General features: G+C 41.4%; 3 protein-coding genes, 1 long non-coding RNA gene and 4 pseudogenes across 15 annotated transcripts; 3 read left to right on the forward strand and 5 right to left on the reverse strand.

Moving 5' to 3' along the window:
* The first annotated feature begins 16,777 nt into the window (after positions 1 to 16,777).
* LOC137813189 (small nucleolar RNA R71) lies at positions 16,778 to 16,883 on the forward strand (annotated as a pseudogene).
* An 11,484-nt stretch (positions 16,884 to 28,367) lies between these two features.
* Positions 28,368 to 34,336, reverse strand: LOC137810806 (rhamnogalacturonan I rhamnosyltransferase 1). 3 transcript variants are annotated; one of them, XM_068612257.2, is made up of 9 exons: positions 33,801 to 34,336; positions 33,382 to 33,696; positions 32,423 to 32,490; positions 32,255 to 32,343; positions 32,009 to 32,171; positions 30,243 to 30,532; positions 29,655 to 29,859; positions 29,229 to 29,386; positions 28,368 to 28,841 (listed from the first exon to the last, which is right to left on the reverse strand). In XM_068612257.2, exons 2-9 carry the CDS (start codon positions 33,650 to 33,652, stop codon positions 28,565 to 28,567), a joined length of 1,521 nt encoding a protein of 506 aa, XP_068468358.1. In that variant the 5' UTR covers positions 33,653 to 33,696; positions 33,801 to 34,336; the 3' UTR covers positions 28,368 to 28,564. The 3 variants fall into 3 exon arrangements, with proteins under 3 accessions (XP_068468358.1, XP_090154449.1, XP_090154448.1); XM_090298323.1 differs by having other exon boundaries at positions 32,009 to 32,185; positions 33,801 to 34,332; XM_090298322.1 differs by lacking the exons at positions 32,009 to 32,171; positions 32,255 to 32,343; positions 32,423 to 32,490; positions 33,382 to 33,696; positions 33,801 to 34,336 and adding an exon at positions 31,794 to 31,856.
* Positions 34,337 to 37,491: 3,155 nt separating this feature from the next.
* On the forward strand, positions 37,492 to 50,525 carry LOC137809097 (glutamyl-tRNA(Gln) amidotransferase subunit B, chloroplastic/mitochondrial-like; annotated as a pseudogene).
* Positions 41,110 to 41,811, reverse strand: LOC150029027 (secreted RxLR effector protein 161 pseudogene; annotated as a pseudogene).
* LOC137809633 (uncharacterized) lies at positions 44,870 to 45,295 on the reverse strand. The gene is made up of 3 exons (XR_016518481.1): positions 45,226 to 45,295; positions 45,056 to 45,151; positions 44,870 to 44,978 (listed from the first exon to the last, which is right to left on the reverse strand). It is a non-coding gene; the product is annotated as an uncharacterized LOC137809633 (long non-coding RNA).
* Positions 50,526 to 54,742: 4,217 nt separating the features above from the next.
* Positions 54,743 to 60,951, reverse strand: LOC137810807 (serine/threonine-protein kinase VIK). Of its 10 annotated transcripts, none has more exons than XR_011080970.2 (11): positions 60,370 to 60,873; positions 60,179 to 60,253; positions 59,783 to 59,899; positions 59,304 to 59,398; positions 58,589 to 58,709; positions 58,400 to 58,479; positions 56,905 to 56,964; positions 56,533 to 56,756; positions 55,997 to 56,082; positions 55,771 to 55,886; positions 54,743 to 55,225 (listed from the first exon to the last, which is right to left on the reverse strand). XR_011080970.2 is itself a non-coding variant. In XM_068612258.2 (11 exons), the coding sequence occupies exons 1-11, from the start codon at positions 60,637 to 60,639 to the stop codon at positions 55,099 to 55,101; spliced, it is 1,269 nt and encodes a 422-aa protein (XP_068468359.1). In that variant the 5' UTR covers positions 60,640 to 60,951; the 3' UTR covers positions 54,743 to 55,098. The 10 variants fall into 10 exon arrangements, 3 of the variants coding, with proteins under 3 accessions (XP_068468359.1, XP_068468360.1, XP_090154450.1); XR_016518475.1 differs by having other exon boundaries at positions 56,635 to 56,756; positions 58,559 to 58,709; positions 60,370 to 60,863; XR_016518477.1 differs by having other exon boundaries at positions 54,743 to 55,217; positions 58,559 to 58,709; positions 60,370 to 60,863.
* A 26,523-nt stretch (positions 60,952 to 87,474) lies between these two features.
* LOC137809098 (small ribosomal subunit protein eS4z pseudogene) lies at positions 87,475 to 92,931 on the forward strand (annotated as a pseudogene).
* A 3,867-nt stretch (positions 92,932 to 96,798) lies between these two features.
* Positions 96,799 to 98,400, reverse strand: LOC137810808 (myb-related protein 308). Its single transcript, XM_068612260.2, has 3 exons — positions 98,099 to 98,400; positions 97,859 to 97,988; positions 96,799 to 97,569 (listed from the first exon to the last, which is right to left on the reverse strand). The coding sequence occupies exons 1-3, from the start codon at positions 98,226 to 98,228 to the stop codon at positions 97,134 to 97,136; spliced, it is 696 nt and encodes a 231-aa protein (XP_068468361.1). The 5' UTR covers positions 98,229 to 98,400; the 3' UTR covers positions 96,799 to 97,133.
* Between the last annotated feature and the right edge of the window lie 45,779 nt (positions 98,401 to 144,179).

Here is a 144,179-nt window from a genome sequence, read left to right on the forward strand (position 1 = left end):
GTTCCTAATTAACACAAATGTCTCAATCATCTTTATCATCTTTTATGATGTAAAAAAAATATAAAAATTAAGCAACCACAACTGTCAATTTATCAACAAAACTCTCAACTATTTAAGGTTCACACACTCACTTGGTTTAATTGGTCTCATTCGTTTTTTTTTTTGTCAATCTTTGTCCTATTAAATCATCCTGTTAAATTTTCATATATCACTCTATTTCTTTTTTATTTGAGAAAAATAAAACTAAAAACAAATTAAATTAAAATTGAGAATAATTCAAGAAAATAGTGCAAGACATAAAACTAACAAACTAAGCAAATAAAACAGAAAATAAAATAAAGAATTGAAAAGAAATAAAATTAGAAAAATAAACCATATTAGTCCTCTCTTCCTAAGAAGTCATCTAAATCTGTGTTGAAATCATCATCTACAGTTGTAGATGGTCATGCTTCATTTGCTGGATTTGTCCCTCTAAATAATAGAACATGTCCCTAGGCCAAGAAACATAAGTGGAAAATAGATCGGGAGGCATGTAGGATTGGTTTTCCCTTGAGGAAAATTTTGATATATATCTTGTTGGAGTCTCATTATCCCTCTATGATTTGCCTTTCCTGCATTTGGATGTGGTCCCATGTGGCTCTCTGTTCTAATTGCATTTGCTGCATTTGTTTCAGTATCCTATCTTCCTTGAATGTTCCAGAAGATTCTGGTTGATGGTGGGTGAATCATATATAGGAACATCACCAGCTTGTGGTGCCCATTCTTCTGCAACAATATAGTTATTGATAATAAATTTCAAATCAATTAGAGGTCTAATTTTTACAGATGGGTTAACCTCCACACCATGGGCTACACAGAGCAGTAATAAGAGCAGGAAAACCCAAAGTACCCTTTGCCTTCTGATTGTTTTGGCCAATTTTGAATCTAGCAAATTTATAAATCTCATAACAAATAATTTTGGTAACATCAACAAAATGATTATCTTTCAAAAGGCAATAGAGAAGATGATACCTGGGAATATTCAAATCAGACACATGGCCATTAGGTACCATATTGGCCAGCATGAAGACCATCCAAGCTTGAGATAAAGTCTTCATGCGCTTCCTTAGTATTCTCCATGGTTTGGCAGCTAAGCTTAGTTGATAAGTTTGATTGGCTAGACAAATTTCCCTAGCCACTATATCATCATTAAATCCACATAATTGAGCTTTTAGTCGGTGATAGGTACAATCCTCATCACCTCTTAACTGCAAAGGATCACTAAAAAAGATATTGATGGAGTCCTTGTCAAAAGGCATCCATCTCTCTCGTACTTATGATCGCAAGACTTGGGTCCCTTCTTCTCCTGCCCAGGAATTTGCATAAAATTCATAAACTACCTCAGGATCATACATGTTAAGAGGCTCTGCTAGCCTCATCCAATTTTGTCTTTGTAGACCGTCTAGAAATGGGTCATATTGTTCTGGTAGCAGCTGCACTCTTCTTTCTGGAATGAAGGCCCAATGCTTTATTTCTTTATATCTCTTATGTTTTTCCTTACTCCCAAATTTGTTCCGTACTGGTGGTTTTGGGGATTCCATCCTTACTCTCTTCCCTTTAGCTATTTGAGCTTATGTATTCTTTGTTCGACCCATAGTTGCAAAATTCAAATTAGGCACACCAACTTTTCATACATTATTGGCATTTAGCAGAATGTAAAGCTAACCCAACTAATCTCATGTAGTGCTCACATAACCCTTTTGTCAAACACTTTCCATGCATGCTAAATTTTTAATGTAAAAGAGTGATTTGGTTTTGACTAACCATTCATGCCTAAAGAACAAGCTAACAAACATGCCAATCAATTTCCATGCAATCAATTGAATCACTTTATCCACAAAATATCTTTTCAAACCCTAAAACTAAAAAACCCCCAAATTTTGACATCTATAGCATAAATCCATGGGTTAGAAAAGAAATTAGGGCAAAAAGATATATACGAGTACTTACCTAGCATAATGTGAACAAAGATTTGAGCTTTGAAGAGGTACAAATAATAAAGAGAGCAATTATGGGCTAGCACAATGCAGAAAACTAGGGTTTCTCACCGAAGGTTTTGAAAAAAATGGAGCCTTTAAACCCACACTCGCGTTTTTAAAAACGTTGTAAGTGGAATCTCGCTTGAGCGAGATGGCTTCAGAGGTATCACCGTTTTTCATACTTTCTCACTTGAGATGTGTCACCGCCAAGATGGATCATCGCCCATCGCCTAAGTAAGACATCGCCTGAGTAAGACATCGCCTGAAGAGTCAACCTGCATGACGTAAGCATTTCACAGAGAAGGGGCCCACACGAGGGGATAACCCTAATTTGGGTGGCGGCACTGTGGGTCCCTATGCGCAGAATAAATGATCAAGTCAAAAGGGCACGTGGTAATGCCCACGTGCTCACTAAAGGTATCCAGGGAAGGCTGCATGCATGACACGTGTTTAATTAGGGCACTCGAACAGTATGATGGCGCGATAAATACAACGCTCAAGTTAAAGCCCAAGAGGCCATAAGGTTATACATTGCACTCCAGATAAGGGAAGTCCATGGGCCAGATACGCTAAGATCCTAAAGATAGCGGCGCAAGGACCTTCTCCAAGGAACCCTAGATAATAGCAGGCAACGCAGAGGTAAACCCTAGTTTTCACCTATATATAGGGCACAAATAAGCTCTAGAGAGGTACGTTTTTCACAGTTACACGAGTTTTCACCTAGTTCCCAGATAGACATACAGAGCACAAACCCTAATTGTTCTTGACGGCGCATCCGCTGAGAGCACAAGACAATTAGGGCAACACAGTTTTAGCCATACAGTTTTCAGTCATTGAGATTATTATACAGTTTCTAGTTACTTTGGTGTTTCTCGCTAGCTGACTTGATCGTCGGAGTGCAAACGGCCGCGAGGGCGCCCCTTTGTTCTTCTTTTTTCAAGTACTGACAGACGAAGCAAAACGAAGGTGCCCTAGCTCGTTAGAACAAGTCACGCATAAAGACGACCCAGGTCAACCGGCCGGAACATCTGGCGCCCACCGTGGGGCCGATATAAACATCGGTTCCACCACACAAGCTTTCAGTTCCAGATTCCAACACTTAGATAAATCGAGAGGATCCCGAGAGAGCCATGACCACCCGACCAACACGCGCTAGGAGTGAAGAGATGACCCTACAACAGCTCATGGGCATGGTGCACGGGCTGCAAGACGCAGTGGCGGCCTCGAAAGTAGAACAGGAACGCATGCAGGCGGACCTTACAGCTTCTCAAGCAAGAAGTGAGGAACTCCACCGCACCAACTAGGAGTTACGCCATAGATGGCGTGGCAGAGACGAACCGGAGGCTGCATCCCCACCCAGGGAATTCACAACACCATTTTCACAAGAAATCTTGGAGACGGCAATTCCCAATACGTTCACAGGATCGAAAGCGACCTTCACGGGAATGGAGGATCCCGAAGCACACCTCACGGCGTTCCATACACAGATGTTGCTGGTAGGTGGCTCAGACGCTGTTAGGTGCAAGCTTTTCATGAGCACCCTGACAGGGATGGCCATGGACTGGTTCATCAGCCTCCCAGAGGGCCACGTCACGTCCTTCGCCCAACTTTCACAACTATTTAGAGAACAGTACCTAGCCAACAGAACTCCCGCCCCAGTCTCGTACGATCTTTTCGACGTCAAGCAGTTCCAAGGTGAAACCCTAAAGGAATACATAAGCCACTTTGGGGAACAGGTGGTGAAAGTAGGTACCAAGGAGGAACCCATGATTGTGTACGCATTCAAGAAGGGAGTGCATCCCGGATCTTTCAGTAAAACGCTTAACCGCAGTCGCCCCAAAACCTTCGCTGAGATAAGGCGACAAGCGGTAGAACATATTGCCTCGAAAGGTGAAACGTACGAGAAATGTACAACCACTGTGCCAGCGCGCCCCAAGGCACAGATACGCACGCAGCCTGTTCGAGTTCACCAAGCCGTCACAGAAAGGAAACACTTTGACAGGAAACGCGCTTACGAGCCACGAAGGACTCAACCTAAGAGTCGAGTAGAGCAAGGGAGAGAAGCAAGCAAGCCGCCAAGGCACAACTTCGTGATGGAACTCAAAGATCTGATCGCGATACCCAGCATAGCCGACAGGTTGAGGCCACCGATTAAAGCTGACAAGGTGTTAGGGTCTCGCAAGTAGTCATGGTGCGAATTCCACGAGGCATTCGGGCACCATATCAACAACTGTCTGGCGCTTGGCTATCAGTTGGATGAGCTCGTGAAGAATGGTTTCCTGAAGGATTACTTGATGGAGAAACAGGCGGGACGACCACCAGGCTCGCAACCAGGCGGCAGTGAAGGGCAGCAGCATGAGGCGCCCGTCCTCGGTGAAATCCACACCATAGCTGGTGGGTTCTCGGGTGGCGGGTGTACGACGTCGCAGCGTAAGAGGTATGCGAGGTCCGTAATGTCAGTGGAAGTTTTCGAGGACCATTCGCCCGATGTGGACATCACGTTCACTAAGGAAGACCTCAGGGATGTTGTGCCGCATGACAACGATCCCATTGTGATCTCGCTCGTCACGGCAGGAAGAACGGTTCATCGGGTCTTAGTCGATCAAGGGAGCTCGGCAGACGTGATGTTCTGGCCGACCTTCGAAAGGCTACAACTATCCACAGATCAGTTGAGGCCATATGGGGGCTGCTTATACGGTTTTGCGGGTGATCAAGTCGAAGTCAGGGGATACATTGAGTTAAGAACAACGTTCACAGATGGGACCGCCTCGCGCACGGAGAAAATCAAATACCTTGTTGTGAACGCCCCTTCAGCATATAATATCCTATTGGGAAGGCCAACACTCAATAGGATAGGAGCTGTACCCTCCACGAGGTACATGAAGGTCAAATTACCTTCAATGGAAGGGGTAATCGTCACCATCCGATCTGACCAAGAGGAGGCAAAGAGATGTTATGAAAACAAGCTCAAGAACAGGCGATCGGTGTGCCATGTGACTACAACACCGCCTCTTGGTGCGAAGGATGCGCAAGAAAGCCGACGGGCCATGGATGCGGCGACAGGGGGAACCGCCGAAGGCGACGTGGGTATGGACGTGACATTGGAAGCAGCCACCAAGGGCGACGTAACCATGGGAGATGTCGAGTTGAAGCCTGAGAACAACGCTGGAGTAGAGGAAGAGGAAAGCTGCCCGGAGGCCGCTAGGGAGTCAAGCATTGTGAGAGCATTGCTCGCTAGCGAGAGGAGGACTCACCCAGTTGGAGATTGGCGGTAAAACTTTCAAGTTGGGGAAAAATTTAGACGACGGGACACAGGAACAGATCGCCAAGGTGATAGGCAGGCATCTGGACGCGTTCGCGTGGTCTGCCTCGGATATGCCAGGAATCGACCCCGATTTTTTATGTCATCGTCTAGCAATGAACCCTCAAGTCAGACCAGTCCGACAAAGAAGAAGAAAATTCAATGAAGAAAGGAGACAGGCGATCAGAGATGAAACGCAAAAACTCCTCGAGGCAGGCCACATCAAGGAGATACAGTATCCGGAATGGCTCGCCAATGTTGTATTGGTAAAGAAGAGCAATGGGAAATGGCGAATGTGTGTCGACTTCACAGATCTAAACAAAGCCTGTCCGAAGGATTCCTATCCTTTGCCAAGTATAGACGCCTTAGTGGACAGCGCAGCAGGGTGCAAGTTGTTGAGTTTCTTAGACGCGTTCTCGGGGTACAACCAAATTAAGATGCACCCCATGGACGAGGAAAAAACTGCCTTCATGACAGAGAAGTCGTGCTATTGCTACAAGGTGATGCCTTTTGGGCTGAAGAACGCGGGAGCCACGTACCAGAGATTGATGGATAAAGTGCTTGCACCTATGCTTGGGAGGAACGTGCAAGCTTACGTTGACGATATGGTCGTAACATCCCTGGAAAAAAACCAGCATATAGCCGATTTAGAGGAGCTGTTCGTTACGATAGCCAAATACAAACTAAAGCTGAACCCTGAGAAATGCATTTTCGGCGTGGAAGCGGGAAAGTTCTTAGGTTTCCTCTTGACCGAGAGAGGGATCGAAGCAAACCCTGACAAGTGTGTGGCCATTTTGGCAATGAGGAGCCCCGCTACGGTGAAGGACGTGCAGCAGCTCACGGGTCAGATGGCCGCCCTGTCGCGATTTGTGTCTGCCAGTGGAGAGAGGGGTCACCCATATTTCCAGTGCTTGAAAAGGAACAATAGGTTTGTCTGGACGAAGGAGTGTGAAGAGGCTTTCGTAAAACTCAAAGAGTACTTGGCAAGCCCGCCGGTCCTGTGTAAACCACAATTGGGAGTGCCCCTCAGGTTATACTTCGCCGTAACCGAGAAGGCGCTGAGTGCGGTGCTCGTCCTGGACCAAGATCAAATTCAAAAACTTGTTTATTTTGTCAGCAAGGTGTTACAGGGCCCAGAAGTGAGATATCAGGCTTTGGAGAAAGCAGCACTGGCAGTAGTGTTTTCGGCGAGGAGGTTGCGCCATTACTTCCAGAGTTTTACAGTGTTGGTGATGACCGACTTACCCATCCAGAAGGTTCTAAAGAAACCAGATGTGGCTGGAAGAATGGTAAAATGGGCAGTAGAGTTGTCGGAGTTCGACATCAAGTATGAGCCCCGGGGATCGATCAAGGGACAAATCTTCGCTGACTTCGTGGTCGAACTATCTTCCGAGACAGTGCAAGGCGCCGGAGATGGTTTTCGTTGGGTGCTCTCAGTGGATGGATCCTCTAACCAGTTAGGCAGTGGGGCCGGGATAATTCTGGAAGGACCCAACGGCGTGTTGATAGAACAGTCCCTAAAGTTCACCTTTAAAGCCAGCAACAACCAAGCGGAATACGAGGCTCTGATCGCTGGTGTTTTGTTGGCAAAGGAGATGGGAGCAAGGGTGCTGTTGGCCAAGAGCGATTCATTGCTATTCACAGGCCAAGTAACTGGCGAGTTTCAGGCTAAAGATCTGCAGATGGCAGCTTATCTGGACTATGTGCAGGAGTTGAGGAAGTCTTTTGCTTCGTTCGAAGTAGTGCATGTGCCAAGGGAGCAGAACGCCCGAGCTGACTTGCTAGCAAAGCTCGCCAGTTCGGGCAAGGGGGGCAGGCAGAGGACCGTCATACAAGAAACCCTGAAGATACCTCGAGCGTTCGTGGCGGACCACCAAGTTCTCCAAATCTGCAAGTCAAAGGAAGGGATGGCAAGGGGTCATAAGTCTCTATCCCAGGAGACCTTGAGGACGCCAAGGATTAGAGCGTTTCCAGTGGGAGAGATAAAGATGACACAAGTTTGCGCCGTCCACGAGCTGGACACATGGATAACGCCATACCAGCGCTACATGGCAGATGGCGTACTCCCAATGGACCCGACAGAAGCTAGGAAGGTAAAAAAGAACTCCAGCAAGTTCACCCTCATCGATGGTGAGTTGTACAGGTTTGGGTTCACACACCCCCTCTTAGTATGTGTGCATGGAGAGAGGTGCACGAGAATTATGGCCGAGCTCCATGAAGGGATTTGCGGGAGTCACATTGGAGGTCGAGCCTTGGCAACAAGAACCATCCGTGGAGGTTATTATTGGCCGACAATGAGGGAAGACTGCAAGAGATATGCCCAACGTTGCAAGCAGTGCCAGGAGCAGGCCGATTGGCACAAGGCACCTTCGGAAGAGTTAAAATCAATCTACAGTTCTTGGCCTTTCCACACATGGGGAATCGATATCCTGGGACCCTTCCAATTGGCGATTAGGCAGATGAAGTATTTGGTCATGGCAGTCGAATACTTCACGAAGTGGGTTGAAGCAGAACCAGTAGCCCAGATCACAGCGCACAAAATTCAGAATTTCGTATGGAAAAATATTGTGTGTCGTTTCGGTGTGCCCAAGCGTTTGGTATTAGATAACGGGACTCAGTTCGCAAGTCACCTGCTGAAGAAGCTGTGCGAGGACGTTGGAACTCAACAGGTGTTCGCTTCTGTGGAGCATCCACAGACGAATGGGCAGGTGGAGTCGGCTAATCGGGTTTTACTAAGAGGTTTGAAGAGGAGATAGGAGAAGGCCAAAGGATCTTGGGCTGAGGAAGTTCCTCGTATAATATGGGCATACCACATCACTGAACAGTCAGGAACCCACGAAACCCCGTTTAGCTTGGTGTACGGGTGCGATGCGATGATCCCAATTGAAATCCAGGAAAGCTCGCCGAGATTCCAGAACTTCGTGGCAGAAGACTCGAATGCAGAAAGAAGGATGAACTTAGATTTGTTGGATGAGGTTAGGGAGGAGGCAAGGGTAAAGGCTGAAGCAATAAAGAGAAGAGTCGAGCGCAAGTACAATTCTAGGACAAGGCCAAGGCAGTTCAGAGATGGCGACCTGGTAATGAGGAAGGCCCACCTGTACGAGATGCAGAATAAATTGTCACCCAAATGGACGGGACCGTTTAGAATAACTGAAGCACTCGGGAACGCCGCCTACCGTTTGGAAACACTAGAGGGAGGGGCGATTCCTCGCACTTGGAACGCTACCCATCTCAAGTTTCAATACAGTTGAAGCATTGTAAGTAGCAGTTAACTCGAACAGTTAAGTGAAAACAGTTTTTCAAGGTGGCGCTCTTTTTCCCTGAGAATGGTTTTTTAATGAGGCCACCCAATAAAGAAAAGTTCGAGTCTATCAAGTTTTCCCAGTTATTAAGTTTGCATGATTATGATTTTAAATTTTTAAACAAAAGACTTAGTCGCCCTTGTGTAATTTAGGGCAGATTCATATCGCATGCATTCAGTATAAAGTTTTTTAAAGTCCTCATCGCCGCTGGGCGATCAGAGACACCAGTATAAAGTTATAAACCCTCATCGCCAGTTGGCGATCGAAGGTGAAAGATAAGGTATAAGTCCTCATCGCTGCTTAGCGATTGGAGGCACAAGTTAAGTTGTGAACTCTCATCGCCAGTTGGCGATCGAAGGTAAAAGTTAAGTTTTAAGTCCTACTCGCCTAGAGCGAGTATAGGCGAGAGTTCAGAGCAAGATGACAGATAACAGTTAAAACCCGGGTGCCTAGTCCTTGAGCAGGGGTTAAGGGATTCCTTCGGGACGCCCCCTCCTCAAGTATGAATAGCTAGCCCCGGTACCAAATGAGTTAAAATCCGGGCGCCTAGTCCTTGAGCAGGGTTTAAGGGATTCCTTCAGGACGCCCCCTCCTCAAGTATGAATAGCTAGCCCCGGTACCAGATGAGTTAAAATCCGGGCGCCTAGTCCTTGAGCAGGGGTTAAGGGATTCCTTCGGGACGCCCCCTCCTCAAGTATGAATAGCTAGCCCCGGTACCAGATGAGTTAAAATCCGGGCGCCTAGTCCTTGAGCAGGGGTTAAGGGATTCCTTCGGGACGCCCCCTCCTCAAGTATGAATAGCTAGCCCCGGTACCAGAGAAAGTCCTCCTCACCCTCGAGTGAGTTCAGGCAAGATGAGATTAAAAGTCCTCAGTGCATCCAGGGAAAAGGTAGCCCCTGGGCAAGTTGAGGCACCAGATAAAGTCCTTCTCGCCGTCGAGCGAGTTCAGGCCAGATAAAGTCCTTCTCACCTCAGAGTGAGTTCAGGCAAGAACAGAATAACAAGACCTCTTTGCATAAGCAAATTGAGGCAAGTTCGAAAGTCCTCAGTGCAGAATCAGGCCAGCCCAGTTTAGGCGATGACCTGGAAATGCACATGTCACTTGGCAGATCGGGCAAGCGAGATTTCAGATACTAAAAATGACTCTCGCCTACTGGTCAGTAAGTAATTTCGTGTCAAATGTTATTGCTATAGACTAACCGTTTGTTTAAAATAATTTGATCACTAGAAAATTAAACATCAGTCTGCGCTAAGTTAATTGGGTTGAGTGAGAGCCCACCAAATTATCAGGCGATCGCACAATAGGTAAAAGACAAACCATGAGCATAAGTTAACACGGTCCGAAGAAAAGAAGTCATTACAAACAGATTTGTTGCACATAGACAGAGGTCGAATATGTAAGTCTTTCAGAATGTTTCTAAAGAAAACGTCAAATGAAAACAAATGAAAACGTTAATCTGAGGGTACAATTTTGTCGTCTACCACTTCATGGCAAATCGAGAACTGGGAGAGGTGCAAGTCGGGGTAAGCACAAGCGAACTGCTCCAAGGCTGCGCCAAACCCGGAAGTCAGAACGTTTGCGGCGTTGAGGTCGAGTTCTTCACTTTGTTTCTTCAGCTTTTCGTTCTCCTCAAGCGCCTGGGCAAGTTTTGCTGCAGATTCGTTCAGCTCCTTATCTTTCTCGCTCAGTTCCTTGGCTTTTTGGTCCATGTCAGCTTTGATGTTGCCCAGCAGATCCTCCCTCTCAATCGACTTGGCCTCGAGCTCGTCTGCGTAGGCCCCTTTAGCCTTGAGAGTCTCCTCAAGGCCCGCTATCTTCTCCTGCTGATGCACGAGTCTGCCCTCGAGTTCAGTGACCTCTAAGAGTTTGGCGTTGAGCTTTTGGCCTAGTTCAGCGCTGTTTTTGCGTTCGCTTTGCAACTCCTCCTTCAAAGCATTCTCTAACCGCGAAAACTCCAATCCCCGCATCGTAAGATCACGCTTAAGTTGTTGAACTTGGTCCTTCGCAACACCGACTTCGGATTCATACTGGCTCAAGGAGTCCCTTAAAGCCTCGCCCATCATATGGTAAAGGCGTTTGTCTACGCACTCGGTAGTCATAGCTCTAAGGTAAGCAGCGTGGGCTTTCAAGACCTCCTCGACAGGGGCTGGAAGAGCAGGGATTGGAAGAGGAGTCGGGGGTTGGTTCTCGCTGCCGCCTTCATAAGTATGGACAACCAGGGGAACATCAGGACATGGCGGCGACACGTCTGGCTCCGCTACAGGTTGGGGAGACCACTGAATGTCCGCAGCTTGCTCCGGAACACCCCCAGCAGCTGAGGTGTTTGATGGTAGAGTATCCCCAGCACTCTCAAAGGGTGTAGAGACGCTGGGGGGATTTTCCGCATAATCTGGGCCCGTACTCTCGTTTGCGGGTAGCTCGGTGACGGTTGCCCTGTTCCTTTTGCAGATAAGTCCATCTTCAGTGCTCTCGTCATCCTCCTCATCCGACACCATTATGGGATTCTTCTCTTGGCCCTCTTTGGCGGCAGCTTCTTTCTCGAAGGGACAGGAGGGGCGATAAGGGAAGATGAGCCCACGGGAGGAAGCTCGCCTCGGGCAACAGCGGCTTCCGCTACAGAATTCGGGACGGTTTGAGAACCCGCAGCGAGTTTGTGGCGTTTGACTATAGAACGCAGTCTGGCCATATGATCTTTTCCCAGCATTGTGTCTGCACGAAGTGATCAATGTTCACAAATCAATACAATTACAGATACAGATAATTAGCAGTGCAAGGGTAAGCGCAGGACATGTAATGCGAACAAACTTGGTAAAGAAGTAAAACAGATTTGGCACAGGAAGAAAAATCCAGGTGGAGTGGAGGGACAGACCTATGTAAAAGTCTAGCTGATCCTCATAGAATTCGAACTTGATGATTGAGGAGGTAGGTAAGGTGGTATTGGTGGAGGCAACTTCCTTCCAGAAGTGGCACAAGTCTCTATCGAGCTCCCCCATCTTCTATAGACTCCTAGCTTTCCGAAAGGGTGGCCATCGTTGCCATCGCTATCAGTACAAACAGGTTCCCCGGGAGGACAAGGACGAATAACAACCTTGTCATCATGCTCCTTATGGAATGTGAGGTGGGTCTTATCTCTCAAGCGAAGAATGTTGGCCTCAGAGTTAATCGAGGAAGTCTCGTTCAGCAGAGCTGGAGGAGCCCATGAGTACAACAGTTTGCAATCAGGAATGGGGCGGGCAGTGGTGCTAGTTGGTGGGGGAGTTGATTGCGATTGGTTGGGACGAGAGGGCGCAGGCCTCTAAGCCCGATTTGAAAGGATGCCAGGATCTCTAGGTGGGTTACGAGACGTGGAGGGGTTTCCTGACGAAGGTTGTTTGCGAGATTTTGAAGGAGGGTTTCGAGAGGGGGCAGGGGTGGCACCTGTACGAGCCATCGAGAACTGCAGGAAAGACGAAAGGAAAGTAAGAAAAGGAAAGCGGAGGGTCGCTAAAAGGAATGATTCGATTCGAAAAATAGGAAGGGAAAGCAGCATGAACAACAGGGGTCGTAGGAAGGGAAAGAAAACCTAAACACGCAGGGAAAAAAGCGAGACAGAGAACAAACAGCCCACAACGTATGCGTCAAACAGTTAAGGGATGATGCAAGTTGATCAAAATGCGGTGAGCACCAACAAAGTGATAAAGGGCTTACCTTTTTTATGATCGAGGGAGCGAGCGAGGAAATGATGATTGGGGAGATGAAGCGTTCACCAGAGCGTACCGAAAGTTTGAAAGTGAAGCAGGAAGATAATGTAACAGTGGGGTGGCGCGAGAAGTTTAGAGTTTCGAAGGTTATGGGAAGCGCAAACGACACGAAATAACAACCATCGATGAATCCACGTGTCATTTGATGGGAGGAGGTTGGTGAAGTGTCAAATCAGTAACCGGCGTGCGCATTAGTGCGCGGAGCCACGTAGATCGCCGAAGTTTAAACTCACCCTCCCCGAGTCGCCAAGGGCGAGGACGTGATCAGGAAGTGCGAAGGGGCGGTTTGCAAAATGTACACGACCGCCGACGGAGTCGTCGTCAAACCAAAGATTAGGCGGTCTGACATCACTACGAGCAGTACATCGCCAACCATCCCAATGAGCTCGGGCGCGATAATGCTGAAGGTTCGAATAAGAAAGTTCAAACGGAAAGGCATCCATCACAAAAGCGAAGGCCGAGCATAGCCATAAACAAGGCAACCAGAAACAGGATGTTTAAGGAATGGGAAACAAACAAAATCTAAGAAATTCACGCCGAGCGTAAAGGCAATATCGGAGTAACGTGCGCGGCATGACAAAGAACGCAAGCATGCAAGATAATTTAAACAGCATTCAGCATAAAGAAAAGTGCAGAACCAATGTTAGGGTTACAGACGAAGTTTGTAACATTTGCAAAATGGAATTGTAGTCCTATACACGTCCTAAATATCTGCACAAAAAGCAAGAACACATCACTCATCAGTGGCCCCAGGCTTCGAGCAATGCGACGAAAAGGCCTCGTCTCCGAACCGCAAAGCCCGAGTCAGAAGCGTCCTCTGATGATCGTTTATCTTTGAACCTACGTGAAAGAGAGGAGTAAAGTATAGTAAGAGACATACGGGAAACAAAGTATTTCTAAGCGAAATCATAACAAGAAGTGGGAAAGTCATGAGAAAAGCCTCACACACATATATATCTTTCCAGAAGCTCGGCATTATACTCCAAGCTTATTAAAGCAGCCGCATCAAATCCTCAAACACCTGCCAGGATCTTGCAAGCTTCCTGATCCCTTGAAGACAGTTTCTTAAGGGGTTTAGATTTCAAGGCTCTGGCGTCCTTTGTCCAGTACAAAGGAAAGCCGTCCAGGGCAGAAGGCACCAAGCTGGAACAGCATACCTTAAAAAACCTGCCTTTCCACCCTGTGAAGGCTTGCTGAAAAGGAGTCAAAAGAATCCTACCAGGGACATTGCTAAGAGTTACCCAAAGATTGTTTCTCTGCCTCTTCACCTCAAAGAAGTGAAGAAAAATGTCCACAGAAGGCGCACATCCAAGGAAGCCAAACAAAATGTCAAAGGCCTTCACGAAGGCCCAACTGTTAGGGTACAGTTGGGCTGGAGCGGTGTTCATCTCCGTTAACAGCTCCCTCTCGAACCTGGAAAAGGGAAGGCGTACGCCGACACACTTAAAAACTACTTGGTAAAAATAGAAAAAGGGGACCCCGTTATTGGATCGTTCATCCCTGCACACCGGCTCCCCCATGGAACAAGGAAGCACGACGATGTCATCATCGTGCCTCTTTGCGAAGGCACGATGGTCATAGGAGCACGCTTCCCCCACGTGTTCCCTCAGGGCCCTAGTAGAAAGTAAGCAAGAGTACTCATCGAGGAGTTCACTCGAAGCCCAGGGATAAAGGTCCTTGTGACTCACTCGGGAGGAAGATGGGTTGGTGGACATCTTAGTGTGTACTGGCAGTAAGGAAACTGGGGGTCAAGGGTTCAGTAACGCAACAAAGGGAAGGGTCGCAAAGAAAGAACGTGGGGCAAGAAGTTCTTGGGAAGAAGATGAATAGTGCAAGAAAGATACGAAAGAAGCAGAGACAATAAGTTGAGATGCGGGGTTTTCAAGATTCGAGCCTCATGACTGAAGCGGTAAAGCAAGCGCCTCGTGAGTGGGCCACGTGTCGCGAGGTATAGGTACGGATTAAAATGTCATTTGTCTCACTCAGAGAATGTCACATCGTCAGAGACCTTGAGGGTACGTTGCGCCGGCGATACAGAAATGTCACGTCAATCGATCGGAAGGTGGCATGTCATCAAAACGCCGCAAGGGCAGTAGGGGGCAAGCTTTAGTCTTTTCGCTGAAAGCAAGGTATCAGCTCAAGACTGGGGGGCTTGTGTACCGACCAGGTCATCGGGTGTGATGACGTGGACAAGAGAAAGGTAGGTAGTCAAGAAGTCAACGTAGTCGTCGTATGTAAAAGTGGCGTTCTGCAGCATAAATAAGCGGTTATCGCCGAGATGTGTCACCGCCAAGATGGATCATCGCCCATCGCCTAAGTAAGACATCGCCTGAAGAGTCAACCTGCATGACGTAAGCATTTCACAGAGAGGGGGCCCACACGAGGGGATAACCCTAATTTGGGTGCTGGCACTGTGGGTCCCTATGCGCAGAATAAATGATCAAGTCAAAAGGGCACGTGGTAATGCCCATGTGCTCACTAAAGGTATCCAGGGAAGGCTGCATGCATGACACGTGTTTAATTAGGGCACTCGAACAGTATGATGGCGCGATAAATACAGCGCTCAAGTTAGAGCCCAAGAGGCCATAAGGTTATACATTGCACTCCAGATAAGGGAAGTCCATGGGCCAGATATGCTAAGATCCTAAAGATAGCGGCGCAAGGACCTTCTCCAAGGAACCCTAGATAATAGCAGGCAACGCTGAGGTAAACCCTAGTTTTCACCTATATATAGGGCACAAATAAGCCCTAGAGAGGTACGTTTTTCACAGTTACACGAGTTTTCACCTAGTTCCCAGATAGACATACAGAGCACAAACCCTAATTGTTCTTGACGGCGCATCCGCTGAGAGCACAAGACAATTAGGGCAACACAGTTTTAGCCATACAGTTTTCAGTCATTGAGATTATTATACAGTTTCTAGTTACTTTGGTGTTTCTCGCTAGCTGACTTGATCGTCGGAGTGCAAACGGCCGCGAGGGCGCCCCTTTGTTCTTCTTTTTTCAGGTACTGACAGACGAAGCAAAACGAAGGTGCCCTAGCTCGTTAGAACAAGTCACGCATAAAGACGACCCAGGTCAACCGGCCGGAACACACACCATAAGGGTATTTGACAGTTATGTCTGCCAACTATAATTGCATCTTGGTGGGTTTCACCTCCAAGTCACCTATTTTTCTTAGCATCATCAATGACATCAAATTTATGCTTGCCCCTAAATCCAGTAAGTTCTTATTCACAAATTAGCCACCTATAGACAGAGGAATATTAAAACTCCCAGGATCCTTGAATTTTTTAGGCAAGCCTTTTGTATCATTGGACTGCATCCAACTTTCAGCTCTTAACTTCTTCCTTCAAAACAACACATTTTCCTTCTAACTCCTTCATATAATGACTTTTTCTCTGATCGTTACGCAAAACAATTTTTAGAGAGCAATTTATTGAAAAAAAAATATTTTCTTCTCTTTTTTGAAAGGGACACGAGGATATGAAAAATCTTTTCTCATAACAGTTATCTCCTAATCTTCACTATTTTTTTTTTTACTTTTTTTACTCCTTTTCTTTTTTCTCTCCTCTGTCTTTCTCATCTCGTTTCCTCTTAGTCTCATTTTTTCTTTTCTCAACCCCTACCATTTTATCATCCCTCTCTCTCTTATTTTTTCATCACTCTCGGCAACAATTTTATTGCAATGCTCCTTAAGGTTGGTCTTGGTGTTGGCTGAAAATTGGCCACTTTGTCCCTCTACTATTTGTTTGGCAATTTGTACCACCTGAATTTCTATATTCTTGATTGTTGCCATATTATTCTTTTAACTGAATGGCTTTCATGATTTTTTTCATGGTATCTTCAAATTTATTCAGTCTTTCAGTAACTGGTGAATAATTGGGTTGTTGTTGTTGGAAAGGTCCTTGCGTATTGGATGAGCCATGCTCTTGCTTCCACCCAAAATTTTGATTTTGATTGCTTTTCCAACCTTGAGAATAATTGTTGGAGAAGCCACCTTACCTTCTCTGATTGCCAATGTAATTTACCTCAGCTTCAGGTGAATTGTTCTGATAAGAACAATGACCATTTGGATGATCACCTCGACAAAAATCACACCTGATTGGTTGACTTTGGCTTTGAGATTAATGAACAACATGGAATTGTTGGGGGCAATTTAGCCATTTGTGCGGTTAATTGCTCAATCTGATGCGTCAAAATTTTATTTTAAGCCAAGACAACAATCCTTTCTTTTGAATACTTTGTCTATCATGTTAGGTCTGATAATCAGTTGTTACAAAAATCATCAATAATCCTTGTTGCTTGTTTTACATCAACAACAATCGTTGTGCCGCCAGCTGCAACATCTAGGAGCATCTTTGTGTCAGATTTGAGACTATTAAGGAATATGCTTAGTTGAACAATATCTCCAAACCCATGACTTGGGCATTTTCTTAGCATCATTTTGAATCTCTCCCATGTCTCACAAAAAGATTCATCTGCTCCTTGTTTGAACATAGAAATTTCAGACTTTGTTTTGATGTAGTGAGAGATTGGAAAAAATCCTTGTAGAAACTTTTCCTTTACATCCTTCCACCTAGTAAGGATCTAATTTGGATATGATTTGAGTCATTCTTTAGGTTTTCCTGCCAATGAAAAAGGAAACAAGCGCATATAAACATTTTCAATATCACCTGATTGAAAACCCATTATTCCCACCAATTCTTTAAATGTAGCCAAATGTGTATATGGATCCTCATGATCCATAGCTGTAAATTGGTGGGTACTGATGAGACTAAGGAAAGTAGGTTTCATCTCCAAGGCCTTAGTGGTAGTAGGTATTACAATACTAGAAAAGTGTCTTGGCCCTTGGTGCATGGCATAATATCCAAGTGTCCTCCTAGGAAATGGTGTTTACTCTTCTGCCATGTTGCTTTCCTCCTAAAAAATATTAGTGGGAAAAGAATGAGTAGTTGATGACTACTCTCTAGTATCTTGCCTTTATTTTGTCTTTGTCTTTCTGTTTCTTTTGGCTGCCCTTTCAATCTCTGCTTCAAATAATAATTGATCTTTGGGAATTTGACCTTTCAATATCATATAAGACAATTAACTCAAGGGTTAACACAAGGATTAACTAGCAGTAACAGAATACTTTTATTTTTAAAAATTTAAAAATAACAGAAAAATAAATTCCAGTTAAATAAATGAATAAAAAATAAATTCAAAATAAATATGAAAATAAATAGAAAGAAATAAAAGAAAATAAATTCAAAATAGAGATTAAAACAAAAAAGCAAACCTGCAAATTAAAAGAAAATAAAAAAAATAGTAATAAAACAAATAAAACAATTCTATAAATAAAGTCAAATAAAAACAGTAACAAATATAAGCTCAATAACAAAAATTAAGAACTATTAAAAAAACTAGAATATTCACAATATTATGGAATTAATACTCAAAAATCAAATTGTTCATCGGAAACGATGCCAAAAACTTGATGACTTTTTATGGCAAGTGTATCGCGTTGTCAAAAGTAATAATTTGTCCTTAAAAGCAAATATTGAACCCACAAGGAAAAATTGAATATTCAAGTAAAAGAGTGGCTAAATATAAAAAAAAAAGTTTGTTAGAATTTGTTGTGAGGGCAATGATTGACAAGAAACACAAGTCAAAGAGTTTGTTGCTTCAAATGAAAAAATAGGGATTGAGTTTCATCTTTCTCTCTCTTTACTATTTTGATTAACATGACATTATTGTGTCCTTTGATTGATATTGATGGTCGTATAAAAATAATTTATATTGATTTCTCGCATATAAAATTATTAAGATGTTTCCTAAACATCAATTCCAAACAACTTATCCTTAAGATCAGACGTTGATAGAAATTAACATTCATATCTATTCCTAATATTCAAATATGTTAAGTATTATCATTTCGGTCAAAACCTTAGAAGTACTTTCCAGTCAAATTTAAGATTCTAGATGAAACCACGCATTTAAAAGCAAAACAATAATACCAATAATCAATCAAGAACAAAATATTATTTTTAGATATCACCTCAATACATAAGAGTTTGAACATATTACTCTCAATCCCAAAGGCTAGAATTAGCCACACATGATGACTGTTACAAGCAGGGATAATAAGAAAAGAAGATCCATGATGTTTTTCCTTGACGACTGCCTCCTCTAATGTTTCTCACCCCTCTTATTCTCCCAATTGGGTTTCAAGTCACTTAATGGTATTTTCCCCTCAATCTTGCACACTAGGGTTGCGCCTCAAACCCCAAATATAACCTAATTTTTATGGGCTTAAGTGGACTCTCGCTCAAGAGAGATATAATCGCTTGAACGAGTAAAACGTCAAACCAGGCCACTTTCTTTGGCGCTATCTCACTCAAGCGAGATATGGCTCGCGTGAGCGACCTCCCTTGGTGGTTAGATGGCTCTTTTCATGTTTGGGCATCTATGGTGAGTGTTGGTGTATTTTAACCTTCCCTTTTTAGCTTTGTATATTCTCTTTCTGCCCAATTATCTTAATGCTTCCATAGAATCCTGAAATTAACACAAATTTGAGAATAAATCACTCTTATTTAAAATCACAAAATATGTAAAAATGTATAAATTCATAAATTAGGGGTTATTTTATACTTATTTTAGCAATTAATAATCATAAATGCATGTATTTTAATATGAAATATTATTGAAATTTACTCTTTATCAATGCAGATTTGCTGGCTACAAGACCTACATTTGTTTAGAATTCCAGTGCATATTTTCTTTGATTCATCATTATCTCTTTCTTACTTCTTGCTATTTCAAGACCAAGAAATATCTTAAATTCTTAAGATCCTTAATCTATAATGTTTGATTCAAGGCTTGTTTGATTCCCTCAATCTCCTATTTATCATTTCCTGCCAATATTATATCATCCATTTACACCAATAATGTTGTAAAAGATCCTTTAGAAGAATTAATAAACAAGGAATGATCATTCATAGATTGAGTATATCCCATAGAAAGCAAAACGAATGATAGTTTGGCAAACCACTCCTTGTTGGCTAGAGAAAGAAGCAACCCTATGGTGATCATCTTTTCTACTGGAGGGAAAGTATCAAGGTAGTCAATGCCTTCAGTTTATGTGTATCATTTTGCTATTAGTCTTGTTTTATACCTTTCAATTGTCCCATTAGCTTTATATTTTATTTTGAATATCCATTTGCAACCTATGGTTGTTTTTTACTTAGGCGGAAGAGTAATTTCTCATGTTTGATTTGACTCCAAAGTAGATATCTCACATTTTATAGCTTTTCAGTCATGTTTCACAACTTCAAAATAAGTGTTTGGCTCAACATGTGAAGAAAGAGAATAATAAAAGATGTGTAAGAAGGTGATAGATTATTATAAGAAAAAATAGAATTCAAAGGATATTTAACTTTTGAAGATATATTAGAAACGTTAAGATTACAATGATAATCCTTTAGATACTCAGGTGGTTTTTTTATTCTAGTACTCATTCGGACAGGCTAATCTGATTCAGAATTTTGTTTTGTGTCATGATCTTCATTGAGGTTTTGGTCTATATGGGAACAAACTTCTTCTAGAACCTCAATGTTTGATTCACAGTTATTATTACTGTTAATTTCAGCATTATCACAAGGTGCAAGAATGACTTGTGATAGTTGACTCAAAACAGGTTGATCTTCAGTAAAAAAAAATGATCATAAATGTTAGGATTGTTAGTTTCATTGCTAGTATCTTGAACCCTTTTGATATGGAAAAACATGTTCATAGAAGATAACATCCTTAGACACAAAAATTTCTCTGAATTGAGTATTCAACAAAACACATCATTTTGTCCCCTTTTTAAAAAACCAATAAAAACATATTTTGATGCCCTTATATCAAATTTTCTTCTATTTGTTGACAAAGTGCTAGCATAGCACAAAGATCCAAACAAGTTTAATCCATTAAAACCTTCCATAGTTTTGTAAAACATTTCATAACGAGAAGAATCATTTAAAACAGGTGTTGGAAGCATGTTTATAATATGCGCAACATGTATTAGAGAATATGACCAATAAATTTTGCGTAAATGAGATTATATCCTTTAAACTATGCTATTTTATTGTGGAGTATTGACACATGATGTTTGATGCACTATTCCTTTGTTAACAAATAAATTAGTCATGAAAAATTTAGTCTCATTATCACTTATTATTATTTTTATTGCTGTCTCAAATTGTGTTTGAACAAAAATAACAAAATTTTCCAAAGTCTTGACAACTTCAAATTTTTGTTTTAAAGGAAAAATTCACGTGTACCTCGAATATTCATTAACTATGGTCAAAAAATATTTATGACCATGAATTGATGGTATTGAGTATGGTCCCCACACATCTATATGAATCAATTCAAAATATTTTTTTAGATTTAAATGTACTAATAGGAAAGGAAAATCTTTTTTGTTTTAGAAAAAGAAAAACATCACAAACAATAGATTTGTTATATTTAACAAAAGGAAATTTAGTCATGATAACATCAATACATTTGTTTGAAACATGCCGTAATAAAAACTGCCAAAGGGTTTAGATCACTAGCACTGACATTATCAATATTGATGGTATGTGCATATTTGATGGGTTTGATTTGAATTTTCTGATAGGATGGGATCCTAAGTATATAAAGTTTATCTTTCATCTTAGCTGAACCGATTATTTTTAAGGAGTTCTTGTCCTGGATGTAACAACCATTAGAGTCAAAGGTAAGAACACAAGATAAATTATGAATCAATTTTGCTACTAAAAGAAGATTAAAAGTGAAATAAAGAATATACAAATAGTTCTAGAATAATTGGCAATGACTTGATTTCCATTTGCTAATTTGACATAAATAGGATTCATTTGATGATATGAAGTGGAATAAGTTAAGGATGAACATATGCAGTTATAGTAGCACCACTATCAAGAATCCACGAACTGAAGGAAGAAAGAAATTTATTACCGGTTTGTGTTGTCATGTTAGAAGGAATAACAAAGACTTAATTAAAAACATTGTTATTGGATTTGGATTGTTGTAAAAGAGCTAACAATGTTTGATACTGCTCAAGAGTAAAACCAATTTTTCGAAACTGCACTTTTGTCTTTGAACCTACATGATTTTGCTCATCATTATTAGAATCTTGTTTGAAAGAAGAAATCATCTCTTGATGATCAGAAATATGAATTATGTTTCGTGGGATCCTCTACTTTAAATGATTCCATATGTCTAAGGAATTGTTTATATAGATGATGCTTTGTACGATGGGTGGAGAAACAACCTTGACCATCCAAGAAATAACTAGCATATTGGATCTGTACCATGTTGGAAATAATAAGTTGGTATGAGTGGGAGCTTTTATGGTTCCATCAATGAAACCTATCTTGTTCTTTGAAATCATACTCATTTGAAATAAACGAGACCAATGATGATAGTTTGGTCCCTCAACAATAATAGAGACAATGAGAAAGGAAGGATTATCATATGAACTACCATGGTAAGGAAAACAAAATTTTTGTGAGGGATCAATAACTTCACCCTTGGGTAAATGTAGCAACCATAGCACTTCTGATGGAAGAGGCCCAAGCACAAACCCACATACAAGCCCACCAAGGAGTAGATTGGGCGTATCACTAGAGCCATGGCCAAGAAGGATCAAGAAGATTGGAATACTGCTACTGATGACAGAGAAACCTTCTTGTACATGTTTAAAATACCATGAACTCTAGTGTAGAAATAGGATTTAATTTTGTTAAATTAGAATAAGAAATTTTACTTGTAATTATTTTTAGGTGAAATTTGGTACCTAAAAACCAACCTTGGTTAAATTAGGGTTCTTGGAACACCTAAATTAACCAAGGCCGGTTATGACTAAGCCTTGGAGAAGAGAGCACATGTTCCATGTGCTTAAAAGCTTTCCATCACATGCTCCATGTGCTAAGTCTCAAAATAGGCGCCAAATGCATCACATTTAGTTTAGCTTTCATTTCATTTGTATTTGGCTCTTCAAATTTCAGCCCTCCATTGCTATAAAAGGAGGTGCTTGGGTCATGAAATGACAAGATTATTCTAGAGCAAATTGCTGCCAAAATTGTGCCAATTTTGCTCCATGTCTCCTACCTCTCTAGGATTTTTTAATCTTCATTTTCATCTTTGCCAAGTGAGATGGCCTCACCACTCACTCTCCACACCTAGCATGCACCTTCAAGGAGTCCATCACTCTTCATGAGTTCCTTGCTCGTCTTCTTCCATGAATGCTTCCGCCAATTTCACCAAAGAAAAGCTACGGATGAAGGCACACCTCCATCAACTTCAGAGCTCTTATACCATATTATAAAATAGAATAGAGATGAACAAAAGAGAAAAAGGAAGGAAAAAGATATGAGAAGGAATATTTATTCTATATATTTAATTTTCCTAACTTAAATCAAAACAAAGAGTTTGAATATATACAAGTAATACACTCATTCTAAGTCTAGCTAAACAGACATAATGTAAAATAAAGAGCCAATAAAGGCTAGTATAAGAAAAGACAAAATAAAGGCTAGACATATGTACAAAGAGAAACAACTAAAAATTAGACAAGACAAAATTAATATTAGCTTCCTTCTAAAAGGCTTGTATCCATATACTTTGATACAAGTGATTTCTTTTCCAAAGATTGTTACATATTATTAAATTTTTTTTTATTACTAATATACAAATAAACAAATTTTAGTTAATGTTAGTTTGTAGAAGATACATCATCTACATGCTACCATAAACAATCGGTTAAATCGTATTTTCAACCGGTTGTTTTTCTGATAACAGTTTTAATAAATTTGTTTTCTTGGTTGATCTAATTCTTTGATATGTAAATCATCATTAATCTTCATTCTTAGCCAGTATTTGCAAAAAAACTTTCCTTAAACAATTCACTCCCCTCTTGTTAAGGTCATTAATTCTAACATAAATAATCCATTATTTAATGTAGGTATTAAATTAAACATCTCTACATATACAATTCAAAGGTACAAGTAGAGTTAAGTATTGTTATCAATGTTCTTACAAAAGGTCGGAAAGGTCTTCATCCTCCCTTGAGTTCTTTGAGTTGCTATTGGTCCTGGTTGATGATGTTGTGCGATCTTCGGTCAATGTGAGTGGTGTACTTGCATAAAGTACTTTGATGCCTAAGTTAGCGTTCAGTATGAGGTATGTGAGTTAATACATATTTTTTAATGTGTATCTTTGTCTTGGTTGGTGTGCCTATTTATAGTGTCATGATAGGTCTCTGACACTAGGCCGAGATTAAGGTAGGTTATCGGGTTAACCTTTGGATTTTAGGTAAAATATGTTAATCATTTTGTGTTAAGAGGTCTTTGTGGGGTCTATGGAATCTATATTGGTCACGTCATCTGAGGGGTATTCGATCAACGGTCTTGAGCAAGGCCCCTCCGAACCGTATTGTACAATGACCGTTATTAATATTTTTTTTAATCTATATGTTTTTTTTTCAATATTTGTGGGTAAAGACTTTATTCCCAAAAGTCAAAACAAAAATGGTTGTGTACTACCTTATATGTAAATTACGGAGGAGTTAATATCCACCCATAATAATGATCATTAATTGATCTAGGTTCGTATGGAAGTCGACCTAATATTTGGTAGCCAAAGTTGTTACTAAGATATTATACAATCCTAAAGGCCTACAAATACCATTTCAGGAAGTATTCTTGACACACTTAACATTTTCACTCATAATTTATTCTCATATTCTCAAACTCTTACTAACTTGAGCGTCGAAGAGTCTTTTGCAGGTGAACCACAACTTAGCTTTCTTCAACAAAGCTCGACAGTCCTTCATAAAAGAAGTCAATTCACTCACACAACTCGAATGACTCTAACTCACCCTCGGTAAGAACATTTGATGGCCACCACGAGATCCTAACAAAACTCTTTGCAGACCACCTTATTGTACGCACTAGAAGTTAAACTTTGGCATCAATATTGCATATCAAGATGGATCCATCTGCCCTAGAATCCCTTAAAACCAATATTGAAACAATCTTCCAACATGCCACCATTGGCATACAAAAGGATATAAAACAACTGATGAACAAGTATCAAGACGATATTCAATCTCTCAAGAAACAACATCATAACGAGATTATGACTCTTCACCAGCAGATCGCCTCGCTCTAGCATGATTAGGAAACTCATCATTCAGAGTAGCCAATGCAACATAGTACAAAATTTGAAGTTGAATTTCGCCCTGCACTTTCTTCTAAACCAACCAAGGACACAAAAATAGCTTTGTCGAGTACATATGGGGTATCAGTTGCACATATCCCACTAGTTTTGTATCATAACTGATATCAAGGACTAATAGGGACAATTGATCCCTTATAGTCGGGAACCTAAGTCTGATCACATACTATGGAAGCTCGGTCATGCCCACAATAATTTTCCTTCAAAGTACTACTAACTGCGCTGGGGAGTAGGAACATGCATGCATTAGCCCACTTTCATCCTTTTACCCCTAAGGTAATGTAGGTCTTGCTACCAGAGACATGGTAATGACTGAACTTTGAAAAATATGACGAGTCCTCAAACCTGGAAACTCACGTCAAGGCTTATTTCACTCAAACCAATCTCTTTTTCGAAGATCTTCACATGCATTGCCAATTATTCCCAACAACCTTGAAAGGTAAAACTCTCGATTGGTATTACTCGCTACCTCCCCTCTCGATCGAATTTTTCGAGACCTTCTACAACATGTTTACAACTAGGTTTGCAACTTCTAAACCCATTGTAACAAATCCCACGTCTCTTCAAAATGTCATTCAAGGACACATGGAGTCATTAGGACAATATATGACCCAGTTTCCCAAATCATCCATGAGAATCCAACGAGAAATAATCAAGATTCAATGTTTAACAACAAGGTTCGAAAAATAGAGAATTAGGGTATTTTAGTTTCTTTTTTTCTTCATTGTAATCTTTTTGTTTTACCTCTGCATGGAAGGTGAAACTCCTTGGGGTTGATTCTCTTGAGAGGGTTTCTATACAATAAGGTATTATTCTTAAATTCTTTGTAGTCACTTGTGTTTTACGGATGGTATTTTTTAAATATGGTTTTTGTCAAAAGAATATTTTGAACGCTTGTTGAGAATTACGTTATTTTCTTTAATTGGATTTCTTGGTTAATTTTCTTAATCTTGATCAATCTCTTGTTAAATTAATTCAAAAGGTAAAAGATAAACATCTCACGAGTAGATGTTGGAACTAGTGATATTGAATACAACAGTGGACGCTTGTTTTGCTGTTAAATTTTGTTGAATTTCATTGACACTTGTTTGAATAAGTTTGACACTCTGTGAGAATTGAAAGAGTGAAAATATTAAGAAAATCAATGATAAATTCATTGTCGAATAAACTTGAGAGTCAACATGCTTCCTTTTACAATTTTAATGTACTTTATTTTTTGCACAATGGTCCCAACTCCCTTTTATTTTCATTGTTATTTCTAACCCTTTTGAGTGCATATAAGTTCCCCTTTTATTTTCATTATTATTTCTCTTTTGATTGCAAATAAGTTTTCAAGATTGTGTGATGAGAATCAAATAAAGGAGGCTTTTATTAATGGAGGAAGAGGACATCCACCCTCACATTTGAAGTTCTTCCTTCTAGTCTTCTCAAAATTAAAAGAAGACATAAAATAAAGATGAGGCCCAAGCCCAAAGCCCAAGCCCAAGCCCAAGAAGGCCAAAGCCCAAAGAGCCCAAGTCCATCCCATGAGGGGCCAGGCCAAGCATTGAAATACTCTTGTATAGTTTTAGGAGGTGTGGTTATTAAATAAAGGAGTGTGAAAATGTAAAATAAAGTCACATTGTCCATGTGACTTAGGAGAGTGGTGTAGGTGTAGTTTTTAGGAGGTGTCATAGTAGAAAAAGGTCACACCTCCCATGTGACTTGTTTTTGGTGGGAATTTCAAATGAGTTTATTTGAATTTTCCCACCTATTTTTCAGAACCTCTAGGCTATAAATAAAGGTGCTTAGCTTGTACAATTCATATTTGAATTTAGAGAAAAGAAACTATACTCAATTTTTGAGAGAGCATTGGAGAGCTTTGTGCCTTCTTCACTAGTCTTATCTTGATGGTTCCATGGTTACCTCAAGTGGCGGCTTGCACACTCATCTAGGAGTCTCCATCCTTCTAGTGGCGTGATCATCCAACCATACATCCATCTTCATGAGCTTTCTCCTCTCCTTCCTTCCTTCTCTTTCAATTGTTCATGTTTAGCTTGTTGTTCTTGAATTTCTGTTCGGCAGTTTTCAATTCTTAGGTGATTTGGTTCGGTTCCTTTGTTTCCTTGTTGTTCATTGTTGTTCTTATTCATTTCCAGCCTTTATGTTCGGTTCATTTCAGTTTTTAGCTAATTCTATTCGGTGCAATTGCTTCTTCTTTCATTTTAATCGGTTCAATTTGACTATAATTGGAACTTCCATATGAGTTTGGATTTGGTACTAGTTTTGGTGAGTTCTTGACTTAGAACATTGATCCAATTCTAAGAGAAAGTGCCTAACTATTTTCCAACTCAAGTTGATTCCTAAGAATGTCAAGAATCATTCTCTTCTTTGCTATTGGAATCACATCATTGTGTTAACTGAATTTACTATTGAATCCGTTGAGAGACGACTTGAGATCATCTAACTTTATCTCCTGATTGGATTTACTATTGGATTCATTGGGAAACGACTTGAAATCATCTAACTTTATCTATACTATCATTTTTTTTTTGTGTTATAGAGTTTAACATTATGTTAGACGATCTAGCATTGTGTTAAACAATATACATTAAATATAATTTTAATTTAACAACAAAACAAAAACTATCAATATTATTCAATATCTCGAAAACAACATATTCCTTATGTTGAAAAGGAATCAACACAAAAGAAGATAATCTTTATTATACCATTCATTTTATGATTTTTTTTGTTAGGTGAGATAAGTCTTAATGTTGAAATGAATTAATATAAAAAAAAATCTCTTTCTGTTTTATTTTTTGATAAAATGTTTTATATCTTTTTAAGAAGAAAAAATTAACTTAAATTTTTTCAAAAGCATGTCCTTTTGGCAGAATTTCACAATTCAAGTACAATTTCACAAGGTAATTATTGAAATAAGTAAAATTTTAAAACATTACCAAAATGAGTAAGTCGTATCAAGATGACACAACTTCATTAAAATCTAATTAAATTATAATCATGTCATTTTGACATGACTTTAGTTTAGATATATTGAAGTCATGACATGTCAACACGACTTCAATGTAATCAAATTTCAACTAAAGTCATACTACCTTGATAAGACTTATCCATTTTAATAATTTTTTAAAAATTTTATCCATTTTGAAATTAATAAATGAAATTGAACCTGAATGATAAAAGTCTCTCCTTTTGCTAGCAAAGACTATTGCTTGATTTGGGTTATAGTTTAGAACTACAAGTTTAACACTTGCATAAGTACGAAACTATCTGACTTTGTACTAAGCTGTTTAGTATTATTGACATATATTTCAACCATCTTTCCAACTGTATTTAATGTCTTGTTTTGCAGCATTTTGAAAAGAAACAACACAAGAAAGGAATCCTCATTTATGTTATACAAGAAAGAATATAATTCATATGTTATAAAGGTTCTTTTAAGCGAGAACTCGTGATACGCCTCATTTAGGAATCCTTCAAATCAAATTTTCAAATTCACAGTTCTTGTATCACGTCTTAGCCAACAGAAATATCTTTTAGGAAATAAAATTCTAATGTATTTCAGAACCATCAATACTACAATTCATTAAAACCATATCCTTTAATATTAGGGTATAGTGATGCGTTCTCCTTCTCTTTTATCCTATTTTATGGTATACTTAATTTGAATTGTCAAATATTCATTGAATGAAACTATTAAAAGACAGAAAGAAGAAGAAGAAGAAATTAACTAATGAAGGAAAAAATGAAGGGCATCTTTTGCCAGCCACAACATAAGCTAATGTTTCTTCTCTTTTCTTGTTATTTTTACTCCTTTGCTTTCCTTTACTTGTTTCCTACAAAATTCTCGTAGGGCTGTAATCTTGATTCTTAACACAGCACCTGAGCAAGTTAGTGGAATGAATTCATATTTTGGATTCCTTCTCCTAACTCATGATGATACCTGACTAGAGTTATGAGAACCTAGCAAGTCATCACAACTTGTTTCCTCACACAGACACTCATGAGGATTGGCATAGAAATAGTCCTCCTCCTTTGGCTTATCTAAGATAACTCTACGCCTAGTTGGCTGAGCAATTCTCCTCTCGTGAACCCCTCTCACGGCATCTGCAAACTCAATCCATGAAAGGGTCCCATTTTGATGCATATCAACTAATTCTACCACCTTTTTTCGATCCAATAAGATGGTCCTTTTAAAACCAGAATACCTGCACACAAACTAACTAGTAAGAGAGACTTTCCACGGATATTCATGTGCAATAAAACATAATTGCTAAAGAGAAAAATGTTAGCAACTCACTCTTCATCCCTCTTTTAAATACACTCTTTACTATTGACTGAAATTTAGAAGAAAACCCAAAATTAAGTGTCTCACTTTTTATTTAATGAGTTGCACTCATGGTTTTGTAGAAAGATTGCATTATACTAGGTTACTAGCACTTCTCTTGCTGACAACTTATAGATTAACTCAGAAGGATCCCACTAAATCGGTAATGTGAAGTTCACTCATTTTAGTAGAGGACGTGTCATTGTGCTAAATGAGTGTGTTTACATTCTCCAAAACCAAACGGCAACCTGCAAGGGTAAATACATACCTGCGATGACCTTCCACTAGTTTTGCCATGTTCCCATCATAGGTAGGAACAAATGTGTTGCTGGCTGCTGAAACCATAAAATCCAAGGCTGCCATCTGAGATGAATGATTCTGGAACTGCCGCAAGTCATCCCAGGTTAGCAATGTTTCCTTTTTCACCTAGAATTGCAAAGAAGAAAAGTCAGATGCTTCCATGCAGAATAATTTTAAAGAGCAAGAAGGGGGATCAAAAAGAGAAAATGAACATTTACATCAGGGCCAACCACTCTGAGAGCTAGACCAATTTTCAACCATAGGCAAAATGCACAAGGAAATTTTTGCATAATCCACAACAAACCCATTAGAACTATTATTCTGAACCATTTTAATATCCAAAAAAAAAAACAGAAAAGTAGTAGGAAAAACTATAATGCAAGTGAAAACTCACAATTTGGGGAAATACAGCTTTCAATTGTGCAAGCCTACGTTCACTACCATAAATTTCACCAGCCGCAATATAGATTTGTGTCTCCCTACCAAAACCTAACGCTCGCAGAACTAAGGCTGCCTCCTCTGGTGTCAAAGGACATAAACCCTGTGATCTCCTCTCGTCAGAAATGATCTCCTTTTCTTTCCACCATGGGAAAGCATACCTGAAATAGAAAAGGAAATTCAATACTGTGGCTCATAGCAGAATTTCTGATCATAAAAATCTTTATTTTCTCAAAGTACTCCAAATCAACATATATAATCCAAGAAATATAGTATAGAATCTCTACTCTCCAACTGGAAGGTTCCTCCAACAGCACAACTAACTAGTATCTAATATCAGTCCGAAACTATAATGTTCTAATTTTTCATCTCAAAATAAATAGAAGGCATAATTAACTATTTCAAATCAATGGTAATTTAGCTATCACAGGGAAAATAAAAATGATCTTCATTTGTATCTTCCCTAGCATCTCTTTGAATTAATGACAAAAACAAGAATGGTTAAAAATCCAATATATAGAGCCAAACAAGAAACATAAAAGACCTCAGCTGCTTGAGCTCTTCAGCTTCTTTATCAGTGCAACCATGGGTACACCCAGAGAAAGCCAACATGTCCATCTCATATCTGAGATGCAATGCCACAAAAGGTCCCTTCTCATGAAGCATCTGAATCAAATTGTGCCCCAAATTCTCAATTTGAGGAGTGAACTTAAGTGCCTGGAAATTGACACGACACCTGAGTTTTTGTAAATCAAGTGGAAGACCATTGTTTGCTAGACGTGTATCGGTTTTGTTGAAATGTAACACTTTATGTTTTCCAAAAAGTGGTAAAATCTGCAATTGGAATTAACAGCATTGAATTAAATTCAATATATGTACTGGTCATAAAAGGTAACACAATATTAAAAACTAATTATTTTCTTCTATACACTTATCGAAGCCATAGTTCTGAATTTTGACGCCTACTTTGGCACTACATCAGAAGCAACTCAGTCTAGTTTATAAAGAGTAAAACACAAGAAAAGCAACTTAAAGTAGTACTTGTGGCTTTCTTCATATTATTTCAATTTCATTCAGAAGTTAAAATGTCTGACTTCAATGATAATGTATTTCTTGATATAACACAATCAATAGTCTCCATTTTCAACCACATAACACATTTCTTCTCCTACATTGCACACTTGCCTCTCTTGTTCTTTCCTTTTTAATGAGAACAGATATGAGATGTTTAGGAAGACGAATACTAATGAATTTGATAATTTACTGAATTTAAAATTCTCAGCCAATAACTGCTAACCCAGATAAGGAAACAATTGACAGCTCAGAGAAGGAGATGTCCATTAGAAAAGGTTAAAATACAAGTATTGCAGACAACAAAATCAAATCAGCACAAATTAATGGTTAATTACAGGGGGGAGCATTCAAAGTGGGCCATCTATAATCACTTCAGAAATGACTCCTCACATGGAAGGTTTAAATAGAAACAGTAACTTTAGAAATGCATCATGGAATGTTAAAACAATTTTTTAACTATGATCCCAATTCACCCTCCACGATGGATGGGTACAGACAGTACCAATGACAAGACAAAATGGAAAATTAAAATGCAGTCCTATTTATATAATACAAGTTCACAATGCACTTTAGTCTTATTGCATCACATAAAAGCAATAAAATATGGCAAAAGCACAATTAGTAAGTAAAGCATGATTTAGAACAAGAAATCCATAATAATAGACTATGGACAATAATAATGCCCAATTCCCAATCAATTTGCAAAGGGACAAAATTATTCACATACATTTCATCGTATCTATGTCTACTAAATAAGACACCAGCAACATGCCATACAATCAGAACAGTTAAGAAAGGTTCCAAGGCCAAATGAAAAATTGATTTAGGAGATAACTACACACTTGTATCATAATGCTGACAAATAAAAGAATCCATGCTGTGCTAAACTTATATATTTCAATTACGTAAAAATAAAGGTGAAGAATCATAATCACAATATCAAAACTTAAATGGCAATATGCATAGTATATAGTTTTTGGAATTTTGCTCAAATGACATGAAACAAATAAAATGCGCACACCTGTTCCAAGTAATATTTTTCATTAGACCAGCTAACAGGAGGCATAATTCTGACAAATAAAAGAATCCATGCTGTGCTAAAATTATATATTTCAATTACGTAAAAATAAAGGTGAAGAATCATAATCACAATATCAAAACCTAAATTGCAATATGCATAGTATATAGTTTTTGGAATTTTGCTCAAATGACATGAAACAAATAAAATGCACACACCTGTTCCAAGTAATATTTTTCATTAGACCAGCTAACAGGAGGCATCTCCAAGGTAGAGTATCCACGTTTGCCACCGAACTTTTTGGGCACTTTTTTCACTATCCGAACTTCATCTCTTAGAGAATCAATGAAATGCTTCACATCAAAAATGTCTTCAAAATTGCTGCAAAAAGAAAACTAAAAACCTTAAAATGACAAGGAGGCCAAATTAGAGGATACTCATCTTTTTTTCAGAACAAGGTATACCTAGGGTCTGCCCAAAATGATGTCTTATCAAGCTCCGGAACAACCAATGTGAGATTCAAAAACCGAGCAACTGTCACCATATCACAAATCTGAAACATGTACCACTGAATGAGTATTTATGCTTGTCATACAATAGTACATAGAAATGGCAGAATGGAAAGTACAAACCGCAGCACGCATTTGATTCAAGCCCCCATTGCAGGAAACTCTTAGAAAACCATTACTTGTATAATTTCCTGCCAGGTTGGTCAAAAGTTTTAAACATATACCAAAATGAGTTAGAAAATACAGGTAAAACAGTTAAAGTATCTTATCTATGAAACCCATAGTATTGCTTTATACTAGTCGTAATATACACCCACACACAATCCTTTTAACAACTAAAATACACAACATCAATGGAAATCAAAAGACGAGGCACACCAACAGGACACAACTTTTGTCCAGCACTCAGGAAATTGTCAATAAATCCAAAACAAGCAAGCAACTTTGAATAAATCATTATCTATACATATAAAATAGTTATAGAAGAAGTCCTGTAGAAGAACATATCATATATCTATGAATGGAGATCATTTTTTAATATTTAGAGACAATTACCTCTTTTGTTTCAACTTAGACAAGTACATGTAAAACTACCAGGCATGAACGTGTGCATATCTTAAGACCCTATGTTATTGTCATATTTTTTTTCCGTTTAGGTCCCTCCTGCCACCCTAAACCAAAACTGTATGGGACCACAAATAAGTATTAATTTTAAGCAGCTCTTCTTGCAGGAAATCCTTAGTTAGAATTGATCTAATCTTAGTTAGAAATTCTAATGCTCTCATCAAACATCCCCTATCACAACTTTATAAATACCAAATAATGAATGCTAGTTAACAACCATAAGTCCACAAAGCATTGATGCTCCAGAGATTTCACAATCCAAAAATCTAACACAATTGCACCTACTTTTAGTTAAAGACAACCATAACGACCACAATCGTCTAAAAACAAAATTAGCAAATGGGTTTCGTTGCTCAAGCATATTATATACATATCCACTGTAAGATTAAGGCTTCAAGTTATTCATTTAACCAAACAAGAACTTAGCTGTAAGACAAGTATTCAGTAAAGAAACTAACTTCGGGGAAGAAAAGCAGGAGGCGATTGAGCAACCCCATTATCCCCTTGTATTGGAAGCTGAACTTGGGTTATGTGATATATACCATTAGTAATCCCAGAAATCAAATGTGAATGCCATAGTTCACTCACTGTCACTAACTGAACCAGACACGTCCACAGCACAATGCTTGAGCAGACACGAATGAACCAAATCCTCAAACGTGTCCTAGGAATCACAGGAGCCGGAAATTTATCACACCTCACTTGTATACCCTCTGATCTAACCTCCATTTCTCAGACACATACCTCATTGCCGCTTCATCGAACCTTAAAACCTTCATACAGTTTCCAACATTTCCCACACAAACCAAATCAGCTTAACACAAATAAATAGACAACGGATAAATAAACTCATTAATGCAACCCCGTGAAGCCCTACCTCGGGCACAAACGATGCAACAAAGAGGACGACTCCTTTAGAGAAATTGAAACCGACCCAGAATTAAATTTGAAGCAGATTCTCGTGGGTGAGACTCAAAACACGATCTCTTTGCTCTTCAAGAATCAATGAGCAAAAAATTATCAAGAGAAAGAGGGGAAAAAAGTGTTACAGAGAAAGATTGGGATAGCAGGACGAGAGAAAGATCCAAGAACAAGGGAGTGAAGGCAAAGGATCAAATCTCAACGACAAACAAACGGTCTTGCAATGAACTTTATTATTCCCTTTTACCGGAAAATTGTGTTTTTTCTTGCCTTTTTCTTTCCCACACCACAATTTCGCCAATCTCAATGGAAGTTTCTCTCTCTTTTCCACAGAAAAAAATGTTCGCTTTCTCTCTCTCCGATTCTGATTTTCTTGCTTTACAGTAAGTTTTTAAAAAAACGAAAAGAGTATAACCCAAAATCAGTTACCTTTTCTCAAGAAAATGATACAGCCGAGATGAATTGAGATGAATGGATAAGGATTAACTAATCAAAATTAAAGAGTTTCAAATTATTCTATTATAATTCTAACAACTTCTTAGCCTACCTTCAAAATTCTGGAGGACACAAAATCAATTATTTAAATAAAATACAACTTTTAATATATATCATACATATTTAAAGTTTTTGTTTTTCCCAAGTAAATAATAAATGTATTAATATTAAATACTATCATTTATGATCAAATTTAATGAATTTATAATAACTATTTCAAGTTATATTTTTCAAGAATTATTTTTATGAGCTAGGTATAATAAATGACTGTGGTGAGCCTGTAAAATGTCAATATTTTAATTTTTAAAAAGTATCCTATAAGAAATTATATTAAGAAGTTAGGAGTGATGGAAATACGTTAATAATGGGATTAACTCTACCCATTTTGCAATTTCAATCTTATGTATAATATATTAATATTAAATAGATTACGATTATATTTTCAGTTTTTCAATATTATAATTTAATGTAGAGCTAATCGAACGATGTATTCGGATCCTCGGTCCAAACACTTAAGTGGGTAAGCTCAATTAGATAAGGTTGTACCCAGTTCGGTTTGGGACAAGTATGGACCCGATGACACATTATGAGATCGGTCCCGATGTTTGGTAGTTTATGCAAAAAAATATTATTAAAAGTAACAAAAGGAATAGTTGAATTAGTATTATGTATATATCTAATACATACAAATAAAAGCTATTGGAAATGACGTGGCATAGCATCCGAAAATAAAAGTGTTTGTGAATAAAATGTTTTATGATTGAAATTATATTCTCTCTATTGAAATTATATTCTTTCCATTGAAATTATGTTTTGTTTATTGAGATTATATCTCATTGATGAAAGTTGTTGAAGGAATGTCTATAAAATGGGTTTGAGACCCCAAGTAAATGTAGGCTTTTCTGAACAATATATACAGATTATAGTTTGAATTCTCTCAGTGACTTGATCGCCAGAGTATGATCAACAGGTAGAGCCCCCTTTGTCCCAAAGATCAGCATCTTGGAGCATCACGTTGAGACAGGTCAAAGCGGAGCTCATACCAACTAAAGTCAGCTGACAAGAACATTTGGCGTCCACCATGTGGCCCGATAAAACTTGATATCATCCACATTTGCGACTGAGCATTTATCGATATGAGAAACACGAGGCAAAGACCGTTGGGATCTGAAGGAAGCGAGGTCCCCACCTTGCAACAAATCATGGAGACCATGAGGGCTCTCCAAGAGGCAAACGAAAAATATAGACGAGAGCATGGGCAAGTTCTAGAAGAAGCCAAGGCAGAGCAAGAGCGGCTACGAGCAGAGGCCCGAGCTAACCAAGAGCGCCTTATGCCAGAGATTGAGGCCTCCTAACTAACAATGGAGGAACATGCATAGGCCAATAAGGAGTTGCGCAAGACCAATGAGGAACTGCGAAGGAGCTCGCACCGACAGGGTCGACGTCTCGCCCGAGAACGTTCCCCAGATTTGTCATCAAGGGATGACCTCAAGCCTTTCTCTCAACAAATCATGGAGGAGCCTGTGCCACCCCATTACATAGCACCCAAGATTTCCCTTTTCACTGGTGTAGAAGATCCCGAGACTCATCTAAAGGCATTCAAGGCTCAAATTATATTCTCTCTGTTGAAATTATATTCTTTCCATTGAAATTATGTTTTGTTTATTGAGATTATATTCTCATTGATGAAAGTTGTTGAAGGAATGTCTATAAAAGGGGTTTGAGACCCCGAGTAAAGGTAGGCTTTTCTGAACAATATATACAGATTATAGTTTGAATTCTCTCAGTGACTTGATCGTCGGAGAGTGATCAACAGGTAGAGCCCCCTTTATCCCAAAGATCAACATCTTGGAGCATCACGTGGAGACAGGTCAAAGCGGAGCTCAAACCAACTGTACCGTCCGGGTCTCATTCTCGGTTGACCGCTAACCGTTGACCAAAGTAGACATGGGACCCGAAGGAGGGGGACACGCTGGAGGTTCAGTTGGTTAGGAAAGAGTCTCGTGAGGCTCACATGGAAGAGGACCGAGGAGGTGTCGGCTTGGAGGAGGGGCGAGGCGTCCTCGACCCTCGGCACCCGAAGAGGAAGATGAGTCAGAAAGGTGGTTTGAAGGCCACATCTCAGCTACTAAGTATAGAGAAGCCCAGACTGCCAAAACCATGCATGAAGGTGTAGGGAAGCAACAGTACGCCCCACCGCTAGAGAACCAATGGAACCGATACGACTCGGTAGAGTCTCGTTCCAGCGGCGATCGGCATGCATGGGACTTGCAAGGGCAGTATACGCTCAACCTGGATGAACCCTCTGATATTGGGCATATGAGTTGACGCCTGAGGGATCATCCCGCGCTAGTTGCACTTCGAGAAGGGAGACTTACACGCTGGGATTTCCCTAAGTTGGGTTACAACGTCGTAAGGCCTCCTACACAGAGTTGCGCTTAAGTCAGAAGGAGACACGTGGCAGAAGCACTGACAAGGTATAAAAGCTCTCGTTGTCAAGAGGTTAAGGTACGCTTTTAGTCATTTTATGCTTACACACTGTACGCACGAGTGACTTGAGAACGAGAGAGAAATCAGTTAGAATTCAGTTACACACCTTCTGAACATGGTAGTTGCGGTGTTCCGATACGGAGGTGCACGGTGTTTTCTGCCAGTACTGACTTGAGCGTTGGAGTGCAAACAGCCGCGAGGGCGCCCTTTGTTCTCTCTGTTTCAGGTTCTCACGACGGCGAAGGGTGGAGGTTTGGAACGAGGAAGAAGGAGTCCTTGATACGCAGGTCTTAGCAACGCACGAAGAACAATCTGGTCAACCGGCAGGAACACCAGCTAAAGTTAGCTGACAAGAACATTTGGCGCCCACCGTGGGGCCCGATAAACTTGATCTCATCCACATTTGCGATTGAGCATTTATCGAGATGAGAAACACAAGGCAAGGACCGTTGGGATCTGAAGGAAGCGAGACCCCCACCTTGCAACAAATCATGGAGACCATGAGGACTCTCCAAAAGGCAAATGAAGAATATAGACGAGAGCATGAGCAAGTTCGAGAAGAAGCCAAGGCCGAGCAAGAGCGGTTGCGAGCAGAGGCCCGAGCTGACCAAGAGCACCTTTAAGCGTGTCTTATGGCAGAGATTAAGGCCTCCCAACTAACAATGGAGGAACATGTACAGGCCAATAAGGAGTTTCGCAAGACCAAAGAGGAACTGCGGAGGAGATTGCACCGACAGGGTCGACGTCTCGCCCGGGAACATTGCCCATATTTGTCATCGAGGGATGACCCCAGGCCTTTCTCTCAGCAAATCATAGAAGAGTCTGTGTGATGGAAGAGGCCCAAGCATAAGCCCACATGCAAGCCCACCAAAAGGTAGATTTGGGCCAACCACTAGAGTTTTGGCCAAAAGGATCCAAGAAGACTGAAATGTTGCTACTGATGGCAGAGAAACGTTGTTATACATGTTCAAATGCCATAAGCTCTAGTGTATAGTAGACTTTAATTTCTTGTCAAAATTAGCATAGGAACCTTATTTGTAATTTTTCTTAAAATTAATTTTGGCACCTAAAACACCAACCTAGGTAAACTTAGAGTTTCTAAAAACCTCTAAATTTACCAAGGCCGGTCTAGAAAGCCTATGGAGGGGGTGATCATACAAACTAGACACACCCCTCCCCATGTGCTCATTTAGGCGCCACTTTTGGGAGGGAATTCATTTGAATTTCCCTCCATTTTCTTTTGAATTTCTAGCTCTCTAAACACTATAAATAAGAGGGTTTGACTCATGTATTTGCAAGATTAATATAATAGTGAATTGCTGCCAAATTTGAGCCAATATCACTACTTGTCAAAAACCTCCCAAGGTTAGATTATTGATCTTCAATTCTCACCTTATCAAAGAGAGATGACCTCACCACTCTCATTTCATACCTAGCATGCACCTCCAAGGCCACCACACTTCCTAGGAGGGCCTTGTTCGTAGACTTCCATTGAGCTTCCGCCGAGATCACCAAAAACCTCTAATCATGAAGACACTCTTCCATCATTGTGTCACCCCATTACATAACACCCAAGATTGCCCTTTTCACTAGTGTAGAAGATCTTGAGACTCATCTAAAGACGTTCAGGGCTCAAATGATCATCTCTGAAGGTCTGATGCAATTCGATATAAGATGTTCATGGGAACATTCATAGGGACAACCCTACAATGATTTAGTGGGATCCCAGATGGACACATAACATTTTTCCCTCAATTCTCTAGAATGTTTAAAGAGCAGTTCTCGGCTAATAATGTCAACCCTCACGACTGTGTGACCTGTTCAATGTCAGGCAGAGCGAAGGGGAGTCTCTCAAAGGATACTCGAATAGATTTTGTGCAGTCTCAGTAAGACTTCAAACCTAAGATGAAGAGTTTTATCTATGATATGAGCATGTTAAAATTAGTGGTGTTTCATCACTGGTTGATCTTAATAGGGCAGGAGTACCTTTTCTTGAGATAGTTTCTAAGCCTGATATGAGAAATGATATTGAAGTAGCAAAATATGCTACAGAACTACAAAGGTTGGTGCGGTATTTGGGAGTGAGCAATGGCAATATGCAAGAAGGTCCTCTTCGTTGTGATGTAAATGTATCAATACGACCTATTGGGCAATCAAATTTTGGGACTAAGGTATCTATAGCTATTTCTTCTATATAAATAGTTAAAGGTTTTTTGGACTTCTGAAATTGACATTTTGTTAAATTGTTAGGAAGTTTGTTTCGTGTCCCCGTATCCTACATTTTAGATATTATACGTATCTTTATGTTCGTGTTCATATCGTATCAGTGTCTGTGCTACATAGGTTAAAATTGCATGTTGTTTGTTGATATTCGTCAATGTTATCCCTGCCCTAATTAGTCATTGTTACGATATAATCTTGGTTTAAGTTGAGTTTTCTCCGTGCAATCATAAGAATGGAAGATATTAAGAATATAGTTTACAGCTAATCTTGTACTATCGGACATAGAAAATATTCTTTTCAACAAAATAAACTCAGAATGAGTTTTTGGGTGTTAATTATTGACCAGTTTTGTTTGCACCAAGCATGATAATATTTTTTGCGTGAATTAAGTTGTGCTTCCCTCTTTACCTTTTTTAAATATATAAGAGATGGAATGTGCCACATTTAACTCCATTATAATGTAAATGAAATTGGTGAGCCATTCTTAACAAGTTTTCCATCGGGTGTATTTACTCTTAAGGGGATGAGGTAATTTAGCCTTACATCTTTATAAACCTTTTGTCAAAATACCTTTTTGTTTTGATGTCTTGTGAAATAGTTGTCTTTGTAAGCAATAAAACCAAATGTAAAATTTTGAGGTGTTACTTACCTTGATTGAATGCCATGTTCTCAATAAATGTATGCAATTACTTTAGTTTCTTATACTTATGTAGTTGACTGTAGTCAGAAATTATCAATGTGGTTTTCTGTTCTGTAAGAAAACAATTACTTGTACAGAATTTTGGGTATGGTCATATTATTGCAAAATTCTATTAAAAAAATGGCTAGGTCCTTGCCTTGCAGGAATGAAGTGCCAAAGTCTCTTACGTTTTGTTGCAGTGCAGTATGAACACATACAATATATTACAGATTTAGCAACTAATATGGTCAATTGTTACTAGCAGGTTGAAATAAAAAATTTGAACTCATTTTCTTCAGTGAGCAAAGCAATTGATTTTGAAATTGCAAGGTAGGTGCAACTCCATAGTCAAGGTCAGGAAGATCAGATAGTACAAGAAACTTGGTTATGGGAAGAAGGCTCTCAGGTTAGTGCTATAATGTGTTTCTTATATTTTTGTTTATAATGTAGTGTAGCAAGTGCAAGATTGTGTTTTCCTTTTTCTCTCTTCAGACTAGTATTCATAAATAACTTTTGTTATTTTGTTTAGAGAACAATTACAATGAGGAAAATGGAAGGGCTTGCTGATTATCAATATTTTCCAGAAGCAGACCTTCCAGTAGTAATTCTTGCTCAGGAATATGTTGATGATATAATAAATCTTTACCAGAGCTTCCAGAAATTAAGCGGAGAAGATATGAGCATATGGGTTTAAGCATGCAAGATGTTCTTTTCCTGGACAATGATAAAAATGTCAGTTATCTGTGGTTATGTACCGACTGAAAATAGGTGAACTTAGTAAAACAATGTACTAAAGATTAAGATACTTGATATCCTACATCCCACTACTGTATGATTATTGTTAATAAATGTACTTAAGATTTGATAGCACCCAAGAAAAAAAAATCCAACTGTGATAATGTTATGTAGATATAAATCAGAAGACTGTTAGTTAGTGTTATGTAGATATAAACCCTAAAAAACTGCAGCCACTGGAGACTACAAACAGACTATGAAGAATATAAAATTGCTATTGCTACTAAAATAATTCATTTCTTGCATTAAATAATAAACCTAATGAATGAAAACCCTACATGTGTCATGTCCAATATTTTAGAAAATTAAGTAATATTAAAAAGTATTAAAGGAAAAGAAAGAATAGGGTAAATCCCTTGTGTATATTGAACACATAGGGTTATGTTTATGTAGAAAAAGAAACATATGGACTAAGCCCATTACATAAATATGAGATATCTAACAATATCTATAATATCTCATAATATCAAATAATATCTAATTATATCTAATAGTATCTAACACTCCCCATCAAGTTGGTGCATATAGATCATATGTACCCAGCTTGTTACAAATGTAATCAATCCTAGGCCCTCGTAAGGGTTTAGTAAAAAATATCTGCTAATTGATTATTTGAATTAACAAACTCAGTCTTGATATCTCCTGATATAATCTTTTCTCGAATGAAATGACAATCAATCTCAATATGTTTTGTCCTTTCACGAAAAACTGGATTTGAGCTAATATGAAGAGCAACCTGATTATCACATATAAGTGTCATTTGAGTAACCTCTCCAAATTGCAATTCTTTAAGTAATTCTTTAAGCCAAATAAGCTCACAAGTAGCCGAGGCCATAACTCTATATTCTGATTCTGCACTAGATCTTGCCACAACACTTTGTTTCTTGCTCTTCCAAGAGATCAAGTTATCACCAATGGAGACACAATAACCAGAAGTTGATCTTCTATCAGATGGAGATCCTGCCCAATCAGCATCTGAATAACAAACGACTTTAGTATGGTTATTATGACCATATAACAAACCTTTTCCAGGAGAGCCTTTAATGTACTTCACTATATGAATGACTGCATTCCAATGATCTTCACATGGAGAATTAAGAAATTGACTCACCACACTGACTGCAAAGGAAATATCAGGACGAGTAATAGCGAGATAGTTCAATTTTCCAACTAATCTCCTATACTTCTCAGGATCTGAAAGAGGCTCCCCCTGATTGGGTAGAAGCTTGACATTGGGATCCATGGGAGTATTAACAAATTTCGAATTCATCAACCCAATTTCCTCCAAAATATCTAATCGTATTTTCTTTGAGAGATAAGAATACCAATACTGGATTGTGCTACCTCAATCCCCAAGAAATATATGAGTTTGCCAAGATCTTTGGTCTGAAAGTGTTGACAAAGGTGTTGTTTTACTTGTGAGATGCCATGGTGATCACTGCCTGTAAGAACAATGTCATCAACAAATACTACAAGATAGATACACCCAGCACTCGAGTGACGATAAAAAACTGAATGATTTCCTTCACTACGAGTCATACCAAATTGTTGAACAACATTGCTAAATTTTCCAAACCAAGCCCTAGGAGACTGCTTGAGGCCATATAAAGATTTGCAAAGACGACATACCAATCCAGAAGACTCCCCCTGAGCAACAAAACCGGGAGGTTGCTCCATATAAATTTCTTCCTGCAAATCCCCATTAAGAAAAGCATTTTTGACATCCAGTTGATAAAGAGGCCATTGTTGAAGAGCAACCATAGCTATGAATAAGCGAACAGAGGCCATCTTTGCTACTGGAGAAAAATTATCACCATAGTCTAAACCAAAAATTTGGGTATAACCCTTAGCCACAAGACAAGCTTTGAGACGATCAATAGTACCATAAGGACCAACTTTGATAGCAAAAATCCACCTGCAACCAACAACAGATTTCCTAGATGGTAAAGGAACAAGTTCCCAAGTTCCATTATTCTGAAGCGCATTCATTTCCTCAAGCATGGCCTGACGCCAACCAGGATGAGCTAAGACATCACCTACAGATTTTGGAATTGATACAGAAGAAATAGACGAAAGGCAGGTATAAAAGGGTGGAGATAGTCTATGGTAACTCAAAGCAGTATAATGTGGAGAGGGATTACGAGTAGAATGTATACCTTTACGGATAGCAATAGGAAGATCAGGTTCAACAGTCGGAGGTTCAACTGTAGGAGCCAGAGGGGGATGAGGTGTTGGCACCGGAATAGAGTCTGCTGATGGACGATGAGACGTTTGACGACGACTATACACCTGAAGAGTTGGTGGCGGTGGTGAATCGTTAGGTGCACTAGGCACAACAAGAGGAATATTAACTTGATTAGATGAAGAAATTGAAGGAGAAGGACAAGACTTAAAGTAAAGGGAAGATTCACTGAAGGTGACATCTGCTGAAATAAAATAACGATTTAAAGACGGTGAGAAACATTTATATCCTTTTTGTGATCTAGTGAACCCTAAAAAGACACATTTGTGTGACTTAGGAGATAATTTATCAAGACCAGGACTAAAATTATGAACAAAACATGTGACCAAAAACTTTGGGAGGTAAAGAGTGGAGAGGGTCATGTGGAAATAAAATAGAATGAGGAATTTTGTTATCTAAAACTAAAGATGGCATGCGATTAATGAGATAATATGCACTAAGAACAACATCACCCCAAAAACGCTGAGGAACATCACCATGGATTAAAATAGTACGAGTTGTTTCAACAAGATGTCTATTCTTGCGCTCAGCTACCCCATTTTGTTGAGGTGTATAAGCACATGAAGTTGGATGAAGAATACCATGAGAAGCCATAAATTTTTTAAAAGAATGAGAAAGATACTCACGTCCATTATCACTGCGCAAAATTCGGATGGAAATTCCAAATTGATTTTTAATTTCATTGTAAAATATTTGAAATATAGAAAACAACTCAGAACGGTTTTTCATTAAAAATACCCAAGTACATCTTGAATAATCATCAATAAAAGTAAAAAAATATTGAAATCCTAAATTAGACTTAATACGACTTGGTCCCCAAATGTCAGAGTGAACTAAGGCAAAAGGAGATGAAGCAAGTTGTGAGATACTACTAGGAAAAGAACTACGAATGTGCTTCCCTAACTGACACGACCCAGACGATAAAGTAGACACATTAGACAAACTTGGAATAAGCTGCTGCATCTTTGCAAGACTAGGATGACCCAACCGAGCATGAATGAGAGATGGAGAATCCATAATTGCGCCAACATGTGCAGAGATTTGTAGTTGATAAAGTCCATGAGACTCACATCCGATGCCAATCATCCGTCCCGAACTCCAGTCCTGTAAAGTAACAGAATCTTTGGTAAAAGAAATAACATAATCAAGGGAACGGGTGAGACGACTAATGGATAATAAGTTAAATGGAGACCCAGGGACATAAAGAACATTATCAATAGATAAAGAAGAAAAAAGATTAATAGTACCAACACCATGTAATGGTACCCTATATCCATTGGCCATGGTAACCAAAGGTAAATAACCCGTAATAGATAGGGAAGAGAAAAAAAGATTTATTACCAGTAATGTGATCAGTGGCACCTGAATCTAGAACCCAAGGGCCATGGGAAGTGGAGTGAGTGAGGCCAACAAAAGATGTACCTGAATGTGCAACAGAAGTCGTGGAACTAGGGTTCTGACGATCCTCATACCATTTAAGAAATTCATTGAAAATAGAAGGCTAGCCTCGGGTATCAATTGAAGTATGGTCCATGGTAGAAGGTTGCACAGGGACAATTTGAGCAACCGCAACAGATCTAGGAGGACGACCATGTAAAGCATAACATCTGTCAATTTTGTGGCCAAGTTTGCCACAATGGTCACACCACTAGTGCAGATATGTAAAACAAATGCGGCTATTTTAAATTTACAAATGCGGTCATAGAACCGCATTTGATCAGCACGCATTCGTAAATCTGGAATTTACAAATGCGGTCCTATGACCGCATTCATAAATCACATTTACAAATGCGGTTACCTAAAATAACCGCATTTTTATATTATTCTGAATTAGGGAGTGGGTTTGGGGTTTAGGATTTATGAATGCGGTCTTGGTAAAAACCGCATTCATAAATCACTATTTACAAATGCGGTCTTGGTAAATGACCGCATTTGTAAATAGTGCTTTTTTTTTAATGTACCCTCTGTTTTGTGCAGAAACCATATATTTAAATAACCTGCATAATGATCAAACCCAGCCAGACAAATACAGAAATGTAGTAATCAATTGAAATCATCAAAATGTACATTTACAAGTGATCAAATTACATATAATAAAACCATTATTGTTTACCTATGCTAGAGTTATAAAAATTAATGAAATATGTGGACCAAGAATCTCTAACATATGAAATGCCTTCCTCACTCATTGGTGTTTCTTCTGTGAATAACTGCATTGCAAAGTTGACATAAATTAGTTTCTAGATATATATATGTTCAAGAATTATAAAAATGATTTAACATATACCTCTTTCCAACCAGTTTTAACACCTAGTCTTATAATGGTAATCATCCATTGCATAATGTAATAGCCACACTCATAGCTTCCTGGTTGTTTATTACACTATAATTCAATAAAAAGTAATATGTTAGTATATTGATAAACAATGATAATAGAGAAAGAAAAAAATTACAAACCTTTACTCTTATGTAGTTCAAATTATTTGAACTGGATCGACCTTTTAGGATGTTATATCCACGCCATGAACTGGTTAATACAAAAAACCTCGTTAGTAGATGGTTAATTAGTAACATACAAAGTTAAGTTTATACTATACTTACGTATCAATGATATCCTTAAATTTTGTGGGCATCTTCTTGTGTAGGGAACAGAACCACACAGCAGTCTTATCAACCATTGATAAGACAAGTAACTGCCAATGATGCCTATATGATCATTGAAAAGAGTTAGTAAATATTTAAAACATGAAATAATAATAATTGATGACATATAATTAAACTTACTCATTAATATAAGGACATAAATAAATTTGTTTTCCCTCTTTTTCCAGGATGTTAGTGATGTATGCTTGAGTCTCAGTTGAGTTTGGTCCAACGGGATTAGTATATGCAGGATCTAAGAATCCATACATATTTTCCTTCCCCTCAGTGATACAGACTCTATGCAAAAACCTACAAGTTTTTAGTTAAAGCATAATCAATAATAATTTAACATAAAGTAAATTGAATAATAGGTAAAGATACTTACATCATAAAAAATTGAATTATACTTATATTGAGCTCCTGTTTCCCAGATATAAATTCTGATAAATCTGTGTTGTAAATCATCAGTGGCAGTTCAGTGTTGATTTGAAAAAATGTATTATCCCACGGAACTGGAAAAGGATCATTGCCAATCTGACTAGCAATGAGACGTAGGGAAGCCATAGGATCGTTAACTGGAACCTCACGCTTCTTTTTCGGACTTGGTTGCTGAAAAGGTTTCTACAAGATAAACAACATTTGTATTAAATTATATGTAATATAAATATAAATAAAAAATAATATAATGAAACGAAATTATTACATGAGGTTCGGGCATAGATCGAATGAGCTCTCTGGGCCAGGCAGTTAACGCACAGACACCTGATCTTTGCTCCATCATGACCACTAATAATCGCATTACGCTGCGCAAATTGTATAAATTCCTCTACTCCCCTTTCGTACTCATCACTTATACGAACAACATTAATCCAACTTCGATCCATTATATATTCTGGAATATAGTTAGGATTTTCTAATAATTAGTATTCTATTCAATCTCACACATTTGCCGAGGGTCGAACACCCCCGGACTCAATCCAAACACGATATTTCTATTCTAAAAGTAACAATAACTAACATAACATAAAACTTTTATTAAAATGTAATTAACAACTAACTAAATATATAATATAAATTTAAGAAAATAGAAATTATATAATACAAAAATTCAAAATACACACAAATATATAAATTATTAGTTATTAGTTATAAATTCCAAGTTGTATTAGTTATTAATTAAATATATATTATAATACAGAAAAATAAAAATTCAAAATATTAAATAAAAATTCAAAATATTAAATATAAATTCAAAATATTAAATAAATATTAAATACAACACCAACCTTTAGGTTGATGGTGATCGGAGTGGCAGAGGCACAAGACGAAGACGAAGACGAAGGCGAAGGCGGTGGCGGAAGTTGTGGCGGTGGCGGAAGCTGTGGCAGTGGCGGAGCAGAAAAAACCAGCGAACCCAATAGAACAGTAACCAGCTATATGCCAAAAACGAGTTAGGAAACGAAATGACAATGCCAAGGAAGTGAATAATGACAATGACAAAAACGAAAACGAAAACAAACGTTGAAGCGAAGAGAGCTGAAACTTACAATGCAAAGGGAACTGAAACAGAACGTTGAAACGAAGAGCGAAGAAGACGAAAGTGAAAACTAGTGGCGCGCTTCAATTTTTAGGGTAAAATTGATTTACAAATGCGGTCTTACCCTAGAACCGCATTTGTAAATCAATTTAATTACAAAAATGCCACCGCGTTTTTTACAAATGCTTTTAAGTGCAAAGCCGCACTAAATAAAGGGTCGTTGTTTTCATATTTTGTACTAGTGCACTTGTGACGCCCTTTTCCCGGCTTGTGAGGGCGAGTACGATCATTATGCTGAGAGACTAAAGCAGAAGAGTCATCAACATGAGACGTTATATCAGTGGTGTGTTTACCTGGCACGCACAAAAGGGTAAAACAAGTGGAAGTAAAATTGGGCACAATAGGAGATCCCAAAATTTGATCACGAACGTGAGAATAATCATCAGGAAGGCCATGTAAACCCAATAACATGAAGAACTTGGATCTTTGTTCTAGTTCTTGAGAAGGAATATAGGCAGGAGGTAATAACTCATTAAAATCATGAAGAAGAGCATGAAGTTTACCTAGATATTCTGTCATTGTACCATCAAGACGTTTGGGAGCAATAATTGTGAGAAGATTTTGACACACACCATAAAGACGTTGAGTATCATTGGTGTATAATAATTTTGCTTGTTCCCAAATTTCTGAACATGTCTCATAGGTACGAAAAATTTGTTTTAAAGATGAGTGAATGGTCGATTTGATAACAATGCATAATTGAGCATCAATTTTCAACCAACGGAAAGCCTCATTTTCAGCAACAGTAGGATGAGTAAGATAATCAATATAACCTTGACTCTTAAGCCATAATTTAATATATGATGCCCAAGTGTCATAATTGGTTCCATCCAATTTGTCAATGGAAAGATGAACATTGACGTAATTAGTATAAATAGATGAATCCGGCATAATGATTGCGGAAGAAGCCACAGTGGTAGCGGCAGCGGAAGAAGCCATAGTGGCAACAACAAAGATGAAGGCTCCGGCGGCGATTCCGGCAGCGTCACCAGCAGAGGCTCCGACGACGGCTCCAGCAAGATTCTGGTGAGATTCTGGTGACGACTTCGACGAGATTCCGGCGACGGCTCCGACGAGGTAGTGGTAGCTACGACGAGACAGTGGGGCGGTGGCTGGAAAATTCCAGTGAATAGTGGGTTCACCAATAAAAATTGAACCCTAAACCCTAAACCCTAACCTTATGCTCTAGATACCATATTAAAGGAAAAGAAAGAATAGGGTAAATCCCTTGTGTATATTGAACACACAGGGTTATGTTTATATAGGAAAAGAAACATATGGACTAAGCCCATTACATAAATATGAGATATCTAACAATATCTATAATATCTCATAATATCAAATAATATCTAATTATATCTAATAATATCTAACAAAAAAGAATATTTTTAGGCCCATCCAATAAAAGTAAAATTCCTTAGGCTAGTAAATTGTCAGAAGCTGAAATACAAACTCATAAAAGCTTACTAGATATTTGAAAACATGATTGACAGTGTAGAAATGCACTGATATATCATGAGACTATCAATATCGCCGATGCGTGTAACATAAGTACAATATTAGTCGTTAGAAAGCTAAATAGTAGATGCCAATAAACTGTATTACTACAAATGTTCTAATGTGATTTTTTTTTCTTCTGCATTGATGTATTAGATTGCAAAATTTTTTGATGCAACTCTTGCAAAAGGTGCTGATCCAAAGCTAGTCGCCAGCTGGATAATGAGTGATATCGTTGTTTTCATGAAAAATGAAATTTTGACCATAAACGAAATAAAGCTTACAACCTGAATAGTTGTCTGAGTTGATAGCTTCCATCAAAGGTGGAACCATTAGTGGCAAGATTGGGAAGGAGGTATGTTTGCTTTGGCACTGATAAGAGTTGATACAAGCATAAACACTTTCAACACTTGAACACAACAATATATTTGAAGGAAGACAACAATTCAAGGAACAAATGAATGCTAAAACACTGAAAACGAAATTAACATCACCAAAATAGAATGTTAAAACAGAATTGAACTCAAGGAAGCTTAAGGAATCAGCAATGGAGACATAGCCTTCCAAAATGATGAACCAAACTCAATAAGAGTGTTATCTCCTTATGAACAACAATGGAACAAGTTTACCGAACAAAAATTAAAGAAGAACACAATTAACCGAACAGAATTTAAAGAAGAACACAATTAACTGAACAAAATTGAATTATAGGAAGAACAACCGATTGAATGAATAAGGCACAATGAAGGAAGATGAGCTTATGTGGTTGTAGTATGGTTTGGGAATGGACACGCCACTTGGATGGTGAATGCTCCTAGATAAGTGTTGGTAAGCCGCCACTTGAATGCTCCCAATGCATCACAAGATGAGACAAAGAAGAGGAGAACAAGTCTCACACCAAATCACTCACAAATTGAGTATAGTAACTTTACTTGTATTTCAACCTTGTCTTTACAATGACCACGCATCTCTATTTATAGCTTTAGAGGGCTGAAATGAAAGTGAAACAAATTCAAAATTCCCTCCTAATTCAAAATCAAATTCAACGCCTAAATCTAGAGTCATGAGGAAGATGTGACTTATTTTCTATTTTGGCACCTCCTAATACTCCTACACCAACTCCTTAAGTCTTTGTTTTGTACATTAATACCCCTTATTTAATATCTACACCTCCCTTTTAAAGTTCTACTAAAACTACACAAAAGAAATTACAAATAGAGACATCCAATGATGCTCATTTATTTAATGTTTGGCCTTGCCTCTCATGGGCTGGACTTGGGCTTCTTGGGCTTGGGCTTCTTGGGTTTTGGCTTTGGGCTTTGGGCTTGGGCCTCCATATTAAGAGCACTAATAAGAAGAACTTCAAGTATTTTGGTCCTTGACCATTCCTCCTATTAATAGTATCTTTTTTGTTGTCATCAGGCACTAATGAGTGATGCATAGTATTCTAAGCTTCCAGGATTCTTACCCAATTTTTAAACATTAAGCTGCTCTACCTTCTTGTTTCTCACTAATTTGTTCATATACTTTACTACACTGGGAAGTCATTTGTGTTAGTGTATTCTAACTATGGACCAAGCCAAGTGTGGGAATTCTTTATAAATATGTTGATCTCTGAAGTCTAATTCGGGCTTTAATCATCAAAGTCTTAATCATCATTAAACTTCAATATTTTGTTCTTGTAAAAAACATGTCCTATTATTATGCCTATATATTAATGTACCATGTAAATATGGTAATTAGGAAACTTGGATCTTTGATTTATTACACTCATTTTATCACCATCAAGTTTGAAATATAGTTATGAGACAGTTTTTAGCATATGCTTCTCTTTGTCCTCAATGAAGTGGAAAATTAGAAAAGACAATTAGGCAGTTGTGAATGAATTATATAAATATGGGCTTATGTTGATTTTGTATTTTCTTTTCTTTTCAATTTGTTCATTTGTTTGCAGGTGCTATTTGAGCTATTAGCCAAGGTTGGAGAGGTTAAGGAACTCAGAATAAAAGGACTTGGTTAAGGTAAGTTGTAGGATTAAATTTAACTATTTATGATTTACTTGTTTGAACAATATTTTTTATAGCCCAACCAAATTTTTGTTGGTGTCTTTTATTTTATAATTATAAACATTGAAATTTATTAACTTAAACTATTTATTTTAGGATCAAATATTGGAAGTGGTGCTCCATACCTAATCAAGTAATATGATGAAGTGTTGGAAGCAAAACTGATTAGGAAAAAACAATTTGGGTTTTAATTTTAAATTATGTATCAACTTTTGAACAATTATGTGTGTTTTAATTTTAAATTATGTATCAACTTTTGAACAATTATTTGTGTTTTAATTTTCAATTATGTATCAACTTTTGAACAATATTATGTGTTTTTTAATTTTCAATGCAATGAATGAATGCTTATAACTTTATATATTATTTCATTTTATTAGTATTTTATTTTTTTATTATGAAAATATATTATGTTTAGTTTAATTGTGCGAACCAGATTATAAAAAAGTGGTGGCTAAATTCCATTTTTTTAGAATTAAGATTATGTCAATTAAAACCGATGTATTATTTTTACAATTTTATTATAATACTGATAGTTAAAAACGTCACATTATACCCTATATAATGGTGTTGGAATCCTTTTCAATGAATTAAATTGCGACAGTTATGATTGACACTACTTACATATAAAAATCACCACTTTAAACAAAGTGTTAAATTGGCGGGTGTTGGAGTGGGTAGCGTAAGACCGCCACATTAAACTTTGTGGCGACCATTTCTATGACGGTTTGGGAAACTGCCACACGCGTATATTACGGCATTTATAAAAGCTAGTTTATACGAAAATAACCGTCACATTATACAACATATTTTGTAGTGTGAGAGTTTCTCTCAAAAACTTCAAGTGTTCTTGTGCTGGTGACTCTTGGTTAGAGGTACCAGGTTCTATCATAGTGGTGCTGCAGAGAGAGTTCTGTTCTTGACCTCTTGCATCTACAATTCAGGTGTTTTCATTCCTATTATTTCTTTTGTAAAGGTGTTTGTAATTGCGCTTCTTGATATAGTTTCTTGAAGTGTGGGTGTTGTTGAAATAAGGTTTTTCAACATTGTGTTCTTTGTTCTTGGAGGGTTTAAGAACCAAGAAGTATTTGTAAATATTGCTTTGGTTTAGTGGAATCCACTTTGGTGTGAGGTGGGACTAGATGTAGCTCTTGTTGAGTTTACCAGTATAAATTGTGTGTGCCTTTCTCTCTTCTTGATCTCTGCACTTAAATTTGGAAAACTGATAATATGCGATAAAATGAATCTATTGATTTGAAATTGAATCTGTTTTTTTAGGCTGATATTGTTCTTTAAGATTTTGGAAAAATCTATGTCTGCTTAAGAATCACTAAATTTGTAAATCCTTGACTGGGTAACACAAATATTAAGGGTCTCTAAGTAATTTTTGTTCATGATCCATATTCTTTTAAAACTGGTTTCAAAGATTTGAAATTTGCTTTTTTGAATTAGGATCTTTTTCAAATATCTATGTTGCTGCTTGTTAAATCTACTTGTGTTCATATTTGTAAAGTTTGAAATTAAATCCATTGATTGTAAAACCAATCTATTTAATTTTTTGAAATGCTTATGAAATCAGAAAAATAAATCTATTTAACTCTGAATCAATATGTTATTTTCTGTAAGGATCTTTGAAAACAGTATTCTTTGCGAAAATTTTATAAGCTCAATTCACCCCCTCCCCCCTCTTGAACTTAGACACTAATAAACCCAACAATGTCGTGGTGCTCACATTCGATTGAGTTGACCTCGCTTGGGGTACAAGGAGTGCATCATACACCATAGATGGAAATTCATAACTCGCATTTATTTGTTCCATTTGGCTAGGTACATAATTTTTACTGATAAAAGTGTGACATTAGTTAGCATGTCATACTTGCCACTATTTGACAATTTGAGGATGTGCGATGGGTACGCATGGAGAGCTGTCACACTCAACCACATGTACGACCAGCTGGAGAATGCTTAGACAAAGCGGTTAGGAGGTTATGTGACACTGTTACAGGTAAATAATGCACATAATTTGAATGATTTAAATTTACTTTTAATTAGATATATGAATAATATTCAATCAGAATATGGATCAGACATGGATATATGAAAATTTTCCATGAATGGAAATCAGGGATATCACTCTCACATATCAAAAGCTTCTTTCTCATGCATGCCTTTATTTTATTGAACGCCATATATATACATATATATATATATATACATATATAAACATATATATATATATATACATATATATATACACACATATATATATACACACACACACATATATATATATATGTATACATATATATATATAGTTGGCGTTATGCACTTCTAGATTGATGATCTTACCCATGTGGCGGTGCTCTGGAGTCCTTATGATGACCATCGCCCTAGTTACTTCTTTGAGGTGATAGTCATGTTCTCAGGATATATTTGGCTCAATACATGCTCACAACATCATTTTCCCAAACATGTTCTACATCAATTTGGGTACGAGCAAACGATTCATTGGCCTCCCCCACCTTTCGAAGGAGGTGTAGTTGTTATCATTGATGACCAATTGTTGCACTTTTTCAACAATCTTGTTATCGTGTGACACTGTGTAGTCAGATACATGCATTGGTTCAGATCAATGTCACACCCCCACATACTTCCTCGATCAAACAAAGATCGACTTATGTACTGCTGCATCATCAACGACATAATTTAGATGATGGTCAGACACGACCATCGTCACAGTAGAAACATGCTTGTCTGATGAGTTATTTCCATTATTATGTTACCATGATTTTTTGTTTTAATTTTTCAAGAGTCTAATGCACTAGTTCAATTAATGCATATTCAGGAGGATCGTCGACATTCTAAGTGCATAATCGAATGTGAACATGTGGTAGAAGGTACTCCACACAGTGCATTGCGGTTAACATGTGACGTCACAAATGAAGGAACCTTTTATACCAGACATTCACGTGTTGTACATAGCAAGAGATATGGACATAGTTCTAATACTTAGATTTTGCATTTTAAATTTAACAATGATATTGTACAAAAAAATTATCATTAATATATAAGATATTATCATCATTTATTGTGTTTACATTAAGGAAATTTCTTCTTGTACCTAACATATGTATTGGGTCACCTCTTCATAGGGGATCAAGCTAACATAATAGGTGGCAGATTCTCCTTGCACCATATCATTCAGACTTGCACCTAACACACTGACGTGAAATGTCCATTTTGTCCTTAATAATTTAAATTTTTTTCCTTTCGGATATTCATATCCGTAAGTCAAATCACAAAGTTTCGAATATACAAATCAATAACTAATATATGACTTCCGAATTTCACCATCCGAAAGCTACAACTACAACTCAATCACAAAGTAGCTAAATGATTGTAACTGTAGAAGTACTCTAGTGACTAGAGGAGGTAGTTTGTCCAATCACATAATTAGAATGAACTCTCTGGACAATGCATAATCAACCGGCACCTATTAATTATGCTAAAAAAGAGTTTGGTCCCTCATTTTATTTTATTTTTCAGTTTAGTCTCTTTAAAAATTATTACTTTGATTCTGTAGAGTTTTTGTTAGACCAAATTGGTTCTTTCATCCATTTATCACTCGAATTTGACTAATTTAGTGACACGTGAGCCATGAATAAATTGTAAAAGATGTCACAACAGTTAACACTAATACAGTTACTGCAAAAAATAAAATAAAAACTAATGGAAAAACAAATTATAATGAAGAGTCATTGGCTAGAAGATGCACCTCACTTTAGTTTCCACGTGATTCATTCTTTCTTGGTGGTTGCTTCTTTCAAGGCTGCATCAGTTGTTCCGTAGTCTATTAGGAAAGATGAATTGCATTTCTATGTGTACGACGACTACTATGTTTTTCATGTATACAGAGAAGTAAAAAAATATGCTGACAGGGTTGCTAATTTAGATTTGGATTCTAGAATAAGTTTTCTTGATTGTTACATTGGTTAAGTGTTGCCTCCCATCGTTGGTTGTCATTCTTTTGTATATTTTCTTTTTCTTTTTAATGTATTTTCCTCTAGAAGTAATTGATTGTTGAAACTTTGGGGTTCCTTCACAGTGATGCTTTCTGAAGTTAACACATGAATTGGTCAAACAATGTCCAAGAAATGGAAACTACTAATAGTTTTCAAGCATAAGATAAAATTTAAACATTAGTTAGCTTGAATTGTTATATTTTTCCTCAATGGGTTTTGTACACAACATATTACACTCGAACAACCACTATTATCTGTTAACAAGAATAGCTGAATGGAACTCAGCCAAGAATTTTAATGAGACAAAGTAATTGAATGTAAACACCTGCTAAAAGAATCAGCATCAACCAGTTACGCTCATCTGAGCCTAACAGTTCAAAACACGGTTTATGACCCCAGCTAGGTATTCCAAGTTGGCTCCTTTGACAAATCCGCAGCAGTAGATGAGATAACCTTTTGGAAAGGTAATAGCAGATAATCATCTGAATATCTGGACACGAATGGTTCATGAAGCGAACAAGCTCCAGTGATGATCTGAAGGCAAATTTTCCTTGATCTTTTCAAGCCGTTTAAGGATCTCTATGAACGAAGGTCTTTTATTTATGTCAGAAGCCCAGCACTCATCTGTTAAACTAAGAACATGCAAGGTCAAATTCCATATGATTACAAATTACAAGCCTGAAGCTGCTCTAAGAAATAGTTGATATAACAGAGATAGATGAGTATTTGACTAGACTGGAACTTCTAACATCCTAATTGTAAAACATTCATAACCTACTACCAAGTGATCTCAAAATTATAGATTTCATATTTATGCTTGTTCACACTATGACTCTAGGAGTATTACCAAGCGGCACACAGCATAAGCATAAGCATAAGCATAGTTGTAAAATTTTCTTCCAAGTACGACAGAGAAGCAGGATAAAAATAAATGTCTCACTGTTGTTCTCGTAACTTAAAATCATATTCTCATTCATTATGACTCAGATCGTCACAAGCTTTAACAACTGTTCACACACTAACAATATAGACGCTGGGTTGGTGTAAAAGGAAAAGAAGGGGGGAAGTGGATGCTAAGTTATACCTCTGCAAATAGCAAACAGGAATGGGATACAAAAGGAAAAGAAATTGGATTTGAGAGGGAGGGCGGGGAACTGGATAATTAGAAATGACTTACTCTCGCAGGTCAGAGGTGTAACTCTTTGCCCGAAAAGAAGGTCTGTGTCCTTCTGCCACATATTTGGCTCCATCATATGGTTCATAATTTGAAAAAGGCGGTTCACCTTCAAGCATCTGATCCATCCAAAGAAGATTACAAGAATAGTGAATTTGAAGTTTAGAACTAGTTTCAACTTTTACAATTTTATCAAACAAAATTATAAGCCTTATGTGTGCCGAATTACCTCATACAGAATCATTGCAAAGGAGAACACGTCAACCTTCTTATCATATCTCCGGTGTTTGAAAACTTCAGGAGCCATGTAGCGGTCTATTTTTTCCCCCAAAAGAAGGAAATTTCAATTTTGTGCAGAAATGTTACTGCTTTTAATTAAAAAAATTGCATACATTCCTTCAACTTTACCTCATTTTGAAATAGCCACATTAAAATTCCAATTTCATATTAACCTTTTCTAAACCTAAATTAGGTAGACTCCTTTATGCATAAGCGTAACAAAAACCATTCATCATATGACATGCGTATTGATTAATTCATTTGATAATCTCGTACTTACTCATGATTTTATTTTATTTTTAAAATACTCTTACTTTCTATTCCTTTTAATTATTCTAAATTTTTTAATTTATGGAAAATGAAAATAAAATACAAATATTACAAACAAATTAGATGTTATCTCATGCAATGCAAGTTATTATCAGTGATTTAAACTTAATTTGAGCGGAATGGCCTGATAGCAGATTTAGAAAGTTAAGCACTCACCTCATTATGCAAGTTCAAGGTGGATATTTGAAAACAAGGTAAAGTTCATGGCATGTCTATGCATTTTTCCCTTATTAATTTGAAGAAAATTCTCATACTCACAGCTTCCAGTTTCTCCAGTCATCTTGTATACATCATGAGAACTTTGGACCTTAATAAGCTTACTAAGTCCAAAATCACCAACTTTTAAATGGTCGGCACTAGAATTGACTAAAAGAACATTCCTGAAATTTTAGGGGTAAAAAAGATTTCAACGTGTAATGCATTGTATCGACAAATAAATAAATTCCTGTCATGTTCTAGATCATGTTACATACTCTAAATCAAGGAGAAAGAAAAATTGAAATCAATTTGTAAGAATAACATATTTACCTTGGCTTTAGATCTCGATGAATAATAACATTTGGTTCATTGTGAAGATAGGCCATCCCTCTACAAACAATATTCACAAAATATAGATTAGAATAATAGTTAGAGTCAATGAAGCTTCATGCTTTCAAATGTTTAGATTTCCTAACAATAGTTTATCAGCATTGTTAGAATACATGATGCTCTATGATGGGCTTAGTTATGCATCTGACAACATTCTTGAGGGCCGCCTCCTCCCCTAATCACCTCAAAAAGAATAATCAGTTTCTTTAACAGAGAAATAACAGAAAACTTCAATGATTTTTAAGTGAGTTTGTGAATAGAGTTTTTGTTTGAAACAAAAATGGAAAGTTAGGATAGCATTTTCCTGTATCATCATACTCATCATACACAGCAAAACTGACTATGACCAGAAAAAAAAATCACGTAGAAAATCATATCAAAGGGCATATATACGTCTTAAAAGTGTTACTCTATGTAATTTCTTCAATACAGGTACAAAATCAGTATTCTTATTCCTTAGGAGGAACCTTGGGGTCATAGTCTAAGTCAAGGTTAACATTAGATTGCATCAATGGTAGTGAGAAGTAAACAAGCACCAAGACTTGGTACGTAAGAAAAGCCAGACAGCCTATACTTTTAAGCTATAACCAATTCCATCAAAACTTGTAGTTCACTTATCAGCAAGTGAGGAAGTCAGATTTAGGTGAAAGGTGATTGAGTTATTTGAGTTGAACAGCTTGTTTGCATCCCTTCATAACACTGACAACGTTTGGTTTTTTATTTTATTTTTGTAGCAGATAAAGAAAAGTACATCATTGACATGGGTAGAATACATTGTCTAAACAGGGGATGGAATATCTTAGAACATGGAAAAATGCAGTAAACTTCCCAGGCCATCACCTTGAAGCATCCATAACCAAAACATCAAAGAAAACCATAAGCAGAGTCCAATACAATTTCAAATAAGTTGAGGCAAAGAGACACCCATAAAGATACAAGACTTTTACAAGGTCACGCACATCAGTCATTCACAATATCCTATAGTAATTGCATTGTAAAGCTAGACGGTAAAACACTATTTTCTATACCAATGCTCAAGTTATGAGCTTTGGGAGTTCATTTAAAACAATAATCTTTTATTGATTTTGATGTTGCTTGGAAACTTCTGGAAACTTTTTAGTAGGTTTGGCTAGCTTCTTTTGAGATTGGCATATCTTCCGTCCATCCATTTCAGTAAAGTAGAGGGCAACGGTGTAAAGTCCTATGCAAGAGTTCTCTCCTTGCAATCCCAGGTCTTTGATGGGGTCAAATTTAACAGTTGTTTCGACTTATCAATCACTGTCACCCGAGAATTATCCATTTTAGGAGTGATTTATAATTTATAATTGTATAGCAGATTTACAGAGAGGTTGAAGAGATCTAGGGGTTAATGTCTCTCTTGCTTTGAGGTTTTCTGATTAAAAATAAAGGAAACATAAAAAATGACACACCATACCGAGCAATATCCAAGCCAAAGTTGATAGCTGTTGATGGACTAAGAGAACCTTTGTCCTTGAGGTACTTATGAAGATCGCCCTACAAATGACAAGAAATATTGAATTTAGGAAAGTTCAATCTTAAAGCACAAGATTTCGTAAGTTCAGAGCATCTGAACCTAGGTGTCTAGTCATATGCATTCACGTACTCCTCTTAGATACTCAGTAATTAACATAAGGGGCTTCTTGTCTGTAACAGCTCCAAGAAATTGAACAACATTAGGGTGTCGAAGTTTCACAAGTAAATTAACTTCGTGCCTGAAGTCCTGACTGTATTAAAAAGTAATCAACAAAAAATAAAAGGATAAGTGACTGAAAAAAATGTAAGATAGAAAAAATGGTCGCTTTCTGAAAATACACGAGCTTAATCACAAGTTTGTCTGTGTATTGCCTTCTCTCTCCTTTTGATTATTCATATTTCATTTTTTAGGGTTTTCATTATACATGGGCTTTAAATAAGCCATTTTGCCCAAAGAGGTAGCTGGTTCAAACAGAACAAACATCATCGCAAGAAACAGTTTAATTATTGAAATGGTTACCCATAGCCAAGGGGTCCAGAAGTAGACAATTTTAGTTTGCAAAGGACAAGTTCATTTTTTGAATAAAGAAGTAAATGTCAAAGTCAAATTTACAAAAAACAAATTTTAGAAATTTTTTGGAGGACCATGTCTGCCTTCTCAGGCTCCAAGTGGATTTACCAGTAGCCCCAAGTAAGCCTTGACAGAAGACAGATTATAGCAAGGTATTTGTTTTAACACATTGATCGACCACAGGCACTCAGAAGACTTTTACATCACCGATAATCTGTTAACTATATAGCAATCAAATCAAGAAAAATTCTAGAAATTAAATAAAGGATCTTACATCACCAATCTATCATCTGACAGAGATGGAAGAATACGTTTGACGGCAACTGGCGTTCCACGCCAATGGGCTTTTAAGATCTCGCCAAAGGATCCCTTCAGAAAACGCACCCACAATAAGACCAAACCTCAAGAGCAGATTTGGTTCATCAACAGTATAAATGCAAAGTTCAAGTAAAATGACAGGAGCAGTAAAGCAATCGCGTAGAATTGACAGCAAGAAACACAGTGCATACAGAAATTCAAAAACTTAGAAAAACCAAGATAAATAAATTAAAAATAATAAATTACCAGATTATCATCATGAAGAGTGACAATTGAAGACTCAAATAAGTGTACTCACATACGATAAATCTATGATAAAGACAACAGTTTCATACTTACAACTCTACCACCATAAATACAGTGCAAGTTCTAAAATTCACAGTAAGATCTTGATACAGTACAATGCCAACGAGATCAAAAAAATATAGAAAACACCTTTCCAATGCAAACTGAATGAGAGAAATCCAGCTCAGATGGGTCAACTTCCCAGTCACATTTGCTAGGCAATGGGGGAAGAACAGGGCTATGTTCACAATGACTTCCAGTTTGGCCCTACGTGATCAAACATCAAACTCATCAAGAATTACAACACATAGGCACATTAGTATCACAAACACATTCTTCCCTCCTTTTCATGAAATAGAAAATACATTTTTATTTTATCTTTTGGTTTGAGACAACAGGTATCACTCTCCTCATAAGGCAACATGATTAGAACTGAAGAGGATTTGATTAAGCTCGAACAATCTGTGTCAGTGTCAGTTAATCGACGTGCTAACATTTCTATTTTCATTGTTACAAAATAAAGCCCCTTCCATTGAATATACTTACATAAGACAAGCCTCCATTTAACTTCAAAAGCTCAATCATCGCCAATTTTTTAGCTCCTTCTGCATCAGCCAAAGGCTTTCCAGAACAAAGCAACACTAAATTATTCATCAGAAAAAGTAAAATCTTCTTTAATTAACGAATCAATCATTACACGACATACATCGAGAGGAAGAGAGAGAGAGAGAGAGTACAGTGTTTTTCCAACGATCCAAAGCATTGATGTCAGCACCGAATTCGAGCAAGCAATTACCAACCTCGACCCAACCGTGGAGCGAAGCCACGTGCAGCGGCGTACGGCTGTCGTAATCCCTAGCCTTCACCAGCGATGGATCCTCCTCGAGAAGCTTCCGCACAGCCGCAGCGTCGTTTTGGTGCGCGTGCCACAGAATGAGAGACGTTCGACTCACCCGAGCCTTCTCCTTCGCCGCCGTGCCGGAAGTTCCGCTGCTGCCGGTGCTCATCGCCGATTGCCGCCCTCCTCAGTTGCTATGCTTCGATCACTGCTCGCGAAATGCAACGCGGAAATCAAATGCTGTAAAACGCACATGCAAATGAAATTGAAGATCAGAAACGGTTCCCTGTAATGTGCAATGTTCTAATTTGTGGCTTTGTTTCTCCTTTTTAGTTTGGTGGTGTCATGTGATTGTGTAGTTTCTGGCTCTCGTATCAGTTTTATTAGTTATTCAGCGTTTACTAATTCAACTGTTTTTTTGTTTTTGCAAGTGCTTTAAATTAATTAATTAATATGTTTGGAATTTAAAGATTATTTATTCAAGTGCATTACACTTTAATTAATCAATTGTATCCTGATTAAATTCCATATTCGAATTCCATTTTTAAATATTATCTTCACTTTGAAGCATTTTTTTTCTGTTTTTTCTTGTTAGGATCAGGTGTGGGGTATATCCTGTTTTTGTATGACACCTTTCTTCCTCCTTTTACTATTTTAATATATTCACACTTTATAGATTGCCACCAGTTCAATTTATACTATGAATTCAAATTTTATACTTTATACATTTCTTCAGTGGAGAACTTCTGTTCATACTGAATTAAGATTATGATTTCATTTTAGACTAAACAATTACTATGATAATGTTGTGTTATACTAATCTTATAAATTTAAGAAAAAGTTTAAATGAACTTTTCAAACATTTTAGAATTCTAAATTTAAATAAATTAATCTATATATCATTATTATTTAAATCTCAAGACTAGAGCCAAATTAAAATATAATAATTTTAAAGACTTGCATAAAATCTTTTAAAAAACTTACTTATTTATTTATTTATTTTAGTTTTCAAAAATCAATATGACAAAATAATACAATTTTAATAACTAAATTGAATGTTTTCTCTTCATTTTATCATATTACTGCTAAGTCAAATAAAAACTATATATTAATTGTAGGATGAAATCATTCACAATAGAATAGTGGAATCTTCTTATTTAGATCAACATACTCCAATTCATATATACGATGAATTATATCGTAAAATTCGTCTTCTCCTCCGTCAATGACACCTTTAACATACAAGTCATTATTGGTTGTTTTCTTACCACCAATTCATGCTTTTTGTTCCGTCCGGTTGACTGGGACGTCTTCGTGCGCGACCTCAACCGTCAGCTAGGGACTCCTTCCCACTGGTTACCTGTGGATTCCTGCAAAAAGAGGACAAAAGGGCGCCCTAGCGGCCGTTTGCACTCTGACGCTCAAGTCAGCCAGCAAGAAACACCAAAACTGTGCACCTCCGTATCTGAGCACCGCGTGTGGCACTCTGAAGGTGGTAAAAAAAGAAACTGTGTGTAGTGTGTATTCTCCTTCTAGCAAAAATCTTTCCCTAGTCCCTTGTCCCTAACCTCAAGGATCGAGCAAGCAACTAGAGAGTTTCTGGGAAATTTGCCAAAAGTTCCAACCCCGTTCCCCACATTCTCCGCGCTATTTAAACTACCCAAGCATTTAAAGCGCCTTAAAGCGCTTTTAAGCACAAACGTAACGCGCTCAATTAAAGCGTCTAATTAGAAAACGTAGCGCATTTAAGACGTTGAAACGCTTGGGAGCCATTATAGTACCTGAACGCTCGAAACGGAAACTGTATTGAATGACTTTAATTACCTGGCACCTGACTAAAGGGTGTTTCTATTCTGACCTGGCTGTCGTACACGTGGAGGACCTCACGACGCCATGACCCCATCTGGGGGCGTTTCTGCCCATTTGGGGACGTTTCTACGTGTGAGTCCTCCTGCCTGGGAGTGCTACTGCGCTAGGGGTGACTTTTTGGGTGCCAACTCATGCCCCCAATCATCTAGTCACTCACTTTGAGAGCGTATCTGCCTTCCTCTTGTACCCTGCACCCGGCTACCCTGGGCGTGACCTTCCTCTTGAGTCGTATCTGTCCCAAAGGCGTCTCTGGGGCGGCAGGGGTACTTCCCGAGTCAGGCTGCCCTACACTGGTGTTGTTACTATGGCCTTGAAGCCACCTTTCTCTCCTCTTTATTACTGATCCCTGGTTATCCAGGGTTTGGGGCCTTCCCACGGCGTCGCCCCCTCCACGGTCTTTCCTACCCATGGGTATCGGGGAACCACGCTGTGATTGCCTTGCTTTAGTAATGTTTGATCTGGCGACGCCCTGGTTGGGCGACGCCTTGCCTTGGCGACGCCTCTCCTTGACGACGCTTGCACTTGGCGTCTCTTTACCTCGGCGACGCCTTGTGTTGACTTTGACTCCTGGAGTTGACTTTGACCTTGACTTAGTCAATGCCCGGATACGGGACGGTACACTTTTGTATGAAACGTATACCTATTAACTAAGTACATTTTCCATGATGTTGCCTTTGAGTTAGGTCCTAAGAAAGTCCCTTCATGTTTAGGTCGATTACATTCCTTTCATCATGAACCTGTGTCGTAGTGATAAGAGAACATTACATTTATTTATGAAATTCTGATTAAATTAGAAGCATGTGTGGGTTATGGTTACACTTACGTAGCTCTTGAACCATTCAAGAAAATTGTTATGTGTACCGTCCCGTATCAGGGCGTTGACTAAGTCAAGGTCAAAGTCAACGACTGGAAAGTCAAAGTCAGCTCGAGGTGTCGCCCAGATGTAGAGACGCCAAGAGGAGGCGTCGCCTAGGTGAAGGCGTCGCCCAGGTGAGGGCGTCGCCAGATTAAACAGTGTAAAAGCAAGGCAATCACGGTGTGGTTCCCCGATACCCATGGGTAGGAAAGACCATGGAGGGAGCGACGTCGTGGGAAAGCCTCAGGTCCCGATATCTCGGGAAAGTGATAAAGAGAAGAAAAAGGTGGCTCCAAGGCCATAGTGATAGTACCAGTAAAGGGCAGCCTGACTCGCGAAATACCCCTGCCGCCCCAGAGACGCCTTCGGGACAGATACGACCCAAGAGGAAGGTCACGCCCAGGATAACCGGGTGCAGGGTGTGAGAGGAAGGCAGATACGCTCTCAGAGTAAGTGGCTAGATACTTGGGGGCATGAGTTGGCACCCAAAAAGCCACCCCTAGCGCAGTAGCACTCCCAAGTAGGAGGACCCACACGCAGAAACGTCCCCAGATGGGCAGAAACGCCCCCAGATGGGGTCAAGGCGTCGTGAGGCCCTCCACGTGTATGACAGCAATGCCGGAATAGAAACACCCTCAAGTCAGGTGCCAGGTAATTAAAGATATTCAATACAGTTTCCCTTTTTAGCATTCAGGTACTATTATGGCTCCCAAGCGTTTCAACGTCTTAAATGCGTTACGTTTCGTAATTAAGCGCTTTAATGAGTGCGTTACGTTTGAGTGTAAAAGCGCTTTAAGGCGCTTTAAATGCTGGGGCAGTTTAAATAGCGCTGGGAATGTCGGAAAAAGGGTTGGAACCTTGGGCAAATTGACGAGAAACTCTTTGGTTGCTTGCCCGTGCTTTAAGGTTACGTACAAGTGACCGGAGAAGATTTTTGCCTAAAGGAGACAGCACACACACATATACACAGTTTCTTTTACCACCCCCAGAGTGCCATACGCGGTGCTCAGATACGTGGGTGGACAGTTTTTTGGTGTTTCTTGCTGGCTGACTTGAGCGTCGGAGTGCAAACGGCCGCTAGGGCGCCTCTTTGTCCTCTTTTTTGCAGGAATTCGCAGGCAATCAGTGGGAAGGAGTCCTTAGCTGACGGTTGAGGCCACGCACGAAGACGACCCGGTCAACCGGACGGAACATTTGGCGCCCACCGTGGGGCCGATTTAAAACATCAGCCCCATCGCAAGTTCGAGGAACATTTACCAAGCTACAGTAACGTTGAAGGAGGTTGGAGTGACAATGGCCCCCACCAGACGAAGAGCAGCGCGCGCAGCCCCAGCAGACCTATCCATGTAGCAGGTCCTGGAAATAATGAGGGGGCTGCAGCAGGACATGGCGGATTCGAAGATGGAGCAGGAGCGCATGCAGGCAGATCTTGACGCCTCGCATGAGCGCAACGAAGAGCTCACCCGTGTGAATGAGGAGTTGCGCCAGGGCCTGAGAAACGATCGGAGGCGGCTTGGGCAGGACGAGACGGAGAACCATTCCCCGCCAAGGGAGTTTTCCACCCCGTTCTCGCAGGAGATCCTAGACGCAGCGATCCCGAACACGTTCGCGGGACCCAAGGTAATCTTCACTGGGATGGAGGACCCAGAGACGCACCTCGCGGCATTTCACACGCAGATGGTCCTGATAGGCGGTTCTGATGCTGCCAAGTGCAAGCTCTTCATGAGCACCCTGACCGGGATGGCTATGGACTGGTTCATTAGCCTCCCAGAAGGTCATATCACATCTTTCCGCTAGTTGTCGCGATTGTTCCGAGAACAGTACTTAGCCAACAAGGCCCCGCCGCCGGTCTCCTACGACCTGTTTGACGTGAAGCAGTATCAGGGAGAGACCCTGAAGGAGTATATCAATCGCTTCGGGGCCCAGGTCGTGAAGGTTGGCACAACAGAGGAGCCTATGATCGTGTACGCATTTGTGAAAGGCGTATGCCCCGGCCCCTTCGGAGAATCCATTATCCGCAATCGCCCTAGGACTTTCGCTAAATTACGGCGCAGGGCAGTAGAGCATATTGCTTCGGAAGGGGAGGTATGTGTGAAGCGCACCAGTGCCGTGCCTTCACGCCCGAGGGGACCGGCGCGAGCTCAACCCGTCAGAGTCAATGAGACCATGACGGGGAGAAAGAAGCCAGAGGCGAGACGCCCCTACGAGGCCAGAAAGCCCCAGCCCCGGGGCCCAACAGGAGGCGAACGCCCCACCAGAGAAAGAGCAAGACCGGCGAGGTACAACTTCGTGGTTGAGTTGAAGGATTTGATCGCCGTGCCCAACATAGCCGAGAGGCTGAGGCGACCGGCGAAGACCGACAAGGTGTTAGGGCCCCGTAAAGACTCTTGGTGCGAATTCCACGAGGCTTTCGAGCACCAAATTGATAATTGCCTGTCGTTGGGCTACCAGCTAGATGAGCTGGTGAGGACTGGGTTTTTGAAAGATTATGTCGTGGAGTCCACTACGACCGCCACCCTGCCGCCGCCGGCGGATGAGCCAGTACACGAGATGCCGGTGCTTGGCGAGGTCCACACCATTGCTGGAGGTTTTTCCGGCGGAGGACCCACCGCCTCCCAGCGGAAGAAATACGCGAGGGGGGTGAATTCAATTGAAGAGAGGCTCTCGGGGGAGTCCTGGGAGTCAGATATTGTGTTCACAAGAAGAGACCTCCGAGATGTGGTGCCCCATGACAACGATCCCGTTGTCATCTCGGTCGTCACGGCTGGAAGGAAGGTCCACAGAGTGCTTGTTGATCAAGGAAGCTCGGCAGACGTCATGTTTCTGTCAACCTTTAATAAATTACGGTTGTCCCCCGATCTGCTGAGTCCCTATACGGGATGTTTGTATGGGTTCGGGGATAACCAGATAGAGGTCCGGGGGTACCTGGAGTTGAGGACTACGTTCACAGACGGAGAGGCCTCCCGAACAGAGAGCATTCGGTACCTCGTCGTGAACGCTAATTCTGCCTACAATATTTTGCTGGGCAGACCGGCGTTAAACCGTCTGAGTGCAATATCCTCCACTCGTCACATGAAGATGAAGCTACCGGACCTCAGTGGCCGGGTGATAGTCATCAGATCAGACCAAGAGGAGGCGAGGAAATGCTACGAAAACAGCCTGAAGACGAAGAGAAGCGTTTTCATGGTGTACGAACGTCCGCCGAGCGCGGACGCAACAATGATCGAGGCGACGCCCGCTATGCAGACGCTCGAAGAGGCCATAGCAGAAAGGGCGATGCCCGAAGCAGATGTGCCAATGGAGGAAGCACACGTGGAAGAGGCGGCGCCCGTAGAAGAAGCGGCGCCCGCCGATGATGATAATAGGGAGCAACCCGCGGCCAACATCCTAGAAAGGAAGATTGGCGGCAAAGCTTTCAAGTTAGGAAGCTCGCTAAGTCCAGAAGAACGGGAAGGGGTGGCGGAAGTGATTTCGCGCCACCTGGATACCTTCGCATGGTCCGCCTCGGACATGCCGGGCATCGACCCCGATTTCCTGTGCCACCACCTCAGCATGGACGCCACGGTCCGCCCCGTGCGTCAGAGAAGGAGGAAGTTCAATGAGGAGCGACAACAGGTGGTGAAAGACGAAACGCAGAAGCTGCTGAGTGCTGGCCACATTAGGGAGATTCAGTACCCTGAGTGGCTCGCCAACGTCGTTTTGGTGAAGAAGGCAAACGGAAAATGGAGAATGTGCGTTGACTTCACGGACTTGAATAAGGCGTGCCCAAAGGATTCCTATGCTGCCCAGCATCGACGCCCTAGTGGACAGCGCGTCTGGCAGCAAAGTGTTAAGCTTCCTGGACGCCTTCTCAGGGTATAACCAAATCAAGATGCACCCCAGGGACGAGAGCAAGACTGCTTTCATGACTGAAACATGCAGTTATTGCTATAAGGTGATGCCCTTCGGGCTCAAAAATGCGGGCGCCACGTACCAGAGGTTAATGGACAAGGTCCTGGCGCCAATGCTCGGGAGGAACGTATACGCCTACGTAGACGACATGGTGGTGGCGTCGCAGAACAGGGTGCAGCACATGGCAGACTTGGAGGAATTGTTCAACACAATATCCAAATACCGCCTCAAGTTGAACCCCGAGAAGTGTGTTTTTGGGGTAGAGGCCGGTAAATTCTTGGGTTTTCTGCTCACCGAGAGGGGGATAGAGGCGAACCCCGACAAATGTGCGGCTATTATCGCCATGCGGAGTCCGACATCGGTAAAGGAGGTTCAACAGTTGACAGGGCGGATGGCGGCGCTCTCGAGGTTTGTTTCCGCCGGAGGAGAAAAGGGGCACCCGTACTTCCAGTGCCTCAAGAGAAACAGTCGCTTTGCATGGACTGAGGAATGCGAAGCGGCTTTCGTTAAACTGAAGGATTACCTGGCGACGCCTCCGGTTCTCTGCAAACCGGTAACGGGCGTGCCCCTCCGTTTGTATTTTACTGTAACAGATAGGGCCATCAGTTCTGTGTTGGTACAAGAGCAGGACCAGAGTCAGAAGCCCATCTACTTTGTAAGCAAAGCCTTACAGGGAGCTGAGACAAGGTACCAGGCACTGGAGAAGGCGGCGCTGGCGGTAGTGTTCTCGGCTAGGAGGCTCCGTCATTACTTTCACAGTTTCACGGTGGTGGTAATGACCAACCTCCCCATACAGAAGGTGCTGCAGAAGCCCGATGTGGCAGGAAGAATGGTACGCTGGGCTGTGGAACTGTCAGAATTCGACATACAGTACGAGCCTAGAGGATCCATTAAAGGGCAGGTGTACGCGGATTTTGTAGCAGAACTTTCGCCCGGAGGTGAGCAAGAAGTGGAAGCGGGTTCACAGTGGCTGCTCTCGGTTGATGGTTCCTCAAACCAGCAAGGGAGTGGTGCGGGAATAGTGCTGGAAGGACCCGACGGCATACTGATCGAGCAGGCCTTGCGTTTTTCCTTCAAGGCAAGTAACAACCAAGCAGAATACGAAGCCCTGATTGCAGGAATGCTCTTGGCCAAGGAGATGGGCGCACAGAACCTCCTAGTGAAGAGCGACTCCCAGTTGATTACGGGGCAGGTGTCGGGTGAGTTCCAGGCGAAGGACCCCCAGATGGCGGCGTATCTAAAATACGTCCAGTTGTTGAAAGGGGCGTTCAACGCTCTTGAGTTAATACACGTCCCGAGGGAGCAGAATGCCAGAGCCGACCTACTCGCAAAGCTGGCCAGCTCAGGCAAGGGGGGTAGACAGAGGACAGTGATCCAGGAGACCCTCAAAGCTCCGCGTCGATTCGTGGAGGACAACAGGGTGGACGTCCTCCAGATTTATGCATCAGGGGGAAGGCCGAGGAGTCATTCCTCATTAACCCAAGATACGCAGAGGGCGCCCCGCATCAATATATACGCGAGTGCGTCTGAGGAGGAGCAGTTGCAGGTTTGTGTCCTGTCCACGGGAGACACCTTGATGACAACCTATAAACGATACCTGGCGGATGGGGCCCTTCCAGTGGACCCTGAAGAGGGTAAGAAAATCAAAAGGAACGCCGTAAGATATACTTTGGTGGATGGGGTGTTGTTCAGGCACGGCTTCACTCACCCTATCCTAACATGCGTCAGTGGCGATGAGTGCACCAGGATAATGGCGGAGCTACACGAAGGCATCTGCGGAAGCCATGTAGGAGGAAGATCCTTAGCCTCCAAGGTAATACGCGCAGGTTTCTTCTGGCCAACAGTGAAAGAGGATTGCGCACGGCACGCCCAGCGGTGTAGGCAATGCCAAAAGCCCGCCGACTGGCACAAGGCGCCGCCTGAAGAGTTGCGGTCCATATACAGCCCGTGGCCTTTCCACACATGGGGTATTGACATCCTGGGCCCTTTCCCACTGACAATCAGGCAGATGAAGTATCTGATCGTCGCCATCGAATACTTCACTAAGTGGATAGAGGCGGAGCCCGTGGCACAGATCAGGGCGCATAAGGTACAACATTTTGTGTGGAGAAACATCGTGTGTCGCTTTGGCGTACCTAGGCGCCTGATATCTGACAATGGGACCCAGTTCGCCAGTCAGCAGTTAAGAAATCTGTGCGCTGAAGTGGGAATCAAGCAAGTGTTCGCGTCGGTTGAACACCCCCAGACCAATGGACAAGTAGAGTCAGCAAACAGAGTTCTGCTGAGGGGGTTAAAAAGAAGGTTAGAGAAGGCCAAAGGGGCGTGGGCGGAAGAGGTGCCAAGGATTGTATGGGCATACCACACCACGCCCCAATCCTCTACTATGGAGACGCCTTTCAGTCTGGTGTACGGGTCGGACGCGATGATTCCAGTAGAAATACACGAAAGCTCACCGCGTTTTCAAAACTTTGTGGTGGAGGAATCTAATGAGGAGAGGCGGGTAAACCTGGATCTGCTAGAAGAGGCCAGGGAAGAAGCTAGAATAAAAGCTGAAGCGATGAAGAGAAGAGTGGAGCGGCAATATAGCTCTAAAGTAAAGCCACGTCAGTTTCAGGTGGGCGACCTGGTGATGAGGAAAGCTCACCCTTACGAGCTGGAGAATAAGCTGTCTCCCAAGTGGACCGGGCCCTTCAGAGTTACTGAGGCTAAGGGCAACGGTTCGTACAACCTGAAGACTTTAGATGGAGGCCCTATCCCGCGCAGTTGGAATGCAGCCAACTTAAAATTTTATTTCAGTTGACCTGTGTAAGCAACATGTAACAATTTAGTTGAAGGGGACGCTCTTTTTCCCTTTCGGGGGTTTTTTAACGAGGTCACCCTAATAAATGGAAAAACCAGTTGAGAAAAAGAAGTGCTTTGGTTTTCAGCCATTATTTTTCCTTGTTAGAAGTAATGTGATGCGCCGCCTAGGGCATGGCGTCGCCAAGGAAGAAGGCGTCGCCTAGGTCTTGGCGTCGCCCAGAAAGAAGACGTCGCCCAAGGGAAGGCATGCATCATTGGCGGAACGAGACGAAAGGAAGTTGCGCGGTATATGAGGCATATGCAAAGTAAAGTGGCGTTGTAAAGAATTATGATATTGGAAAATTGTTGTTACAAGCAATGTTCAGTACAAAATGCAAAAACACAAACAGGCCGCTTCTCAGCGCTCATCAGAGTCATCACTGGAGGAAGGCGAAGCCTCTTTCCCAGCCCGCAGCGCTCGAGTAAGTCGTGTCCTCTTTTCTCGGCTTATTTTCGAACCTGCACAAAGGGAACAGATGTGTTAGAGACACAGTGAAGAAAGACAGGCACAGTTAGAAAGTAACGAAGGTCGAAGTTGCCTAAGGCAGTGGTTCTTACTTATGTACTTCTCAAGAGTCCTAGCGTTGAACTCCAAGCTGATCACCGTAGCGGAGTCAAAACCTCCCGCCTCAGCAAGAATCCGGCAAGCTATTTGATCACTTGGAGCCAGATTCTTGAGGGGTTTGGCTTTGAGGGCCTTTTCCTCTCTCACCCAGTACAGCGGAAACCCATCGAGGGCGTCGGGAACAAAATCAGTACAGCAGATCTTGAAGAACCGGCCTTTCCACCCCGTGAACGAGCTTTGGAAGGGTGTGAAGAGAACTCTTCCGGGAACATTGCTGAGAGTTACCCAGAGGTTGTGTCTTTGTCTCTTCACCTCAAAAAAGTGAAGAAAGAGGTCAACCGAGGGTGCACAACCCAGAAACCCAAAGAGGACATCGAAGGCTTTGACAAAGGCCCAGTTGTTGGGATATAACTGGGCTGGAGCCACGTTGATCTCCGTCAGCAGTTCCTTCTCGAACCGGGAGAAGGGTAAGCGCACCCCGATGGTCTTGAACACCACCTGGTAAAAGTAAAAGAAAGGGACCCCGTCGTTCGCTCGTCCTTCTCCACACATTGGCTCCCCCAGAGTGCAAGGGAGCACAGCGATGTCGTCATCGTGCCTCCTCGCGAAGGCCCGATGGTCGTAAGAACACAACTCCCCTTTGTGTTCCCGTACGGCCCTGGTGGAGAGCAAGCATGAACACTCATCAAGAAGTTCGCCCGAGGCCCAAGGGTACAAGTCTTGGGGACGGACCCTGGAGGAAGCATCGTGAGAAGACATTCTTTAACAAGATCAAGATGGCTGGAAATGCAAGAGTTGAGCGAGGGGAGCAGTTAGAACAGCCCTTCGACAAAGAAGAAAGGGTGCAAGAAGAAAGAACGTAAGTAGGTTATGAAGAGTGAGAAAATGGTGAAGATAGTTTCAGAGCTTGAAGAGTTAAATAAAGCGGTTAGAGCGCCAAACGACGTGAATGGATGCACCGCACGATCGATACACGTGGCAGAAGATGAAAGGATGACTCTGGCACCACTGGTTTAAATCAGAAAATGTCCCGTCAACAGAATGTCCAAGGGTACGATCCGCCGTCGAAAATGAGTCAGGGGCATAGCAGGAGTCAGGTCTTGATGAACTGACCAAATGTCCCACAAACCATACAAGTAGCGCCACGTGGATCAGGTCGAATGACAGAAGGTCCCATCAGCTATACGAGGAGCGCCACGTGGATGGCACAGACAAAGCCTTGGGCTCTTTGCTGTTATCAAGTGTTGACCAAGGCAAGAGTTAAGGTCGATGACGAAGTAAAGGTGACGCCCGAGGCGTTGCCAGGAAAGACGTAAAGGGCGACGACAGACGAGAAGTCGCGGGCGTCGCCAACCCAAATACCGACTGGCGTTACCCCCCCGATACCCCCAGGTAGGAAAGACTGAGGAGGGAGAAGAAATCAGAGAAAAGCAAAGTTAGTTGCAGGCGTCGCCTCCCCGATACCCACAGGTAGGAAAGACCGTGGAGGGAGACGAGACCGTCAAACGCCAGCGAGTCACCGGCAAGGTGTTCCCCGATACCTATGGGCAGGAAAGACCATGGAGGGAACAAAAACCCCACAGCACTCAGCGTTTCAGACACCCGGGGACGATACGGTGCTGCGTTAGCAGGCCTCTCCTTAGGCGTGGGTGCCGAGTGTTAAAGGATCAAAGAAAGAGCTTTTCGGTATCAGAGACGTCCCGTGGACGATACGGCGCCACTTAGTGAGCCTCTCCATGGGCGTAAGGGTTGGCGAGCGACCTTACCCCATCATACCAAACCGTCCAACGAAGTGTGAGAAACGGGCAGAATACAGATAAAATAATTGAACGTATGAAGGGAAAAGATGAGAACGAGATCGCATAGGCGGAATCGTATGTGAAAAAGAAATAATGACAACCATGCGAATGTCCCGAATCAGTAACAAGAGTGTGGATAGTTCAAAGAATTACAAGTTTTGGCAGATGAAATTAAAAAGCGAAGGTAAAGAATGAAGAGTTAAGCTTGAAGAGGAAGGTGGCGGATGAGGGGCAGCAGTTCAGTCGTTCAAATCCATGGGCACGACCTTCTCGTCGACTACGTGGTGTGTGGGGTCGCAGTTTGAAAGGTTGACGCCAGGATTCTAGCAGGACGCCTGGGACAGGGCCTCTTGGAACCCCTCCTCGAAGGTGCCCGCCATCTCCTGGATAAGGGACTTTTTCTCCTTCTCCAGCTCCTCAATGGCGGCGTCTCCAGAGGCCACCTGCTTCTACAGAGCCTCTTTCTCCACACGAAGCCGGCTAACCTCGACCTGCAGTTTGTCGTAGTCAACTCGGAGAAGGTCCATAGCTTTGGCCTGCGTGGCCATTTCCTCCTCCATCCGTTCCACCTTGGCAGTTTGTTCACAGCAACGGTCCTTCAGGTCCTTTTGAGTTTCCGCGTCTGCTTTGACCAATTCCTGAAGACCCGCTACCTGTACTTGGAGAGCAACTTCACGAGCGTAGAAGTCAGCCTGGAGCTCCAAGGCCTCTGCCAGTTTCCTCTCAGCTTCTGCCCTGGACTCTTGTGCTTGTTTCAGAGAGGAACAATAAGCCTCGTTCTGGCGTCCCAGGGCCTTCATCTCCTCCTCCAGGGTGGTTGCTTTCGTTTCCAAGGCCTGGAGAGTTTGAGTTTGCAAGACAGCGTTTCTGGCCTGGGAGCGCCATTCAAGAGCCACCGCCAAGAAGGCCCCCAAATAGAAAGGCATACCTTCCCTCCTATCAGTACCTTCTGGCATAGTCCCGCCACTGAAACCCCTCATCAGGTGCATGATTGGAGGGGGAATGGCAATGAAGTCAGGGGCGGCAGCGTCGGGAGCCGGGGAAGCGGCGGTTTCTGGCGGCGGCAGAGGAGGGGAAGATTCGGCACCTTCGCCCCTTTCCTCTTGAAGAATCATAGGAGGGAGTGAGGTTGCGCTTGGAGGGTTGTCCATGAAGGGGTTCCCTCCCGGCGGCGGCGTCTCTACCAGAAGAGGAACCCGCGCGGATTTTCTCCTCCTGAAGGGTGCCACGCCCTCTGATTCCTCATCATCTGACAGAATCTCCAAAACCCTTTTTCCTTTGTCGAGAGGGGTTGGAGCTTGTACCGTCCCGTATCAGGGCGTTGACTAAGTCAAGGTCAAAGTCAACGACTGGAAGGTCAAAGTCAGCTCAAGGTGTCGCCCAGGTGTAGGGACGCCAAGAGGAAGCGTCGCCAAGGCACGACAAGGCGTCGCTAAGGCACGGCGTCGCCTAGGTGGAGGCGTCGCCTAGGTGGAGGCGTCGCCTAGGTGAAGGCGTCGCCTCAGTGAAGGCGTCGTCCAGGTGAAGGCGTCGCCTAGGTGAAGGCGTCGCCCAGGTGAGGGCGTCGCCAGATCGAACAGTGTAAAAGCGAGGCAATCACGGTGTGGTTCCCCGATACCCATGGGTAGGAAAGACCATGGAGGGAGCGACGCCGTGTGAAAGCCTCAGGTCCCGATATCTCGGGAAAGTGATAAAGAGAAGGAAAAGGTGGCTTCAAGGCCATAGTGATAGTACCAGTGAAGGGCAGCCTGACTCGCGAAGTACCCCTGCCGCCCCAGAGACGCCTTCGGGACAGATACGACCCAAGAGGAAGGTCACGCCCAAGATAACCGGGTGCAGGGTGTGAGAGGAAGGCAGATACGCTCTCAGAGTAAGTGGCTAGATACTTGGGGGCATGAGTTGGCACCCAAAAAGCCACCCCTAGCGCAGTAGCACTCCCAAGCAGGAGGACCCACACGTAGAAACGTCCCCAGATGGGCAGAAACGCCCCCAGATGGGGTCAAGGCGTCGTGAGGCCCTCCACGTGTATGACAGCAATGCCGGAATAGAAACACCCTCTAGTCAGGTGCCAGGTAATTAAAGATATTCAATACAGTTTCCCTTTTTGGCATTCAGGTACTATTATGGCTCCCAAGCGTTTCAACGTCTTAAATGCGCTACGTTTCATAATTAAGCGCTTTAATGAGCGCGTTACGTTTGAGTTTAAAAGCGCTTTAAGGCGCTTTAAATGCTGGGGGCAGTTTAAATAGCGCTGAGAATGTCGGAAAAAGGGTTGGAACCTTTGGCAAATTTACGAGAAACTCTCTGGTTGCTTGCCCGTGCTTTAGGATTACGTACAAGTGACTGGAGAATATTTTTGCCTGAAGGGGACAACACACACACATATACACAGTTCTTTTACCACCCTTCAGAGTGCCACACGCGGTGCTCAGATACGTGGGTGGACAGTTTTTGGTGTTTCTTGCTGGCTGACTTGAGCGTCGGAGTGCAAACGGCCGCTAGGGCGCCTCTTTGTCCTCTGTTTTGCAGGAAATTTGCAGGCATTCAGTGGGAAGGAATCCTTAGCTGACGATTGAGGCCACGCACGAAGACGTCCCGGTCAACCGGACGGAACAGAGCTGGTGATGAGGCCGCAGCTAGGGGAACGGCGGCGATAGGCGGAGGAGAACTGGGAGTCGGGAGCACTTTGGAGCCAGGTGGAGACGCCGGAGATGGGCTAGAACAAGCTTCAGCGGTGACGGGAGGTGGCGGTGACGGAGCCGGTGGGAGAGCCGGATTGGCAGCAGGGCTGGAGGAGGCGCCTGCCTTGGCGGCACGAGCCTCCTTCAGTGCTTTCGCCAACATTATTCTTTTGGAAGTGCCCATCACCGATCCTACATCAAGACAGGCCAAACAACAAGGATTAGCACTGGAGCGGTTATGTGGATTCACAATACAGGAAGAGATGCGAAATGCAAGTAACATTGTGCAGTGAAAAACGGTAATGCAGATAACCATAGCAACTAATGCATCATAAATCGCCAAGAACAGATACCGAAGTATGTAGAAAGCCCATGGGCATTGAATTCGTTCGCGATGAGCTTGGCGGTATCAAAGACTATTCCCAATCCCGCCAAGGCTTTGCATATATCCCGGTCAGGCGGGGCAAGTTCGTCCAGAGCCAAGGGCTTCATAGTTATGGGCTTGTCTGTCCAGTACAGGGGAAAGCCCTCTAGAATAGTAGGATCGCGCTTGGTCGCGCGTACCTTGAAAAATTTCCCCTTCCAGCCTTTGAACGAATTCTGGAAGAGCGTCAGGATGATGCGCCCGGCGATGCCAGAAAAGCTCATCCAGAGACTTTTCCCTTGTTTCTTTACCTCGAAGAAGTGAAGAAAAACGTCCACAGAGGAGGGAACTCCTAGGTAGCCGCAGAGAATTTGGAACCCCCTCACGAAAGCCCAACTGTTGGGATGGAGTTGGGTGGGAGCAGTGTTTATCTCTGTCAATAGCTCTTTTTCGAAGGGAGTTAGGGGCAGACGCAGGCCCACCCTTTTTAACACCATCTGGTAGAGGAAGAAGAAAGCGCATCCCCCAGTATCCAGTGAGTCCGCGCAAACGGGTATCCCAGGTCGCACTCGGCTTACCAGGACTTGGGAGTCATGACTCTTGTGGAAAGCATTGAAGTTATAGAGGGCAGGGTCCCCCCTGTGGGCCTCCACGTCCTCAACGGAGTTCAGGAGGGAACATTCGTCCAGAAGTTCGTCGGGGGCCCAGTCATATTCGCCCTTATAATGAGACTTGGGGAGCGGGGGAGGCGCGGTGGTCTTGGTTTTTGCCATCAACACCAATGCTGAAGATCAAAAGAGAAAGAAAGGGTTCAGAGAAAAGGGGTTTGGAGAGAAGAAAAGGGGAAAATGGAAGAACCCTAGGAGCGCCCTACCCGCAAAAGAACGAAGGGAAACAAGAGGAATAACGAAGCATACAAGCAACATCCAGAGAAATGCGGTAATATGGACAGTCCCAGGCAGTTCATACAGTAAAGAGAATCATCAAGGAGGGAAAAACCATACCTTTGGAGGCAGTAGGAGAGCGCAGGAAGGAGAGAATCGCGATTGCAGAGAAAGGGGTTTTGAAGGCGATGAACAGTGCGAAATTGCAGAGTGAATGAATGTAACAGTAAAGTGAGCGCGGGGTTTGGGGTAACTTAAACGTTACATTTCGTAACCCAAGAGGCGCTAACTAAGGGCCGCAGGATCGGGCCACGCGTCAGAAGGTCGATTGCCCAGGGGAAGCGCAAAGGTCTCTAAAGGAGGGCCACGCGATGGGCCACGTGGCGTGCGATAAAGGGTAGCCCAAAAGGCGTAATCATCCCCATTGCAGGGAATGTCCAATCGGTCATTAAGAATACCCCTGTGGTTCAGATAATGTCGCGTCAGTAATTCGAAAATTTGCTAAGTCAGCAGAGAATGACACGTCATCAGGAAGGCACGTGGATGGCGGGGGCAAGGCTTTAGTCTTTGCGCTGAAGACAAGTCTTCGGCTTAAGACTGGGGGGCTTGTGTACCGTCCCGTATCAGGGCGTTGACTAAGTCAAGGTCAAAGTCAACGACTGGAAAGTCAAAGTCAGCTCGAGGTGTCGCCCAGATGTAGAGACGCCAAGAGGAGGCGTCGCCTAGGCAAAGGCGTCGCCTAGGTGAAGGCGTCGCCTAGGTGAAGGCGTCGCCCAGGTGAGGGCGTCGCCAGATTAAACAGTGTAAAAGCAAGGCAATCACGGTGTGGTTCCCCGATACCCATGGGTAGGAAAGACCATGGAGGGAGCGACGTCGTGGGAAAGCCTCAGGTCCCGATATCTCGGGAAAATGATAAAGAGAAGAAAAAGGTGGCTCCAAGGCCATAGTGATAGTACCAGTAAAGGGCAGCCTGACTCGCGAAATACCCCTGCCGCCCCAGAGACGCCTTCGGGACAGATACGACCCAAGAGGAAGGTCACGCCCAGGATAACCGGGTGCAGGGTGTGAGAGGAAGGCAGATACGCTCTCAGAGTAAGTGGCTAGATACTTGGGGGCATGAGTTGGCACCCAAAAAGCCACCCCTAGCACAGTAGCACTCCCAAGCAGGAGGACCCACACGCAGAAACGTCCCCAGATGGGCAGAAACGCCCCCAGATGGGGTCAAGGCGTCGTGAGGCCCTCCACGTGTATGACAGCAATGCCGGAATAGAAACACCCTCAAGTCAGGTGCCAGGTAATTAAAGATATTCAATACAGTTTCCCTTTTTAGCATTCAGGTACTATTATGGCTCCCAAGCGTTTCAACGTCTTAAATGCGTTACGTTTCGTAATTAAGCGCTTTAATGAGTACGTTACGTTTGAGTGTAAAAGCGCTTTAAGGCGCTTTAAATGCTGGGGCAGTTTAAATAGCGCTGGGAATGTCGGAAAAAGGGTTGGAACCTTGGGCAAATTGACGAGAAACTCTTTGGTTGCTTGCCCGTGCTTTAAGGTTACGTACAAGTGACCGGAGAAGATTTTTGCCTAAAGGAGACAGCACACACACATATACACAGTTTCTTTTACCACCCCCAGAGTGCCATACGCGGTGCTCAGATACGTGGGTGGACAGTTTTTTGGTGTTTCTTGCTGGCTGACTTGAGCGTCGGAGTGCAAACGGCCGCTAGGGCGCCTCTTTGTCCTCTTTTTTGCAGGAATTCGCAGGCAATCAGTGGGAAGGAGTCCTTAGCTGACGGTTGAGGCCACGCACGAAGACGTCCCGGTCAACCGGACGGAACATTATGTATGATTGTTGAAGTGTATTCATCATTAATTGAGTAAACTTGTAAGAACAATCTTAAAAAATTATTAAAGTACTTAACGAACTACACAACTTACAATAATTTAATTCAAACTATGTACAATTAAACTTACACAAGGAATGGTTTGACCTCATTGCAATTGATGAGAACATGAACATGGGCAAAATGACGTTCTTCATTACTCAACTAATAGTCTTTGCTATAACCACTTAGGCGTCCATATTTATTATAAACTGACAATGTGTATTGGACTTCCTCATTTGAATCTGTTAGAGGATCATTTCTCAAACTTGTGTTTGATAACAAGTTGACATGTTTGAAATAATGAGAGCAGAAATGTGTTATCTCTCAGTGTAGGTAGAATGCATATATTGATCCTTCTACTTGTGCCAAATTACCCACTGATCTCTTTGCATCTCCCATCATCCTAAAGCAAAGCATTAATTGTTATGTTTTGCGCACCTTATTAAACATTGAAATAATTAAGAAAATGCTTAACTTTCAAAGGGATACCTTCATCCGTACTAAACAGGACCACAAAGTATTGCCTTCATAGGAAGATGAATGACAAGGTGTTCCATTGAATCAATGAAAGCTGGTGAAAATATTCTTTCTAACTTACATAGGATGATTGGTATGTTTTCTTCCATTTTGACAAGATTATTCATCCTAAATGTATTAGAACATAAGTCTTTAAACAATGGACTTAAGTCAATAAGGGAACTCCACACAAATTTTGGCAATAACCAAAAACATATTGGAAGTAAACATTCCATGAAAACGTGACAGTCATGACTTTTCATGTCATGCATATTGTTGGACATCTCAAGGATCCCAACCACAATGTTTGATGAAGCAATAATTGAAGCCATGAGTGAAGACCTGTTGTCTTATATGTCTAGGTAACTTAGGTTTTATTTTGGTTGTCTTGATTTATCTTTTACCTTAAGGAATGATGAAGGGTCAAAGAACAAAATGGTTTTTCAAGTGGTTAAACTGTTTTTAAATTGGTTATAAAGGTTTTCAACTGGTTTTAATTTTGTTTTTTGGAAAGTTATAGTTTTTCAATATGTTATCTTTCAAATCAATTGATTGAAAATACTGAAATGTTTTTATATTTTTCTGTAATGTGTTTTATATACTAAAAACCATAATTTGATATGTAAGATGATAAATGTTTTCAGTTTTAGTACATTCTTTTTGAGAAAAAATAGTTTTAATACAAACTACTGGTTTTAAGTAAATCAACATATTGTTTTGAATTTTAACTGGTTGAATTTTACCAACAGTACCCTTGTTGGTTTTAAAACTGTTTATGTTTTATCTTCTATAAAAGGGTGAGTTTGTTTTTTGCAAAAGGTTACATACAAAACTTACACAAAATACACTTTTACAATCTGTGAGAATTCTAGTGTGATTTGTGTTTGGAAGAATGAGTATTTGATTGATCTTTGAGAGTTTTTTGTGCTTGATTTTCATCATATAGCTAGAGGTCAAAGATTCTTCAAAGTTCTGCTATTTGGGAGATTCTATTTCATTTCTTGGTTCACAATTAAGGTGATTTTGTTCCCTTTCATCACTGTTTTGTAATTATATGTTTGTAAGTGTTAGAATTGTAGGCCTTAAACAAGAGGGGGGGAATTGTTTCTAAAAGATTTTCGCAAACTTTGAAGGTATAGAGAAAGCCAAATAAGGATTAAAGAGAAAGGAATCAAGTTAGCCAAGAAACAAATATGTTTTATTATGTTTCCAGAAATTCAACCAGTTGTTTATGCGATTCAACCGGTTGTTTTTATCAGCAGTTAATAAAAACAAGCCAGAACATATTTAAATAAGATTAAGGATAGAAAGAATCACACAACAGATTTATACTGGTTCACTCTTATACCAAGAGCTACATCTAGTCCCTAGAAACCACTAGGACTAAGCAATCAACAACCTTGATTACAAACCACACACCAAAGAGGTGATCTTGAACCCTTCAAGAACATACACCTCATTTGGCAAACCACACACTACAAATCACAGAACACCCTCTGGATCTGCACACAACACGTTTACAGAATTACAGTATTCAAGAGAGAGAAATAATTGATCACACCTGATACGGATTGAATTCAAAAGTTACAAAACAACTATTCCACTCTTAGAAAAGTCAATCCAAAGCTTGAAGTAAATCTTGGAGAAAATTGATTTGAAAGATATTAATCTGATAACTTTTTACCAGAAGTGTAAAACTAACTATTTAAACTCCAAAAGGCAGTTAAAAACATTTAATGAATGAGCCAAATCAGTTTTGAATCAATTAAAACAGATTTACAAAACTTAACAAATTATGTTAAGGATTTAAGAAAAAAACAATCGGTTGAAATGTCAAAACAACTGATTGAATTGGTTTGATAGCAAAATCAACCAATTTTAAGCTAAAACCTGTTTAAAAAACACTAAGTGTAAAATAACCAATTGAAACGATAAAACAACTGGTTGTTTTTCCACTTTTTTGTAAAAAACTATTTTTCAAAAGGATTTGATTTAATCCAACTTTGGATCCTAACTAAGAGTGGATTTACAAATTCAAACTACCCATAACCCACACACACGAGCAGCAACCAGGCCTTCAAGCAATCCACACAGATTTGGAGACATCAAAGCTATTGTTCAACAGTAAGGGCCAAGATAGGGTTTCTTGGTGGGAATTACAACTGTGACTAGGTGATGTGAGTTGATTTTAGGATTGCACATTTTATGGTGCCACTTTGTTTATGAGTTTTTTTGTTTTAAGCAGAATATGGTGAGAAACCCAAACAAGATTCCCACTGAACACGAACTTAACCAAGTGGTTAAGTAAGTGCGAAAGATCACTTCTCGATGGAAAAGAGAAAAACACAATATAAGGTCATGATGATGACGAGCTGAAAAAATTTAAGAGCATAAATGAAAAGACAAACAATATAGAAACCAAAATGGGGAAAAGAAGAACACATGATCATGAAAAGGAAGGGAAATGGCGCATGGTGAAGAAAAGAAAAGATGAAGAGATAAGAGAAAGCTTATGGATGGTGAGAGTGTGGTCACACCACTTAAAGGGGAAGGAGACTCCAAGATGAGTGGTGAAGAGCTGCCACTTGAGGTGTTGTGCACTTAAGATAAGACCCAAAGATAGTAGAAAACTCAGTTCACTAAACACTCTGGCGAAGTTTCTTTACTTTCAAAATTCAATGTGTCATTTACAAGAGAGAAGACACTCTATTTATAGATATGAGTGTCTTGGGGAGGAAAAGAGGAAGGGTAGGGGTGTAAATGACTATAAACTCATAAAAACTAGGTCAAATGTGAGAACATGGGGGAATCTTCTAGAATCTAGGTCAAAGGTGAGGATATGGGTGAGTTTCTAGAAGTTAGGTTAAGGTGAGCTTTGGCACAAGCCCAATTTATTAAGTACACCTTCTTCTAGCTTATTTTTCTAATTGAAGCTCAAAGTGAGCCCAATTTATTTACTTAACTTGTCTTGTAAAAAGACTAGAAGGAAGAACAACTGATATTCTAGTTCATGTTTGGTTCTTCTTCTGCTGAGACTATTTTTATGCCTGGTGGGGTCCAATCTTGTATGCTGAGATGATTGACCTAGTTGTGAAGTGTCTATTGTGTCCTTGGTCATCTGCTTGTCGAGTTGGGTTGTATCACAAGGTGTTGCAGTGTGTGATTTGGTTCTTGTAGTGTTTAAGAACTTTTTTTATTCTTTGTAAAAGAATTTTGTTCATCTAGTGAATTTCACCAAGGTGTGAGGTGAGACTAGATGTAGCTATGTTATGAGTGTACCAATATAAAATCTTGGTGTCTTGTATGCTTTCTTTATCATTGCATTTTAATTTTTTTTGCATAATTTCCTGTACTAGTTTGATTAATCGACTCTTTCTGAAAATAAGTAAGTTGTTTTTATTCTCTGCAGATCTGTTTGTTTGTCACAATGAACCAAAGTTGTATACTAAGAAATAATGTGTGGTACATGGTGAATTGATTATGTTTGTATGCAGTCATATTCATTACAATGTATACAAGTTAATTTGAATCAAATAGTTTCTTTAAAACATTAATTGATTTCTTTGTATTCTTCCTTTTCTTGAAGTTTTGTAATAATTTTGTTATGTTTATGTTAACAGTTAAACAATATGTTTTTTTTTCAAATATAATCTGTTGAAATTAATTCAGAAATTTATTTCTTAATACAGATTTAAATCTTTTCAAACTGTGATTTTGATTTTCAGAATTGTGATCTAAGATGTGTGTGTTAAGAAATTAAATCAATTGTTTTTTTTATAAAAACAAATTCATTTTTCTTAATCAATTTACTTCTAAAAAATTAATTTGTGCTTTTGAAAAACAATTAGTTAAAACTACATTTGTTTTGTTTTAAACTAGTTATTGTGAAAATCTAAAAAGTGTTCAATTCACACTCCCCTCTTGAACTTAGCCTCCATTAATTCAACACATATTTCCCTTGTCTTGGTTTGTACACCTTGCAATGTTAGAGACATAACCATCTAGCATATTCAACTCGTTGGTCCATTTATAAATTGACTTAGCATCTTTCTTTGAGAGTGTGTAGTTGGCCTTTGGCTTTGCTAAGTTTCCATTTTGTAATTGAACCAACTCCAAGTCTCCACGACCACACAGTTCAACAACGACCATTCTGGCCTTTTGATTATTATCCTTCGTTTTACCCTTAACCTCCATTATAGTGTTGAACACATTAATTATCAAAAACATTTTTTCTATACGCATAATATTAAGGTTATTGCCTTGACAAATTGTCTCCCAATATGGCAGTCCCAAAATATTGCCCTTTTGTTCTAATTATGATATTGTCCATACCCAAACAAAGTTTCAAATGACCATCTGATACAAACGAAGACAACAAGAAGATGACCAAGGATGCACACTGATCCTGCCGGCAACTTGAACGTACGTGGGTGAATCGCTTTGTAACACTTTCTGCCCTGTCTTCGCGACTGCGTCTCCTGAAGAATCACCTTCTGAACTCTCTCTCTCTGATGGCTTCAAAATGTGACCTGCAAAATACACAGACGGCGCCTCTAGCGGCCGTTTGCACTCCGACGATCAAGTTAGTTCAACAGAACCACCAGAAACTAGAAACTAGTAAGAATGTGTGTGTGTAGAACTTGCACTCTGTTTTTTTTTCTATTCCCCCCTCTCACTCTCACTCTGATTCTGCCTTTTATCTCTCTTTCCCTGCTTCTGGGCATAACAGAATTCTGTTATGCTTTTCTGGCATGTGTCAGAACCCTGTCATGCTTTTCAGAGAAAGCGTACCTTCAGAATCAGCAATGGGGAGCGTGAGAGTCTGCGCATGTCTGCGCTTGGCTGCGCCTGTCTGTACCTTTAGCGGTACGGAGTGCTCTTTTGTCTGGACCGCACCCCTCTCAGATGGTGACACGTGGAGGCCTGCAACTCACATCTAACCACACACGTGTCACTTACTGGAAGGGCTCTAGCGCCTCTCTTTGTCTGCCTAAGCTACGCCCTTGCGGAGTAACTTAGGATGCTTCTTTTATCTGGGTAAATTGCACACTCTTAGGAGTGGACGTCGGGTGTGGCTGGTCTAGGCGCACTCACCGAACGTTACTCTCTGTGTAGGCGACTTACCCTTCAGGATGACACGCACGTAATGGGTTGAGGGAATCACCAATCACCGACTGGCCTACTAGTTCCCTCAGGCCACTCTCGTGCACGATTCCTTGAGGTGTGTTCATGCGAGGTCCACGCGTAACGCTCTCGCTGGGAGCCTCAGTCCCAGTTTAACTGCGTGTAACACGAGACCCCGATGACAATACACCTGATGACTGATCAGTGTTTATTCGCTTATCGCGCTCTGCCTCCAGGCGCGAGTCTAGGAACTGATCTGCTGGTGGTCACTTGGCTACTGACCACCGATCACCATTCTGGGTGATCTATCCCCCGACCTCTCTGCCGCCTGATCTGTCGGTGGTAACTTGGTTACTGACCACCGATCACCTCTCTTGGCGATCGTCCCCCTACCTCTCTGCCACCTGGTCCACGTGTCACCCTGCGAGTGGTCCACGTGGTTCTCTGATGCTGATGCCATCGACTACCGATGACCGATCGGATCACACACTATGAAAGATCATCTCAACATTCAAGTGAAGACCTCACTAGAAGGAGAAATGGACAAAGACCAGAGCATCTCAAGTTCTTCCTTTTAGTCTTCTTATAAGATACAAATATGTTGTAAATAAATTGGGCTCACTTTAGGGGTCCAAATAGCAAAGAGAAGCTAGAATAAGGTGCCTTTAGCATAATTGGGGGTGTGGGTAGCATTTTAGCTTGTTCCTAGCCCTTTTGGAAGACATTTTGACCTAGTTTCTAGAAGGACAAGCCGAGGATGCGGGTTTGACTTAGTCAAACCCTAAGGCTCCCCATTTTTTCCTTTTTCCCATCTTACCCCTTTAGCTTGTTCTCCAATGCTTCTTCACCTATAAATAGGAGACCTACCTGTTGAACAAGATGCTTTAATGTCTCCAAATCCAAGAGAAAAGCTTGAAGACCTTGCTGCTAGGTGTGTGTGTGTGTTGTCTAGTTGTTTGAAACTTGTTAATTCACTCCTTAAGATGATCCAAGTTCATTTGAATCTTTAACCTTTTGAAAATATGAGTTTTCTAAAATGCTGTTGAAATTTCAACAGGTTGTTTTTTGAAACAATAGGTTGTTTTACCTTAGTAGTTTCAACAACTTAGTAGTTTCAATAGGTTGAAATTTCGAAACAACAGGTTGTTTTACCTTAGCAGGTTTTGAAAAGCTTGACTTTGCTGTCCAATCAATTCAACCGATTATTTCGACAAAACAATCGATTGTTTTTCTAGAAACCTTAACAAAATTATGTTAAGTGGTTTTAATATGCTTTAAATGATCCTTACTACCTTGGCTCCTTTATTAAATGCTTTTGACCACTTGGTTGATCTATATAAAGGTGGTTTTACGCTCCTAATCTCGGAGTAAGAAAAAGAGCTTATCAAAAACCGTTTTTCCAAGATTTGAAAGAGCTTTGGATCATTCTTAAGTGTGTGGAATAGGATTGGGTTGTAATTCAGAACTTTAAGCTTTGTAATACCCAGGTGTATTCTATTCCCTTCTTCCTTGATTACTGTATTTCTGTATTTGTGGTGCCAATGAGTGTTGTGTGTTCTTGAGGGGTTCAAGATCAACACTCTTGGTGTGGTTTGCCAAAGGTAGTGTGTTTCTTGAGGGGTTCAAGGTCACTACTTTGGTGTGTGGTGTTTGTAATCTGGTTTTGATTGCATAGTGGAATACCCAGTGGTTTCTGGGGACTGGATGTAGCTCTTGGTGTAAGAGTGAACCAATATAAATCGCTTGTGTGCTTATCTCTTACCCTTAACTCTTTAATTTCTGTTTTTAAGTTGTTTTTAATTCTGCTGATAAAAACAACCGATTGAATCGAAGAAACAACCGGTTGTTTTTCTGATATCATCTTAAAACAATTTTGGTTCTTTGTTTCATTGATTTCTTTCTCTGTAATTCAGCATTGAATTTCATTATACCTTCAAAGTTTGCGAAAATCTTTTATAAACAATTCACCCCCCCCCCCCCCTTTGTTTAAGGCCATATATTCTAACACTACCTAGTGTATTTTTCAAGTTGAAATTATTAGAAGAAGAGTTACTTTGAACAAATTGTGTGAGGTGTTAGTGAGGTTTGAATTCCTCTTAGCATTTAGGTCTTATCTTGTGAGTATTGAGAGCTCTCAAGTGGCGGCTATCATCACTTATCTTGGAGGCCAATCACGCTCCAAGTGGCGTGTTCCACTTCTCAAATTCATCACATAAGTTTTCTCCTTCCTTCATCTATTCTTCCATTGTCATTCCATTTTTACTCTTTATATCATGTTCTTGTTTGGTTTTCCTTGTTTCCATTCGGCAATTCTATTTGGTTTCTTGTCCTTGTTCTTTAATTCCGCACCTTCTAACATCATGTTCACCATATAATTGTCTTTTCCTTTTGCTCTTGTGAAGTGAACCTTCACACTTACTTAACCACTTGGTTAAGTTCGTGTCCAGTGGGGATCTTCTTAGAGTTCTCACCATATTCTTGCTTAAAATCTCAATCTAAGTAAAATATCACACCATAAAATGAACAATCCTAAAATCAACTGACATCATGTGGTTATCAGAGCTTAGGTTCTTGAGTTTATTTTGCTTTGAGTTTATTGGCACTTTACATTCTTTTCATTCAAGCACCTTTAATTTCTTGTCTTTAAATTCAAGTACCTTTAATTCTTTTCTTTAAATTCAAGTACCTTTAAATTCTTATCTTTACATTCTTGCAATTTAAATTTTCAGCCCTTTATTTTCTTGCAATTTTCATTCGGCCATTTTATTTTCCATAGCTTTGTTTCGCTTTTGGATTGTTATTTTTTGTGTCTTATTTTGTTCTTGCCTTTTGCTTTGATTCATATGTTCATTAGTGTTCTAGGAGTCCTTACTTTTATTCTATTTACTTTGCTTTTAATTTTGAAAGTTTGAGAAGTAATTAGAAATTTGTTTTAGTAGAAGTAGATTTAAAGTTCCAAACAAAAGATTTTCAAGTGTTCAATTATATTGAATCCCAATTTTTTTTTGAAAATTGGAGTTATTAGAAATTATGCATGATTAAAACTATGGACATTTCATTTCCATAATTAAAAAAAAAGTGAAAACGCAAATTGATTTCAACCATTGTGGAATTTTTTATCCTTTTGCTTTAGCAATTTCTAAAGAAAAAGTTTCATTGTTAAAAGTTTAGTAAGTATCTTTGAGTCCTTTTGTGTGCCTTTTTTCTTGATTGTCTTTCTTCAAGTTTTGTCATAATCTCTTTTTTCAAATTGGTTTAGCTTTTCTTGCTTAAGCTTTTCTTGTCTGTCTTTTATTTCTTTTCCTTAAGTTTTGTGGTGGTTTCCTCTAAGATCAAGTGTTGAAGGCTTTGACCTTTTTCATTTGAGAGTATTTCAAACTCAAGAAAGACCTTTGTTAGTGGAAGAATTTCTTTGAAGTGCTTTGAGTGTTCTCTTCTTGAATTTCACCAAAAGTGACGAAAACGTGAGGAGTGTTTAAATTGTTTTCACTAATTGTTTATATTCCTTTGTGCAAAAAATTATGGGTCATTTGTCTTTAAGTGAACCTTCAAAACCGCAATCATATCACAAAGCCCACCTTTTGAGAGAACTTGTGGAGGTCAAGAAGCGACTTGTCCACAAAGACGAGAAAATAAGCCAACTAGTGTAAAGATTGCAAAGACTATAAAAAGCTCAAGCGAGGCAAATTCAAGAAAGGAGATTGGAGCCGCCAAGAGCACCTAGACCATCCATGCACTATGGGAGTCAAGAACATGATGGGCTAGTGCACACTTTTGCAAAACGGCACCATCAACACCACCACCAACCACAACATTCTTTTGATTTTGTAAAGTTACCTAGTTTTAGTGGGTCCAATGACCCTACTTTGTATTTAGAATGTGAAGCTAAAGTTGAACATCTCTTTAATGTGTATAAGGTCACTGAGGACCAAAAGCTTAGGTTAGCTTCCCTAGTTTTTTTAGATTATGCCAACCAATGGTGGGAACAAACTGTAATGGACATTAGGCTAAACAAGAGACCAATCGTGGTCTCTTGGAATGATTTGAAAGCATGTATGCGCGCGTGGTTTGTTCCTCCTCATAGGAAGGAACACTTGTTGAAGCTCCAACGGCTTCATCAAGGACCTAGGACGGTAAAGGAATATTTTGAGGATTTAGAAACAACTTTGACTAAAATTAATATGCCTAATAGTGATGAGTCAAAGATAACTATGTTTGTGAGTGGTTTGAGGCAAGAAATTCGAGATGTTGTAGAAGTTATGAGTACTTTTCTTTAAAGAAGTTGTGATGGAAACCAAGTAGAGGATGCTCAAGCCCATGAAGCCCAAGCCCAACAAGGGGCTCAAGCCCAACGAATCACTAGGAGCATGGCAAGAGCTTTGGGACAAGAGTATCTGAAGATGGCTCTTCTTATTTCTATTATAGAGTAGGGGTGCGGATGTAATAAATAGGTGTGAAATTAGTAAGGGATGCTAGGGGGAGTGTAGATATGAGTTAGGAGGTGCCAAACTAGGAAGGAAAGTCACACTTCCTTCATGCACTAGTTCGCGCCGAATTTGAGTGTCATTTAGGGGCACATTTGCATTTGATTAGCTTAGCATTTCAGCACCTTATAGGCTATAAATAAAGGTGCTGCCCTTGTACAAATCAGATTTGGAAATTAGAAGTAGAGAAACTATACTCAAGTTTAGAGAGAAATTGTGAGTCTTGTTGTCTTCTTCTTCCTTTGCCTTATCTTGTGTGCCAATGGTGAGCTTCAAGTGGCAGCAACCTTTCACTTATCTTGGAACAAGGCTCCAAGTGGCGTGAATGAAATTCCAAGTCTCAAATCCAACAAGTTTCACTCCATAAGTGTTCATTCTTTCATCTCTTGCAAATTCATTCGGTAGTTTCCAATGTTTAGTGTTCTTCATTCTTTTTCACCGATTAAATTTGTGTTTCCTAGCTTAGCTTTCAAATTCTGTTCGGTACAGTAGTTATTCCTTTCAATTTCTGTTCGGTTTTCATTTGTTGTTCTTCAATTCTTGTTGCTTGATTCCATTTGACAATATATGGACTTCCATATGAGCTTTGGTCGGTGCAAAGTCTTGGTGAGTTCTTGAATTAGAACATTGATCCAATTCTAAGTAAAGTGCCAATTCATGACCAACTCAAGTTGCTCCTAAGAATGTCAAAGAATCATGTATTCTTGTTATTGCATTCACATCAAGTTGGTTCACCTAGCCATCAAGGTGGAATCACAAATTTTGAAGAAAACAACTTTAAAAAAAAACTCACAGTGATGGCTTCTACAAATCTTGTACAAAAACTTCTCCTTCCCATTCTTCAAAAGAAATCACTACACACCAAAAAGTTTATAAAGACCACATTTTCACCTCTACCACTAAGTCACCAACCAAAACCTCCAATATGAAATGTTTTAAATGTTTAGGTTTTGGGCACATTACTGCCAATTGTCCAACTAAAATGTTGAATTTACACGCAGGGCGCCTACTCGGATCATCTTACCGAGATAAGTCGTCTTACCTGGAAAAAGAGAATCAACTTACACGTAGGGCGCCTACTTAGATCATCTTACCGAGGAAGGTCGTCTTACCTAACAACAAATAACCAATTTACACACAGGGGTGCTGATATGAGTTGGATAGACACTTAACAAGAAACAACACTTTAAGGAGGCTTAAGGTCATCTCAATGGAGGATAATGCCATCCAAGAGAGAAGCCAAACTCATTGAACAATGAGTGCCATATCCTTTTCACAAACACTTGACGGAATTGAAAGGAAAGCAAGAACAAAACAAGAACACAAATAGAAGCACAATTGAAATGTGTAAACTGAAAAACTGGACAAAATTGAATCAAGAAATGAATCTACCGATTGAAATCATCAAAGGAAGAAGATAAACCGAATAGAAACTTAAAACAACACCTAGAACAAGAATAAACGGTAGAAATTGAAGAACAAGCTAAACTACCGATTGGAAATGAAAATGGAGATGAAAGAAGATGAAACTTAAGTGATTGAAGACCGCTGGAATGGAATTTGGAGTTGCTCACGCCATTTGGTGATGGAGTTCCAAGATGAGTGAAGGAAGCCGCCACTTGAAGCTCTCCAAAAGCTCACAAGATGAGACTAAGCAAGGAGATCCAAATCTCACACAAATCTCTCTCCAAATGAGTAGAGTTTCTCTATATCAATTATCCAATTCTGAATTTACAAAGGCAAGCACCTTATTTATAGCCTAAGAGGTGCTGAAATGAGAAGCTAATCAAATTCAAATTCCCCCCTAAATGACACTAAAATGGTGCCAACTAGAGCATGAGGAAGGTGTGACTTCCTTTCTAGTTTTGGCACCTCCTATATTACACCAACACCCTCCCACTAAGTCACATGGACAATGTGACTCTCTCTAATACATTTACACCTATTTATTTAATATGCACACCTCCTACAACTATACAAAAGTAATTCAAATGATGCTCTTTTATTTAATGCTTGGCCTTGCCCCTCATGGTTTTGAACTTGGGCTTTCTTGGGCTTGGCCTTCTTGGGCTTGGGCTTTGGGCTTGGGCCTCATCTTTTGCAAAGACTAATAAGAAGAACTTTAAATGCTTTGGCCCTTGTCCATTTCTTCTATTGATAACATCTTTTCGATTCTCATCAGGTGCCTACTCGGATCATCTTACCGAGACAGGTCGTCTTACCTGACAATAGAAAGTCAACTTACACACAGGCGCCTACTTGGATCATCTTACCGAGACAGGTCATCTTACCTGACAACAGATAATCAACTTATACGCAGGGCGCCTACTCGGATCATTTTACCGAGGAAGGTTGTCTTACTTGACAACTGATAACCAATTTTCACACAGGGCACCTATTCAAATCATCTTACTAAGATAGGTCGTCTCACCGTGCCTTAAGCCAAACAATCTTAGTTATGGCCGATTAAACTTAGAGCGCCTAAACTCAAAATCTTACTGAGAAAAGGTTGTTTTACCTGACTTAAGCTAAACAATCTTAGTTATGGAGGATTAAAATTCAAAGTGCCTGAACTCATAATCTTACCGAGAAAAGGTCGTGTTACCTAACTTAAGCCAAACAATCTTAGTTATGGCCAATTAAACTTCAGAGCACCTAAACTCAGAATCTTATCAAGAAAAGGTCGTCTTACCTGACTTAAGCAAACAATCTTAGTTATGGCAAATTAAACTTCAGAGCGCCTGAACTCAAAATCTTATCGAGAAAAGGTCGTCTTACCATGTTCCATCTCGCGTACCTGTATTGTATGAATGTATGCATAAATGCTTTGGCAACTATATCGACCTTACCCTGAACGTTGCATGGCTAACATAATATGAACTTACTAACTTGGATGAAATGAAGCGCGTAAAGTAATAAAATTGGCTCTTAACAAATAGGCTAACCTTTTGATGATCGACACACTTCTAGTCGGTCAAGTAGCCTATCACTTCAACTTAATCAGGATAATCTAAGCTCGGACTTGGTCGAACGATGAGATTTGACTACACTTGCCCCTGAGTCGGGTTGTCCTACTGTGTGATCACTGCATCTATTCTATGTTAACTCCCCTCACAAGGCGCCTGCTCGGATAGCTACATCTACCCCGACCTAGGTCTTCTTACCATGTGCTAGTTCGGCTGACCAAACCTATTTTAAGTCAATTCATCTCACAAGGCGCCTACACTCGGGTAACTATGTCTGCTCCGAGTTAGGTCATCTTACCATGTGCTCTATCGGATTATTTCACCCCTGTAAATTTCCCAGAAACAAATTTATTACTTGGTGATCTCATTAAAAAACCATTGAGGCTTGCTACCTTCCACGTTCCTAGGATGACTCCGCCGTCCTGAATTTCCAGCCGATAAGCTCCGTCGCCCAACACTTTTATGATCCTGTATAGTATAAAAGTTTGGTGTTGTAATGCCTTTTACAATCGAGCTATGGTAGGACATAATCCTTTGTCATTCTCGAAAAATCAGTTATGAAAAATTTGTCAAAATGTTTGATCCTTGTTGCATACATCTCCTTTTTTCTTTTGCCATAGAGTTAAAATTGAAATATACACTTGAATAATAATGTTTACTAGAACAATGATTGTAGACTGTGAACTAGTACACCAGGTAAGTTCCTAGGAAATAGAGGTGGGTCACTAATGGATGTGCTTAAATACCAAGTTTTTCCTCGCCAGAACTTTCCTAGACATGTACTCTTACACTACTACGCTGCTCTATATCCAGTAACATGAATAATTTCTCTCGTGTGAGAGATCATGATAATGCCGATGATAACAATATCACAACAGATTTAAATGATAATTAATCATTCACTTCATCTTCAAAATAACATGATAACAAATTTACATATATTTGTTATTTTCATAATAATACGATAACATATTTAAACAATAATAATTATATCTTTCATCTTCAGACTAATATCACAACAGACTTAAAAGATAATAATCATTTATGTTATCTTTAGAATAACATGATAACAAATTTACATATATTTATTGTTTTCATAATAATATTATAATAGATTTAAACAATAACAATGATATCTCTAATCTTCAGAATAATATTACAACAGATATAATACCTCTTTATCTTTAATCTTCAGAATAATATATCTCATGAGACTAGGAGAGGATTGTGTGTGTAATCTTGACTCTTGCCTTTTCTTTTATCTTAAAGGTTATTTTTGGTTGCGTCTGTTCCCGCTCTTTATTTTCTTGATGTTTGTGTTCTTCGTTCATCTTCATTTCATAACCGTATCAGTATCCCATACCTAAACACCTATGTCGGGCGCACTATCCGCTACCTAGACCTTATCACCAGGGCTAATGACACCATTAAGTTGAACTTGGAGGAAAACAAGATTGTTGAGTTCATCAAATTTGATGTTGGGAATGTAGTCATGGTGACAGGCGTAAGGAATAGAGGGCGTGTTGGAGTGATCAAGAGCAGAGAGAAGAACAAGGGATGTTTTGAGACTATCCATGTTCAAGATGCCACTGGGCACGAATTTGCAACTCGTTTGGGCAATGTGTTTACCATCGGCAAGGGAACAAGGGTATCTCTTCCCAAGGGTAAAGGTATCAAGCTTTCCATCATCGAGGAAGCTAGGAAGAAGATTTCCGCCCAACAAGCTACTGCTACTTAAATCATCATTAGGATATGAATAGACTTTTGAGTGCTTAGTTTTTATGCGATGGTTTTTGCTTCTAATTTATTTTCTGGAGATTTTATCTGTTGAATTTTCTCTCTTCAATTCACTAAAGAACTTTTTATTGCTGCTGCTATATAGTCATGAAGGAATCTTCCAAAAAAATAAAATAAAATATTATAAATAAATTTTTTTAAAATAAATTAAAAAATAAATATATTTATAAATATGACAAAAACAAAATTAAAAACAAGTCATACTTATACGTCAGCCAGCCGACACATATAAAATATAATAATTTTTTTTTATCCTCAGCCAAGCCGATGCATAGTTTAGAAAAACCCTACACTGATGCATTAGTCAAACCGACGATAGATTTTCTAGAATAATTAACTTATTTCTTCTTGTGTTGGACCAATTGACACCATCTTTTTTTCACTTTCACTTTCTCTTAGTGTCTACCATGAGTCGAATTGTCACACACAACCTTCTTTTTTTGTCTGTCCACGCAATTCACGTACTTCTCTTACGTAGTTAATCCTTCATTTTCTTGTAGTGAAAGTTTTACAAGCTACCATTGGCTTGCATAAGGACAATCAAAACTGGTTAACATTTTACATTTTATTGATCTCGCTAGATGTTTCAAGGGCACAACTGTTTTGCTGAACCAACTGTTACATGCTTTGGTTTGTGTTAGGAATGCAACTGGTCTACACATGCAGTGTAGTTGTGTAGGTTTTTTGTAAATATTATGTAATATGTCCTCTGTAGTTTTTCTTTTCACTGTTGGGATGGTGACCTTTTTGTGTAGTTTTGGAGATTTTCTTTTTGGCTTTCACTCTAAATTTAGGAGGATGTCCCGATCTCTTAGAGGTTTGAACTGGTTCATCGTCTCCACTTAATGATTTCTCCTTATCCACTTTTTTAGCCCATAAATTGGAGAACAAATTTTCTAAGAAATATTAGTTGAGGTAGATTCAATTATATCCCCTATATCTCCTGTCAGAATGGACAAACATGAATCTTGAGCTTCTTGTTTATCACCTGAAAGAGATCCAAAACAATATTGCAAGGTCAAATGTTAAGAAACAAATAGCGAAGTAATTTGTTCCTGTCGGTTGACTGAGAAGATCTTCGTGCGTAGCTTTGATTCGCGAACAAGGACTCCTTCGACTCCAACTCAGATCTTCACCCTACTCTGCCGTGAGTACCTAAAAAGGAGTGAGCAAAGGGCGCCCTCGCGGCCGTTTGTACTCCGACGATCAAGTCAGCAAGCAAGAAACACCAAACACCTCCGTCTCGGAGCACCGTAACTGAATGCTCTGAAGGTGTGTAACTGAATCGTAACTAACTCTCTCTCTCTCTCCAACCACTCGTGCATACAATGAGTAAGCGAGCAAATGATCAGAAAGTGTGTAAACTTTGTGAAAATGTACCTTACTAAGCTTTTAGAAAAGCTTATATACCTTGGGTTTCAGTGCTTACTGCCACGTGTCCTTCTGACGTAACCGCAATTCCACGTGGAAGGCCTTACAGCGCTGTAATCCAACTTAGGGAGATTCCAGCGTGTAAGTCTTCCTTCCTCGAAGTGCATCTAGCGCGAGGGGTGACTACCTGGGTGCCAACTCATGCGCCCCAACTTCTAGTCACTCGCCCTGAGAGTGTATCTGCCTTCCTCTCGTACCATGCACATGGTTCACCCCTGGGCGTGGCCCTCTCCTGGGTCGTATCTGTCCCAGGGGTTCTCCGGAGGTGGCGTGAGTACTTCACGAGTCGGGCTACCCCCTACTGGTACTGGGACTATGGCCTTGAAGCCACCTTTCTCTTCTATTTATTACTGTTCTGATGTACCGGGGCCCGAGGCCTCCTCGCCCGTACCGTGACCTCTTACTGTGCCGCCCCCTTCACGGTTTTCCCTACCCGTGGGTATTAATACTATTCATATATCTAATTTCATTAATATTATTATTAATCATTATAATAATGTTATTAATATTATTAAATTATTAATATTATTAAATATTAATAAATATTATTAATATGATTAAATATGATTAAATATGATTAATATTATTAATATTATTAATATTATTAAATATTATTAATATTATTAAATATTGTTAATATTATTAAATATTACTAATATTATTAAATATTTTTAATATTATTACTATTATTAAATATTATTAATTTTATTGAATATTATTAATATTATTAAATTTATTAAATATTATTAATATTATTAAATATTATTAATTTTATTAAATATTATTAATATTATTAAATATTATTAATTTTATTAAATATTATTAATTTTATTAAATATTATTAATATTACTAAATATTATTAATATTATTAAATATTATTAATATCATTAAATATTATTAATATCATTAAATATTATTAATATAACAAATATTATTAATTATTATAATATAATTAAATATTATAATATTACTAAATATGATAATATTACTAAATATTGTAATATTACTAAAGATTGTAATATTACTAAATATTGTAATATTACTAAATATTGTAATATTACTAAATATTGTAATATTACTAAATATTGTAATATTACTAAATATTATTAATATTATTAAACAATATTATTATTATTAATATTATTAAACAATATTATTATTAATAATATTATTAAACAATATTAATATTATTAATATTATCAAATATTATTAATATTATCAAATATTATTAATATTATCAAATATTATTAATATTATCAAATATTATTAATATTATCAAATATTGTAATACTATTAATGTTATTAAATTTTATTAATGTTATTAAATATTAATATTATCAAATATTATTATGTTAATATTATTAAATTAGATATTTGTGTGAAATAGTTGGTAGATAATAGAGATCCGTGGGTAATAGTTCGTAGGTAATAGAGATCAATAGGTAATAAGTAGTAGGTAATAAGATTCATAGTTAATAGTTGGTAAGTAATGCTGAATTTACCCACGAATTCAGATTTGTAGGTAATATCTATACGTAATATTTGTAGGTAATGCTGAATTTGTCTACAAATTCAGATTCGTGGATAAAAATCCATATATAATACTATTTTTTCTTTGTAGTGTGAACAAATATCAAATTTCCTTCTTTAATACAAGGAGAATGCAACTTTGAAAGGGATATTATAAGCATGGCTCAATCCGTGTGTAAAAGTTATTTTTTGTGCTTAAGCCGCATAAGAAAGATGACTTGTCTCACGAAAAACAATTCTTGAGACATCCTCAAATCATTTTAAAAGTTGTACCCTTCCTTCCAAAGGAAGCCAAAACAACAATAAAAATCGACTTGAAATTCAGCGCCCTAGACACATAAACGCCTTGGAATCATCTTTGCTTATTACACCTTCCACGCACCCAAAACCCACCAACTATAATAAGTTTTCAAATCTATTAAGATAATTGACAAACTAGCCTAGTGAAAATGTTTCATGATTTATAGCCGTGATATATATATATATATATATAAAGAAAAAACTAAATTGTTATTTGATCTTATAATTACCAGTAACTGGATAGTTGTCACTTGAATCCCAGAAATTCAGTAGCCTAAACGGATTGTCATTTCCCAAATAAACAATTTTCAGTGCATTCCCAAACGAAGGTTTCCGTCAGAAAGCTACACACCTATTAAATATTTCCATTGTTTATAACGCCACAAGCTAGAGCTTCCAAATCCGTACCAAATGCTGGCCTTGAATTATTCATTAAAATGCTCATCACTTTTTCAGGACCAACGAAAGGAAATATTACTACTAGTACGTTTCAGAGGATTCGATCTATTTACTAATAATTGGATTTTCCACTGGAGATATACAAACTTTTCATTTTCATACAAGAGTTTTTTAGTAATCGAGTAGATAGATATACATATATATATATATATATATATACATATATATACATATATATACATACATATATATACATATATGTATATCAGCAATTAATGTCTTTGGATATAGAAATATTGGTCCGCTTTTATGCCATTGGAAAGTTTGTAATAAAGCATTAACCAACATTCTTTCTAGTTGAGGGTGTTGTCATCCTTGAAGAAACACAAGCTCACTCATTTTCCCTGTTCGTAAGATCTCAATATATAATCACAACTTGTGGTCCACGAGTAAATTTGCTCCTACTCAAGCCAAGATGTTTATTATTGAAACAGAAGAAGCGTTGAAGGAGAATCACAAGGCAGTTTCCTGGACGAATAAGATTGGCGAAAAGGTTTTAGGTTGTTTTCAGAAATAGTGTGTGATTCTGAAGGGATAGAGATCGAGAGATCAAGGTTTAAATCCGGAAGGGCATATGATGACTGAGCCTCGCCACTTACATCATCTGAGACCTCACCACAATGGTAAACATGATGATGTGATTTACATGGCTCGTTCTTATCAGCGTCTTTCGTTCCAAAGGGTTCTGAACTATCATCAGACATGGGTGGATTCTGAAGGGAAGGGACTTTATGGTCTAATCGATGATTATTTGGATCAATGCCTTTGCTAATTAGCTTTCTTCTTATATGAGAATTCCAATAGTTCTTCACTTCGTTATCTGTACGACCAGGCAATCTCCCGGCTATAAGTGACCACCTGTTTCAGTCAATATTAACCAATTAATTATTATTTTTTACTTTATAAGTCCAAGTTATACAAGCAAGCGATCAATTATGTGAGAAAACCTTTTTAGAAATATACGTTGGAAAAACTTGGCTTTAATTTCCATTTATATTATTCAATGACGACAATGTTGCTCAGAACACATATATACGGTATGATAAAAAAACATTTCATTACTATACACTCACAAACACATATACTTAGGTCAAAAGCACAATTTAAAAAAGTTGTGTTCATGGTATGTTGAGAATTAAATTCGCACCGGTTGCCAAGTAGCGCATGAAGCTTGATAATGAGATCTTCTTCATCCTCAGCAAAGTTGCCTCTTTTAAGGTCTGGCCTTAGATAGTTTATCCATCTCAGCCTGCAACTTTTACCACACCGAAGTAAACCTAATCATCATCAAACAAAGTGCATGAGGTGAAATATGTTATTATATACACACTATTCTTATATTTATTATGATTTTGTTACACTTTTGATGTATTAGTTTATTTCATACCTGCAGCCTGAGGAAGTGTACGCCAACAAACCTCGCCGTGTTTGTTGATATAATCTATGAGTTTCTGGTCTTCTTGTTTGGACCAAGCTCCTTTGTTCAAGTCTTTGATATCAGAACTAGGCTTCCTCATTGTTTCTACGTTTACTCGGGTTTCCTTCTAACCTCTAAGAGAAAACCCCAGCTACAAACGGAAGAACCGAGGTGGGATAACGATATATAATAGGCAAAGGCAGAGAAAGATAAAGAGAAAGAGAAAAAAGAGAGAGAGAGATATGCATATGCAAGATAGAGGAGAAGAGTGGAAGGGGTGAGGAGATGAAAGGTGGGAATATATACTATTAGTTGGTTGGTTGGTTGGAATTAAGGAGGTGTATGCAGTTGACTTGGACCGGTGGTTTTGCTCATACATGACTGCGTGGTTCATGCGTGATTCGCAACACACCTTCAGACATAGAGAGAGCAATGGCAGCACTATTTGGGAAAAGGAGAGAATCAATTGGTAGTGTTCTTTATCCATTCTTCCCAAATTTAGAGGATATGACATACGGTTGGTCTTAATGTGATTGCCGGTGAAGTTGATTTATTGCATCTAACTTACTGTCAGATATTTGGTCCACAGCCACTAGATTAGGGCTCAGTTCGGAGAAGAGATGGTGGAGTAAATATTATACAGTTGCTATAGTACAAACTTGGTTTTAGAGTCAATAATTGAATCACTTTCAAGACATTATAGTAAGTGTGAGAGAGAAAGAATTTTCAATGTAACAATGCCTAATATCACTTACAAGCTATATTTGTAGGAATATATTTTGAAAATTTGTTTATTCTTTTTCTTAGATGATTTAAATCATATATATTAGGTATATGTTAAATCAATGGCCTTTTTAGCATATAGATAAAGAAAGGAAAAGTCAATGTTTTGTCATTTACGTGTTTTAAATTAAAAATTGTAGAAGCAGGTGGTACAATAAAAGTTGTGTGAAAGTAATATGGAAAAGGTACAAGAGTAGAAAGGATAAAGGGGTAAGTTGGCGGTGTGTGTCACACCTTACAGTGTTGACTGTTAGATTTCTCTTGCTCATTTGTTGTTCTGCTTTGACGAAACCGGATTAAAAGGTGGGTGTGGATGTTCGATGGCACAAGCTAGGTTTTCTCTTCTTTTATGCTTCTATGCCAAAAATCGATTACTACTCCTTCTCAACAAGTTTAGTGGGTGATATTTCCTAACAGACACATTTATAGCTCATCATGTGTGTGGCAAATGCTTCACATTTTTTCCTTTTCGCTGTTAAAGTGCTTACATCACCATCTAACCCTAGCACTTTACTATATCCATCCCTTTCTCTATACCAAAACACTTATTAATTTATAAGTTAATTCCTGTAAGTAATAACTTAAGAATGATAATGGCATGTTATAGAAAAGGTTTTTATCACTTAATTTGTTCGAGGCTGTACATTTTTTTCATAAGGGTGTTGTGGATGATGAGGTGCGGAAATAAAATCATATAATGGAAAGAAACAAGATGGAAGAACCCAAGGACATAAAAGGAATGGAAATGACACAAATAAGAAAGGAAAAAAACAAAGAGATGAAGAAAGCTTATGAAAAATGGAGCGAAGAATCACGTTAGTTGGAATGGTGAGGAGCCGCCACCTGAGGTACACTACACTCAAGATAAGATCCAAGAACTTTAGAAAATAAAGCTCACTAATAACTCAGAGTTTCATCGGAAAGCCAAATCACAAAGAAGCTTTAATAAATATTATTAATATAATTTATATTATTAATATTATTCATAATATATATAACTATTATTAATATAAATTATATTATTAATATTATTCATAATATATATAACTATTATTAATATCATTTATATTATTAATATTATTCATAATATAAATATTATAAATATTATTAATATAATTTATATTGCTAATATTATTATACTATTAATATTATTAAATATAGTTAATATTATTAAATATAGTAAATATTATTAAATATAGTTAATATTATTAAATATAGTAATGTACCGTCCCGTATCCGGGCGTTAACTAAGTCAAGGTCAAAGTCAACGCCTGGAGAGTCAAAGTCAACGCAGGGCATCGCCTAGGTGGAGAGACGCCAAGTGCCAGCATCGCCAAGAGGAAGCATCGCCAAGGCAAGGCGTCGCCTAGGTGAAGGCGTCGCCCAACCAGGGCGTCGCCAGATCAAACAGTACTAAAGCAAGGCAATCACAGTGTGGTTCCCCGATACCCATGGGTAGGAAAGACCATGGAGGGAGCGGCGCCGTGGGAAGGCCTCAGATCCCGATAACCCGGGGCAGCGATAAAGAGAAGGAAAAGGTGGCTTCAAGGCCATAGTGATAGCACTAGTGTAGGGCCGTATCGTCCCCGGGTGTCTAAAACGTCGAGTGCTCTGGGGGGGTCGTTCCCTCTATGGTCTTTCCTTCCCATAGGTATCGGGGAACACCCTGCCAGCGATTCGCTGGTGTTTGGCGGTCTTATCTCCCTCCCAGTCTTTCCTACCCGTGGGTATCGGGGAGGTGACGCCAGCAACTAACTCTGCCCCCTTCAATTTCGTCTCCCTCCACAGTCTTTCCTACCTGTGGGTATCGGGGAGGCGACCCTGTTGATATTTGGGTTGGCGACGCCCGCGACGTCTCACGCTGGACATGTATCAGCTCAAGAGCGTTAAATGCTCCCTTCAACAACTGGACGTATTTCAGGTACGCCGCCATCTGTGGGTCCTTCGCCTGGAACTCACCCGACACCTGCCCCGTAATTAGCTGGGAGTCGCTTTTCACCAGGAGGTTTTGCGCGCCCATCTCCTTGGCCAGGAGCATTCCGGCTATTAGGGCTTCATACTCCGCCTGATTGTTACTCGCCTTGAAGGCGAAACGCAGGGCCTGCTCAATCAGTATGTCGTCGGGTCCCTCCAAGACTATTCCCGCTCCGCTCCCTTGTTGGTTGGAAGAACCATCAACCGAGAGCAGCCACTGCGAGCCCACTTCCACCTCTTGCTCACCTCCGGGCGAAAGTTCCGCTATAAAATCTGCGTACACCTGCCCTTTGATGAATCCTCTGGGCTCATACTGGATGTCGAATTCTGACAGTTCCACCGCCCAGCGCACCATTCTTCCCGCCACATCAGGCTTCTGCAGCACCTTCTGTATAGGGAAGTTTGTCATCACCACCACCGTAAAGCTGTGGAAGTAATGACGGAGCCTCCTGGCCGAGAACACTACCGCTAGCGCCGCCTTCTCCAGCGCTTGGTATCTCGTCTCAGCTCCTTGTAATGCCTTGCTTACAAAATAGATGGGCTTCTGACTCTGGTCCTGCTCCTGGACCAACACAGAACTGATAGCCCGCTCCGTTACGGTAAAATACAAACGGAGGGGCACGCCCGTTATCGGTTTGCAGAGGACCGGTGGCGTTGCTAGGTACTCCTTTAGCTTAATGAAAGCCGCTTCACACTCATCAGTCCATGCAAAGCGACTGTTTCTCTTGAGGCACTGGAAATATGGATGCCCCTTCTCTCCCCCGGCGGAAACGAACCTTGAGAGCGCCGCCATCCGCCCTGTCAGCTGTTGCACCTCTTTTATCGACGTCGGGCTTCGCATGGCGATAATCGCCGCGCATTTGTCGGGGTTCGCCTCTATCCCCCTTTCTGTGAGCATAAAACCCAAGAACTTACCGGCCTCTACCCCGAAAACACACTTTTCAGGGTTTAACTTGAGGCGGTACTTGGATATTGTGACGAACAACTCCTCCAGATCCGTCATATGCTGCGCCCTATCCTGCGACGCCACCACCATGTCGTCGACATAGGCGTACACATTCCTCCCGAGCATGGGCGCCAGGACCTTGTCCATTAACCTCTGGTACGTGGCGCCCGCGTTTTTCAGCCCGAAGGGCATCACCTTATAGCAGTAACTGCAAGTCTCAGTCATGAATGCAGTTTTGTTCTCATCTCTGGGGTGCATCTTGATCTGGTTATACCCTGAGAAGGCGTCCAGGAAACTCAGCACCTTGCTGCCGGACGCACTGTCTACCAAGGCGTCGATGCTGGGCAGCGGGTACGAGTCCTTCAGGCATGCCTTATTCAGGTCCGTGAAGTCCACGCACATCCTCCACTTTCCATTCGCCTTTTTCACCAAGACGACTTTGGCCAGCCACTCAGGGTATTGAATCTCCCTGATGTGGCCAGCGTTCAACAACTTCTGCGTTTCGTCCTTCACCACCTGCTGTCGCTCCTCATTGAACTTTCTCCTTCTCTGGCGCACGGGGCGGACCGTGGCGTCCATGCTGAGGTGGTGACACAGGAAATTGGGATCGATGCCGGGCATATCTGATGTGAATGTAACTACAAGAATACATGATTCTTTGACATTCTTAGGAGCAACTTGAGCTGGTCATAAATGGCACCTTACTTTAGAATTGGATCAATGTTCTAATTCAAGAACTCACCAAGACTTAGCACCAACCAAGACTCATATGGAAGTCCATATATTGTCAAATGGAATCAAAACACAAGAAATGAAGAACAAGAATTGAAAGCTGGAAAGAATTGAAAAAATACACTACTGCACCGAACAGAAACTAGAAGCAAAGCTGGAAAACAGAAATTCAAACGGTAGAAATGAAAAGAAACAACAAACAAAGCTAATCTACCGAATGGAATTGAAAGAACATGAAGGAAGAACACTTATAGAAGGATGTTGCTGGATTTTGAGAATTGGAAGAACACTTCATGCCACTTGGTTCCTTGATCCAAGATAAGTGATGGAGTGCCGCCACTTGAAGCTCACCATTGCTCACAAGATAAGGCAAAGGAAGAAGAAGACTCAAGACTCACAATTTCTCTCCAAATTTGAGTATAGTCTCTCTACTATAAAATTCCAATCTCCATTGTGAAGGACCTAAGCCCTCCTTTTATAGGAGTAAGGGCTGGTCATTTACATAGCTTATTCCCTAAGCTACCCAAAAAAACTCCTAAGATCACACCCCCCTTACTAAGCTCACTCCCCAAGCTTCTAGAATTTGCTAAACTAAAGCCTAAAGATGCTTTTACAAAAGAGGTGTCTCATGTTTCCCTCTAAGCACCTTTCTAAACATTATTCTATATTATTTACAATTTAAAAGAAATATAAAGAGAGATATTTAATATGAAGCCTATTATTTGAGAGTTTGTAGACTTCTTTATCTTTAGGCTTGATCTTCTCTTTGATTTCTTTTAATTTGTGAGAAGACTAGAAGGAAGAACTTCAAATGTGTAGGTGAAAATCCTCTTCCTTCATTAATAAAATCCTCTCCTAGTGGATATCCATCATACTCCCCGAGTTGGAGAGAATTCGTCCACGAATTCAGTACTCCTGCATAAAACAAAGTCAGTTTGCTATTATATAAGAGAAGACAAGAAGAAATGGGCAAACATGACTTATCACTTTGAAATGTTGGGAGTTCAGAAAAAGATGGTCTATACACAGACCATGTTGGAAAAGATTGTTTAGGAATGATATTATTTGATAAAATAGGAGATATGAAAAAATCATCCTTAACATTCTTCATCCAATATGGTGTATAAGTAGGAACCTTGGGTAATGAACAAGACAAAGAAGAAGGATACCTTGTAGGCGTAGCACGAGTCAACAAAATTGAATTAGTTGAGAAGGTATTATGACTCGGTTTATCATGTACTTCATTTGTTTTTTCATTTTCTCTTTAGGTTTCTTTGGGATTGGTCCTATATGCAGGGCTATTTGGTAAAGAAACCCTGGGCATGAAGTCTATCTGGTGTTCAATCCCTCTTAGAGGTGGTAAGCCTTTAGGAGGATCTTGAAACATATCTTCATATTCTTTTACCAAATTGTCCAAACATGTGGGACTATCCTTAGCCGACTCACATTCAATAGTACTAGGAATAGCTAAAAAAATAGGCTTGTGAGTAACTATTACCTTTTTTACTTGTTGTGTGGACATGAGAAGGCTTCTCTTGGAATTTTTTATATCATTTTCTTTCTCTCTCTTTTCTCTCATTTTAACTTGGTCCTCATGAACTTCCTTTGGAGAGAGAGACTTAAGAATGACTTTGTGCCCATGGAAGTTAAAAGACATTTTGTTGGTAAAGCCATCATGAAAACTTTTCTATCAAATTGCCATGGCCTACCTAAAAGAATATGTGTGGCTTCCATTGGGACAACATCACACAAGACCTCATCTTTATATTTACCAATAGAAAATGTAATGAGGACTTGCTTGTTAACAACAATCTCACCTACCTCACTTAACCATTATAATTTGTAGGGCTTGGCATGAGAGATGGTAGGTAATCCAAGTTTGTCTACCACTCTTGTGCTTTTAAGGCGTTTAAACCGATCGAGGCATTTAAAGTACCTTAAACGCTCGAAACGTAAACTTTAACTTAAATAACTTTAATTACCTTGTACCTGACACATTGATGTTTCTGTTTTGACTTGGCTGCTATTACACGTGGAGGGCCTCACAGCACCGTGACCCCACTTGGGGGTATTTCCTCGTGTGAGTCCTCCTACCTGGGAGTGCATCTGCGCAAGGGGTGACTTTTTGGGTGCCAACTCATGGCTCCAAGCCTCTAGTCACTCGCTTTGAGAGCGTATCTACCTTCCTCTCGTACCCCGCACCTGGCTAGCCCTGGGCGTGACCCTTCTCACGAGTCGTAACTATCCCAAGGGCTTCTTAGGGACGACATGGGCACTTCACGAGTCAGATTGCTCTCCATTGGCACTATTACTATGGCCTTGAAGCCACCTTTCTCTTCTCTTTAATGCTACCCCGGGTTATCGGGGTTTCAGGCCTTCCCACGGCGTCACCCCCTCCATGGTCTTTCCTACCCATGGGTATCGGGGAGAACCTTTGCGATTGCCTTGCTTTTGTGACATTTTACCTTGGCGACGCCCTACCTTGGCGATGCTTGCACTTGGCGTCGCCTCAACTAGGCGACGCCTTATGTTGACTTTGACCTCGACATTGACTTTGACCTTGACTTTGTCAACGCCCGGATACGGGACGGTACACAAGCCCCCCAGTCTTAAGCTGATGACTTGTCTTCAGCGAAAAGACTAAGGCCTCGCCCACGCCATCCACGTGGCACCCTGGTGACGTGTCATTCTTGCTGACGTGACACTCCTCAAACTATTGACGTGACATTCTCTGAACCATTGGGGTGTTCTTAATGGCTGATTGGACATCTTCTGAAATGGGGAAGGCAACACCTTTTGGGGCCATGCTTAATCGCGCGCCATGTGGTTCATCACGTGGTCAGCCTCAAGAGTCTCTTGCGCTCCCATTGAGCGCCTAATCCTTTGACACGCGGCTCAATCGCACGGTCCCAAATTAGCGCCTCTTGGGTTGCAAATGTAACGTTTAAGACTTCGAAATCCCGCGCCCCAAACACTGTTCTATTCACTCTTTCGCATTATGCTCTACTGTTCATCTCTCTTTCTCTGAAATTCTAGGGATCGCTGCTCCCTCTGCGCTTCCTCAACAACCACCGACCCATACGTTCAAAGGTATGATTTTTCTACCTCCATGACTCTTCTTCTTCATTGCGTTGCATTGCTGTGTATGAACTGCCTGGGACTGTTTATGTTTCTGCATTTCTGCATTCTTTTCGCTCCTTCGTCCTTCTCCGCTCTCTTCTCCCCCTTTTTGGGTTTCTTCGCGTGGGTGGCATTTTCTAGGGTTTCTCTTCCCTTTTTGCCTTGGCATCGCTTGTTAAAACCCTTTTCCTTTCTTCTTTCTTCAGCTATTTATCCGCATCATGGTGCGCTCGAAACCGAGGTCCAGTTCTCCCCCCAAGACCAACTACAAGGCCTTCTATAAATGGGCCTCTGACGATCTTTTAAGCGAATGCACCACCTTGACAACCTTCGAGGATGTGGAGAACCATCGGGGTGACCCTCATTTATACAACTTCAACGCCTTCTGCCCACATCTGTGTCTGCCCCGGCACACCGGGAGAACCTATTTTTGTGGATGACAGACCCAGGGGTAGGGCCCCCTTTTTCTTCATGTACCAAACTGTATTCAAACGCGTTGGTGTACGCCTTCCATTTACACCCTTCGAGAGGGAACTCCTCACAGAGATCAATACGGCCCCCGCCCAGCTACATCCTAATAGCTAGGCCTTTGTTCGGGCCTTTCAAATTCTATGTGGGTATCTAGGCGTTCTTCCTTCTGTGGACGTCTTTCTACATTTCTTCGAGGTGAAGAAGCAAGGGAAAAGCTTCTGGGTGAGCTTTTCCGGGATCGCTGGCAGGATCATCCTCTCCCTCTTCCAGAACTCGTACAAAGGCTGGAAAGGAAAATTCTTCAGGGTGTGCTGCGCCAAATAGGACCCCACAGCCTTGGATGACTTCCCCCTATACTGGACAGAGCATCCCAAGCTGCTCAAGCCTAAGGCCCTGGATGAACTGTCTTCCGCTGATCGAGGGGTATGTGAGGCCTGGGGATTGTTTTTGACACGCTGAAGCTCATAGCATGTGAGTACAACGCGCACACGTTGTCCACCTATTTTGGTAGGGAGGCTTATTCCTTGTTGCCTTTTGTCCTTCCTTTCTTATCTCTCATTGCTGAGTGTTCATTTGTACTCTTTTTATTTCATTTACCTGCATGCCTTGTGGATCTGTATAACTGCATTGGCGGTGGGATTGGCATTCTGTGCTTTGTGTGTAACTGACGCCTTGTTCTTGGTCTGGCGTGGCCTTAACCTCTGTTCTTTGGTTTGTCTGAATGCAGGATCAGTGATGGATTCATCCAAGAGGATGGTCTTGGCGAGAGCACTGAAGGCTGCTCGCACCTCCAAGGCTGGCGCCTCCACCATCCCCACTGCTGACCCAAACCTCCCATTATCCTTGCCCTCACCAACACCAACCACCACCGAAACTCCACTAGGCCCATCTTCACCACCCCCACGTAGCCCCCAAACACTTCAAACACCCAATTCACCTCCGCCCATCGCCGCAGTCCCACTGGCTGTGGCCTCATCACCTGCTCCAGCCCCCCTTGGCAAAGGAAAAAGGGTGTTGGAAATCCTCTCCGATGACGAAGACTCTGACGGTGGGGTAGTCTTCAAGAGGAGAAAGGCTGCTAGGGTTCCCATCCTACCAGCAGCATCACCCCAAGGAGGGGATTCCTTCATGGACAATCCCCCTAGCGCCACCTTTCCCCAACCCGCGATAGTCCAAGAGGAAAAAGGCGAAGGGGCCGAGTCTGCTCCATCTCCACCACCAGCAAAGGCTTCTGCTGTTCCTGCCTCTGTTTCTGCGGCCCCCGATCTCATTGCCATTCCTCCTCCCATCATGCATCTGATGAGAGGCTTCAACGGAGGATTGATGTCAGAAGGCTCTAACAGGAAAGAAGGAATGCCCTTCTACTTGGGAGCCTTCTTGGCCGTGGCCCTCGATTGGCGCGCCCAAGCTAGAAATGCCGCTTCAAACACACAAGCCCTCCAGGCCCTGAAAGAAAAAGTGGCCGCTCTGGAGGAGGAGAAGGAAGCTCTGGGACGCCAAAATGAGGCCTATCAAGCCTCTCTGAAGTTGGCCCAAGAGGCCAAAGAGGAGGCTGACAGGCAACTGGGCGAAGCGATGGAATTTCAGGCTGACTTCTACGTCCGGGAAGTATCTCTCCAGGTTCAAATAACGGACCTCCAAGACATGGCTGAGGCCTCCGAAGAGCTTCAGAAGGACTTGGAGGATCAGTGCTATGGGCAGGCCGAAAGAATAGAGTGGATGGAGGAGGAGATGGCTACCCAGGCCAAGACGTTAGGCCTTCTCCAGGTTGACCACGACAAGCTGCAAACTGAGGTCAACAGGCTCCGAGTAGAGAAGGAGGCTCTGGAGAAGCAGGTGGCCTCCGGGGACTCTACCATCGAGGAGTTGGAGAAGGCCAAGAAGGCACTCATCGATGACATGGCCGGTACCTTCGAGGAGGGATTCAAGGAGGCTTTGGCCCAGGTCGCCTACGAGAACCCGGGGATCAATGTTTCTAATTGCGATCCCACCCACCATGTCGTCGACAGTCGTGTTGTGCCCCTCGAATTGGATGACTGAAACGCCAACTTTCAGCCGCCACCTTTACTTTTTGTGCTTTATATTCGTTCTTGCCGATCTTTGATAAACTTATAAATCTTTTGAACCATTTGCCCTCGTATAACGCTTGCATACTTCTGAGGCGTTGAGTGCTGTTTGGCAGATATTTTCACCTTCGTTCTTCACTTTTGTATGCTTCAATTGCTTTACCTGTACCTTTACCTGTTTCTTTCGCTGTGTTGGGTGATCCCGCCTCACTTCTAACGTGCACCTCAAACCTGTTCAGCCTTCGTATCTATGAGGCCTTCGCCTCGTGAAGGTGTTGGCCACTCCGCCCTTGCTGCAAACGCAAAAGTTGAGACCTACTCTGGGTCCTAAACACTTGGGACAAGGTCGCGCCTTAGTGCCCACGCCCATGGAGAGGCCTGTCTAACAGCACCGTATCGTCCATGGAGTGTCTCAAACACCAAGGCGATCTGTCCCTTGATTCTGGGTGCTTGGCACCCACGCCTAAGGAGAGGCCTACCACAGCAGTGTCGTATCGTCCTCAGGGTGTCTAGAAACGCCAAGCACTGGGAAGGCTCGAAGCCCCCCATGGGGTCGCTCCCTCCATGGTCTTCCTCTCCCATGGGTATCGGGGAGCACCCCTGCCGGTGGCTCACTTAGCTTCTAGCGATCTCGTCTCCCTCCACAGTCTTTCCTACCTGCAGGTATCGGGGAGGCGACGCCGTTACTTCTGGAGACCTCGTCTCCCTCCACAGTCTTTCCTTCCTATGGGTATCGGGGAGGCGACGCCGTTACTTCTGGAGATCTCGTCTCCCTCCATAGTCTTTCCTTCCTGTGGGTATCGGGGAGGCGGCGCCGTTACTTCTGGAGACCTCATCTCCCTCCACAGTCTTTCCTTCCTGTGGGTATCGGGGAGGCGACGTCGTTACTTCTGGAGATCTCGTCTCCCTCCACAGTCTTTCCTTCCTGTGGGTATCGGGGAGGCGACGCTGTCGATGCCTCATATTGGCGACGCCTCCAGCGTTTTACACTGGCGACGCCTCCAGCGTTTTACACTGGCGACGCCTTCAGCGTCTTGGCGATGCCTGGTGCGATCAACCTGTTGACTTGACCTTAGCTTCGACTCTGGTCGGCGCCTGGGCGTAGCAGAGAGCTTAAGGTCTCGCCTGCGCCATCCACGTGGCATTTCCCGTATGGCTGATGGGATGTGCCGTCACTTGACTTGACCCTGACATTTTCTGAGCTTCTGCCAAGATGCTCCCATTCTCGACGGCGCATCGTACCCTTGGGCATTCTGTCGACGCGACATTTTCTGAGTGTTAACCAGTGACGCCAGGATCATCCTCCCATCCTCTGACACGTGGCTCGATCGCACGGTGGTCCCATTTGCGTCACTTGGCGCTCCAACTACAATATTTAGATCTTCGAAATCTTGTACTTGCGTACATCATCTCTGTGTTTTCGCGCCCTCCTTGCACCACTTACACAATGAGTTCCTTCTGCGTTCTTTCTAGTTGGCGTTTTTTCCCCCGCACTCCTAACGCGTTATTCTCCTTCGATCTCCCAGCTCCTTTGTTGATACTTTGCGCCAACATGTCTTCCCATGCTCCTCCCCCTAGGGTTAACCCCAAGGACCTTTATGCATGGGCCTCGTGCGAGATCCTCGACGAATGCTCCAACTTACTCTCCATCAGGGCCATAAGGGAACACAAGGGGGATCTGTGCTCCTACGATCATCGTGCCTTCGCAAAGAGGATGATGACGATATCACCGTGCTTCCTTGCACCTTAGGGGAGCCGGTGTGCGGAGACGAACGGGCCAACGATGGGGTCCCCTTCTTCTACTTCTACCAGGTGGTCTTCAAGAGCATCGGCGTGCGCCTGCCCTTCTCCAGGTTTGAGAGGGAACTACTGACAGAGATTAACGTTGCTCCAGCCCAGTTGTACCCTAACAGTTGGGCTTTCGTCAAAGCCTTCGGTGTACTCTTTGGCTTTCTGGGATGCGCACCCTCGGTTGACATCTTTCTTCACTTCTTCGAGGTGAAGAGGCAAAGGAACAACCTCTGGGTGACCCTCAGCAACGTTTGACCCTGGCGCCTTGATTAGCTTGGAGTACAATGCCGAAGCCTTGGAGAAGTATATATGTACGAGATATTATCTTAGAAGTTCCTGCCTTTCATCTTTACTAGGTCTTTACATGTCATGTTTCGTGGTGTCTTCACCATGCTTGCTTCCTTCGGTACAGGTTCGAAGATAAATCGGCAACAGAGGTCACAACTTACCCAGGCGCTGAGGGCTGAGAACAGAGCTTCGTCCTCCTCCCATCCAGACTCCGGAGGCCACTGAAAAGTGGTATGTTTGCACCTTTCGTATGAGCATAGGTGATGGAGATCAAGCCCAAAAGAACATGGAGGCCACTCATCAAGCTCAAGAAGAGGTGGAGGCACAAATGGAGGACGCCCATGGAGGTCAAAGTCCACCTCAAAGGATTACAAGAAGCATGTTCAAAACCTTGGGAGCTAGAGGACATTTATTTTCTCTTTTTGTAGTGTCTTTAGTTGAAGGTGCTTAGAGGGAAACCTTAGAAACCTCTTTTGTTATAGCATCTTTTAGGTTTTAAATAGGACCTTTAGGGGGGTGTATTAGTAGATAGGTGTAGGAGTAGAATAGGGGGTGCCAAAGTGAAGGAAGGGATCACACCTTCCTTGCTTAGGCAATTAGCGCCGGTTCTAGTGGCTTTTGGAGGGAATTTTAAATTGTTTAGCTTTCATTTTTTCAGCACCTTAGGCTATAAATAGAGGTGCGTTCCTTGTAAATTTCAGATTTGAATTCATCTAAAGAAACTATACTCAAAATTGGAGTGAGCATTTGGAGAGCTTTTGAGCTTCTACTCTAGTCTTATCTTGAAGGACCATGGTTTCCTCAAGTGGCGGCTTCCACACTCATCTAGGAGCATCCATACTTCTAGTGGCGTGATCATCCAACCATTCTTCCATCTTCATGAGCATTCTCTTCTCCTTCCTTTATTCTTCTTCAATTTGTTCATGTTGTCTTGTGTTTTGAGTTGTTGTTGTTTCGGTTCTTCTAATTTTCCAGCACCTATAGTTTGTTTGTTTCTTAATTCTGTTCGGTAGTTTTGATTTTAATTCAATTCTGTTCGGTTTCTTCTTTTTAACTTTCCTTTGTTGATTCAATTTGACAATATTTGGTTCATCCAAATGAGTTTGAGAATTGGTACTTGTTATTGGTGAGTTCTTGATTTTAGAACCATGATCCAACTTCTAAGAAAGTGCCTCTATATTTTCCAGCTCAAGGTGATTCCTCAAAGTGTCAAGAATCTTGTTCTATGTGGCTATTGGAATCACATCATGTGGTATCATGAGTCTTAGGTTCTTCTTGTTTAATTGTTGAGTTGTGTGCACTTTAATTTCAAGAGCTCTTTAATTTTTCTTGCAATTTAAGTTTCTGTTTTAGAATTTTATTTGAGTATTCTTGCTGTTTTTTTTCTTTTGCTCCAAGTGTTTGTGGAAAGGTTTATGGCACTCATAATTCTTATGAGTATGGTTGCTCTTTTGGAATGGCATTATCCTTCCTAGAGTATACCTTAAGCTTCCTTTCACTTGTTACAATTTGTGTTGTGTCTTTTAATTTTTGAATCATGTCAAGTTTTGTCTTAGTCATGTTATTCCATATATGTCATTACTTCTAGTAGTACTTTTATTGTTTTGATTGTTTCTTGCTTTGGTGTCATATTATATTCTGAATTGATGTTGATCCTTTGTGCATTTTCTTTTTAGAATTGAGTTCATACTTGTATTCTAGACCTATACAAGTTCCACTACATCATTTTCTATTATGTCTTTGCTAGTTCATCATTCTGTTTTTTATTCCTATTAGGATTCCTCTGTTTCTGAAAAGAGTGCTTACTGTTTTTCCTTATTGCAACTGATTTACGTACTGTAAAATTCTGAAATTCTGGATTTGAGATATTCAAAGTGTTAGAAAAGAATAGAAAAAAGAATCATTCAAAAATATGAAGTACACAAAAAATGATAAATAAAATAAAAAAAGTGTACATTCCTGCCGAAAAAAATACGGTAATCTGGCAGTGATTTTAAAAAAATTTATTTCTCTCAATTGGCTTACTGTTTTTAATTGATTCCAGTGCCATTTTTGAGTTAACATCTTGAAGTTTCTGTGGTAAAAATTTCATAATCCAGTTCGCTCTACAACGTTCCAGTTAAATCAGTGAATATCAAGCACAGTTTGCATAAATTTTTTTTTTTCCAGTAGCTAAAATTTTTTGTTTTCTTCATCTACTCTAGTGCTTTTCCTTAGGTATTCTTTTGTGTGCCTACTTTTCTCATTGAGTTCTTTATTTTCTTGATTGTCTTTCATTCTTATTCTTTGAGTTTGTCTTACATATAGTATTCCTTTTGCAATTACCTTTCCTTGCTTATACCTTTTCTTGTTTGTCTTTATTGTTTCTTTGGTTTTGTGGTGGTTTGCTCTTAAGATTGGTGTGCTTGCTTTGACATATTTCATTTGAGGATTCCAAGGCCTCAAGATCAGATTGGTGCAAGAACATTATTTCTTTGAGAGTGATATCTTTTTCAGCCTTAAATTCACTTCGGCAGTTTCAATTGCAAAGCTCACTGTTTTTGCTAATTTTTAACTTGTTTGCTGTTTTGTGTGTTTGCTGTTTTTTAATTACAAATGGCTGGATCTTCAAGTGATGCATCCTACAAGCAGAATTCTCCTTCCAAAGCTTCCATTCTTGGTGAATTACATGAAGCTCAAAGAACAATTAGAAGGTTGGAGGAAAAAATGCAAAAGATGGAGGTCCAACAAGCTAGACCATCTCCTTCTATCCATGATGGACATCATTCTCATAGACCTTCTTCAAGAGCCTCTTCAAATGATGTTGGCCGTGAAGATGAGCATAGGAGAAGGAGACCTCCACCCCAAGTCCATGGACAAAGACATCATCACCAAGGGGAAAGAATTCACTACGGCAATGGCTTCTACCATGATGCAAAGTCCAAGCTTCCTTCGGTCAAACTACCTTGTTTTAATGGTTCTAGTGATCCAAATGTGTATTTAGATTGGGAGGCTAAGTGTGAACAAATTTTTGAGATCCATGAGATCCAAGATGAGCATAAGCTCAAGCTAGCCACCCTAGAGTTTAGTGATTATGCCATGAAATGGTGGCATGGGATTGTAAAGGACATTATCTATCACAAGGGTCCTCCCGTGGACTCTTGGAACTCTTTAAAGGATCATATGCGCGCTAGGTTTGTGCCCCCACATTTTAGGAAAGACCTCATGTTGAGACTCCAACGGTTTCAACAAGGCACGCTAAATGTGGATGAATATTATAAGGAGCTTGAGACGCTTGTGCTTAAAATTGAATTAGAAGAAAGTGAAGAAGCCATGGTTGCTAGGTTTGTGAGTGGTCTTAGGAAGGATATCCAAGACATTGTTGAGTTACAAGAGTATTCATCATTGGGCTCTTTAGTTCATCTTGCAATGAAGGTGGAAGCCCAACTTGCTAAGAAAAACTCTTTTAAAAATGCTTCCAATAATGGATACTACTCCAAGTCTTGGAGAAACAAAACTTCTTTTTCAAAACATCCTTCCAAAGATTCTTCTTTCAAACCCAAGGAATCTAAGCCATCAACATCTAGACCTAAGTCTCCCATTAGAACATCTAACACTAAATGCTTTAAATGTATGGGTTATGGTCATATTGCTGCAAATTGTCCTTCAAAACGAAGTATGTACATGCATGAGGGCATTGTAGTTAGTGAGCATGATTCGGATTCTTCAAAGCATTCATTGCATTCTCATGCATCTAGTGAGGAAGAGAGTGAATGTCCACTTGAAGGGGACTTGTTAGTTGTGAGAAGACTTCTTGGACAAGTTTCACAACCTTTTGATGAAAGTCAAAGGGAAAATATTTTCCATACAAGATGTCTTATTCAAAACAACATTTGTTCCTTGATAGTGGATGGGGGTAGTTGTGCAAATGTGGCTAGTACAAGAGTAGTAGATAAGCTTGGATTGCCTACTATCTCTCATACAAAGCCCTACAAATTACAATGGCTTAGTGAAGTAGGAGAAATAATTGTTAATAAACAAGTCCTCATCCATTTCTCCATTGGAAAATACAAAGATGAGGTATTATGTGATGTTGTGCCCATGGAAGCCACTCATGTTCTTTTGGGAAGGCCTTGGCAATTTGATAGAAAAGTTTTACATGATGGCTTTACCAACAAATTATCTTTTGAATTCCATGGTCACAAGGTTACTTTAAAATCTCTCTCTCCAAGGGAAGTCCATGAGGACCAAGTTATCATGAAGAAAAAGAGGGAGAGTGAAAAAGATAAAAAAGATAAAAAAGATAAGAGTTCTAAGCCTACACTCCTTGTGTCTAGGCGTGACATTGAAAGGGAAATAGTGGCTCATCATCCTCTTTTTTTAGCCATCCCTAGAACTCTTAGCATAGAAACACTTGTTGATAGTCCTCATTGCTTGGAAAATTTGGTAGAAGAGTTCAAAGATGTGTTTCAAGATCCTCCAAATGGACTTCCACCTTTGAGAGGGATTGAGCACCAAATTGATTTGATACCGGGCTCTTCTTTACCAAATCGTCCCGCATATAGGACCAATCCAAGTGAAACCAAGGAAATTCGCCAACAAGTTGAGGCTTTGATTGAAAAAGGGTGGGTGCAAGATAGCATGAGTCCTTGTGCTATGCCTATCATCTTAGTGCCAAAAAAGGATGGCACATGGCGAATGTGTTCGGATTGTAGGGCCATAAATAACATAACCATTAAGTATAGGCATCCCATACCTAGACTAGATGATTTGTTGGATGAATTACATGGTTCAAAAATCTTTTCAAAGATTGATCTTAAAAGCGGCTACAATCAAATCCGTATCAAACCGGGTGATGAATGGAAGACGGCTTTTAAGACCAACTTTGGTTTATATGAGTGGTTAGTTATGCCTTTTGGTTTAACTAATGCACCAAGTACCTTCATGCGCCTCATGCATCATGTTCTTAGACCTTTCATTGGTAAGTTTGTTGTGGTTTACTTTGATGACATTCTCATTTATAGCTTATCTTTGAATGACCATAGGTTGCATGTTAGGCAAGTTTTGGAAACCCTTAGGAAGGAACATTTGTATGCTAACCTTGCTAAATGTATGTTTGCTCTTGATCATATAGAATTCCTAGGGTTTGTTGTGAGTTGTAAAGGGGTCCATGTGGACAAAACCAAGGTGGTGGCCATTCAAAATTGGCCTACACCGAAATCTTTGAATGATGTCCGAAGTTTTCATGGGCTTGCTTCTTTCTATAGAAGATTTGTCCCAAACTTTGGTACCATTGCCGCACCACTCAATGACATAGTGAAAAAGGATGTGGTCTTTCATTGGGGAGAAGCACAACAAAATGCTTTTGATACTTTGAAAGAAAAATTGACTAATGCTCCCATCTTGGCCCTTCCTAATTTCACTAAGACATTTGAGATTGAGTGTGATGCTTCAAGCATAGGTATTGGGGCTGTTCTCCTCCAAGAGGGCCACCCCATAGCCTATTTTAGTGAGAAATTGAAGGGAAGTCATCTCAACTATTCCACCTATGATAAAGAATTATATGCACTTGTTAGGGCTTTGTTTACTTGGCAACACTATCTTTTTCCCAAAGAGTTTGTGATACATAGTGATCATGAATCTCTTAAATATTTGAAAAGCCAAAACAAACTTAACAAGAGGCATGCTAAGTGGGTGGAATTCATTGAGCAATTTCCTTATGTGATCAAACACAAGCAAGGTAAAATAAATATTGTGGCGGATGCTCTTTCTAGAAGATACACCTTGCTAAATCTTTTAACCTCTCAATATCTTGGTTTTGATCACATTAAGGAACTTTATCATGATGACCTTGATTTTTCTCTCCTCTATCAAGAGTGTCTTAAGGGAGGACACAAAGACTTTTTTATTCAAGATGGCTTTCTTTTTAAAGGAAAACGTCTTTGTGTTCCCCAATGCTCTATTAGATTATCTCTTGTTAGAGAAGCTCATGAGGGGGGCTTAATGGGATATTTTGGGGTTGCTAAAACTTTGGATGTGTTGCATGAACATTTCTTTTGGCCTCATATGCATAAACATGTTCATAGTTTGTGTGATAAATGCATAGCTTGCCGCAAAGCTAAATCTAAAATGCATCCCCATGGTCTTTATACTCCTCTTCCTATCCCTTCAATGCCTTGGGTAGATATATCTATGGATTTCATCTTAGGCTTACCCAAGACATCAAAGGGAAAGGACTCCATTTTTGTGGTAGTGGATCGTTTTTCAAAGATGGCTCACTTTATTCCTTGCCACAAAGTGGATGATGCATGCCACATTGCAAACCTCTTCTTCCAAGAAGTGGTTCGCTTGCATGGGATTCCTAGGTCTATAGTGTCCGATAGAGATCCTAAGTTCTTGAGTCACTTTTGGAAGACCTTGTGGGGCAAGCTTGGAACTAAGCTTTTATTTTCTACCACTTGCCACCCACAAACCGATGGTCAAACCGAGGTGGTGAATAGAACTTTGGGACAACTATTGAGATGCTTTATTTCGGGGAATCCTAGAGTGTGGGAGAATTTACTACCCCATGTTGAGTTTGCATATAACCGAGTAGTAAATTCTACCACCTCCCATTCTCCTTTTGAGGTGGTCTATGGGTTTAATCCCCTAACACCTCTTGATCTTCTTCCTATTCCCCTTCTTGACGATGTCTTGTGCAAAGATGGGGATGAAAAGGCTTCTTTTGTGAAAGCTTTGCATAAAGACATCAAGAAGAGAATTGAGAAGAAGGTTGGCAAGTATGCTGAACTTGCCAATAAGAGGAGAAAAGCATTGTTGTTTGATGAGGGCGATTGGGTTTGGCTTCACTTGAGGAAGGATCGTTTTCCTACTCAAAGGAAGTCCAAACTAATGCCTCGAGGGGATGGACCTTTCCAAGTCCTCAAGAGGATTAATGACAATGCTTATGAGTTAGATATGCCTGATACATTCTTAGGAAGTCATACTTTTAATGTCAGCGATCTAACTCCTTTTTCTGTAGGTCTCCAGAATTCGTGGTCGAATTCTCTCCAACTCGGGGAGTATGATGGAGATCAAGCCCAAGAGAACATGGAGGCCACTCATCAAGCTCAAGAAGAGGTGGAGGCACAAATGGAGGACGCCCATGGAGGTCAAAGTCCACCTCAAAGGATTACAAGAAGCATGTTCAAAACCTTGGGAGCTAGAGGACATTTATTTTCTCTTTTTGTAGTGTCTTTAGTTGAAGGTGCTTAGAGGGAAACCTTAGAAACCTCTTTTGTTATAGCATCTTTTAGGTTTTAAATAGGACCTTTAGGGGGGTGTATTAGTAGATAGGTGTAGGAGTAGAATAGGGGGTGCCAAAGTGAAGGAAGGGATCACACCTTCCTTGCTTAGGCAATTAGCGCCGGTTCTAGTGGCTTTTGGAGGGAATTTTAAATTGTTTAGCTTTCATTTTTTCAGCACCTTAGGCTATAAATAGAGGTGCCTTCCTTGTAAATTTCAGATTTGAATTCATCTAAAGAAACTATACTCAAAATTGGAGTGAGCATTTGGAGAGCTTTTGAGCTTCTACTCTAGTCTTATCTTGAAGGACCATGGTTTCCTCAAGTGGCGGCTTCCACACTCATCTAGGAGCATCCATACTTCTAGTGGCGTGATCATCCAACCATTCTTCCATCTTCATGAGCATTCTCTTCTCCTTCCTTTCTTCTTCTTCAATTTGTTCATGTTGTCTTGTGTTTTGAGTTGTTGTTGTTTCGGTTCTTCTAATTTTCCAGCACCTATAGTTTGTTTGTTTCTTAATTCTGTTTGGTAGTTTTGATTTTAATTCAATTCTGTTCGGTTTCTTCTTTTTAACTTTCCTTTGTTGATTCAATTTGACAATATTTGGTTCATCCAAATGAGTTTGAGAATTGGTACTTGTTATTGGTGAGTTCTTGATTTTAGAACCATGATCCAACTTCTAAGAAAGTGCCTCTATATTTTCCAGCTCAAGGTGATTCCTCAAAGTGTCAAGAATCTTGTTCTATGTGGCTATTGGAATCACATCAATAGGGCATGTACCTGTTCGCCTCATTTGTCTCATTTACCTTTATCTCAAACTATACTTGTAATCTTAACTCTCTGGTGCCATGTTTTGACGCTGTTCCTTTATTTTTGCGCACTCTCGTCTGCATTCGCTTCTTCTAACATACTGTGCGCGTTTCCTCCGTTATGTTTCTTGGCGACGCCCCTCCCTTGGCGGTGCGTACGCTTGGCGACACGTATGTTTGGCGATGCCGCCTTCTTGGCGACGCATATGTTCGGCGACACCTGTCGCCACTTCGAGTCTTTGTCTTTTATCTCTTTACCCCTTGGTCTTGCACTTCGAGTGGGAAGAAGATAAAAACTGAGGCAAGGTTTTTCTTGAACTTCTTTTTCTTTTATTTGGGTGACCTCATTAAAAAACCCCCGAGAGGGAAAAAGAGTGTCCCCTACGATAAGATTGTTACATGGCTGCTGCTTACTTACATAATTTCAACTAAAATAAAACTTCAAATTGGCCGCATTCCAGCTACGTGGAATGGGACCCCCTTCCAAAGTCTCTAAGTTGTACGAACCATTCCCCTTGCCCTCAGTAATTCTGAAGGGCCCGGTCCACTTGGGAGAAAATTTATTTTCTAACTCATATGGGTGAGCCTTCCTCATAACTAAGTCGCCAACCTGAAACTGTCGTGGCTTCACCTTAGAGCTATATTGTCGCTCTACTCTTCTCTTCACTGCCACGACCCTTATTCTCGCTTGTTCCCTGGCTTCGTCCAGGAGGTCCAGGTTCACCCGCCTTTCTTCAGCCACGAAATTCTGGTAACGTGGCGAGCTTTTGCGAATCTCAACCGGGATCATCGCATCCGACCCATATACTAAGCTGAAAGGCGTCTCCATGGTGGAAGATTGGGGCGTGGTGTGGTATGCCCATACAATCCTTGGCACTTCCTTCGCCCACGCTCCTTTAGCTTTTTCTAGCCTTCTCTTTAGTCCTCTCAGCAAAACTCTATTTGCTGACTCCACTTGCCCGTTAGTCTGGGGGTGTTCAACTGATGCGAACACTTGCTTGATGCCTACCTCTGCGTACAGGTTTCTTAACTGTTGGCTGGTGAACTGGGTTCCATTGTCGGATACCAGCCTAGGCACGCCAAAGCGACACACAATGTTCTTCCAAACAAAGTGTTGCACCTTGTGCGCAGTAATCTAGGCCACGGGCTCCGCCTCTATCCACTTGGTGAAGTATTCAATGGCGACGATCAAATACTTCATCTGCCTTATCGCCAATGGGAATGGACCTAGGATGTCAATCCCCCACGTATCGAAAGGCCATGGGCTGTATATGGATCTCAGCTCTTCTGGCGGCGCCTTGTGCCAATCAGCGTATTTCTGACACTGCTTGCAACGCTGGGCATGGCGCACGCAATCCTCTTTTACTGTTGGCCAGTAGAAACCTGCGCGTACCACTTTCGAAGCTAAAGACCTTCCCCCTACGTGACTCCCACAAATGCCTTCGTGTAGCTCTGCCATTATTCTGGTTCACTCGTCGCCGCTTACGCATGTTAGTATAGGGTGGGTGAACCCGTGTCTGAACAATACTCCATCCACTAGAGTGTATCTTGTGGCATTGGAACCGCCTACCAACACCATCTGCGTGTGGAATGCAGTGAGATGCGCCTCAGGATCCTCCATCGCAGTGAAGATCACCTTGGGCCCCGCGAACGTGTTGGGGATTACCGTATCCAGGATCTCCTGCGAGAAGGGTGTGGAAAACTCCCTTGGTGGGGTGAGACGCTCGGTCTCATCTTGTTCACGTTGCCCTTGGTTATTGCTCAAACCCCAGCGCAACTCTTCATTTACACGATGGAGCTCTTCGTTTCTCGCACGCGAGTCTGCGAGATCCGCCTGCATGCGTTCTTGTTCCACCCTCGATTCCGCCATCTCATCCTGCAGCCCCCGCATCATTTCCATGACCTGCTGCATGGACATTTCCTCACTCGCCGCGCGTGCGAAACCTTATCTAGTGGTGGCCCTCATTCTTCACTGTTTCCTCGAACTTCGCTATCGTTATGGTAGCTCCGATAGATCTTCGTTGCTTGTGATGGGACTGATGTTTTAAATCGGCCCCACGGTGGGCGCCAAATGTTCCGGCTGGTTGACCTGGGACGTCTTCGCGCGCGACCTTGCACGTCAGCTAGGGACACCTTCCCTCTGGCTACCTATGGATTCCTGCGAAGAAGGTCAAAAAGGGCGCCCTAGCGGCCGTTTGCACTCCGACGCTCAAGTCAGCTAGCGAGAAACACCAAAAAAACTCTGCACCTCCGTATCGGAGCACCGTGAATGGCACTCTGAAGGTGGTAATGAAACTGTGTATTGTGTATATTTTCTCGTTCTGGCAAACAACTTCTCTAGTCCCTAGTGCGTAGCCTCACGACTCGAGCAAGCAACTAGAGTGTATTCTGGGAAAATTTGCCAAAAGTTCGAACCCCGTTTCCAACATTCAAGGTTCTATTTAAACTACTTTAGCATTTAAATCGTCTTAAAGCGCATTTAAAGTCATGAAACGTTCGGCGCTTTTAAGACGTTTAAACCGCTCGAGGCATTTAAAGTACCTTAAACGCTCGAAACGTAAACTATAACTTAAATAACTTTAATTACCTTGTACCTTACACATTGATGTTTTTGTTTTGACTTGGCTGCTATTACACGTGGAGGGCCTCACAGCACCGTGACCCCACTTGGGGGTATTTCCTCGTGTGAGTCCTCCTACCTGGGAGTGCATCTGCGCAAGGGGTGACTTTTTGGGTGCCAACTCATGGCTCCAAGCCTCTAGTCACTCGCTTTGAGAGCGTATCTACCTTCCTCTCGTACCCCGCACCTGGCTACCCCTGGGCGTGACCCTTCTCACGAGTCGTAACTATCCCAAGGGCTTCTTTGGGACGACATGGGCACTTCACAAGTCAGATTGCTCTCCACTGGCGCTATTACTATGGCCTTGAAGCCACCTTTCTCTTCTCTTTAATGCTACCCCGGGTTATCGGGGTTTGAGGCATTCCCACGGCGTCACCCCCTCCATGGTCTTTCCTACCCATGGGTATCGGGGAGCAACGTTGCGATTGCCTTGCTTTTGTGACATTTTACCTTGGCGATGCCCTACCTTGGCGATGCTTGCACTTGGCGTCGCCTCAACTAGGCGACGCCTTATGTTGACTTTGACCTCGACATTGACTTTGACCTTGACTTTGTCAACGCCCGGATACGGGACGGTACAAAACCGTATAATTGCAGGGATAATAGCCCAATTTGCAATCAAACCACATACATACTAGACAATTATTGATACATAATTGACGTGATTTTGGATTGTATACTATTCTAGGATCTCAATTCACGAGTAAGGATAAATGAACATTAAGGACAAAGATTTGGTTGCAATCGAGGCCAAGACTGAGAGGGTGTGGACATGGCTCATCATATTTTGGCTAACCATCATGTGAAGCTGAGATTAAGTCAATGTAATGTAAGGTTCTGTTTGTATGGTTATATAATTTGTTTCTTGGTAGTGTACTCTATGGTCTTTTTTTGTAATGTCCATTGAGGTAGATATGCCTTGAACCTTTTGTATACGGGTTTGAGCATCCCTCAAACGTTCCAATTTATTCATTTTATCACTACTGCAAAAATGCTTCTATACAAACAATTTTTAAAGCCTTTAGGCAACGATTTTAGAACTGTAGTGTATGTTCATGTCGTGTACAGTTTTGAATTATAGACCACAACTAAACAATCATAGTCTATAAGAACCATTGCCTATACCTTTTTTGGGTCTTTTATGTTTAACTTTATAGAGCTAACACAGACTACGATTATATCTAAAATCGTAGTCTATGATCCATTATAGATAGTGGTTTTGTCCACAACTTCACATACTACGGTTTTGGTTATAATCCTAGTTTATAATGTGTTTTTTTAATTCAGTTTGTTTAATGCGTTTCCTCATCTTAGTTAACCTGTTCATTTTAAAAGCCCAACCAAACAACCAAATTAAACAATCATATATATATATATATATTGATAAATCATTACATCCACCAAAATATATTCATATCCACTATTATCTATTTGGATAATTTCTTATACATTAGAAACATGTAATATAACATAACACTTAAGAAGATATAATTTTATTCATCTTGTATCCTAGAGTGTTATACAACCTAGTGAAATATATGGCACAAGCATTCCTCACATAGCCCAATGAGGCCCAATTTATTGGTTCAACATCCACAAAATACTGCAATACAAAATAAGTTGAAATTAGTTTTTAAAGTACACATAATTTATTATAAACAATAATTTAAATATCATTACCTGCTCCAAAACTTTGTTAATGCCAAGTCTTATAATGGTAGTCATCCATTGCATAATATAGTAGCCACATTCATACACTCCCATTTGTTTATTACACTACAATTCAATTTTGACAAACAATGAATAAAGGAAGACATTAAATTAATTAATGAAAATTACAAACCATTAGGATTAACCATGTAAGCTTATATAACACTTTGAACTATGTCGACCTCTTAGTATGTTATATCCATGGTATGAGCTAATAAAAACAACTTGTTAGGAGACGTTTAAGTATTTTACACAAGTAAGTTGATAATGTAATTACTCGTCCACTATTTTCTTAAAGCATAAACTTTCCAAAATAGAATAATATTTTTCGGGGGTCGAACACCCTTGAACTCAATACCAACACGTATCATAAAATACATCAAATCCAAAATAAATTAATCAATTATAATTTACTGATGGAAGAAGGCCAAGCTCAGGATAGGTCAATGACAAGGAAGATTCAAGAAGACTGAGACTCTGCTACTGATGGCAGAGACACCCTTTTATACATGTTCAAAAATGCCATAACCTAGTGTAGAATTTCTAGAGTAGAATTTAATTTTTCCTAAAACTAGAATAGGAATTTTACTTGTAATTTTTGTTAAATTGAATTAGAGTTGAATTTAGGCAACTAAAAACCAATCTAGGTTAAATTAGGGTTTCTAGAAGACTCATAATTAACCTAGGCCGATCATTTAGACCTAAAAGAGTCACATGAAGCACACCTAATTTAAATTTAATTTGTTTTAATTTTCCCTCTTTTCATTGTACAATGGTTGGACCTCATCACTATATATTGAGGTGTTTGGCTCTCATTTTTCTAAGATCAATTTTATGAGTGTAATGCTGCCAAGTTGCTAGCACTTGCACTCTCTTGTCTAAACCTCTCTAGGTTAGACACCTTTGGTCTTCTCCTTCACCTCTCCAAGTGATATGGTCCAACCAATCACTCTCCCCTCCTCATGCACTTTCAAGGAATCCATAGCTCCATTGGATCCATCCCTATTCCATTCCCTCCATCAAGCTTTTGCCAATTCTCTCAAAAATCCAAGGAAACAATTCGGTAATGAAGGCACACACCATCATTTGGTATCATGAGCCATGGTTATTTAAGAGATAAGTACCTTCTCTTGTTTTAATCTTTTGTGTTGTTTTTAAGTTTTTTTTTGTTCATCATAATTATGAATTTTCTTCCTATTTCAATTTCAATTTCAGTTTATGTTGCTGGTTTTAAAATTCTGTTCGATTTAAATTGTTCAATTATTCTTGAACATTCCATTTTACATTTTATAGGTTTCCATTGAGTGAAATGTTCTGTTTTTGGTTTTATTTGAGTCTTATTGACATTTCAATCGGTGCAGTTCAGTTTGGTTGAGTCATTTTAATTTTTGAATCAATTCAAATAATGTCTAAGTCATGTTCATTCAATTTGTTATCAATTCTATGTAGTAATTTTCATTGTTAATTTAGGTTGTTTGATTTAATTTGAGTACAATTTCTATTCTGAGTTTGAAATTTGGTGCATTTTAATTTTTCCATATTCAAGTTCATACTTGTTTTTTATTTCCATACAAGTTCAAATTCCATCTTATTCCATTATGTTTTCTAAGTTTTGAATTCTATTTTTAATTCCACTGTAGGATTCCTTTGTTTTACAGTTTTTGTGTTGGTTGAAAACGTTTCTTACAATTAGTTGAGCTGGTAAAAAATTGTGAAATTATGATTTTAAGTAAATTGATGTGTTAAGAAAAAGTGAAAAAAAGAATTACATCAAAATTCAAAATGAAAAACGGACACAGTGTTAAAAAATCTAACTTTGGGAAATTTGAATTGGCAGCGAATTTGAAAACATTATTGCATTTATTTGGCGCACTATTTTTGTGAAATTACAGTGCCCATGTTGAGCTTAAACATTAAAGATTTTGTGATTAAACTTTCAAATTCAAATTTGAAGTAATATGTCCAACATAAATTCGGCAAGTTGAGAAAATTTAAAAAAAAAAAAAAAGTTGTAGTGCAATTTTTATTTATTCATCTATTCAAGTTCCATTCTTTAGGATTCAGTTTGTGTGCTACCTTTTCTTGTGAGCCTTAATTTTTTTGCTTGTTAATTTCTTGAATACTCTTTTAAGTAATGTCAATTACCAACTCCATTTGCAGTAGTCCTTATTTTTAAATTTGAGTTTTGTTGCTTTCAAATTGTCTGACCTATCTTGGTTGAAGTGACCTAATTTGCTTTGGTGAGCTGTGGAGCTGAATTTTTTTGGTGCAAGCTACATCACTAAAGAGGTAAAAACATAATACCTTAGATTTGAATTACCAGTTTTGGAAGGTAAGAATGAAGATCTTTGTAGAATCAATTTATAAAAGAATTTGGGATGCATATCAAAATGGTTCTTTTGTTCCTATGCTTGAAAATGATAAAGTGATTTATGAAAAGCCTTGGTCCCAATGGAATGAGCATGAAAGCAAAAAGTATTACAAAGAATATTATTACATCTGCCTTAAATTCTGATGAGTTTTCCAGGGTATCACAATGTGCCTCCATAAAGGAAATGTGGGATACTCTTGAATTTACCCATGAAGGAAAAATTGACGTGAGGAGAGCAAAGAAGCATTCTCTTATTCAAGAATATGAGATGTTTAGAATGCAGAAAGGGGAGACAATTGCTGAAGTATAAAAGAGGTTTACTCATATTATCAACAACCTCATGAGTCTTGGAAAAATGTTTGATAAAGAGGAACTCAACATCAAGATCCTCAAGTGCCTAGACAGAACTTGGCAGCCCAAGGTTGTTATAATTGATGGCTTAAAACAAGAGAGGGGGGGGGGGTGAATTGTTTGTCAAAGATTTTCACAAAACTTGATTAAGAATGAACCTTTCTCAAACAATCACAGATAAACAATTAAGGAAAGTGTTCCGTCCGGCTGACCGGGACGTCTTCGTGCGCGACCTCAACCGTCAGCTAGGGACTCCTTCCCACTGGTTGCCTGTGGATCCCTGCAAAAAAGAGGACAAAGAGGCGCCCTAGCGGCCGTGTGCACTCCGACGCTCAAGTCAGCCAGCAAGAAACACCAAAAACTGTCCACCTACGTGTTTGAGCACCGCGTATGGCACTCTGAAGGTGGTAAAAGAACTATGTATATGTGTGTGTGTTGTCTCCTTCAGGCAAAAATATTCCCCAGTCACTTGTACGTAACCTTCAAGCACGAGCAAGCAACTAGAGAGTTCTCTCGTAAATTTGCCGAAAGTTCCAACCCTTTTTCCAACATTCTCTGCGCTCTTTAAACTACCAAAGCATTTAAAGCGCCTTAAAGCGCTTTTAACGTAGCGCATTTAGGACGTTGAAACGCTTGGGAGCCATTATAGTACCTGAATGCTCGAAAGGGAAACTGTATTGAATGACTTTTAATTACCTGGCACCTGACTAAAGGGTGTTTCCATTCTGACAAGGCTGCTATACACGTGGAGGGCCTCACGACGCCGTGACCCCATCTGGGGGCGTTTCTGCCCATCTGGGGACGTTTCTACGTGTGAGTCCTCCTTCTTGGGAGTGCTACTGCGCTAGGGGTGACTTTTTGGGTGCCAACTCATGCCCCCAAGTATCTAGCCACTTTGAGAGCGTATCTGCCTTCCTTTTGTACTCTGCACCCGGTTGCCCTGGGCGTGACTTTCCTCTTGATTCGTATCTGCCCACAGGCGTCTCTGGGGCGGGAGGAGCACTTCACGAGTCAGGCTACCCTACACTGGTACTATTACTATGGCCTTGAAGCCACCTTTTCCTTCTCTTTATCACTGCCTCGGGTTATCAGGACCTGAGGCCTTCCCACGGCGTCGCTCCCTCCATGGTCTTTCCTACCCATGGGTATCGGGGAACCACACCGTGATTGCCTTGCTTTAGCACTGTTTGATCTGGCGACGCCCTGGTTGGGCGACGCCTCAACCTAGGCGACGTTTCCTCTTGGCGTCTCTCCACCTAGGCGACGTTTCCTCTTGGCGTCTCTCCACCTAGGCGACGCCCTGCGTTGACTTTGACTCTCCAGCTGTTGACTTTAACTTTGACTTAGTCAACGCCCGGATACGGGACGATACACAAGCCCCCCAGTCTTAAGCTGAAGACTTGTCTTCAGCGTAAAGACTAAAGCCTTGCCCACGCCGTCCACGTGCCATCCTGATGACGTGTCATTCCTTGCTGACTCAACAATTCTCGAATTGTTGACGTGACGCTCTCTGAGCCCTAGGAGCGCTCTTACTGATTGATTTGACCTCCTCTGAAACGATGATGATAACACCTTTTGGGCTAACCTTGATCGCGCGCCACGTGGCTCATCGCGCGGCCATCCTCCAGAGACCTTTGCGTTTCCCCTGGGCAATTGACCCTCCGACGCGTGGCACGATCCCACGACCCTCAGTTAGCGCCTCTTGAGTTGCGAAATGTAACGTTGAAGTTACTCCAAACCCCGTGCTCACTCTACTGTTACATTCATTCGCTCTGCAACTCCGCACTGTTCATCGCCTTCAAAACCCTTTTTCTCTGCAATTGCGATTCTCTCCTTCCTGCGCTCTTCTACTGCCTCCATTCCAATAGCAAAGGTACGATTTCGAGTACTCACGACTCTTCCCTTTCGTCGCATTATAGGATTTATTGAACTGCCTGGGACTGTTGTTATTCATGTACTACTGCATCTCTCCACTTCTTCTTCCTCCTCTGATTTTTCTCGCGTGAGTGACGCTTCCTGGGGCTCTTTCCCCTTCTTGCCATGGCTACACTTGCTAAACCCTTTTTCCTCTCTTCTTTCTCCAGCTATCTATTTTCACCATGACGCGCGCGAACGCGGAGCCTGATTCTTCCCCTACGACCCCCAAGTCCAACTACAAAGCCTTCTACCCCTGGGCCCCCGACGAGCTCCTGAGTGAATGCACCAGCCTGACTTCCTTCCAGGACCTGGAAGCTCACCGGGGGGATCCCCATTTGTACAACTTTAACGCCTTCTGCCGCACACACGACGCCCACATATCCGTCCGTCCCGGCAGGCCTGGGGAACCTGTTTGTTTGGACGACAAACCTAGAAAGGGGAAACCCTTCTTCTTCATGTACCAGACCGTGTTCAAGCGCGTAGGAGTGCGTCTCCCGTTCACTCCCTTCGAACGGGAGCTTCTTACTGAAATCAACACTGCCCCCGCCCAGCTTCATCCCAATAGCTGGGCATTCGTGAGGGGCTTTCAAATTCTTTGTGGACACCTGGGCATTCCCCCTTCTGTAGATGTCTTCCTGCATTTCTTTGAGGTGAAAAAGCAGGGGAAGAGCTTCTGGGTAAGCTTTTCCGGGATCGCAGGCAGGATCCTCCTCTCCCTCTTCCAAAATTCGTACAAGAATTGGAAAGGGAAGTTCTTCAGGGTGTGCAGTGCCAAGCACGATCCCACGGCTTTGGATGGCTTCCCCCTTTACTGGACGGAGCGCCCTAAACTGCTCAGGGCCAAAACCCTGGAAGAGCTATCTCCCGCCGATAGGGAGGTAAGCAAAGCCTTGGCGGGGTTGGGGATCGTCTTTGATACCTTGAAGCTGGTCGCTAGCGAGTACAATGCTCACGCCCTGACCACCTATTTTGGTAAGGGGCTCTCCCCTCATCTTTCTTGCTGTGAACAGCCTGCTATCGAGTGTTTGTTCCCCCATACTATTATGCTCGTTTTACACTGTGCCATGTTACTTGCATTTCACGTCTCTTCATGTATTGTGAATTCGCATAGCTGCTTTAGTACTAATTCTTGCTGCTTGGCCTGTCTTGATGTAGGATCGGTGATGGGCGCTTCCAAGAGAATGATGCTGGCGAAGGCAATGAAGGAGGCACGCGCCGCCAAGGCGGGTGCCTCCTTCACCCCTGCTGCCGATCCGGTTCCCCCACCGACTCTGTCACCGCCACCTCCAGTCACTGCTGAAGCTCCCTCTAACCCATCTCCGTCATCTCCACCTGGCCCCGAAGCGCTTCCAACTCCCAACTCTCCTCCGCCTATCGCCGCCGTTCCCCTAGCCGCGGCCTCGTCACCGGCTCCAACCCCCCTTGACAAAGGGAAACGGGTTTTGGAGATTTTATCAGATGATGAGGACTCGAAAGGCGTGGCCCCCTTCAGAAGAAGAAAATCTGCGCGGGTTCCTCTTTCGGTAGAGGCGTCGCCCCAGGGAGGGAACCCCTTCATGGACAACCCCCCAAGTGCGACCTCACTCCCCCCGTGACACTCCAAGAGGAAAGGGGCGAAGGCGCCGAATCTGCCCCGCCTCCGCCGCCGACAGAAGCCATTGCTTCCCCTGCTTCCGTCGCTGCCGCCCCTGATTTCATCGCCATCCCTCCTCCGATTATGCATCTAATGAGGGGCTTCAGTGGCGGGACTCTGCCAGAGGGCACCGACAGGAAGGAAGGCATGCCCTTCTACTTGGGGGCCTTCTTGGCGGTGGCTCTTGAATGGCGCGCCTAGGCCAGAAACGCGGTCATGCAAGCTCAAACTCTCCAGGCTTTAGAAACAAAGGCTACTACTCTGGAGGAGGAAATGAGGACCCTGGGGCGCCAGAACGAAGCTTATCAAACCTCTCTGAAACAAATGCAAGAGTCTAAGGCAGAAACTGAGAGGCAACTGGCAGAGGCATTGGAGCTCCAGGATGGCCTTTATACTCGTGAAGTCGCCCTCCAAGTCCAGGTGACGGGCCTTCAGGAATTGCTTAAAGCTGATGCAGAAATTCAGAAGGACCTGAAGGACCGTTGTCGTGAGCAGGCTGACAAGACAGAGCGGTTGGAGGGGGAAATGGCCACCCAGGCCAAAGCGATGGACCTTCTTCGGGCTGACTACGACACACTACAGGTCGAGGTCAGTCGGCTTCGCGTGGAGAAAGAGGCTCTGGAGAAGTAGGTGACCTCTGGGGATGCCGCCATTGAGGAGCTAGAGAAGGAGAAAAAGTCTCTTATCCAGGAGATGGCGGGCACTTTCGAGGAGGGGTTCCAAGAGGCTCTGACCCAGGCGTCCTGTGAGAACCCTGGCATCAATATTTCGAACTGCGACCCCATGAACCATGTCGTCGACGGGAAGGTCGTGCCCATGGACGTGGATGACTGAACCGCTGTCTCTCAACCGCCACCTTCACTTTCAAGCTTAATTCCTTTATTCTTTACGCTTGCTTTTGACTTTCTTTGTTCAAACTTGTAATTCTTTGAACTATCCGTACTCTTGCTACAAATTTGGGTGTTCGTATGATTGCTTTTGTGTCTTTGCCATATACGATTCTGCTTGTGCGATCTCATTCTCATATTTCGCCTTCTTATGCTTCGGTTGTTTCGTTTGCGTTATACTTGCTTCTTTCGCTTCGTTGGGCGGCTTTGTATGACCGGGAAAAGTCGCGTGCCAACCCCCACGCCCATGGAGAGGCTCACTTAGTGACGCCGTATCGTCCACGGGGTGTTTCTAATACCAAAAGGTCCTTTCCTTGATCCTTAACGCCCGACGCCCACGCCTAGGGAGAGGCCTGCTACAGCAGCGCCGTATCATCCTCGGGTGTCTAAAACGCCGAGTGCTCAGGGGGGGGGGGTCTGTTCCCTCCATGGTCTTTCCTTCCCATAGGTATCGGGGAACGCCCTGCCAACAATTTCCTGGCGTTTGGCGGTCTTATCTCCCTCCACAGTCTTTCCTACCTGTGGGTATCGGGGAGGCGATGCCAGTGACTAACTGTGCTTTCTTTGATTTCGTCTCCCTCCACAGTCTTTCCTACCTGTGGGTATCGGGGAGGCGACGCCAGTTGGTATTTGGGTTGGCGACGCCCGTGACGTCTCACGCTAGCGTCGCCCTTCACGTCCTTCCGGGTGACACCTCGGGCGTTACCTTTACTTCGACGTTGACTTTGATTCTTGCCTTGGTCGACGCCTGATGGCAGCGAAGAGCTCAAGGTTTTGTCTGTGCCATCCACGTGGCGCTTCTTGTATGGCTGATGGGACGTTCCGTCATTCGCCTTGATCCACGTGGCGCTTCTTGGATGGATGATGGGACATTCAGTCATTTCACTGAGTCCTGACTCCTGCTGCGTCCCTGACCCACTTGTGACGGCGCATCGTACCACTGGATACTCTGTCAATACGACGTTTTCTGATTTAACCCAGTGGTGCCTGCGTCATCCTTTCATCTTCTGCCACGTGTATCAATCGTGCGGTGCATCCATTCGCGTCGTTTGGCGCTCTAACCGCTTTATTTAACTCTTCAAACTCTTGAACTATCCTCATCATTTCTCACTCTTCATAACCTACTTGCATTCTTTCTTCTTGCACCCTTCCTTCTTGCACCCTTTCTTCTCTGACGAAGGGTCGTTCCAGCCTTCGTTTCCCTCGCTCAACTCTTGCATTTCTGGCAGTCCCGATCTTGTTACAGAATGTCTTCTCACCCTGCTTCCTCCAGGGTTCATCCCAAAGACTTGTACCCTTGGGCTTCGAGTGAACTTCTTGACGAGTGTTCATGCTTACTCTCTACCAGGGCCATAAGGGAGCACAAAGGGGATTCGTGTTCCTATGACCACCGGGACTTCGCGAGGAGGCATGACGACGACATCGCTGTGCTCCCTTGCACTCTAGGGGAGCCAGTATGTGGAGACGAACGGGCCAACGAAGGGGTCCCTTTCTTTTACTTTTACCAGGTGGTGTTCAAGACCATCGGAGTGCGCTTACCCTTTTCTTGGTTCGAGAAGGAACTGCTGACGGAGATCAACGTGGCTCCGGCCCAGTTGTATCCCAACAGCTGGGCCTTTGTCAAAGCCTTCGACATTCTCTTCGGGTTTCTGGGTTGTGCACCCTCGGTTGACCTCTTTCTTCACTTCTTTGAGGTGAAGAGGCAGAGACACAACCTCTGGGTAACTCTCAGTAATGTACCCGGGAGAGTTCTCTTTTTCACACCCTTCCAAAGCTCATTCACCGGGTGGAAAGGCCGGTTCTTCAAGATCTGTCGTACTGAGCTTGTTCCCGACGCTCTGGATGGGTTTCCGCTGTACTGGGTGAGAGAGGAAAAGGCCCTCAAAGCCAAACCCCTCAAGAAGCTGGCTCCAAGTGGTCAAATAGCTTGCCGGATTCTTGCTAAGGCGGGAGGTTTTGACTCTGCCACGGTGATCAGCCTGGAGTTCAACGCTGGGACTCTTGAGAAGTACATATGTAAGAACCACTGCCTTGGTAACTCCGGCCTTTGTCGTTTTTTGTACGTGCATGTCTTGCCTCATGGTATCTCTACCACGTCTTTTCCCCTGGTGCAGGTTCGAGAATAAACCAAGAAAAGAGGACACGACTTACTCGAGCTCTGCGGGCTGGAAAAGGGGTTTCGCCTTCCTCTAGTGATGACTCTGATGACCACTGAGGAATGACTTGTTAGCTTTTTTTTGCATGATTTGTAGCGTTTGCTCCGTTTGTACTACTCCCATTGTATTGAACATTGCTTGTAACAACAACTTTTCAACATCATACTCGATTTTTTGCAACGCCACTTTACTTTGCATATGCTTCATGTACTGCGCGCTTTCCTTTCATCCTGTTCTTCCAACGGTGCATGCCTTCATTTGGGCGACGCCTGCTCAGGGGCGACGCCCCTATCTAGGTGGCGCCTTCTTTCTGGCGACGCCATGACCTAGGCGACGCATCACATTACTTCAAACAAGGAAAGATAAAGGCTGAAAACCAAGGCACTTCTTTTTCTCAACTGGTTTTTCCTTTTATTAGGGTGACCTCATTAAAAAACCCCCGAGAGGGAAAAAGAGCGTCCCCTTCAACTAAATTGTTACATCCTGCTTACATAAGTCAACTGAAATAAAATTTTAAGTTGGCTGCATTCCAACTGCGCGGGATAGGGCCTCCATCTAAAGTCTCCAGGTTGTACGAACCGTTGCCCTTAGCCTCAGTAACTCTAAAGGGCCCGGTCCACTTGGGAGACAGCTTATTCTCCAACTCGTATGGGTGAGCTTTCCTCATCACTAGGTCGCCCACCTGAAACTGTCGCGGCTTTACCTTAGAGCTATATTGCCGCTCTACCCTTCTCTTCATCGCTTCAGCTTTTATTCTAGCTTCTTCCCTGGCCTCTTCTAGCAGATCCAGGTTTACTCGCCTCTCTTCATTGGACTCCTCCACCACAAAGTTTTGAAAACGTGGTGAGCTTTCATGTATTTCTACTGGAATCATCGCGTCTGACCCGTACACCAAACTGAAGGGCGTCTCCATAGTAGAGGATTGGGGCGTGGTGTGATATGCCCATACCACCCTTGGCACCTCTTCCGCCCACGCCCCTTTGGCTTTCTCTAACCTTCTTTTTAACCCCCTCAGCAGAACTCTGTTTGCCGACTCTACCTGTCCATTGGTCTGGGGGTGTTCAACCGATGCGAACACTTGTTTGATTCCTACTTCAGCACACAGATTTCTCAACTGCTGACTGGCAAACTGGGTCCCGTTGTCAGATATCAGGCGCCTAGGTACGCCAAAGCGACACACAATGTTTCTCCACACGAAATGCTGTACCTTATGCGCAGTGATCTGTGCCACGGGCTCCGCCTCTATCCACTTAGTGAAGTATTCGATGGCGACGATCAGATACTTCATCTGCCTGATTGCCAGTGGGAAAGGGCCCAGGATGTCAATTCCCCGTGTATGGAAAGGCCACGGGCTGTATATGGACCGCAACTCTTCTGGCGGCGCCTTGTGCCAGTCGGCGTGCTTTTGGCATTGCCTACACCGCTGGGCGTGCCGTGTGCAGTCCTCTTTCACTGTTGGCCAGAAGAAGCCTGCGCGTATTACCTTGGAGGCTAAGGATCTTCCCCCTACATGGCTTTCGCAGATGCCTTCGTGTAGCTCCGCCATTATCCTGGTGCACTCATCGCCACTGACGCATGTTAGGATAGGGTGAGTGAAACCGTGCCTGAACAACACCCCATCCACCAAAGTATATCTTGCGGCATTTCTTTTGACTTTTTTACCCTCTTCAGGGTCCACTGGACGGGCCCCATCCGCCAGGTATCGCTTATAGGGCGTCATCCAGGTGTCTCCCTTGGACAAAACACATACCTGCATCTGCTCTTCCTCAGGCACACCCGCGTACATGCTGATGCGGGGCGCCCTCTGCGTATCTTGGGTCAAAGAGGAATGACTCCTCGGCCTTCCCCTTGATGTATAAATCTGGAGGACATCCACCCTGTTGTCTTCCACGAATCGACGCGGAGCTTTGAGAGTCTCCTGGATCACTGTCCTCTGTCTACCCCCCTTGCCTGAGCTGGCCAGCTTTGCGAGCAGGTCAGCTCTGGCATTCTGCTCCCTCGGGACATGTATCAGCTCAAGAGCGTTGAACGCCCCCTTCAATAACTGGACGTATTTCAGATACGCCGCCATCTGTGGGTCCTTCGCCTGGAACTCACCCGACACCTGCCCCGTAATCAACTGAGAGTCGCTCTTCACCAGGAGATTCTGTGCGCCCATCTCCTTGGCCAAGAGCATTCCTGCTATCAGGGCTTCATATTCTGCCTGATTGTTACTTGCCTTGAAGGCGAAACGCAAGGCCTGCTCGATCAGTATGCCGTCGGGTCCCTCCAAGACTATTCCCGCACCGCTTCCTTGTTGGTTTGAAGAGCCATCAACCGAGAGCAGCCACTGCGAACTCGCTTCCACCTCTTGCTCACCTCCGGGCGAAAGTTCTGCTACAAAATCTGCGTACACCTGCCCTTTGATGGATCCTCTAGGCTCGTACTGGATGTCGAATTCTGACAGTTCCACTGCCCAGCGTACCATTCTTCCTGCCACATCAGGTTTCTGCAGCACTTTCTATATAGGGAGATTGGTCATCACCACCACCGTAAAGCTGTGGAAGTAATGACGGAGCCTCCTAGCAGAGAACACTACCGCCAGCGCCGCCTTCTCTAGTGCTTGGTACCTCGTCTCAGCCCCCTGTAAGGCCTTGCTTACGAAGTAGATGGGCTTCTGACTCTAGTCCTGCTCCTGGACCAACACAGAACTAATGGCCCGCTCCGTTACGGTAAAATATAACCGGAGGGGCACGCCCGTTACCGGCTTGCAGAGGACCGGCGGCGTCGCCAGGTACTCCTTCAGCTTAATGAAAGCCGCTTCGCATTCATCAGTCCATGCAAAGTGACTGTTTCTCTTGAGGCACTGGAAGTACGGGTGCCCCTTCTCTCCTCCGGCGGAAACAAACCTCGAGAGCGCCGCCATCCGCCCTGTCAGCTGTTGCACCTCCTTTACCGATGTCGGGCTTCGCATGGCGATAATAGCCGCACATTTGTCGGGGTTCGCCTTTATCCCCCTCTCGGTGAGCAAAAAACCCAAGAACTTTCCGGCCTCTACCCCGAAAACACACTTCTCGGGATTCAACTTGAGGCGGTACTTGGATATTGTGTTGAACAACTCCTCCAGGTCTGCCATGTGCTGCACCCTAGTCTGCGACGCCACCACCATGTCGTCTACATAGGCGTACACATTCCTCCCAAGCATTGGCGCCAGGACCTTGTCCATTAGCCTCTGGTACGTGGCACCCGCATTTTTCAGCCCGAAGGGCATCACCTTATAGCAGTAACTGCATGTCTCAGTCATGAATGCAGTCTTGTTCTCGTCTCTTGGGTGCATCTTGATTTTGCTGTACCCTGAAAAGGCGTCCAGGAAACTTAGCACCTTGCTGCCAGACGCACTATCTACTAAGGCGTCGATGCTGGGCAGCGGATACGAGTCCTTTGGGCATGCCTTGTTCAGGTCCGTGAAGTCAACACACATCCTCCACTTTCCGTTCGCCTTTTTCACCAAGACGACGTTGGCGAGCCACTCAGGGTACTGAATCTCCCTGATGTGGCCAGCACTCAGCAACTTCTGCGTTTCATCTTTCACCACCTGTTGTCGTTCCTCATTGAACTTTCTCCTTCTCTGACGCACGGGGCGGACCGTGGCGTCCATGCTGAGGTGGTGACACAGGAAATCGGGGTCGATGCCTGGCATATCCGAGGCGGACCATGCGAAGGCACCCAGGTGGCGTGCAATCACTTCGGCCACCCCTTCCTGTTCTTCTGGGCTTAGCGAACTTCCTAACTTGAAAGTCTTGCCGCCAATCTCCCTTTCTACGGCGTTAGCCGCAGGCTGCTCCCTGCTATCATCTTCGACGGGCGCCGCCTCTTCTACGAGCGCCGCGTCGTCAGGCCTTCCTCCATTGGCACATCTGCTTCGGGCATCGCCCTCTCCGCTATGGCCTCTTCAGGCGTCAGCCCAGCGGGCGTCGCCTCAATCATCGTCGCGTCCGCGCTCGGCGGACGTTCATACACCATGAATACGCCTCTCTTCGTTTTCAAGCTGTTTTCATAGCATTTCCTCGCCTCCTCCTGGTCTGACCTGATGACTATCACCTGGCCACTGAGGTCCGGCAGCTTCATCTTCATGTGACGGGTGGAGGACACCGCGCTCAGACGGTTTAACGCCGGTCTGCCCAGCAAAATATTGTAGGCAGAATTAGCGTTCCCGACGAGGTACCGGATGCTCTCGGTACGGGAGGCCTCTCCGTCTATGAACGTGGTCCTCAACTCCAGGTACCCTCGGACTTCTACCTGGTTATCCCCGAACCCATACAAGCACCCAGTATAGGGACTCAACAGATCGGGGACAACCGTAACTTATTAAAGGTCGACAAAAACATGACATCTGCCGAACTTCCTTGGTCTACCAGCACTCTGTGCACCTTCCTTCCGGTTGTAACGACTGAGATGACAACGGGGTCGTTGTCGTGGGGTACCACATCTCGGAGGTCTCTTCTTGTGAACACAATATCTGACTCCCATGGCTCCCCCGAGAGCCTCTCTTCGATTGAATTCACCCCCCTCGCGTATTTCTTCCGCTGGGAGGCGGTGGGTCCTCCGCCGGAAAAACCTCCAGCAATGGTGTGGACCTCGCCAAGCACAGGCATCTTGTGTGCTGGTTCATCTGCCGACGGCGGCAAGGTGGCGGTCGTTGTGGAATCTACGACATAGTCTTTCAAAAACCCAGTCCTCACCAGCTCATCCAGCTGGTAGCCCAACGACAGGCAATTATCGATGTGGTGCCCGAAAGCCTCGTGGAATTCGCACCAAGAGTCTTTACGGGGCCCTAACACCTTGTCGATCTTCGCCGGTCGCCTCAGCCTCTCGGCTATGTTAGGCACGGCGATTAAATCCTTCAACTCAACCACGAAGTTGTACCTCGCCGGTCTCGCTCTTTCTCTGGCGGGGCTATCGCCTCCTGCTGGACCCCGGGGCTGGGGCTTTCTGGCCTCGTAGGGGCGTCTCGCCTCTGGCTTCTTTCTCCCCGTCGTGGTCTCATTGACCCTGACGGGCTGAGCTCGCGCTGGTCCCCTCGGGCGTGAGGGCACGGCGCTGGTGCACTTCACACATACCTCCCCTTCAGAAGCAATATGCTTTACCGCCCTACGCCGTAGTTCAGCGAAAGTCCTAGGGCCGTTGCGGATAATGGATTCTCCAAAGGGGCCGGGGCATACGCCTTTCACAAATGCGTACACGATCATAGGCTCCTCTGTTGTACCAACCTTCACAACCTGGGCCCCGAAGCGATTGATATACTCCTTCAGGGTCTCCCCCTGATACTGCTTCACATCAAACAGATCGTAGGAGACCGGCGGCAGGGCCTTGTTGGCTAAGTACTGTTCTCTGAATAACCGCGACAATTGGCGGAAAGATGTGATATGACCCTCTGGGAGGCTAATGAACCAATCCATAGCCATCCCGGTCAGGGTGCTCATGAAGAGCTTGCACTTGGCAGCATCAGAACCTTCTATCAGGACCATCTGTGTGTGAAATGCAGCAAGGTGCGTCTCTGGGTCCTCCATCCCGGTGAAGATCACCTTGGGCCTCGCGAACGTGTTCGGGATCGCTGCGTCTAGGATCTCCTGCGAGAAAGGAGTGGAAAACTCCCTTGGTGGGGAATGGTTCTCCATCTCGTCCTGTCCAGGCCGTCTCCGATCGTTTCTCAGGCCCTGGCGCAACTCCTCATTCACACGGTGGAGCTCTTCGTTCCGCTCATGCGAGGCGTCAAGGTCTGCCTACATGCGTTCCTGCTCCATTTTCGAATCCGCCATGTCCTGCTGCAGCCCCCTCATTATTTCTAGGACCTGCTGCATGGATAGTTCTGCTGGGCCTGCGCGTGCTGTGCGTCGTCTGGTAGGGGCCATTGTCACTCCAACCTCCTTCAACGTTACTGTAACTTGGTAAATTTTCTCGAACTTGTGATGGGACTGATGTTTTATATCGGCCCCACGGTGGGCGCCAAATGTTCCGTCCGGCTGACCGGGACGTCTTCGTGCGCGACCTCAACCGTCAGCTAGGGACTCCTTCCCACTGGTTTCCTGTGGATCCCTGCAAAAAAGAGGACAAAGAGGCGCCCTAGCGGCCGTGTGCACTCCGACGCTCAAGTCAGCCAGGAAGAAACACCAAAAACTGTCCACCTACGTGTCTGAGCACCGCGTATGGCACTCTTAAGGTGGTAAAAGAACTGTGTATATGTGTGTGTGTTGTCTTCTTCAGGCAAAAATATTCCCCAGTCACTTGTATGTAACCTTCAAGCACGAGCAAGCAACTAGAGAGTTCTCTCGTAAATTTGCCGAAAGTTTCAACCCTTTTTCCAACATTCTCTGCGCTATTTAAACTACCCAAGCATTTAAAGCGCCTTAAAGCGCTTTTAACGTAGCGCATTTAAGACGTTGAAAAGCTTGGGAGCCATTATAGTACCTGAATGCTCGAAAGGGAAACTGTATTGAATGACTTTTAATTACCTGGCACCTGACTAAAGGGTGTTTTCATTTTGACAAGGCTGCTATACACGTGGAGGGCCTCACGACGCCGTGACCCCATCTGGGGGCGTTTCTGCCCATCTGGGGACGTTTCTACGTGTGAGTCTTCCTGCTTGGGAGTGCTACTGCGCTAGGGGTGACTTTTTGGGTGCCAACTCATGCCCCCAAGTATCTAGCCACTTACTTTGAGAGCGTATCTGCCTTCCTTTTGTACTCTGCACCCGGTTGCCCTGGGCGTGACTTTCCTCTTGGGGCGGGAGGAGCACTTCACGAGTCAGGCTGCCCTACACTGGTACTATTACTATGGCCTTGAAGCCACCTTTTCCTTCTCTTTATCACTGCCCCGGGTTATCAGGACCTGAGGCCTTCCCACGGCGTCGCTCCCTCCATGGTCTTTCCTACCCATGGGTATCGGGGAACCACACCGTGATTGCCTTGCTTTAGCACTGTTTGATCTGGCGACGCCCTGGTTGGGCGACGCCTTGCCTTGGCGTCTCTCCACCTAGGCGACGCCCTGCGTTGACTTTGACTCTCCAGTTGTTGACTTTAACTTTGACTTAGTCAACGCCCGGATACGGGACGGTACAGAAAGAAATAAAACAATGATACATAAATTGTTTTCAGAATATTAACCGATTGAAATTGCGTTTTAATCGGTTGTTTATGTTAGAATATATGGCCTTAAACGAGAGGGGGATGAACTGTTTAAGAGGGATTTTCACAAACTTTGAAGGTATAATGAAAGCCAATGCAGAATTACAGAGAAAGGAATCAAGGAAAGCAATGCACAAAGCTGTTTTAGTTGATTTCCAAAAAATCAACCGATTGTTTTGTCAAAACAATCGGTTGTTTTTATCAGCAGTTAATAAAACAACTTAAAACAGATATATGTGAGATTAGGGAAAGAGAGAATCACACAAATAAATTTATACTGGTTCACTCTTACACCAAGAACTACATCCAGTCCCCAGAAACCACTAGGTAATCCACTATGCAATCAAAACCAGATTACAAACATCATACACCAAAGTAGTGACCTTGAACCCCTTAAGAAACACACTACCTTTGCAAACCACACCAAGAATGTTGATCAAAAACACCTCAAGAACACACAACACTTTTTGGCAACACAACAACAAAAATACAGTAATCAAGGAAGAAGGGAATAGAATACACCTGGGTATTACAAAGCTTAAATTTCAGAATTACAACCCAATCCTATTCCACACACTTAAGAATGATCCAAAGCTCTTTCAAATCTTGGAAAAACAGTTTTGATAAACTCTTTCTCTTACCCAAGATTAGGAGCGTAAAACCACCTTTATATAGACCCACCAAGTGGTCAAAAACATTTAATAAAGGAGCCAAGTTAGTTAGGATCATTGAAAACATATTAAAAGCACTTAACAAAATTTTGTTAAGGTTTATAGGAAAACAATCGATTGTTTTATCGAAACAATCGGTTGAATTGACTTGACAACAAAGTCAAGCTTTTCAAAACCTTTTCAAAAACTGCTAAGGTAAAACAACCTGTTGAAATTTTAACAACATTTTAGAAAACTCATCTTTTCAAAAGGTTAAAGATTCAAATGAACTTGGATCATCTTAAGGAGTGAATTAACAAGTTCCAAACAACTAGACAACACACACACTCACAACAAGGTCTTCAAGCTTTCCTCTTGGATTTGGAGACATCAAAGCATGTTGTTCAACAATCTCCCCCTATTTGATGAAGACAAATCCCTGGTTTGTTTGTGTTGTTGTTTTTGAACTTGAAAGGTCTTGCAAAACAAAATTTGTGCATATACAAAGCAAGTATACCAGCAGGATACCAAGGCACACAAAACCAGTTTTCTGCATAAGCCTTTAAGCAGAAAAACCAATCAAATAGCCATAAAAACCAGTGCCAAAATGAGACTTGTGTGCAACAAAACTATGGTGAATAAGAGCATGGCAACAACAGAATTTAAACCATGATAATACCAGATAACACCAGAGTGTAGCAGCAACACTACAACACATAAAACCACACCATTCTCCCCCTATTTGTCTTCTCAAATAGAATGAAAGAAGCGATAAAATCAGGATGAAGAAAAACCAGAATACCAATATGTGTAGCAGCACCATTGCAACAACAAACCTATGATACCGTATCAAAATTGCAGCAAAAATCTATGGTGTATCAAAGCTATGACATCAGCATAATCAAAGTACCATAGACCCCATAAATTTCTGCAAGGAGACCACAATTTCTCCCCCTATATTTTCTTCATCTAGCAATTCAACTTGGTTAAATGATTGCTCAAGAGGTGGATTTGGTAGAAATATTCTCTCTTCTGTTAAGAGCAAACCTTCCAGACGTTCCAAAGATACATTCACAAATATTCATCAACCCCATGACCACCAATGTGGTTTCCATTCATAAAAAGCTTTGAATTTCAAGGAAAACAAAGAATATATCTCTTTATGATCTAATTCAGAGGCACAAAGAATGCATATTTGACTTATAATGGGTTATGAAAGAAAATAAACAGTTGTAATCATGCATAACAAATCATAACAACTTTATTCAAATGTACTAGAGGTAAAACAATCGGTTGTTTTGTGAAAACAATCGGTTGTTTCGTGAAAACAATCGGTTGTTTTTCTGAGATAGCAAAAAAAATTTATTTTTCAAAGCATACCATCTTTCAAAGTGATGGGAAATGCATAATGAATACATTCATACCTTTGCATTACCTCAAGCATGTTTAGAATTTCATTTGGTCTTATGAAGCCAAAAGCATAGGATGAACATATACAACTTACTTAGCCTCTCATACCACTGCCTTGGAGCTTGCTTAAGCCCACACAAGGCCTTTTTTCAGCTTGTATGCATGGTTAGGATGTTGATGATCATCAAAGCCCGGTGGTTGTCCAACATAGACTTCCTCATTGATGATTCCATTGAGGAAAGAACTCTTATCATCCATTTGAAACAATTTGAATCCACTCAAACAAGCAAAGGCCAACAACAACCTTACAGCTTCTAATCTTGCAACTGGAGCAAAGGTTTCACCATAATCTATGCCTTCTTCTTGATTATAACCTTTAGCCACAAGCCTTGCCTTTTTCCTTGTAAATACTTCAGATTCATCCAGCTTGTTTCTGAAAACCCATTTGCATCCAATGATGTTCTCCACTGAAAGATCCCTTAGAATTCTCCATTCCTTTGGCAGTTCTTCCTATTGCATAATTTCAACCGGTTGTTTCGCAGAATCAATCAGTTGTTTTTCTGGACAGGATTCTAACTTCTCCAAGGTGATGTTCTACTCATCTTCTTCTGCATAAACCTTTGTAGAACCCTGCTCACTATGAATGATTTCATCAAACACCACATGGACAGACTCCTCCACAGTTATAAGCCATCAACAACACTAGATCAGACTCTTTATTCTTGAAGTTTCTTTACATAGGTAATGAATTTTGACTTGTCAAGAATATGAGTAACGTGTATGCTCTTGAACTATAAGCTTCACTTTGATCATTCTTCATCATAGCACCTGTATTTGAAAGGTCCTGTAACACAGAGTTGATGCATATACAAAGTAAGTATAGTAGCAAGATAACAAGACACACACAAACCAGTTTTCTGCATATACAACATTAGCAGAAAAACCAGAAAAGTTGAAGTAAACAAGTGCTTTCAAGTGCAGAGAAGCAACAACATAATGCATCAATTTTAAAGCTATCTTATACAACCAAATCAAGCATAAGCAACTCCCCCTATTTGCTCTCACAAATAGACAATGAGAAGGGTTGTACAAAGCAGAAGTCAGAATGATAATATAGTAGACCAGCAGTACAAGCAATGTTGTCATTTCAAGAAATAGAAAATGATATAGAGCTTTCAAGAAAACAAGTCGATATAATCTTTTATTATCAAAATCTGAGGCACACTCAATGTATATTTGTCCAAAAGCAAGATTTGAAAAAGAGAAATAGGTTTAATCATGCTTAAGCAAAGTTGGCAGTATTATACAAAGGTGCCAGAGGAAAAACAATCGGTTGTTTCGAAAAAACAATCGGTTGTTTTACTGTGACAACAAAAAGAACATTTTTCATAACCAGAAATTACCTTTTAAATTGATGAAAATTTAGTATGAAATTTGTTCATACCTTTGCACATAGAACCCCAATAGATTCACTAAAAAAGAAGACTTTGAGATGTTCATATGGTCACAAGGCACACTTACATAAATTGAGAAATGAAAACACACATACTCTCTTTGAAGTTTCTTTTGATCAACACTATGCATGTGCCAAGGATGTCTCTTGACATTCAAAGAATCCTACAAGACATATACAATTGAAAAGTGTAGGTACAAAGATTGTCTTTGCTCTTGATATTCTTCCCTTTAGCAGTCATTCTTCAAGTCCAAAAACGATTCTTGGCTGCCAAGGATACCTACAAGAGAAGATTAAGAAGCAAGATTTAGTCCCCTTGGGTCCAATGATGTTAGTAGAAGTATTAGGAACCTCATAAACCTTAGGAACCCATTTCAAAATACCTTTAGGAACAAAAAACTTCCTAATATTGCAGAATCTAACTGAGTAACCTCTCTTCATGCATTAAAAACATGTAACAACCGGTTGTTTCGATTTTTCAATCGGTTGTTTTTTTGGAAGTTTTGAAAAAGACTTTAAAAACTCAATTTTCTTGCTCTGTGGATTAAAACCTAAACCTGCTTTTCCAAAAACACAATTTTGAGATGCCAAGACAGTCTCAAAGTTTGATTTACCCTTTGAAAGCCTATCCACGGTTTTCACAAGGTAGTGAACCTTCTTTTCAAGAGATTCACAATTTTCACAAACAAGTGAGTCACGCTTGCAAGAAGAGTTCTTGTAAAGCATTTCTAGATTTTCAAAATCAGTTTTTCAATTCTCGAACTCTTCTTCTAGTGCCTTGACTCTGTTTTCAAGCCAGTTTTTAACCCTTTTAACCGGTTGTTCAAGATTACCAATCAGTTAGCTTCCTCATGTTAGTAGAAGTATTAGGAACCTTAGAAACCTTAGGAACCCATTTCAAAATACCTTTAGGAACAAAAAACTTCCTAATATTGTAGAATCTAACTGAGTGGCCTCTCTTCATACATTAAAAACATGTAACAACCAGTTGTTTCGATTTTTCAATTGGTTGTTTTTCTGGCAGTTTTGAAAAAGACTTTGAAAACTCAGTTTTCTTGCCTTGTGGATTAAAACCTAAACCTGCTTTTCCAAAAACACAATTTTGAGATGCCAAGATAGTCTCAAAGTTGGATTTACCCTTTGAAAGCCTATCCACGGTTTTCACAAGGTAGTGAACCTTCTTTTCAAGAGATTCCCAATTTTCACAAACAAGTGAGTCACGCTTGCAAGAAGAGTTTTGTAAAGCATTTCTAGATTTTCAAAATCAGTTTTTCAATTCTCCAACTCTTATTCTAGTGCCTTGACTCTGTTTTCAAGCCAGTTTTCAACCCTTTTAACCGATTGTTCAAGATTGCCAATCGGTTAGCTTCCTCATGTGTTTCTTTAAAAACTTGAAGAAGTTGACTATAATTTTCAGCATTTAGAGAAGGACAAAAACTTACACTACTTGCATCATCTTCTTCTTTGGCCATCAAACACAGATTGAC

This window comes from Phaseolus vulgaris, chromosome 2 (genome assembly GCF_051622355.1).
Source record: "Phaseolus vulgaris cultivar YP4 chromosome 2, ASM5162235v1, whole genome shotgun sequence".
Lineage (NCBI taxonomy): Eukaryota > Viridiplantae > Streptophyta > Magnoliopsida > Fabales > Fabaceae > Phaseolus > Phaseolus vulgaris.

Coding starts and splice junctions, on each gene's coding strand:
- LOC137810806 (XM_068612257.2), bottom strand. CDS start 33,652: ATGGAGGTTAGATCAGAGGGTATACAAGTGAGGTGTGATAAATTTCCG. Junction 32,344..32,422: donor TGAATCAAATGCGTGCTGCG/GTTTGTACTTTC, acceptor TACATGTTTCAG/ATTTGTGATATGGTGACAGT. Junction 28,842..29,228: donor CTAGTGGAAGGTCATCGCAG/GTATGTATTTAC, acceptor GTTTGTGTGCAG/GTATTCTGGTTTTAAAAGGA.
- LOC137810807 (XM_068612258.2), bottom strand. CDS start 60,639: ATGAGCACCGGCAGCAGCGGAACTTCCGGCACGGCGGCGAAGGAGAAG. Junction 59,399..59,782: donor ATTCAGTTTGCATTGGAAAG/GTGTTTTCTATA, acceptor CGTTTTCTGAAG/GGATCCTTTGGCGAGATCTT. Junction 58,710..59,303: donor TCAGATGATAGATTGGTGAT/GTAAGATCCTTT, acceptor TTTTTAATACAG/TCAGGACTTCAGGCACGAAG.
- LOC137810808 (XM_068612260.2), bottom strand. CDS start 98,228: ATGAGGAAGCCTAGTTCTGATATCAAAGACTTGAACAAAGGAGCTTGG. Junction 97,989..98,098: donor TACACTTCCTCAGGCTGCAG/GTATGAAATAAA, acceptor GATGATGATTAG/GTTTACTTCGGTGTGGTAAA. Junction 97,570..97,858: donor CATGCGCTACTTGGCAACCG/GTGCGAATTTAA, acceptor TGACTGAAACAG/GTGGTCACTTATAGCCGGGA.